Here is a 144179-nt window from a genome sequence, read left to right on the forward strand (position 1 = left end):
CGCAGGAAATGGATCCGACGCCTGCTGGGAGCAACGCAGTGCTCTAGGATTGCGGCAACACTGGCGGAAGCCGGTGTCTACCCCCTGACCCTCCAGCTCCTCCAGAGAGGCCTCACTCACGTGGACCGCCTTCACCATGCCCCTGATGGAGCTTCCCTCCTGGCACGGCTGTGCAGCGCCCCCCATTCACGGATGGGGCAACTGACGGCTGTATACAAGGACTTCATCGGAGATGCCCCAGGGTATTCCATCCTCCCTCCTCCACCAACACGTCCTCCTTTACAGGTCATCCTTGACCTGGAGGGGGTCAGCAAGCGCCGCTCCCCAGTTGCTGCCCTGGGCCAGGCTGCCGCAGCCCTGATTGAAGAGTGCAAAGGGAGCACCCTCCTCTTCACCGACGGCTCGGTCCTGCCTTCCACGGGCCAGGCTGCAGCGGCTATGACGGCCCCACAGGTGGGGGTGTCCAGCTCTTGCAGGCTCTCCTTTCCAGGTAGCTCTACTGCAGCCGAGCTGGCGGGCCTCCATCTGGCAGTGGACTTCCTGGAGACTGGTCAGCCCCCAGGCTTCTACACCATCCTGTGCGACTCGAGGCCGGCACTGCAGCTCCTGCGCAAGCCGTCCTGCTTCCAGCTATCGGCTTGCCACCTACGAGCGCGACTCCAGGCCCTGGAGGATGCCGGCTTCGTCATCTTACTGCACTGGATCCCGGGCCATGCGGGCATCCAGGGCAACGATGAGGCCGACGCTCTTGCCAAAGCGGCCCACTCCGACCAGGTAAGTATGACTAATCATGTATCTGCCTTTGACTTTTCCAGGCTCCCCCTCAAGAAGGCCGTGAGGGCCCTGCACCCCGATCGGCGGATCGCCGAGGGGAGGACTTTCCACCGCCTGTCCGACAAGCTCGCCCGCAGGGAACGAGCTCTCCTCCTACGCCTCCGCACCGGAGGTTCCTGGACGCCCACGGAGATGTATGTCCGTGGCCGGGCCCCCACCCCAGCATGCCCCTCCTGCGGTGATGCAGGAACGCTGGAGCACCTCCTCTGTGTGTGCCCGGCACACGCCCACCACCGTCGCAAGATGGAGGCAGGCTACCGGGCCCTCGGACTTTCTGCTGCCACCGAGGAGCACCTGCTCTTCCCGGCCAGGAGCCCCCTGGCAGCCCACCGGCTCCTGCTGGCCTTCCTGGAGGAGTCCGGCCTGGCTGCAAGACTGTAGCCCACCACCGGGCCTGCTGACCTGCTGGCCACAGCGCTGGCGACGGAGCCGATGACAAGGACGACGAGAGCGACTCCACGACGACGATGATGACCTCCCCTCCCAACATCCCATCTCCCCTTCCCCCGGACACCAAGAGTGCCGCCGCGAATTAAGGCCGGCATAACCCGTGTCCGGTATCCCCCCCCCCCCCCCAAGAATAACCCAAAGACCCCAACTCAACTGTTAAGAGCGTCCCCTTTGAAACAGGGTGGGGACAGTCGTCACCATGCACAGTTGGTTGTATTGCAGCGCTACCGTTAATAAATTTGCTATCTGTCTAAAAATGAGCATCCTGAACAGCGCGCAAACGGGCTCGTTGGAATAGGTGAAAATTTTTCAAAGTAGCCAGAAAGTAGCCAAGTAGCCAACCGAAAATATTTGTCGCCAGGCGGCTCAGAAAGTAGCCAATTTGGCGTAAAGTAGCCAAATCTGGCAACCCTGAACAAGATGTCACATGTCACCAATGGATCCCAAAATGGCCTAATCGCACGTGTGTCGCACCCGCCACCTATAAGGAGTAAATAATGTTTCTTTCTCTTGATTTAGTAGTAACTCACACCATTTAGCCCCAAATCTAGCCCTTGTTAACAATCTTTTTCCTCATTTCTTTTTTTTTTCACAGACATCTTTTTACCATGTATACAAGCATGACCTCCGAGATCACCAAACGCGCGCGTTTGGTGATCTCGGAGGCCATAATACAAGCAACTTTTTTTATATATATTTATTTTTCAAATTTTATAGGCCTACACGTCACATTTTTGTCTCGCTTGACATTGACACACACAATCCTTCTGCATCTGCTTTTGTGTCTGCTCACGTTTTGTAACGCACCATAATTAGTACAGCTTCATATACAAAGGCGTAGCAATTTCATTACAAACACCATTCTTATTTCATTTTTTTTTTTTTTGTCAATTCGGTCGCCGTCGTCAGACAAGTTGTCCTGCATGTTGCTCCTTTTACCCGAAAGTTAACGAAGAACTCGTCCGCACCGTTATGAAGACGATTGTTCGAAAGGATAACAATTCGGCGTTCTCGCTGTCTCGGCATCATTTCACTAGAACTGCTAGCTGAGAGGCGCACACGACCACAAAACATCAGTCATGATGTATGTGCACCCCTCGAATGTATTCAGGAAAACAAAAGGGACGCAGGAGGTTTAGGAGGTATGATCTAGTCCTGAAAGTGGTAGTGTGTCCCTCTTAATCACTTGAGTAAGAGACAGAGAAGATCGGCATCGTAGCCACGGACGTTCCGCCACGCTATGCTCTGTGGCCATTCCAACGTGTTAGCAAACACATCGCAAGACATCGTCGCTGCCGTATTCAGCTGATTGTAGTACATATATGAAAGAGTATATGTGTGACCCGTACTAAGCTCGCCATATGTGTTTGATACGACGTCCCGTATATTTGCTTGTGTTATATACGTGATCGGGATTGGGACAGGGGGCCGATAGAACACTGCACGGGAACGGGCCGCGGGCCAGGGCTTTCTGTGTATACAGCTTCTTTTGGAAATGAAGGAATCCTGCCGCTAAATTTGGTCCAGTGATTTATTTGACGCCGAATAAGAGAAAGCGTATTGTAGACAGAGGAGTAAAATGTCTTCCCAAAACTTTCTTGACGAAACCTTTTTCTTCTACAGGTACTACACTACTGCCCTTAATTATCTGTTGAGAAGAATATTACTGTAAGTTTTTTTTTTTTTTTTGTCTCATCTTGGCATATTTTTATGTACTGGCGGTAAGCAGTGCATTTTTAAGGCGTCTGCGCATGCACACTTTGTCGGGCCCGGGGCGGGCCTAGTCGCGGAAACGCGGGCCAGGTACGCGCCTGGTTCATGTGTGAATGGGGCCGGGCTGGGCTCGGCCTTTAAACGGTGGGCATGGGCCGGGTCCGGACAGGAAAATGAGGTGCAGAGCTCTAGTCATGGCGTCGAGCGTGTGTTAATGCTGGAAGCACGTAGAGCATGAAAGCTTGCAGCGCGAACCCAAGACCCTTTTTGCAAGAAATTTCTATAAGCCAGCCAGATATATCAACTGAGTTTACCATGGGCAGTATCAAATAACTATAAAAAAACTATTGCAATTAGACCATAATCGTTCAGCGGTTCAATTGTGCAAGTGCGTTAATGCAGGAAAGCCAAATTCAATTTCGAGCGACCCGGGAATTAATCTTGTGCCCTGAACGTCCGTTTCAACTTGGATACCGCGGCTGCGCTCATGTACCCATGCATGTTCAACGGACAGTCCTTCACGCTCTTCAGCGCTTGAATTTTTATCCCGAGAATGAAAACGAGTGAATTAAAACGATTTAGGCCAAGGATCCTGTGGCTTAAAGGCCCACTGTCCACCCTCCGGTCGAAAATATTTTCTTCCCCGGTGACTGAGAGACTTCGCCCCTAGAACGCAAGGCCGCAAAAGTTTTTTGAAAAGAGTAACTAATAACGCAGTTACAGCCACCGCGATCACCCGATTCTGTCATGCTTCTCTCCTTCCGTTCCCTCGCAAAGGTTTTTCACTCTCCTGCCCGAGGTCGTCTAGCCTCCGCAAGACAATTTCCCCTTCGTCCTCCGCGTTTGGCGGGAGGTGGGGCGTGGCACTCCGCGAGCGCGAAAAAAAAAAAAAAAAGAAACAGCCGATGAGCACGCGCCGCTGGATTCAGTCTGGCCGTGGCGAGGGAAAAGCGCGCAGCGAGCGGTAGACACCCATCCTTCTCCCGTCAACCAGCGAGACGGACCAATGGACGTCGTTCGCGGTACGTACGTCATTACTGTGGCCCGTCGGGCCAGCGCAGGAAACGGTGATGGATGGATGGATGGAAAAACTTTATTTTCGTCAGAGAGCATGTATGGCTGACGGCGACCTGGGTGGCCCACTCCACGGCCCTGGTCTGGACGACCGGGTCTGAGCTGGCCAACACGGCCTCCCACTGCTCGAGGGAAGGATCACGCATAATATCCGCCGGTGGCGGTGCTATGCTACAGCTCCTAAACTACAGCTCCTACAGCTAAACATGCAAGGAGGTAGAAAAAGAGCGAAATGGCTAGAGATAGAACAGCAGTTGAAGGATGACAAAATAGGTGTGTACGCTCTTTGCGAGACTCATCTCAGGGATCTAGAAGATCCGCCGTTTATAGAAGGCTACGTCTGGGAAGGGTGCAACACAACGAGAACGGAAAGAAAGGGTGGAGGGGTAGGTATGCTGATACACCAGGGAACAAATTGGCAAAGAATTAAATCATCTTGTAAAGAACATATCTGGGTTTCGGGAACCATTGCCGGTATAAGGACATGGCTAGGGGTAGTTTATTTAGGAACAGGACATCAATGCAGGCAAGAAAACAGGGATCTTGTTGAATGTCTCAGTGACGATATAAGCCAGTTTGGAAACGGGGCCAATATTATTCTGCTGTGAACGGCCACATCGTCGATCTGGATGGATACACGGATTGTAACGGGAAGCTAATGCTAGATTTCTGCGAGCGACACGATCTAGTTATAGTAAATAGAGAAACAAAATGTGAAGGCCAAATCACGTGGGAATTCCGCAACAGGCAGACGACCATTGACTATTGTCTAATGAAGCAGGAAATTTATAGCAAGGTCACAAAAATGGAAATAGACGAAGAAGGGGAGTGTAGTCTGGGAAGTGATCATAAACGTATTAGTCTGCAGATGGGGCCCTTGATGAAAAGAGAAATGGAACTTAGACAAAGCGTAAACGCAAAATTAAACGACGATCAAATAGCGCAGATAGCAGCAGACATAGAGGAAGCAATAGAGAAAAGCCCCATGGAAGACTGGGATTATGAACAGGTAGAACTACTCATAAGAAGTAAAATTCAGGAGGTTAAAGTAGCAAACCGCTGGAATGGAAAAAGGAAGCCACGGAGCTGGTGGAATAAGGAAATCAGGGAAACTATTGAACAACGACGGGCTGCTTCAAGGGAACACCGAATGGCAAGGAAAGCACAGGCTTCTCAGGAGGAAATCGTCCAAAAATGGGAATCATATCGACAAAAGAAACTTCAAGTGCAGGCCCTCGTCCAAAGTAAAATAAGACAGTCCACCGATCGCTGGATGGCTGATATACACGATGCCTCTAGAGGCGGAGCAAGAAAATTCTGGAACCATATAAGCTGGCTAGGGAAGAAGAATCAAAGAAAGCAAGATCAGATTCAAGATAACGAGGGAAATTGTTTAAAAGGAGACAACGCAGTGAACTACATTAGATCAGTTATAGCCGAGTCATTTAAGAACGACGATAGGGCAATCTCCGCAAATCAGGATGCAACACAAGGTAGCAGAATACAAAGCACCTTAGAACTGACCAATCTAAACTGGAAAAAGGCAGAAAAAAATATTCCTAAAAACACATCTACAGGAATAGATGGAATTCCGATCAAGCTGATTAATGAACTCGGTCCAAAAAGTAAGGAAAGGTTGTTAAAAGCTTAGGAAACAGTCATATCGAATAAGCAAATTCCGGACAGCTGGCGGCAGAGTAAAATGAATTTGATTTATAAAGGGAAAGGAGAAAGGATGCACATAAAATCCTACAGGCCGATTACCATAACATCTGTAATGTACAGGTTAGCCATGCAGGCGGTGAAATTAAAGGTGCAAGCATGGGTTGAAAGTAACAAGATACTCGGAGAACTTCAGAACGGCTTTAAAAATGGTAGGCGCTTAGATGATTGCCTGTTCGTGCTTACCCAATGCATCGAAATATCTAGAGTGGAAAATAACCTTTGTATTTGGCCTTCCTGGACATAAACGGGGCGTACGACAACGTAAGCAGGGAACTCCTGTGGAACATATTAAAAGAAGAAGGTAGCGGTTATGAGGAGTTCCTACAGGAAATATACCGGGATAACAAAGTAGAAATTACGTGGTTAGGGATAAGAAGTACGGAGGATGTCAAAGTATGCAAAGGATTAAGACAAGGCTGTCCTCTATCACCGGTGCTGTTCATGCTTTATATGATAAACCTGGAACGGAGGATACAAGACAGTAACCTAGGTTTTAACCTGTCATACAGTTTAGGTGGAGAGGCGGTAGAGCAGCGCTTCCCCGGTTTGATGTATGCAGACGATATTGTGCTGCTAGCTGAGAGTCTTTAATACTCACAATGCCTTACAGGCACTTTTAGGCATGATGTGCAAAACGCGGTCATCCAGTTTGCGCGGGTTAGGCTGAGAACTGCGATTCAAGTTCGCACAAAGCGGCTAAAACGAATCGCAACAAGTTAATACACACAAAGCCTTACAGGCACATTTAGCATGATGGGCCAAACGCGGTCATCAAGCTTGCGCTGGTTAGGCTCAGAACTTCGATTCATGTTTGCACATAGCAGAACGATGGGCAGCATCGTCTGCTCTGGACCAAGCGGAGCGTACGCCATGCTGCACTTTATCTGCACCTCTTCTGGAGCGAGTGCACAGTGAGCGAGAACTCGTGCAGACTAGCCCTGCACCTTGACAAAACGAGGAGAGAAGTGCAGACGGCGGCGCGGCACTGGCAAAACAAGGACGGCGGTGCTGCACTACTTCAACTAGTGCAGCTGGTGCAGCCAAATCGAAGGGACCTAAATATAAAAAAAGTTGCTTGTATTATGGCCTCCGAGATCACCAAACGCGCGCGTTTGGTGATCTCGGAGGCTATGCTTGTATACATGGTAAAAAGATGTTTGTGAAAAAAAAAATAAATGAGGAAAAAGATTGTTAACAAGGGCTAGATTTGGGGCTAAATGGTGTGTTACTACTAAAACAAGAGAAAGAAACATTATTTACTCCTTATAGGTGGCGGGTGCGACACACGCGCGATTAGGCCATTTTGGAATCCATTGGTGACATGTGACATCTTGTTCTGTACTTGTAAAAGTTCGCGCTGTTCCGATTTCCCGATGAATCTTTTGCTGTAGAGTATGTTAATGTAATTCAGGGGCACGACGCAGTCGTCAAACGTAACTCAAAAACCTTGCCGACGTTCAGCGGCCCTTCAACAGAAGGTCAATTGGGTAAACGTTGCCCGGCCCGAGAGGATAAAAAACGGCGGGCAACTGGCTCATCAAAGCTGCTCGTCGCGCAAGCTGTCAAGTTCAGCCGTAAGTATTCAGACTATTATTGTATTTTTTGCAGATGCAGAACTGGCGCCCTTGCATTGAGCCAGATAGCGCTGCTATTTCGCTGTGGCGGTATGCATGCATGTTTATCAAGAAGGAGGAATAGACTTCGCGTAACTCCGCCACCTCCGTCTGGCGCTTCGCCTCGGATGCTGGCTGGTGTGCGTTGTTCTTCGGCCAGGTTGATCGCGCCCAGCTGGGTCCCAGGGTCAGAGCTGTGCAGGGTCTCCCAAGTTCTTTGGTTATTTATATTTACGGCCCTCGTTGGGGAGAAGGGGCATGCACGTAGTGCTCAACATGTCGACAGTGCAGTAATTTTTTTCCCAACGTTGGTATTAAGGGAGAAAAAATACGATGTCAAGCCACAGAAATACTTTTGGCACATATCGCAGTGTCCGGATTTTGCAATAACGTAAACAAGTGGAGCCATGGTTAAAATACTTTGTGCTTGTTTCTGTACTCTGAAGGGACGGAAGAGGAAAAGTTTTTCAAGAACTGGTACTAGGTACCAAAAACCGGCGTTATTGGGTTTTTCAGATGCCGTAATTTTTTTACCGGCGAATGTTTATCAATGTTTTTGGGTTAGAACCGGAAAGTACATTGCCTGCTTGTGCCGTCTGATTTTTGTTTTTTTTTTAACGATATTTACTGCCTAAGGGCATCAGTAGGGTATGAGATGAAGAATGAAGAAATGATTAAATTAATGGAAAAAGGTTGGGTGATTTTATAAGTCAAGGAGTCCCTGCGTCCAGGTGATATACGTGGCAGGATTGTTTGCTGGTAGGCTAGCTTTCGCCAAGTGCCGGGATTCGTGTCAATTTCAGTGCTGGGCAGTCCCACAGCAAGTCGGCTTCAACATTTTTGTTCTTGCATATCGGACACCGTGGGTGGGGATATAAGTGTCCCCGCCCAGGGTGTTCGATATGTAAAAACAAAAATGAACATAGTCATTGCTTTTTCAGAGCAAGATCTCAATTTTGAACTGTGGCATTTGTATGTTAAGGCAAGTGATGTCATTCACAAGCCGTAATATAGAGTGAAGCAAAGACTGGTATGAGAGTGTCTACTAATAGGTTTTCTTCTTCCTAGCTGTGCGCAGCAATCTGGAAAAATTACTGAATGCAATGCTAAAGGAAGAGGAGGGATAGAGTGATGCCCATCAACTGAAGACCAGCAAGGTTTCTGTCTTCTGTACCTTCCATTCGTGTGTTATAGGCCATAATGAGAAAATGTTTTGTATTGCTTTTTAGATTTCTGTAAAAATGTATTGTTTTCCTTTTTTGACAACAGCATAAAATGCTTACATTTGCAATCTAATCCCTGAGACAGAGTCAGAAATTAAATACATCTGCAGGCCATTAACATATGTTTTAAGATCATCATGTAGTAACTTCCTTATTCGAGTTAGCAGTGTGCAGCAGAAGCCTGTTTGAGCCAGAAATCCTGCACAGGGTGGTCGTGAACCCCATGTGTATCTGCCAGCTCCACAGCATCTTGGAGCTGGTACATTGTCAAATTATTTAGCAGAAAGCTTTTTATGTTATTCAGTAAGTCTGGCACACCAATTTCAGCGAGTTTAATATGCAGTACATCGGCAAAAGAAATTATTTTTTGAGCTTTAATGGGCAGCTTGGTGGCATCACCTGTTGCCTTAGTGTTGATACTAAGCTTTCACTATTCTCTTAAGTACCACAGCTGGCTATTGAAAATAATGTTCAAATTACATTATTCATTATACCATTAGTCGCTTACATTCCTCCAGGCCTCTTATTGATGAATGACTGCTGCTTGTTAAAAGCTAGGAATCAGTTCTAAATTGTTTGTGTTTAATCAGTTAAACCTCATTTTTGAAAAAAAATTCTGGTGTTTCTTTTTTGTATAATAGAAGCCAGGAAAACAAAAATGGGGAGACAGCATCTTAGGCTGGAATTAGATCAAAAGGTAAGCAACTACATGTTTTTGGCTACGTTGAAGTAGTTAGTAGGCTTATCTATGCATAACTCATATTGAATAAAAAATTGTCATTGGCAATTTAAATACACTTTTGCGATATTCTGATCCTCCACATAAATAAGAGTTAAAATCAGTCAAAAATTTTTCATATTGTGTCTACTGGAGAAAGGAATGGCTTGTTTGCAATTTTAATGGCCTGGGAATGCAGATATTATGCATGTAGTGATCACACAGCCTAAAGGAGAAAAGGAGAATTGCATAAATAGGAGAATAAAGGAGAATTTGGTGGCGCATAGCGGTTCCGGCTACTCCTTTTCTCCAGATTTGTAAGAATCACCTAGTCTGTTTTTATGAAATCTCCTAAAATAAAATAATTGGTTTTCACAGGAAAGGGAAGGCATAGTATGTGTCACAAATGTTCTGTGGACACCTGACCCGTGCTTTTAGGGAAGGGAGGAGTGTGGAAGTGAAAGCGGAAAGAGAGAAAAAGGTGCCGCAGTGGAGGGCTAAGGAGTAATTTCGACCACCCGGGTATCTGACATCACACGGACGCCTCTTCTTTTCGCCTCCATCGAAACGCAGCCGTCGGCGGTCGGGATCGAACCAGGGTGCTCCGGCACAGCAGTCGGGCATCTTATCAACTGCACCACGCGGCGGTGCAAAATCGGGCCTGGAAATGAAATTTTGCCTATTTTGCAGGCCTTTGTCTCGAAAAACGTTTGTGATAGAGCGGCAATCTTCCACACACTGTTCTCAGCATACTTATGTATCAAACTGCGAAAGCTTATATTTACATAATGGTTGTATGCTGATGATTATGTGTTAGATAATATCGGCACAAATTAAGGGATTAGTGCTTATACCTTTCAGGACCGCTTTAAGCCAATCGTTCATATATGAATGATGGTTCTCACACACAGGCAGAGGTAAATTTTCGTGCTTGGAACATGTAGCCCCATTTAGGCAGATAGTATGACAAAAGTAATTATAGTAACTAGTTCACAGGAATGGAAAGGCACAGAATCTGTCACTTGTTTCTGTGGGCACCTGAACTATACCGTAAGGGAAGGGAGGAGGGAGTCAAAGTGGAAAGACAGAAATGGGTGCCGTAGTGGAGGTCTGTAGAGTAATTTTGACCACCTAGGGATCTTTAACGCGCGCTGACATCACACAGCACACGGGTGCCACTTCGTTTGCATTGAAAGCAGCCGCCAGCGATCGGGTTCGGACATAGGTACTCCGGCACAGTAATCTAGCATCTTAACCATTTTACTACCGCAGTGGGGTTATTGTGACAACCATAGTTTCTGTTTGTGTGCAGCTTGTTTTTTTTTTTTTTTGTTCTTTCTGGCACAGTGCGACATTTAAAAAATTATTCGAAATAAAGAGGTCTTTGGCGCCATTCACACGATTCTGCTGCTTCTACTATAGTTTTCTTTTTATGAGAGCAGTAGCGAAGTCTCTTGAAGACAATTTTACTAGCTCTCAGTTCAGCTCAGATGATGAATCAGTCAAATGTCAGCCTCGAACTTCAGCTAGTGGCCAAGAAAAGCTTAGTTTCACTCTCTGATCACTCTTGGTCAGTTACACGTGCTCATTTTGTGTTCCCACTGTTCTGTTTCCATTCGCTGGGTTTCAGCAGCAATGAAAGCTTGGTACTACTTGATGTGGCTTCTCCAGAACTTCAAGTGTGGAACTTTTCAAGCAAATCCAGTGGAGCTTGAACACCGAGCTCCTATTGCAGATTTTCAAATTTGATGGCAAACTCTCCCACCTTCTGGAAAACATGTCACCAAATAATCCAGTCATAAATCCTGAAAGGTTTGGAAATGCCAATGCTATAAACTGTAAAATCAGTAGAGGAAGGCCGAGCTTAAAAATGGGTGTTTTCAGCAACTTAGCTATATTTCTGAGAGAACAGCACACCTTCAAAATGAACTTCAGAACGTAAATTATTACTTCCTTGGCAGTTGGGCTTCGCTGCATTTTGTTAGTGTGATTTGGAGAATAGGTACATGAGACTCTCAACAACTGCTGCAGGAAGTCAGGAATGACCACTCCTTCCGAACAGCACTACGAAAAAAAAGAAATCTGCCGATAGGTGCACCATATCTTTACTAGTAATAAAAGAGGCAGTGTAGCATATTTTTAGTATTCTGAATTATTTTTCTTGCTGTCTTATTTTGATATTCATGCCCCCTTTTCTTTCACTTTTTGGATTTTTTCTGCAACTTTCGCAGAAAAAGGTTTTTATGTTATGTATAAAGCCAAAACAAAAACATGGGCATTTATGTATTTGAGCATCTAAATACCTGCATTTTAGTATTATCTAATAACAAGATTGTGTAAATATTTCATTTAATAAACAAATTATATGGTGCTGAAGGAGTTGAGGCAAAAAAAAAAACTTCATTTGCAAGCTGTAGATTAAGAAATGAGCATTTTTCTGCCTTTTGTATATCCTCAAGATTTTATTACAATTTCTTGTTTTTATATTCATGTTTGACAATACTTTGTGAGTATTTTACCCAGTGCTGAGAATTTATCTTATGTATTATGCTTATATTCATAATATTCACGTGTTTAGAGGGCATTTAAATAGCTGTATTTTTATTGGCTCATGTGCGTCATGTACAGAAAGTGTGATCAGAAATTGTCACCAAGAAACGTCCTTCATACTGGAACTTGCGTGTGAAGAGCTCTGGCAGGTGCGTGCTCTGTTGCCGCGTTGCAGAGAGGAGGAAAGGCGGCATCCTGGCTGTGCAAACCGCCGCGGAGAGGTGACAAAGAGGGTAATGGCAACCCCTGCATACTCGGGCCACTTATGCGCTTATTCACAGGACCTCGGAGGATGGGCGTGTGGTATTCGATCTGTCATTTGACGCGCGTAACTATAAGGCTGCATTCCCTGCACCGTACCTATTAGTCACATATTCTAATTCTGGTGCCGGGTTGTGTTCGCCTTAGCGATCTTAGAGCTCTTAAGCACTTCCTACATTTTTTTTGTAGGTTGCAGCAAAGTTCTTTAAACACTTCATTTATAAAATAGCAAGGTGCATGCATGCGATCAAGGATCCACAAGGGAAGCTGCAGACGGGAGCTGTTGACACTGCCGTGCTATACTCTTAAAGACAGATCTCAAGTGTCTCCTAAATTTTTATAGCAAAACGAACATCCGCACAGTGTTTGCTGGAGATGCTTACAACCCTGCTGTCCTGTCCGAAGACAGGGGTACATGCATTACTGCCCGCCATATGCAAGGCCAGCCACAATTAAACATTCGTTACAGCATAGTCATAGTAGTGTGCACCTTTCCAATAAGTGGTCACGGGGTGTCACCATATTACCTGCTGGACTGCTTTGTGCATTTGGCGCTAGCACAGTGGAAGCAGAGCCGGTTTGCAGCAGTCCAGAGAGGAGAAGCGAACAATATGGTGGCACCGAGTAGCACTTATTGAAAAGGTGTATATAGACTGCTTGTTCCTGCAAGAAGCGAGTTAAACCGCTCTCATTCGAACAGTTTCGATCCTCATTGAACTGGATCTACATTCAACTCATTGTAGATCGAGGTTGTCACACGGCAACTGTCAAGTGCAGTCGAGCTCGAGCCTGCTTGACTCAAGGTTGCTTCCTCAATCGCTCTCGAGATTTCAAGCACACTCAAAAGCGGTCATTGACACCCTCGTCATCAACGAGCTCTAAAACTTGAAAACGAATAAATGCAATAGAACTGCACATAATAACACATAAATGCATTAAAAGGCATGATAGAACATTGGTAGAACGGCTAATTTTATAATATTAACACCGTAGTCTACTGCCAGTGGAAGCTAAGGTGGCGTTCTCTTCGACTGCGTCAGCGTGGAAACTGTGGAGCGGAAGAGAAACTGCATTGTAGCACTTGACCGCTGGGAAGATAGGTTAGGTGACCTGAGGCGCCAAAAGCGGAATGCTGCTGTGTACACTGAAATCGTGCAATCATTACCCCATGCTTAAATTTCCTTTTGAGACTCATTGCGACTGACAGTAGACGACGGACCACGTAGGAAATTTCTCAATGCTAGCTGAAAACGCCCGTGTAGCACCGGACGCTTCAACCCTTCTTGGAAGCCTGAATGCAGATTGAGTTCAATGAGGATCGGAAGTGTTTGTGTGACAGAGGGATTAGTGTAGCGCAGCTAAAGCTTTGTGTTATCTGGTGTGCACACGTTGGGTGGCCAAGCTGTGTTAAATGGTCTTACAATGCATATTTAGAAAACAAAACAGGGCACCCCAATGGTTTATTCAACTTCTCAGATTATTTGGCATTACACACATTGTCTTGAAAGCAGTCCACAATATGGCCAGCACAACTTATGTCCTTGCTTATTTCAGATTGTTTATTTAAGAGAGCTAACATATTCAAGGGCTGCTGACCAGGCTGACATTTTAACCAAGCCCGATAAGGCGTTGGACATGATCTCTGCGAAATGCTGCAGCGATGCACACACTGGAAAGCAACAAAATGCAAACCAAAGCTCTCATGGTCCTTTTCAGACAGCCAAACCTCCTCATCCTCTGCGCTGGCCATCGAACTTTGTCGATGAGGTACCAACAGATACTGCATCCATTGGTGTCTCTCTGACTGATGGGCGAGGGGTGTCACTTGGTCTGCTGATGTCACGCACTTTTTTGTCTTGCATTTCATTTTCACTCTTGCATACACTCACACAAGAAAGAAGGCTTTTAGTTTCTTGCCCTTGTCTATGCATGCTTCAGAGTTTTGTGCACTGTGCTACACTCTTAGAAAAGAGGTTAGTAAGAAGCTAGTAAATGCAGCAGTTACTAACTTCGAATGGGCTTTACTACGTTTTTACTAACCTTGAACTAACTCGCAACTTTTTGAGGTAGTAACGGCTCCCATTACTAACAAGGGAGTTTCTGTTAGTAGTTTTGACGAGTTAAATGCTAGAATCCTGGGCAACTTTACCATGGTATCTTGCTAGCGTAACTTTACCAATGTTTTCAGAAATTCATGCTTTGGCTGTTTTTCCAGTCATACATTAAAACTTATTCTGAAATTAACGAGATACATTACTTTCGATCATTTAATGGCGTTCGTTTTAGTTTTTTCTTTTTTGAAATCTATGTTTTTGTGCACACTTCAAGCTAAAGAAAAAACATTACAGAATTTGAGTTTTCTTGCCCCATGCGAGCTCCTGACAGCGTAATGCGGTGACGAAAAAAGTCAGAGCGACACTTAGCTCTTCCAGGAAAAGCCTGCAGTATAGTGAACTGGGACGCTTTGAGGGAACGACCTGCAGTCAGTCACAGACAAACGCTCAAGTGCGGATGGCGTCATTTTAGAAACAAGACATTTTTTTTTTTTTTAAATTGAAAATAAGTTGTATTCACGTTGCATAGCACAAGGTTTTTGCGTCTACTGCTGTTGTTTTGTTCATCTTAACATTGTGCTTTCCACCAGTGCAACAGAAATGCACAACGACACGAAATCAATACCTTTCCACCTCGCACGTAGTTGCCTGCAATCAACATTTATTCCATTTTCTTTACGTATGGTCCAAGCATCAACACCCTGTAAGCAAAAAAAAAAAAAAAGAAAACACACTCGCACACACACACACACACACAGAACGGTGCCGGGAGGAATGCGCGTGGGCTAGACGGCTGGCACGGGCTGTACCGTCGACATTTGATCCAGGCATCCAAACTGTCCAAACGTGCCAGCGCTGCAGGTGGCCGAAGTACGGCGGACGGTCGACGCCGAAATATGACACGGTTTCACGCGCGGCTATAAAAAGAACAATGGGGCGATGGCTAATACTCGGGCATATTCCCCTCTCACTTTGCGCATGCTTTCCGCTGTGCGAAACTGCGCGCTGTGGACGGGAGCGTCGTCGTTGTGCTGGTGGAATGGTGGTTGTCGAGTCTCACACTTTCGTAAATGTCTGCGTGTCCTGGTGCACATATTAAAGTTCATGAGTGCCATCGAAAAGCCCACACATCAAGCACAACGTAAATGTTGCTCTTGCAGACATCGACTCCAGGATCCCATCGTTTTTGACAGCAGCGCCGCCGCTCGTTTGCCGCGCATTGTGCCAGCATCGACTTGTCAGACTGGCTTATTTTCATTCGTTCTGCTTCGAGGTGCTCGCCGTCTGCCACCGATACCGATTTTGGCGGGAAGAGTGACGCCGAGGCGCTGTGTTTGTCGCCCATGTCTAGTGATTTGGAAAGACCGAAAGAGAGTTATTCAAGCTAGCGGGCAGCATCGGCAGGAAGATCTGATAAATGCTTTGCTGGATGGCGATTTAGGGATGGTGCAGAAAACGTGCGCTTCGAGGTAAGTTGCCCGTTTTTATCTTCATTGCTTGGAATGCAAAGACCTGCGTATTGCAAACGCAATTATTTATCGCCATTGTTAGTAAATTGTTGCCGAGTGTTTCCTGATCCTGACAAGAACTAAATGCCGTAGAAATAATGCCAACTTTGTTGAAGTGAAATTGAACAGAGTAAGCTGTAGAGCCATTTGCTACAAACATTATGCTCAACGAAAACGACATGCCCTGTTGTCGCCTTTCTTTTTCTTGTGAAAATGCTGTTTTTGTTGAGCATAAACACCGCTGAAAGTAAAACGAACCTAACACAGTAAAAATTATGCCTCGTGCGAAGGAAAAAATGCGCCCTTTTTTTTTTTTTTGAAATCAGGTTTGCACAAGTATAACTAAATCATGTTTTTTTTCGCACGTGATTACATCGCAGTTCTGTCGTGTTTTTGTAGTAATTTGTAGGTTTGTAGTAAACCCAAACCTTGTGGACATCTTTGTTATCTTTTGGCACCCGCAGTCCTAGAATTTTTTGTAGCAAACTGTAGGTTTGTAGTAAGTTCAAATTTTTGCTGACATCAATAGAGTCGAACGATGAGCTAGTTGGTCACACATCTCTTGGAAAAAGGCAGCAGAGCAGGTAACATCAACACAAAGCACAAGAGGCACACACACGCACACAGGGACTACGCTGCACTAACAACTATTTCAAGTGGAAACCGCACATCTTCTTTCACTTCTTCCTTCACTTTACACTTTACGTCTGGAGCCAACTTCTTTCTTGTCGTTAATATCCTGCCGGTTTGCGCAAAAATTCTACTTCCTTCTTCAACAAAACCACCGATGGCATGCTGACACATTGGTCTCCCAAGTCACAGATTGCATATGCTTCATAAATCTCTCTGGCTAACTTGACCTTCATCCTTTTCATAACCTTAACATTGTGAAGGTCAGCCGGACATTTTTGGTCTTACAATCAACGCAGTCTTTGCAGTGCACAGCCAGATTTGTGCCAGACTTGTCCGATATTGCCTTAACGTGCTCTCTAATCCTTTCATTGAGGCATCTTCCTGTTTGTCCAATATATTTCTTTCCACAATGCAAGGGAATCTCATAAACAACCCCCTGAATACACTTAGAGTACCTAGTCCGGTGAAAAGTTTTGCATCCAGAGTTGAAGTCCTGGTTATTAACCTGCATTCCGACGGCACCAAACAGGGCTAAAGGGATGTGTGTGGAGGAAAGAAATATATTGGACAAACAGGAAGATGCCTCAATGAAAGGATTAGAGAGCACGTTAAGGCAATATCGGACAAGTCTGACAAAAATTTGGCTGTGCACTGCAAAGGCTGCGTTGATTGTAGAGACCAAAAATGTCCGGCTGACCTTCACAATGTTAAGGTTATGAAAAGGATGAAGGACAAGTTAGCCAGAGAGATTTATGAAGGATATGCAATCTGTGACTTGGGAGACCAATGTGTCAGCATGCCATCGGTGGTTTTGTTGAAGAAGGAAGTAGAATTTTTGCGCAAACCGGCAGGATGTTAACGACAAGAAAGAAGTTGGCTGCAGACGTAAAGTGAAGGAACAAGTGAAAGAAGAAGATGTGCGGTTTCCAGTTGAAATAGTTGTCAGTGCAGCGTAGTCCTTGTGTGCGTGTGTGTGCCTCTTGTGCTTTGCGTTGGTGTTACCTGCTCTGCTGCCTTCATCCAAGAGTTTTGCTGACATTTTTGTTATTTGTCGGGAACATATAACTTGGTCACGAACTTACTTCAAGACCGTATGAGCTGAGTTTTTCTGCTTTGTTTTGTATACAATTATTGGATCCTAGTGCATCTGCTCGAGCTACGCCCGTCTTTAGAAATATGTTTATGTAATCTGTACGCAGTCCAAAAAATTCCTACAGCCTTGTCACAAACTGGAAATGATTTAGTCAAGTGAAACCAATTGCTGGGCTAGTTGGTGCATTTCACAGAAAAGGAAAGATTCACAGCGCTAGCAAGTACGCACACATAAATAGACACACATAGAATGATAAAATAGACGCTGACTCCAACATTTTTCTTTTTCGAAACGACAGCAAAATGAAACGTATGTTTTTTTTAAGAAGTTTGGAGTCAGCGCCTGTCCTGTGTGTGTCTGTTTGTGAGTGTCTATTTTTTAGCGCTGTGAACCTTCCCTTTTCTGGAAATTATTGTATAAAATATCCATCCCAAAATTTATATCTGTGTGTTTATATCTTTTTGGAAGAAGCATCGTTTTGGTGAAAGGCACTTACTAGGTTAGCATCTGGTGTTACTTGACTAAATCATTTCCAGTTTGCGACAAGGTTGTAGGGCGTTTTTGAACTGCATACAGATCTTTTTTTTTTTTTAAGAAGTTTCATTTTGGTGTCCTTTCGAAACAGAAGATGGAGTCAGCGCCATTCTTGTGTGTGTGTGTGTATTTGTGAGTGTCTATTTGTTAGTGCTGTGAATCTATCCTTTTCTGGAAATTCTATAAAATATCCATCTCAAAATGTATATCTGTGTATCTACATTTATTTTTTAAAATTTCAAAATGTGATATGAACCAACTAGCCTAGCAATTATTTTTACTTGATTAAGTCATTTCCAGTTCACGACAAGGTGTAGCAATTTTTTGAACTGCATATAGAATTCTTTTTTTTTTTCAAGAAGTTTCATTGTGGTGTTTCGAAAAAAAAAAGATATTCAGTGCCTGTCCTATGTGTGTGTGTACTTGTTAGCGCTGTAAATCTTTTCTTTTCTGGAAATGATTGTATAAAATACCCATCCCAAAATTTTTACCTGGGTGTGGTATCATAATTCTATGAATGTTGCTTTGTGTTTAGCAAAGACAAAACAGCCTGTAAATCTGAAAGCACCGGAATATATGAAATTAAGGTAATAATTTTCTGTGGAATATAGGCGTGTTCAATAAACTGCGGACTTCATTATTTGAAAAAAAAAAAAACAATTTCATAAGTTCTAAGTCTTTATTGCTCCCTTTTATTGTCATTGAAGAAGTGGTTTTAAAATATGTCAATTCTGTAATACTTGCAGATCACTTTGCTATTGAATGGTGGAACTTTTGCCTCTGCATGGTTGTGAAAGAATTGAAAGCCACATTTCTGGGTGAGGCCAGTAAGTATAAATTTGCTATAAATTCATTTGTGCCTTCTAATTTAATTACTTTCTATGTTGCATTTTAGGACATCTACCCAGCATTGGAGTGCGTCCGGATGAACCCTGATGACGCCGACGCAATATATGCTGGGTTTGAAGATATCAAGGTCGAATGCTAGACATCATCGTGGGACTCACGCATGCCATTGAGAGCTACTGGATATTTAATGTCAGGCATTCAACGCGCAACGAAAACGTTTGCGCAGTGCTAGAGTATTTATGTAGCCTAAGAAGCTCATCGCCACTATGCATTTCTGCCATTGAAAAGGGCATAGCCACACTGCCTTTAAATACGAATAAAGTGAGTATTCGTTGTCCGCAAGTTTTGTCGTCATTGCTTGAAGACTGGTGCGAACAAGGGAAAATTAGTTAGCATCTTGTTTGTAGATCAGCTCAATGTTGCACCGAACTTGAAGCCGATGACAATTGACCACATATTACGAATAATACAATTAATTTTAATTACCAAATCTTTATTAAGATATTCAATATTTTCAGAAATAATTTACCTATCCATGCATATATTGGCTCCATACAGGTAGCAATTGATACTAGGTTTCTGCCGCAGGAAGCACTAGGACCTATGTAGTGAGAACCTCTAGGCCATGTAGTATTTTATACTAAAGAAAAGGTTGCACATTATACTACCTTTTCAATGGTAACCCATAATAAGAACTAGGTATATGTTGTAATAAGTACTACGACCTATGTAGTACGAATCTCTAGGTGCGGTAGTACTGCATACTACCTAGAAGGTAGCATATTCCACTACCCTTCAAAGGCAAACTATAATGCACCAAGGTGTTGGTATTCACTAACCTACTACTAAGTGGCGCTAGTACTGTTCACTAACTTCCTGGGGTAGTAAATTTCACTAGCTGTATTTTTACTACCTCGAGTTACTAAGAAGGTAATGATCTATGGGACAAGTAAAAGGTTAGTATTTACTTAGTGAATTCACCAACCTTTTTTTTAAGAGTGTATTCATACACCAACGGCTGGACTCAATTGTGGCAGCGGCGCGCGCTTTCATACAGCCTGCGCATTCGCCGCAGATATAATGGCAGCTCTTCTAGGCAAGCAGTGCTCTCTTCCCTGTGGAGGATTTACCCAACCCTGGTCACTCGCTTCTGTGGCGGCGCCCGGTGTGAACCTGCGTTCGCGCCTTCAAGCGTTCAAGTGTTCAGTTTACGGAGTGAGCGAAATACTTAGAGAAATTATGTAGTCTCAATTTTGTGTGCGCAAAAGCGGTGCAGTGTAGGCTCAGGCAACAGTATTATTTAGCACATTTTGATCGTAGTAATACTTACTTTGTCATATTTCTTACAGTGCGCAACATGTGCTAATTACCATCTGAATACAACAGTGATTTGGGTTATCAGTCTGCAGTAAGGCAAGTAGCAGCATACTATTGTAAGGTCAGTCCCATTATGCTGCACAAAAGCTGATTTTTTTTCTTCCTGCTGTAACTTTGTTTCCTTCATGGTATGAGGGGAACAGTCAAAAATGCATTGACATGGCTACAGAAGCACAGAATTTGTCACATCCGCATTTTTGGCCTCTCGGGCCTGTTCTGCCAGGCCTGTTTACAATTAGTGGCCGAGCAAGGAGGAGTACCTGTTTTGCCTACATGCATTATTTCAAATGATATGCCAGTGCGACTGCATCTTTTCGCTTTTGGGCACATTTCTGTCTGCTTCTGCACATGCACCGAAATTTCGAGCGCCTTCACGTGTCTGCAAGTCAGGCCTGTTTTAAGTTAGTGCAAATTAAAAAAAAAAAAAGGTAACCTGCTCTTATTGCACTTGTTGTGCACTTTGAACAGCGCATTCACTGTAACTGCTTTTCCTGTTCTGAGGCGTGCGCAACATCACATGGAAATAACAGGAGACATTCATCACCATTCTCATATAAGGATAGTAGGAAAGCCTTCCGACCCTTGTCTTTGCCTGCCACCTATGTTGCTAAACTCTGCGGCTAGTTTGTAACGAAGCTAACTTTATGACAATAGTTGAGCTTCTCAGCCACAGTGTGCTTTTGGTATTTCCTTCGGTCCGGACCCATACGTATGTTTTCTGCCACACATTTGAACTTTATTTCCTCTGAACGACGTGCACGATTTTCGAAGGATGGAGAACTCTGTTCCAATAATTTAGCTATATTTTATGCGAGTTTTTCCCTGGTTTTGGCTCTTCAGCATGCTGATGCACAGCCAGAGCTTGTAAGGATGGCTCACGGACGGCACACCTATCATCTATGACTCTCAGTACAGCGGCAAAAATCACTGCAGGTCGCTCTGAACGCTCAAGTTTATGACATCTCGTTGGCAAGAATCACAACCGGGTGAAAGTGCAGGCTTGCAGCCGCAGGCTTGGCCAGCCTCCGCTTTTTTTTTTTTCCAGCTTGTTGCACACCAAATGACTGCGTCACTGAGTAGACGCGTCAATGCCACACAGTGCCACGATTTCGCAGCTGTAGCAGACAGGAAGCACCCTCCATGCGTAGGTCGTAAAGAGCGCACCGTCGCCACTGGCAGTGGAAACTAGCAAAAAACGACTGGGAGATTGGTGGCTTAAAAACAGAGAAGTGACATAATGTTAGTAATGTAGAAACAAAAATGTAATAAATAGAATGATGGTTTAGTTAACCAATCTAAAGCAATAATTAAGATATAGGGAGAAAAATGAGCATGATATAGCTACTGCTACCACCCATTTCAAAGGGGACGCTCCTATATTCTATCCATCCATCCATCCATGTCACGTTCGCCACTCCGCGCGTAGCGGCCGCCGGGATAACGGAGGTACAGAGGAGGGCGCGGTTCTCTTCGGAGCTATTTTCACGAAAAGCAAGGCGCCCGTGTGCTGTGCGATGTTAGTGCACGTTAAAGAACCCCAGGTGGTCGAAATTTCCGGAGTCCTCCACTACGGCGTCTCTCATAGCCTGAGTTGCTTTGAGACGTTAAACCCCACAAACCAACCAACCAGCCTTTCTCGTCTCACCTTACCATCTCCGCACAAATTCCTTTCCCAGCACCACACATTTTTCTAACTCCAGCTTGTCTCGACCTCCTCCACCTTTGGACGTCCTCGCCGGCCGACTTCCTCCCCCCGCGTCACCATTGAAGTTGAACATCCGGCTCGGTGCTGAACAAAGCAGCCTGCCACTGCTGCGCACTGGTAAGATGCCAATAGGCAGGGGGCAAGCGTGCAGGGTAGGAGTATAGGATATCAGAGTAATCGACGTGAGAGCTGTCGTATAAACGACAGGCCGGCGAGGACGTCCAAAGGTGGAGGAGGTCGAGACAAGCTGGAGTTAGAAAAATGTGTGGTGCTGGGAAAGGAATTTGTGCGGAGATGGTATGCAATTGGTGCGATATTTAACAAAGAGGCTACTTATTCCAGGTGCTTAAACCGATCCCTGCAATTCCTTTACTATAGTCCTTTACGTCCCTTTGGAGACGCCATGCACGCTTGGGTATTCATTTGGAGCAGCGTGCTATGCTGGAATCGCTATTTCAAACTCTTTCAAGGTTTCAAAGGGAAGCTGAAGCGGTTATCAAATTGCATGAAATGCTGTGGTTGGGAAGAAAAGACCTCGAAAATCATGTGTAATTTTTTTTCTCGGTTCTGTCCGTTAGAACAGCCGCAATCGCCTTTTAAAAACCCGCGCGGACACGCCCCCGTCGCCTTCTAGAATTGAAAAGTGTGCCGTCTTCGGCGCGCGGAAATGGGAGCGACGTGGTCGCCGGAGCGATGAAAAGCGTAGGTGGCGCTGTCAGCCGTAGGAGCGCATCACAAGCGCGCGCGCCGCAGAGGAAACGCTTGGGGCGTCTGCTTCTGCGGCTCGTTTCCTGCGTGAATTTTGTTGCATCGCGTTGCTTCTCTGGCTGTTGTACTATGGCGCGTTGTTGAGCGAAGAGCGATCATTGGTCAAGCAGGAAAACACATGTTTGCAGAGAGCACAGTAACAGTTCCGTCCGTCTCGTATGACTCCCCCCCCCCCCCTCTTTTACTGAATGCTCTTTTCCTTCCTTTCGTTCTTTCTTCTTGCTCATTGCGCGCTCTTTCTGCTGCCTTCCCTATTCGAACCCTTCCCCTCGAAATACACTCAAAGCATGGTTTCCTAAGCAACAGCACCGCGAAAGGCCTTCGGGTAACTTAAGTTACCCGAAGGCCTTCCGCGGTGCTGTTGCTTAGGAAACCATGCTTTGACTGTATTGCAGTCCACAGTCGACCTGGTTGACTACTTATCTGCAAAATGCGGTTTTACATATGTTATCACATCGAGACTAAGCCAAGACCAACTAGAAAACCTCTTCGGCATCGTGAGGCAATTTAATGGCTGCAACGATCATCCCACGCCGGCTCAATTTTTAGTGCAAGGGTGGAAGAACGGGCTAGTTGGTAATTCATCTTGGAAATCAAATTAGCGCACTTCAAAACAAAGACACAGGAAGAGAACGACAACACAGCGCTGACTTCAACTGGTTTTTATTAGAGAGTGACACAATATATATATTGTCGCGGACGCCGGACGCACAGGACCGGAGCCGAGGGTAGCGTTGACCGGCGAAGCGTCGAGGAACCGCGGAGACGTGGAGCTTTCATTAGAGCTGAGTACAAGTAGTTTATTTACATGTTTACACGCTGGAGATTTCAGAAGGAAGCCCTCTCGAGATGTCGGACCCCCGGTTTTCTTCTCTTGGGTCTCCCTAGGTCCCTAGGCAGGGAAAAAGTTCATCTTTGGCACGGGCGAATCGCAAAGCGCGAGGTGACAGTTTGCGCACTGCATCACTGAGCCCCGCCCCGCACATTCTTGCACGTGTGCCACTACACTTTAACAAACACATCGCCAGTTCACAAGCGACCCCCCATCGTTCTATTCTCACGGCTGGCCTCTGTTTTTCTCCGTTCGGTCCGGCGCCCTGTGGGTCTCCCCCTCAGCAGCAAACACTTCAGCCAGCAGGCCAGACCTCGCGCGAAGCCGACGATGGCTTATCCCTCCGCAATTGTCCGACGTCGAGTACCGTAACCCGACACCGCGCGGCTCCGACGACGGTTGCTTGCTCCGCCGCCGCCCCTCTGTAGGTCATTAACAGGCCAGGCTCTTCTTGGGAAGTCAGGCCGTTTCTTCACAAAGCGACCAAATCGGCGCTTCGAAATGGCCATGGGAGAGGACAGCGGCTGTTGAGGCGTGCGTGCAGACCGGGTGGGCATCTGCAGACGAAGCTTGCTGAGATGCCCATGGAGCGCACTCCACGCAGACACACCAACGCCTTCTGAGCAATAAATTAGCTCGGACACAACAATATGTACGAAAAGTGGGCGTGAAAGAATTGATAACTGCTGAGTTTGCACGTTTTCTTTTTTTTTTAGTTCAGGAAAGATTAACGCAAATAGCATGCGTGAATTTGCTCGTCAGTTCGTCGGCAATATGTATCTTACATTGCCTGTATTTGTATTGCCGTTCCTTGACGACGGCCGCTTATTTCACAGGGAACTAGTTGTTTTGTTCATGAACATAATATGAACATACATTTAGACAAGCGTGTGGGAGCTAAAGCGCCTTCGGAGTCCGATTGAACTAGCGGTGACGGTTCACCCAGCTGTCTGCTCCGCGTTCACTGCGCTCCTCTAGGGTGCCTGGATGCTCTCTCTCGCCCATCCAGGCACCCTACGCTCCTCCTGCACACAGCGCCCTCTCTCCTGTCATCGCTGAAACGACCAGCTCGCCGGCTGCAGACGGCACACTTCTCAATTCTAGAACGCTATACCGGAAGCGCCGGGTTGGGGGATGGCAAAATTGGAGAGCTGGCGGAAGTGACGCCATTCACGGGGACCCGCGAGCCGGCCGGCCGTTCTGCCTGTCCCACATTGCTTGCTCCGCTGCGTCTCGCGCTTTGGCGTGGCGAACGACGATTCAACGCAATCATTTGCTAGTGCCTTTTGTTTTTTTTAGTTCGAGCGTTCTGTGTGGAGTGGGTGTAGCGACAAGTGGCCATCATGTTGTCGTTCTGCGCAGCATTCGGCTGCGCGAACACCTGCGGCCGGGACGATGTGGTGTTTCACACGTTTCCAAAGGACAAGAAACTTTCAGCGCGGTGGGTATCTGACGTGAAGAGGAAAAATTTCGTACCTATGAAATCAACTGTGTTGTGCTCGAACCATTTCCGTGACAGTGACTATTATCGGAGCTTGGGAACGATGCGGGCACTCGGAATTCCAATTAAATAAGCGCGACTGAAGCCCGGAGTCGTTCCGTCAGTGTTCCCGCACAACAATAACGCCTCGCCACCTCCAAGAGCGGCCTTCGCCAAAAGAAAGCGGCGGGAGGTAAGTGTTTAAGGTACCCTTGTGCCTGTCCGTGGTTTGCTTGTGTGGTTCAACGTTCCGCGAACTGACTAGAGCTATGTGGAGGACATAGTGGGTCGGGAAATATTTCTCCTGCCCGAATCTCCATACATCGGATATTACACAGGCGCCTTGCATCTGCTGTGGCGGGGCCAAATCCCTCTGCCTCGAAATTAGCGTCCTAGCAATCGGCACCCGAGGGCCATAACTGTATAGTGGATCGTGTGAACATATCCTGTGCGCCGCAGCGACCAGTCGGCGGCACGAGGCCCACCAGTTAATAAGGTGTGACTCGGCAGCCCGTCTGTTTTCTTTCGACGACATTCGTCAAAACAACCACTGAGCCACCGCGGTGGGACAGTATCTTTTTTTTTTTAATTGCGTGCTATCAGCGTTGTAGTACGCGGGGGTATATCTGTACAGCATAAAACTGAGACCTTTGGTCGGAGTTTAACTTTCGTATTCTCTCATTCACCCTCTGAACATATATCTGTCAAAATGCACCATATTGGTGCAGTGGCAGTAGTTTTCTGTGCTCGTTAGTAAAGTTGCACTCACGCTTGTGCTGTTGATCAGTATAAATCTGACTTCTTTTGAACAGAATCTTGCAACTACATTTTTCACAATGCAAAAAAACAAAGTGCAGGGAAGAGCACGTCTCAGGACAGTAAATTCCTTGAGGCTCCTAATCATTGGATGTGGTCTAAGGCACTGTGGTTATTGATACTAAAGAAAGAAAATGCTTTTGTCAGTGTTTTCATGAATTTTTATGTATTTATTCATAGTAGGCTGGCATTTGTGTTGTGCATATTTCATATTCTTTCAGGTCCTCGCAGAAATGCTCAAGAACACGCCTCCTGAAGAAGAAGCTACCACTTCACCCCCTTCGCCATGCGAAGAGAATGTAAAAATCAGGCTTACTGAGGCACAGGTCGTCTCAAAGGAAACTGCTGACAAAAGCCTGCAAGTTGTGGTGCGACCGCCAACAGTTTGCTATGCATCCACCGTGCTCTAAATAAATGAAAAACAAATGCTTTACCTCGCATGACTCGTGTAAGCATGCCGGCGTTTTGAATTCGATATTACGGGTGTCTGGTGTTTTGGCTGTTATGCAGCAGCCAGTAAGCAACAGCTTTTCGACGTGATTTAGTTTATTACCACTTGCACATCTACCTCGCAAAGATATGTAAAAACAAGCACCTATGCAAAACATACGTACCAGAGGAGATTTCCAACCCGTGAAAATGTCGCGGCGTCACTTTCTCCATCGGCGCACTCCGCGGCGTCGTTGGTTCCGCCGTTTTCTGCAGCCGCTGATGGCTCGAGCATATATGTCGAGAGTCCAAACTGTTCACTACTGCCCGCACTATCCATAATTTTCAAGACTAGGCCTTCCAGCCAACTGAAGCAACGCGCTAGCAACGCAGTACGCAGCAACGCCGTCGGTGCAGGCCGGAGACCCGCGGGACACCCATAGATGACGTCACGACGGTCCCGACCACTCACAGGCGACAGTGGCGTTCGCTCGGCGCCCTGAGGCGCTGGCGCGCGTTTTCTTCTAAAAAAGAACAGCTGTTTGCGTTTATTTAAGCCCTTTTTTAATGCGATATTGTTGTTCAGTGGACCAAAAACAACTAAATGCTGCCGAAAACTCAATTTCTTCGAAAGGTGCTTCAGCTTCCCTGCTGTCATATTAACATGTAACCAAAATTTGGTATCCTTCAAGTGGTGGCTTGTTCGTCCCTTTGAGACCTTGATTGGCAGGTGGCAAAGTAGAGACAAGAGGGATGATGAAAAGAAGGTAGGGGGCAGAGGGTGGAGAACGGGTACAATATGTGTCGCACTGTGATTTGTAGATTAGGTGGCACTACCTGCTTGCATGGTCGTAACCCATCAGCGACATCGATAACAGCAATGCTAACTCCTAGCACATACTCCCCTGAAAGATCGTATTGATTGTCTATACTTTTTCTTGGACAAGTTCTTCTGAATGTCTCGTAGGATGTCACTGTTAAGATTTTTGTACGGCCCCTGAAGGCTAGGTGTTGCTCCAAAGCACCTTCTCCAGTGTTTCTGCAATGGGCACAAAACTGGACTCCATTCCACTCGTGAAATATGGAGGAGTCTCTATGACCGGTTATCATTGTACAGTAGAACCCTGCTATAGTAAAGTGAAACTGAGGTCCCATCATATAGTAAGGGTGCGTTTGGTAAAACTAGGTTATACTAAACAAAGTCTGGCCGCGGCGTCGACTTCCCACGAAATGACATTGCTGCACATGCATTACTTAGAATCGCAAGGAATTTTTTTTTCTTAAAAAGAAATTTGTGCTTATTTTTTTTATGGTTTTACCGCTAGGCTCATCAGAACTGAGAAGCAGCCAACTTTAAGGCCTTGGAGTCGTGAGGGAAAGCATACAGCGCGTAGGGGGAAAAAAGTAAAGCTGACTACAAACACAAAAAGAAGACGGCCGGTCACTTAAAGATAGAGTAAAAGTGCAGCAAGAAAAAGGGAAGCGAAGAAACGGCCGAACATTCACACAACACTGTTCAGCACGAAGGAGGAGTGGCAAGAATTGGAGGCGTGGCTTGTGCGGTTTTGCAGTGCTGGACTGTCGCACATTTTTCATCTATTGCCTCTTAAAAGAAGGAAACAGCGGAAGATGATGCCGCGCTCACGCAATGCTTTGGTTCTCAGCTGAAATCAAGCTCGGCTGCACTCGTATCTATGTTGCATTCATGCTAAACAGGTCCTTCTACAAGCTGTAAAAAAAATGAAACAGGAAATGGCACAGAGACGATAAGACAGAGATGGAAGGCATTTTAGAGTGTTCTATTCATAAAGCAGACTTAAATTACGAGATAGTATCTTCAGGACCATGTCATCACTAACAACTGATATCACTGATCACTAACTAACTGAGTAAGATTTTGGCCGGTCCCGGTGACTTTACTATAATGGGGTTCTACTGTACTTATCAGTTCGCAAAGAGCACTTCCTGGCAGAAGGGCAGCTCAATACTGTTAATGTGGAAAACCACTCACCACTCTGCTCGTGCTCAAACTGAAACCCACATCTGAATTTGAATATGCTTCCTGCAGGAACGACCTTTAGTCTGCATCTCAAGTGAGCATGCGGGGTTATTGATGCTCATTTTTATTTTTTGTAACCACAATCTCGAGCAGACAAATTCGCCAAAGCTGGCAGCGCTGGTTGTGTATACGTTTGCCGCTGGCTCAAGCCTGCACTGCAGTGAAGTGCAGGCACAGAGCTACGCTGGAGAAGAGCATAGGCGTTCAAATTGCGAATTGCCCGAGTCAAAAATAATTCCATTTACGCTTCCGGGAAAAAAAAAACAAAAATGCTAGAGTGGCCCTGCGCAATATAATACCATTTACCAGCTACTCTCTAGAGTGACTTTCTGTTAGCTAGTGCCAAGTTGCTGTATATCTGGCAGAACCACATGAATGGTTTGTGGGGTTTAACGTCCCAAAGCGACTCAGGCTATGAGAGACGCTGTAGTGGAGGACTCCGGAAATTTGGACCACCTGGGGTCCTTTAACGTGCACTGACATTCCACAGCACACTGTCGCCTTGCTTTTCGCCTCCATCGAAAAGCGGTCGCCGAGGCCAGGATTCGATCCCGCATTCTCAGGAAGCGCCCTAACCACTGCGCCAACCCGGCGGGGTAAAAAATAATCTGATTTATTTATAGGAAGGGAAAGGCACGGTAACTGTCTCACTTGTGTTCTGTGGACACCGCAACCGCGCCGTAAGGGAAGGGAGGAAGATGGGAGTGAAAGTGGAAAGATAGAAGGAGGAGCCGTAGTGGAGGGCTACGGAGTAATTTCGACCACCTGGGGATCTTTACCGTGCGCTGACATCGCACAGCACACGGACGCCACTTCGTTTCGCCTCCATCGAAACGCAGCCGCCGAGGTCGGGTTCGAACCCGGGTACGCCCGGCGGGGTAACACATGAATGTGTCATGACAAACACAAAATAACATAAAAGGAACAGCCAAGGTCGCAATGAGCGACTGCAGGTGACAAATGCATCGGTCCCTGGTACTCGTGCCTTTTTAACATCACACTATGCAGCACTGAACTGAATGCTCATACGAGCGAAAAGTAAAAACTCTAGGGGCACTTTGGACCACTAAAGAGCAATGAGGTGAAAGCCTTTATTGCACGGTGGTCTGATGCCCTCCACTATGGCACCACCTCCCTCGTTTTCCTCATGGCTGGATTCAGGTGTTCGTGGAGAAGTGTGAGATACTACGCCTTTTCTTTCCTGTAAACCAATTTGAAGTGCTGCTGATGCTTGCTGTACTGCGTCTGCCTTTGTATGCTGTGTCATGTGGCGTTTGAGCAAACGCCAAATGAAAGGCGCTGCACTGACGACTGGATCGGGTTAACCTTCACATGTGCTCGAGTCGCCTGGTAACGTCATGACTGAATGTGATGTCATGATGGTGTAAGTTTCGGCCATGACATCATAGTAATCTCTGTCATTATCATCAATGTCACTAACTATCATGATCAATCAGTATCTATCACTAACTTCTTCACTGACAGATTTAAAGGTAAACAGCACAACCATGCAACTGCTCGCAAGACTCCAATGACAGCTCTCGCATGTTGGAATGGGGACGGAGGAAAGCAGTGGCAATGTGAGGGGCAAGTATGTATTTCCTGGGGCGGCTGTGCTGCGCAGACAGAGCGGGGACATACGTGAAGACACAGGTGCCTTCACGGCCAGTCAGGCTCAAGCAATTCCCAGGCGAGGTGTCTCTGGCCACCCTCCTAACACCTCTCATAACCATGTTGCGCGAACTGCAGCGGGGATGGTGGAGGCTGCTGCCACAGTTGCTCTAACAGTGCAATTGCAAAATGTTTTTTCCCAAGTTTATGGTTACGAGAAATGGGGGTTTACTGTAAACATTCCCACGGTGATTTCACTTATATGTACTCCTTATTTTGGTTTCCACTCTTCTTCACGCAAAAATTTCACAGAACCAAGAAATAAAACTGCAGACCTGTCGTAGTTAGGTTATAACTGGGTTTAAATGTATTCAGTGTGGTAATCACCGATAGATTAAGAGGAAACCTAGACTTTAATGAACAAAAAGGCCAGGCTGGATTTCAGGCACACCACTTGACCACAGCCGATGTTCACGGCACCAATCAGATGAAAGAGGAACCACAGAATATACAGTATTTAGAGTAAACAATTCCGTAATGAATATATGATGTGAGGGAAGAGTTTGTGTCGAGAATAAAAACAAAAAAATTCTGTCACGATTCCAACACAAGCTCACGATTATAACATGAAATCGTAACATTAAAGGCAACCATAGCTGGGGATGTGACAATAAAGGAGACTGCATTTAAAAATCCAAAAGAAAAGTATCCGAGTGGTTTATTCACTGTCACTACTCGTTTCCCCCCTCTTGATTAGACACGATTTGCTAAGCACTACATGCTTTCTTCTCTCGCTTAGAATCCCGCATCTCTCCCTGCATGTTTTGCCCATTGGCCATGATGTAATGATATTAAACAGGAGAGCTCGAACCCTCAATAACTACAGCTTTTTATTATTTTTTTCACTTCCACCTTTTGGTCTTTCTCTATGGTTACTTTTTTTTTTACCGTTGCCTCATTTTACAGCCTCGAAGTTGCCGGAAATTTGCCTTCTCTTCGCAACTGGCTTGCTTGGTGGTAAAGCTATCTTGATGACCAGCAAAAAAAGTAAAAGTGTTAAATTCAGATATTGCTTCTGAACACAGCATGAAGTGCTGTTTCAGTGATGCAATTTCTAAAGAAAGTAACTCGTGCTATAATCGTATAAATACGGTAAGCAACCCCTACATACAACCTGCTTATATTACAAGCATTTGATTTAGTCTAAGCATCAATCATGTATGCATTACATAACCATGGCATAGGAAAGGCATATGTAGAAACGCTATAATGGTATATGGAAACCGCACAGCAGCCACAAGTCTTCTGCACAAAAAGCTAACCCTGATCAGGAATGGCGGTAGTTCCCCCCCCCCCCCACCCCCCCCCCATAGTTCATCCTGTGGTTACAGAATAGGTATTCAGCTCTAACCGAGGATGGCGACATTATCCTAGAAGCAAGGATCAATAATTTCAGAGATATCATTACTGAGTGCGCGGTAGAAGTAGGCGGTAGGATAGTTAGAGAGGATACCGGTAAGCTGTCTAAGGAGACGAAAGATTTGATTAAGAAACGCCAGAGTATGACAGCTTCCAATCCAACAGACCAGATCGAATTGGCTGAGATATCAAAGCTAATCAATAAGCGCAAGGTGGCCAATATAAGGAAGTATAACATGGAGAAAATTTAGCATGCTGTAAAGAACGGGGAAAGCTTTAAAGCGGTAAAGAAGAAATTGGCCATAGGCAAAAACCAGATGTATGCGATAAGGGACAAGGCGGGAAACGTCATCACGAATATGGACAAGATAGTCAAAGTAGCCGAGGAGTTCTATACACATCTCTACAGTAGCCAAAGTAGTCAGGACCGTAATGAGATATCCGGTAGGGAAAAACAGTCAGACGTTCCATCAGTGACGAAAGACGAGGTCAAGAAAGCACTAGAAACTATGAAAAGGAGGAAATCAGCTGGAGAGGATCAGCTAACTACAGATTTGCTGAAGGACGAGGGGGATATCGTGCTAGAAAAACTGGCCACCCTGCATACGCAGTGCCTGGTGTCATCGACGGTATCGGAACCATGGAAGAATGCAAACATTATCCTCATTCATAAGAAAGGGGATGCTAAGGACCTTAAAAATTACAGACCAATCAGCTTACTGTCTGTTACGTATAAGGTGTTTACTAAGGTAATCGCTAATAGAATCAGGGCAACCTTAGACTCCAATCAAGCAAAGTATCAAGCAGGGTTTCGGAAACGGTACTCTACTATCGATCATATCCATACCATCAATCAGGTGATAGAGAAATGCTCGGAATATAACCAGCCCTTATACATAGCATTCATTGATTACGAAAAAGCACTTCACTCAGTTGAAACCTCGGCGGCGATGCAGGCATTGCGAAATCAGGGGGTAGACGAGCCGAACGTGAAAGTGCCGGAAGTCACTGCACAGCAACCATAGTTCTGCATAAAGAAAGTAACAAAATTCTGATAAAGAAAGGTGTTAGGCAAGGAGACACAATCTCCCCAGTACTATTCACAGCTTGCTTAGAGGAAGTATTCAGAGACTTGGAATGGGAGCAGTTATGGATAAGGGTAGATGGAGAATACCTCAGTAATCTGCGATTTGCTGATCACATTGCCTTGGTAAGCAACTCGGGGATGAACTGCAAATAATGATTGATGACCTAGACAGGAAAAGTAGAAAGGTAAGCTTGAAAATCAATATGCAGAAGACTCCTAAGTGCAGCTGCCGACTATAGCTGTTAACAATGTTGCGTCATAGGCTTAAAAGCAGAGCTTATGTGTATCCCTGACATATATCGCACCAAGTAGTGAAACACAAGCGATCTTTGTCTGAAGAATGATGGCAGCCACCGACTTCCGCGAGAGGACGCGACGTTGAACAGGGATGTACAGGTTAGCCATGCAGGCGCTGAAATTAAAGGTGCAAGCATGGGTAGAAAGTAACAAGATGCTCGGAGAGGCGCTTAGATGATAGCCTGTGCGTGCTTACCCGATGCATCGAAATATCTAGAGTGGAAAATAGATCCTTTGTATTTGGCCTTCCTGGACACAAACGGGGCGTACGACAACGTAAGCAGGGAACTCCTGTGGAACATATTAAAAGAAAAAGGTATCGGTTATGAGATAATAGAGTTCTTACAGGAACTATACCGGGATAACAAAGTAGATATTACCTGGAGAGGGATAAGAAGTACGCAAGATGTCAAAGTATGCAAAGGATTAAGACAAGGCTGTCCTCTATCAAGGTTGCTGTTCATGCATTATATGATAAACCTGGAACAAGAGGATACAAGACAGCAACCTAGGTTTTAACCTATCATATAGATTAGGTGGAAAGGCGGTCTATACCGCCTCCCCGGTTTGATGTATGCAGACGATATTGTGCTATTAGCTGAGAGTCTGGAAGAATTGCAAGAATTGTTAACTATTGCGGAGACGAAGGGGACGCTCTCGCTTCAGTTTCAGCGCAGTTAAGTCGGGTCTGATGATTTTCAACGGCTCAACTGATCAGGGTGTTAAAATACAAGGCCATGAAATACCTAGAGTAGCAGAATATAAATATCTGGGGGTATGGGTAAACGAAGGATTGGCATACATTGGAAAGCATGAGCAATCACTTAAGGCAAAAGGGCGAAGGAATGCCGGGATAATGAAGCATAAGGCATTGTGGGGATACAATAGGTATGAGGTTTTGAGGGGTATTTGGAAAGGAATTACGGTGCTCGGACTTACTTTCGGAAATGCGGTTTTTAGCCTAAAATCAGAGGTACAGTCGACATTAGAAATAAATCAGAGATCCGTTGGACGATTTGCACTAGGTGCCCACGGCAAAACTACAAATGAGGCGGTACAGGGAGATATGGGCTGGGCATCATTCGAAGTACAGGAAGCTCAGAGTAAAATATTATATGAGGAACGCCTGAGGAAATTAGACAGTAACAGATGGGCAGCTAGAGTATTTAAATACCTGTACTTATAAAGCGTTGACTCACAATGGAGGAAAAGAACTAGGAAACTAACTAGTAAGTACGCTAGTCACAAGGACGGAGAAATACAGAGCATTAAGCAACAGGTGAAAAACACAGAAGGTAAAAACTGGAGAAACTCGATGGAAAAGAAACAGAGTGTGGAATTATATCGAAAGTGGAAAATGCAGATCAGGAAGGAAGATTTCTTTGATAACTCAAGAGGCAGTGCCCTACTTTTTGAAGCTAGATCAGTGTGCCTTAGAACACGCAGCTACAAAAAGAAATTTAACAATGTGCTGTATATGGTACCTCCAGTGAAACAATGACCATATTATACTCGAATGTAATGGTATCCATCCGGTAGATTATGCAGGCGCAATCCCTGTTCCTGAAGCTCTGGGGCACGGTGGAAGAAAGAGAGGTGCTACTACTACGACGGCGCGGCCGCGCTGCAGCGAGCGCGCGGCCGCTTAGTGTGATCAGAAGAGAGGGCAGCCGCGAGGGTCAGCACGTGTTCTGGGGGCCATCCTCTCCGCCGCTTCTGCTGGCGTGCCTATGAAGCACCGGCGCGGGCGCTTATAATTTCGCACTTAAATCAGCAATAAAAGGTCTTAACTCTTAGATATTTATTTTGCGATATTTACACCCCAACTTCTGAGCAGATAGAAACCTTCGTAACGCTGACTAAACAAATAACTCCATTTCCGAGCAAACAGAGACGCGTCGTCTGCTTGAGCGGACGACACGCTGCGCTCACCGCTCCGGACCACCCATCAGGCGCGCTTCTAGCGGATTGTGGCCACGTCTGGCCAATTAAAGAGAAGCTTCATGACATCATGCCGCCGGTGCAACACCTCTTGGGTAGCTGTTCAACGCATGTGAAATGAAGGTTCGCTATTCTATCCGCCCCTTGTTCGCATCGCAACCAGACGCCGATTGCATGGCGGTGAAGGAAGAAAGATTAAAGCGCTGTCGGGGAGGTTTGAGCGCCCGCTTTATCCCCGTGGGCGCGACACCGTTGCCACACGAGAAACAGCGCTGCGCCTATTTGAACGTGGCGCTCCAATGGCAAAGTGAAGTATCGAACACAAAAAAGCAAAGCTATCTGTAGCCGGATGCGCGTGTCTATCTCAGACGACGGCTACCGCACTGTCAGACTGGGGCTTTTGCCGAGCGTTCGATCTGCCGTTCACACTTCTTGCAGGCATGCAAGCCTGGGCTGCATGAAAGAAACAAAGAAACTGTGCACAGGAATGAAGGCAATGTGCGTCGTCGAATGATTAAAGTAAACGACTGCAGCTAAGAAACATTCTATTTTAATGAGGGAATTCTCCATGACCTTCACAATTTCTTCGTTTCACTAGTAATATTTGGAATACGTTGCTTGCTCATTGAACTTTATCGTATTTTTGCGCAATCTGTGTTTTGGTGAAGGTAAGACTCAAAAAACATCTCTGTGCTGCCCGATGCCACAAGCGCATCAGGAACACCACGCGTACGAATTTCCGAATCATTCACTACGCTGTCTGCCAGATAATTTGCAACGCCAAGACATAAATGACAAAATACAATATTATGCCACATTGAAAAACGGTGTGCGATTCACAAATGTCGTAGAATCTTGAATCCTGCTTCGTGCACTGAGACTTGTGCAAGGGCGTTATTGGAGTGGCCGTAATTACTAGCGCAACTAAATTATGCAATATCTTATATTGAAACATTATGTAAATATAAGCTTTCGCAGTTTGATACATAAGTATGCTGAGAACAGTGTGTGGAAGATTGCCGCTCTATCACAAACGTTTTTCGAGACAAAGGCCTGCAAAATAGGCAAAATTTCATTTCCAGGCCCAATTTTGCCCCGCCGCGTGGTGCAGTTGATAAGATGCCCGACTGCTGTGCCGGAGCACCCTGGTTCGATCCCGACAGCCGACGGCTGCGTTTCGATGGAGGCGAAAAGAAGAGGCGTCCGTGTGATGTCAGATACCCAGGTGATCGAAATTACTCCTTAGCCCTCCACTGCGGCACCTTTTTCTCTCTTTCCGCTTTCACTCCCACACTCCTCCCTTCCCTTCAGGTGTCCACAGAACATTTGTGACAGATACTATGCCTTCCCTTTCCTGTGAAAACTAATTATTTTATTTTAGGAGATTTCATAAAAACAGACTAGGTGATTCTTACAAATCTGGTGAAAAGGAGTAGCCGGAACCGCTGTGCGCCACCAAATTCTCCTTTATTGTTCACATCAATAAAAAAATCTGCACCCCCCCTCCCCCCCCCCCCCCAAAAAAAAAGCAATTATCTGAATACAAACAAAAGCATGCATATTTTTAGTCAGACCATTTCCAGCTACCTTGCTTTATTATAATTTCTGTAATCAGTCTAATCAATAACCAAAGTTGGCAAAAACAACAGAAAACATAAGCGCGGCACTCCACTTCGTTATTATTAATTTCCTATGCCCCGAAAAAGAAAAAAAAAATTGGCAGCACATCCAATTGCAGATATCTTCTTTCCAGTCATTGGGCAACAGTATATCAAAATTTTAAAATCAATTTATAAGGTCGGCCGACCATCCTTTGTTTGATCGTACATGGAATCGCCTTATAGCATCCTACCTTCAAATTGGGCTGTAATGCAAGACAGGCACGTGTAATGGCAATAAAAAGAAATGCGAGCAAAGGCACGCCTACGGGTTCCGCTGTTTAAATTTCTTGCGTCATGTTTACATTTGGGTTGCATAAAAAGCCTTCTACAATTGTCCGCAATGCAATTAATCGGGACATTTGCGTGTCTTTGCTATCAACCGGAAAAAAAATGAACGGCGAGAAAAAATTCAAATCGTGGAGTGCGCGAACGCAACTCTGTTCGTTTTTTTTTTTTTTTTTTTTTTTTTTTTTTCAGCGCGACAGTATCTGGAACTTTGCACATGTTGGCAGCTGTGAAGGCTCCCATAGTCCTCTTGCACCCCTTTGGATGCTCTTTACGCATCGCTCACTCGCGTTTGTCGTAAACAGCAGAGCTGCATAGCAATTACGGAATTATTCATGCAATCCCGAGTCGAATTATAACCTAGAAAATGGGCAGAAATATAGAGGTACATAATTCCAACAAAAAAAAAAAAATTGTTTCAAGCAGGCGAACGCCCCTATGTGTCAAAAACAAGCGCCCGTCCTAGACGCGCCCATTGAAACGCCAGCGAAACGAGCGAAGAGACAAGCTGGATAACCTGGTTAACCAATCTAAAGCAATAATTAAGATATAGGGAGAAAAATGAGCATGATATAGCTACTGCTACCACCCGTTTCAAAGGGGACGCTCCTATATTCTATCCATCCATCCATCCATGCCACGTTCGCCACTCCGCGCGTAGCGGCCGCCGGGATAACTGAGGTACAGAGGAGGGCGCGGTTCTCTTCGGAGCTATTTTCACATGCTATGCAATTGGTGCGATATTTAACAAAGAGGCTACTTATTCCAGGTGCTTAAACCGATCCCTGCAATTCCTTTACTATAGTCCTTTACGTCCCTCTGGAGACGCCATGCACGCTTGGGTATTCATTTAGAGCAGCGCGCTATGCTGGAATCGCTATTTGAAACTCTTTCAAGGTTTCAAAGGGAAGCTGAAGCGGTTATCAAATTGCATGAAATGCTGTGGTTGGTAAGAAAAGACCTCGAAAATCATATGTGTAAATTTTTTCTCGATTCTGTCCGTTAGAACAGCCGCAATCGCCTTTTAAAAACCCGCGCGGACACGCCCCCGTCGCCTCCGGAAGCGCCGGATTGGAGGATGGCAAAATTGGAGAGCTGGCGGAAGTGACGCCGTTCACGGGGACCCGCGAGCCGGCCGGCCGTCCTGCCTGTCCCGCATTGCTTGCTCCGCTGCGTCTCGCGCTTTGGCGTGGCGAACAACGATTCAACGTAATCATTTGCTAGTGCCTTTTGTTTTTTCTAGTTCGAGCGTTCTGTGTGGAGTGGGTGTAGCGACAAGTGGCCATCATGTTGTCGTTCTGCGCAGCATTCGGCTGCGCGAACACCTGCGGCCGGGACAACGTTTCCAAAGGACAAGAAACTTTCAGCGCGGTGGGTCTCTGACGTGAAGAGGAAAAATTTCGTACCTACGAAATCAACTGTGTTGTGCTCGAACCATTTCCGTGACAGTGACTATTATCGGAGCTTGGGAACGATGCGGCCACTCGGAATTCCAATTAAATCAGCGCGACTGAAGCCCGGAGTCGTTCCGTCAGTGTTCCCGCACAACAATAACGCCTCGCCACCTCCAAGAGCGGCCTTCGCCAAAAGAAAGCGGCGGGAGGTAAGTGTTTAAGGTACCCTTGTGCCTGTCCGTGGTTTGCTTGTGTGGTCCAACGTTCCGCGAACTGACTAGAGCTATGTGAAGGACATAGTGGCTCGGGAAATATTTCTCATGCCCGAATCTCCATACATCGGATATTACACATGGCGCCTTGCATCTGCTGTGGCGGGGCCAAATCCCTCTGCCTCGAAATTAGCGTCCTAGCAATCGGCACCCGAGGGCCATAACTGTATACTGGATCGTGTGAACATATCCTGTGCGCCGCAGCGACCAGTCGGCGGCACGAGGCCCACCAGTTAATAAGGTGTGACTCGGCAGCCCGTCTGTTTTCTTTCGACGACATTCGTCAAAACAACCACCGAGCCACCGCGGTGGGACAGTATTTTTTTTTTTTAATTGCGTGCTATCAACGTTGTAGTACGCGGGGGTATATCTGTACAGCATAAAACTGAGACCTTTGGTCGGAGTTTAACTTTCGTATTCTCTCTTACTCACCCTCTGAACATATATCTGTCAAAATGCACCATATTGGTGCAGTGGCAGTAGTTTTCTGTGCTCGTTAGTAAAGTTGCACTCACTCTTGTGCTGTTAATCAGTATAAATCTGACTTCTTTTGAACAGAATCTTGCAACTACATTTTTCACAATGCAAAAGAACAGAGTGCAGGGAAGAGCACGTCTCAGGATAGTAAATTCCTTGAGGCTCCTAATCTTTGGATGTAGTCTAAGGCACTGTGGTTATTGATACTAAAGAAAGAAAATGCTTTTGTCAGTGTTTTCATGAATTTTTATGTATTTCTTCATAGTAGGCTGGCATTTGTGTTGTGCATATTTCATATTCTTTCAGGTCCTCACAGAAATGCTCGAGAACACGCCTCCTGAAGAAGAAGCTACCACTTCACCCCCTTCGCCATGCGAAGAGAATGTAAAAATCAGGGTTACAGAGGCACAGGTCGTCTCAAAGGAAACTGCTGACAAAAGCCTGCAAGTTAGCAAAAAACAGCCACACTAAAAATGTACTTCAAACGCATTGTATTTATTTTGTATTAATTTCGCATTTTTTTGTCCCAATGCGATACAAATATGTTATAAATATACTAGGAGTACAACACTGCATATCTTTATATAAAAATGTTTAAAATATGCTTTTTGCCTGTTGAGTATATTCCTAACATACTTAAAATGTACTTTCTTCAGCTTGGCAGGGTTCACAAAATCTTCCACCTATAGACTGACAATGTACTTTGAAAGTATTACTAATGTACTTGACCTATTTTTCATGCTGGCAGAAAGTACCCTTAGAATAGATTAAAAATATATGAAAAATAGGATACGCTCATATTTTTTGGAGCATTACAAATATGTTGCAGCTATATTTTCCAAACCAAGAAAAGTATACTAATAATATACTAAAAGCATAATTTATACCATTCTCGGAATGCACTAAAAATATATGAAAAATTTGATGCGCTTATATTTTTGATGCATTACAAAAATGTAGCAAAAATGCACCAAAAATATAGCTGCCAAATGCTGAAAATACGTCCGACATGTTGAAAACTAGCTACCGAGAAACATAAATGAAGGGCAATACCGACAAACACCTCAATGCGACATTTGTGTCCATTGTCATGACCCTTTTTCATGCTCTTTGGTTGACAGTTTTCAAAAGTCAATGTTACTTAAGCTAACTTACCATTATTTCCGTTCCTGTATTTTACCCACCCAGTCTGAATATATGTGACACAACTTCCTTTATATCTTTATTTAAAGCATTTGAGTGCAATGTCCCACCGTGGTGGTGCTGTGGTTATGGTGCAAGACTATATCCCGGTATATTTCCTACAGGAAATATACCGGGATAACAAAGTAGAAATTACGTGGGAAGGGATAAGAAGTACGGAGGATGTCAGAGTATGCAAAGGATTAAGACAAGGCTGTCCTCTATCACCGGTGCTGTTCATGCTTTATATGATAAACCTGGAACGGAGGATACAAGACAGTAACCTAGGTTTTAACCTGTCATACAGATTAGGTGGAAAGGCGGTAGAGCAGCGCCTCCCCGGTTTGATGTATGCAGACGATATTGTGCTCCTAGCCGAGAGTCTTTGCAAACTCTAGTTAAGTATTGCGGAGACGAAGGGGACGCTCTAGGCTTCAGTTTCAGTGCAGTTATGTCGGGTCTGATGATTTTCAACGGCTCAACTGATCAGGGTCTTAAATTTCAAGGCCTTGAAATATCTAGAGTAGCAGAATATAAATATTTGGGGGTATGGGTAAACGAAGGATTGGCATACATTGGAAAGCATGAGCAATCACTTAAGGCCAAAGGGCGAAGGAATGCCGGGATAATGAAGCATAAGGCATTGTGGGGATACAATAGGTAGAGAGCAATGGTTAGCCTTGATCGCCTAGTAAAGAGCAGAGACATTAGTCTGCCAACCAAGATCCGTATAACTCGTGCTATGGTCTTTCCAGTTGTGATGTATGGATGTGAGAGTTGGACTGTGAAAAAGGCTGACCACCGAAGAATTGACGCGTTTGAATTGTGGTGCTGGCGAAGACTCTTGAGAGTTCCTTGGACTGCCAGAAAATCAAGTCAGTCGATATTGTCGACCATAAACCCTGACTGCTCATTGGAGGGTCAAATTTTAAAGTTAAAGCTCAGCTACTTTGGTCATCTGATGAGAAGAGAGGAGTCGCTGGAGAAAGATTTGATGTTGGGAAAGGTTGAGGGTCGCCGGAGAAGGGGTAGGCAGCGAACGCGTTGGTTAGATGCCATCCTCGTGGCACTGCAGATAATGTTATGTGATGTTAGGAAGATAGTGAGAGACCGGAAAGCGTGGCGTGACATGGTCCATAGGGTCACGAAGAGTCGGACACGGCTGAACGACTAAACTGAACTGAACTGAATAGGTATGAGGTATTGAGGGGTATTTGGAAAGGAATTATGGTGCCCGGACTTACTTTCGGAAATGCGGTTTTGTGCCTAAAATCAGAGGTACAGTCGACATTAGAAACAAATCAGAGATCCGTTGGACGATTAGCACTAGGCCCCCACGGCAAAACTACAAATGAGGCGGTACAGGGAGATATGGGCTGGGCATCTTTCGAAGTACGGGAAGCTCAGAGTAAAATATTATATGAGGAACGCCTGAGGAAATTGGACAGTAACAGATGGGCAGCTAAGGTATTTAAATACCTGTACCTAAAAAGTGTTGACTCACAATGGAGGAAAAGAACTAGGAAACTAACTAGTATGCTAGTAACAACGACGGAGAAATAAAGAGCATGAAGCAACAGGTGAAAAACACAGAAGGTAAAAATTGGATAAATTCGATGGAAAAGAAACAGAGTGTGGAATTATACCGAAAGTGGAAAATGCAGATCAGGAAGGAAGATTTCTTTGATAACTCAAGAGGCAGTGCCCTGCTTTTTGCAGCTAGATCAGGGTGCCTTAGAACACGCAGCTACAAAAAGAAGTTTAACAATGGAGATGACACATGTGCTGTATGTGGAAACTCCAGTGAAACAATTGACCATATTATACTCGAATGCAATGGTATCCATCCGGAAGTTGATGCAGGCGCAATCACTGTTCCTGAAGCTCTGGGGTTTAGAGATAACAGTGGCCGGGTGAATAAGCCGGCGGTGGAAACTAGCAAAAAACGGCTGGAAGATTGGTGCCTTAAAAGCAGAGAAGTGAAATAATGTTAGTAATGTAGGAGGAAAATTTAATAAATAGAATGATGGTTTAGTTAACTATTCTAAATCAATATTTAAGATATATGGAGAAAAATGAGCATGATAGCTACTGCTACCACCCCGTTTCAAAGGGGATGCTCCTATATTCTATCCTTCCATCCATCCAAGACTTCTGTGCCCAAGGATGTGGGATCGAATCCCGGCCGCAGCAGCAACTTTATGATGGAGGTGGAAAGCAAGGCGCCTGAGTGCTGTGCAATGTCAGTGCACATTAAAGAACCCCAGGTGGTCGAAATTTCCAAAGCCCTCCACTATGGGGTCTTTCATAGTACTCGCAGCAAACAATTTCTGCCATACCATATCACGCATCATTAAATCACAATACAGTCCATGGAAAGGAAATACGCCTATGCCACTCAATATCTATTTACAGAGTTTAATTTTCAAGAAACAGTGCTACAATACACCAATATATAGAGTAACAAAACACCGATCTCGTGCTAAACGAAAGCAAGTAGAAAGTCCGGACCGCAGATCTGGATAGGTTCCAAACTTTGGACGCAACGTGTACTGAAAAGGAAGAAAACAAGGAAAACAAGAATTAAGGTAGGCTTTTTAACATTCAATCATATACTGCTACAAGAACTAGCTTTAGAAACCAGATGGTTTGTTCCTTCTTAACATGGTTATGAATGATGACAAAACAAAAGTAAAAAAAGCTGAGCTGGAGTTGGAAACCGCAATGTCTGAAACGCCGTATTTGAAATGTAGATTATGGCAAAGCCACCAACCTGTAATGGAAACCACAACGGGGCATTCTGTTTTTTTATCTGATCCTGACATGAATATAATAGTTCCATTTTTCAGAGTAAAGGAGTGCGGGTTAGAATCTTGGAAGCATTTTTTTTTTTTTTTTATCAGAGGATGAGAAGTGAAACATACTTCCTGTTTATGCATGAGGTTCAATAGCGCGCATCAAGAAAAGGACCGAACATGAGCGCTTGTGTTCTGTCCCTTCTTTAATGTGCGCTATGGAACCTCATGTAGATTACCCACTAGCCCGAACCCTGACCCTTCCTGTTTGATTCTTTGCTTGCTTTCTTCAATGCACTCGCTGCATTGTTGAATTTGTGACGCAAGAAACTCTGGACCATAGAGTAAGGTAGGTGGGGAAATTTTGACATCGCATGAACTGAAGAGGAAGGAAACAAGACACAAATTAAAGCCCTCTTTTTAACATTTAAAACAATCAAATACTGTAACAAAATAATAAATACTGTAAGCTGTAACAAATATGGCAGCCCCTGTTAATGCAAAATAAGTGAATAAAATTCTCAAATGCAGCCCAAATCTGGTCAGGTTAGATATACCAGTACTGCCCTTCTAAAAGCCGGTGTCATGATCACAGCTGACCGCATGCTTTCGATGATTTATAAATGCAAAAATGGACAACTCTCGCAAAAAAAAAAAAAAGATAAATGTGCCGCTTCTTAACATTCGCATCCACCATAGCTTATGCTACTTTGCACGTTCAGACGACAAGGACGGTCGACTCTGGCAAAAAAACAAGAAAGAAAAAAAAAAAAACATCTGCCGCTTCTTAAAGTCCGCCCTAATCCATCCTAATTTACAACGAAATTTTGTTTTTACACAGCAGCATTTATATAAAAAAAAAACACTGTTATATTACGAACTTCACTGCATGAACAGTTTATCTTTTAGCGGTGTAGAAAATACAAAACCCAAGTTCTCGAACCCTTCCCTTTCCGCTTAATCTTGAATGCATGCATTTGTGACTATAATACAAGCGAATTTGGAAGAAACAGCAAACGAAACAAGTAAAGCTTTGGTAACATACAATTGCATACCTCAAAACATCAGTACAGTTGAAATTTTCTGTGGAGCCAAGCTGCTCCCAACAGGTGCTCTATCATTAATTTTACCCACAGAAAACCTTTTGACCAAACTTGGGACATCTCAATTAAAATCCTGACTGACGGCTGGAGGTACAAACATTGCCATCAAAAATTATCATGAGCTTCATGTGTTGATACAACTGCTATGAAATGGGTACTTCCACAGAATGCGAAACCAAGTGGCGCTGTGAATGTTGTAACGGTGCCTGAAAGCCTGCAACTGCATTGCAGGTATAATAGGAATGGGATGTGCAAACAAAGTCTCAGCAGTATAGACCACCAAGTTCAGTTTGATTCTTGTACTGTAAGTTCTCAATGGTTTTCTCACATGAATGCCAACTAGCGCCCATATTGTAAACGTGCCTCGACTCGATGCTCTACCACCAGTGCTTGGAGTGGAGAAAACAGCCACTCCTCCACTTCAGGGCCAATTTGGATTCATGAATCCAACTCGGCATTTCCTCTGACAAGTTCTCTCTCCACTCGAAGCAGCGCAAATGGCGTATGGGGATGAAATTAAGGCGTACTTTTGGCCCGAAAACTGTGTGCTAAAGTAGCACGCTTAGTTTTTCATGTTGAGTCTTCTAAACAACCTTCGCAAGCAAGTTGGATGTTAAGAGCATAGTGGAACTTGCTTTGCGGGCTAGATGAAAAGGGTGGCTGTGAAAAACGACCAAAAATGCTTTTGCGCCTGGCAACAGTCGCTGCTGGTGACGTAGAGTTTACGCAGTACATGACATAGGCTTTGAGAAATGGTGTGAATACTTCGGTTGGTGTGAGATGTTCTCGCCCTTTGCCGCTCTGCCTTTTTTTTTTATTGCCATGCTTTGACAGACATCAAAATACATTGGAAAAAAAAAAGTAAAAGCCGGCACTTTCTATGAACATGGCTTTGGCCTTCAGAGGGCTCGGGGGCAAACGGTGAAAACCTGCATGCTGCTTCACAGTGCGTTTCAGCGCATACACCTGAATTCGGAGCCCTAACTGAAAATGTGCTTGAAGAGAATGCCTTCGCTGGCAGCGAATATCCATCCGTAGGACAAGCACACCAATGCACTCCCTCGACAGTGCCACGCGTCCGAAGACGCACTACGTACCCTCAGGTGACAGGCAAGCCATTGATGCGTGGGGTGCAGCACAGATGTCCGCACAGCCCCACCGCGCCTTCGGTGCACCCCAGCTTACTGCTTGCGACATGCTGTTCCCCCACAACAAGTTTGCCGCCGTTCATCAGAAAGGGCGAGCTATGGAAGGAGTGCGCCTCCCCCACAGCTCGAGTCCACCTTCAAGCTCACCATTAACCGTGAAATGCGCGCCTCAACTCTGCACTCAGTAGGCTCCGAAAAGTCGTTCACTTCATCGGCAACGACTTCAAATGTACCCACACCACAGGAGCATAATGCGATAATCAATTACAGTACTGGTACCGGCGGCTGATCACAGTTATAAAAGCTCGGCACGGGCAGCAAGAGGCCACGGCCACACCTGTAAAACGATAACGTGCCAGATGTCCTGGGTCGCTGTCACTTTCAGCCAATGCTTTAGAGAAAGGTTTGGTGCATCCTCGTCATATCCACTTTCGTGAAGTTTGGTATACCGGTAGAACAAAGTCCACACAGCGAGCAAACGATGTGATGTCCTCAGTGTTTACAAGTGGAGTGGTCGAGGAGCGGCGCCAAGGCAGCGGCATTGCGAACTAGAGATTCTTGAGAAAACTCGAGTTCTCTCTGGCACTGTGGGCGTTATTCGAGTGGAGGTTGTTTTCTGAAAAGAAAAACGGGCCTCAGGGGCTGCTTGGAGTAGAAGTTCGAGTGAAGGCGCAGTCGTGAATATGACGGTAAGACTAACTGCCACATTCGCGAACATGCCTTCACTGCAACTTCTACTCCAGGCCGTTTGGAGCGGCAGATCTGTTTTGTTTTTTGCCAGAGTCGACCATCCTTATAGTCTGAACGTGCGGCGTAGCATAAGCTTTGATAACTCTGATCAGCTGCCGGTACCAGTACTGTAATTGATCATCGCATTACACTTTTGTGGCATGGGCACATTTCAAGTCGTCACTGGTAAGCGAAAGTTTCGTGGCTCGCCCTGCGCGATGGCTTCCCCAGACGACGGTGAACTTCCAGGGGAGCAGTGTGTTACATGCAGTAAATTGGGGGAACTGGAGGTGCGGAGAAGCTGTGCGGACATCTGTGCTGCACCCCACACTTCAGTGCCTTGCCCATGGCAGTCGAGGAAGCGCATTCATTTGCTCATCCTACAGAGCGATATTTGCAGTCAGCAAAGGGCATGGCTTTTCAAGCAGGGTTTCAATTATGGCTCCGAACTTGTCCGAAAGAGACAGGGCAATCAATGAACAGAAGGGTAAATGAACATCGGGCAGACACAGGCAAAGCCCTCCCAAAGGCAGTTTCCCAGCATTTCAATCAGATGGGCCGTAAGGTTGTTGAAATTTATTTATTTATTCTCCATGTTGGGCTTTAAATCTTCAAGGGACACAAAATATAGGGTGGCATATCTAATCCATAAATTTAGAACATTGGAACCAACAGGAGCAAATATTGTTACGTGAAAACTATGTATTTACAGTATATTTACAACAGCCTCAACTAGCAGAGCCGCGAGCAGCAACATGGAACCAGGCCCACTTTGTTATCTCCTTGTCCCTTCCACGAGGCAAGTGAAGGAAACACTTCGTTGTCGTTATCTTGCAACAATATCTTGAAAGAAGCATTAGTATTCCTTAAATATATTTCCTCTCTGCCACAACTAGTCATGAAAACAATCCCATAAAGTGTAAATAGTACAGTTTATTCATAGCACATGTGCATACTCTGGATCCCCGCCCCCCCTCCTGTAAAAGCATAAGCTCCAATTGTTTTTTCAAACATGTTTGTTTCTCACTACTTCTTACTTTGGTTCCCCCTTGAATTGTTTCAGATAATGCCATGCTTGGCAGGTATAGTATACTCTGATTTGTTGTTATTTTGATTTCTTTTTGTCATTCTCTCCCCTTTCCAAAACCTCTTGATAGCTGTTCCTATGCAGCTGCATTGCTCATCAGGTCCCTTTGGAATGCTTGTTCCTTTCAATGTATGAAGGAGCACTGAACAAGGGTAAAAGGGGTACAAGAATGCTGAATTGGGTGAGTTGGTGAGTTTGCAGTTGTCCTTGTCTTCTTTGCGCTACATTTCCTAAAATGTAAAAGGGGTACATCTCAGTTTGCAGGTCGAGCCAACGTTTCGACAAGTGGACTTGTCTTCGTCTGGGCAAAGCGATCATCAGTGGCAGGGGTTTAAATACGCTTTTGCTTCCAAAGAAGAAAAGCTGTGGAGGTGAAAATGGGTGGGAATAAAGCAGGTGAAGGAGTGGGGAGGGGAGGATGGGTGAGAAGATGAGAAGAAAGTAGGTCATGGAGTGAAGAAAAAAAAAACATCTTCAGTATGTATTTCTCAGCCTGGAACCAGGGATCCTGTGGCCAGTAAAAGAAGTAAAAGCAGCATACCAGGAAAAACTACAATACCGGGTAGATGATTAGTCACCACTTAAGAAAATCCCTTAAGTATATTCCCTATGCAACATAACTATTCGGGGAAACAATCCCACATAGCGTTAATTGTACAGTTTATTCTCAATGCATGTACACTCTATTCCCTTCTGCAATAGCATAAGCTGTACATGTTTCTCCAAACACATTTCCCCCTTATCACTTGTTGCTTGAGTTTGTCCTCAAACCTTTTTTTTTTTTTTTTTTGCATTCATTTGTGGTTCACTGTGTGGTTATTATCCTGTGACTTTGTACACACCTCCCCCCCCCCCCCCCCCCCCCGCCACCACCACCACCAGCTTTGCAGAGTTTTAAGAATTGGCCCCCTTAGATATATTCCTTATCAGGGCCCTTTGCAAAGCCTGTCTCTTTGTAAGGTGTATCTGCACCAAACCCTCTTAAGTGGTGACAAATCATCTTCCCGGTATTGTAGTTTTTCCTGGTATGCTGCTTTTACTTCTTTTGCAGGCCACAAGATCCCTGGTTCCAAGCTGAGAAATACATACGTATTTACTCGAATCTAACGCGCCCTCGATTGTAACGCGCACCCGTTTTTCGTGACCCCCACCCCCGAAAAAAAAAAAAGCTCCGATTGTAACGCGCACCCGTTCTCCGCGAAAAAGAGTACCGCGCACCTAACGCTTTCATACAGCAATACAACTTTGTCTCGTTTGGAAAAGCAAAGATTTAATCTCGGTGCACTAAAAAACACACACACAAAAGGAAACGGCTTATCTTGCCAAGATTGTCACTATGCCGGCACAAGGTTCACTCGTCGTCGCTGTCAGACAACTCCTTGTCACTGCTGACGGATCAAAGCATCTCATCCTCGGTGCCGTCCATGACATTCGATATGCCACATTTTTTAAAGGCCTTGATGACCATGGCAGACGGTATCGTGCACCACGCATCTTTCGCCCATCCAGTGAACTCTTGCAGCGAGGCACGCTTCATTCTGTTGCTGGGAGTGAATTCATGGCAGCCACTCACAAGCCATTCGGTGTACAGCGCCCGAATCCTATCTTTCACTGGCTTGTTCAAGCAAACATCGAGCGGCTGGAGCTGCGATGTCATGCCACCTGGTATCACGACAAGGTCGGTGTTGCACGCAGCGAGCTTGTCCTTGATGCGTTGGTCGAGATGGCACTTGAAAGCGTCGAGCACAAGCATCGCACGCAGGCCCAAACTGCCGCCGGGTCTCTTGCGCCAGACGTTATCGATCCAGTCGGCGACCAAGTCCGTTGTCATCCAACTTTTTTCATTGGCGCGCACAATCACGCCACTCGGAAACACGATTCCTTTCGGGAGCGTCTTGCGCCTGAATATGATACGGGGGCAGCTTGTGTCCATCCGCGGTGCAACAAAGCATTGCGGTGACGCGTGTTTTTTCGTGGCCGGAAGACAACACGCGCACTTGCTTCGCCCCCTTCTTTTCAACGGTTGTGGTGGCAGGCATGTCAAAGTACAGCGGTGTCTGATCGGCATTTCCAATCTGGCCGAGGTGGTAGCCGTACTTGCGGCGCAAACTCAGAACGAACCGCTGAAAACTGTGCAGCTTTTCTTCGTACTCTTCAGGCAACTTCTGGCATATCCCTGTCCGCCTTCGAAGAGAAAAGCCTTTTCTCTTCATAAAATTAGACAGCCAGCACCTGCTCGCTTTAAAGTCGCTCCGCGTTAGCCCTGTTTGTAGGGCTAGCTGCATGGCCCGGACTTTGAGCAGGTCCGTCGTCACTGGCCGCTGCGCCGCTCGCTGCTCTAGAACATATTCTGCGAGCCGCTCTTCTATTTCGGTGAACCGGCCCTGCTTCGGTCCACTGAAACCTTTTCGTGTAGCCTTGCTGCCGAAAATCTTTTCCTTCTGCTTGCGCCAGTCCCGCACGCATGTTTCCGGAACTCCGAATGCGCGTGATGCGGCCCGATTTCCGTCCGTCTCTGCACACACGATGACTTTCCGTTTAAATGCGGCATCATGATGAACTCGACGAATCTTCGGCACGTCCATACTGGTCGGTCAATCGCAGAAAACGGGTAGGCTAACCAAAGCACATGTACCAGAGCACACGAAGGACGCTACTGCAGCTAGGCATAGACAGCTAGACCAGCTAGTAGGCTCGAAGTCATGGAGGAAGGAAGAACATAGGAGAGGCCCTTGCTATTCCCAATGCATTGGAGAAAGTGTGGCGGAAGTGACGTCAAAATTTAGGGTTAGCCAAGTCGGGCCATTAGCAACGGCGACGCGTTGCTATGAAAACTCGGGCCACTAGCAACAGCGTTGCTAAGGGCCCGAGCGAAGGGCGGCATCGGCTGCTTCTCAGTCGGTAGCGGTGGCCGCGACTGAATCTGAAATGGTGGGTTTTGGCTTCGTGTGTGGAAGCCGTACACGTCTCATGATATTACGCACTCATTTGTTATGTAATACATTTCATTTCATCGCCGAGTCGCAGTTTTTTCTCGTCAAAGAAAATTTTATGGCGCGCCGCGATGGCTAGTGTCAATCGCTTGCACGTCGGCGTGCTTCACCGAGTCTTGCTTCGATCAGTTCCTTACTGCAGCTACCCAGGTCTGTGCAAAAAAACACGGACAGGAAGCGGTTTTCAGCATCGCCGCCGCTTCGTGTCGAAAGTATGACCGTAGAGCATCGTACACCGATGGCGCGTGCGCGCGTGCGATATCGTATTTCTAGGCGCCGATGCATACCATATTTCTATTCATGGGGAATGGTCGCCACTGAACAGCAAGCTTTAAAGCTATGTTGCTCACTTTCTCGGAAGATTCAATGATTAGCGCCCGCAGAACTGTGGCCGCTGGTGGCTCGCCGCTATATGAATTCCGATTTGTACCCGAAGACCCGAATTGTTTATGCTCCGAGTGTACTGCATGCATGTTTACATATACAGATTATCAACACTAAGCGAACAGCATATTCAAGTGAGCGGTCAACCACAAGGGAACATATTCCAGCTATAGCGCTAGTGTGCACACGCATTATACTGGTGAAAGAGAATTTGTAACGAAAAAACAAGAAAACTAGTAGGTTTATTGTTTTGGTTTCATAGACAAACACTACCAATGCATGCACGTAAAGGTTAAAACTGCCTGCCCGAGAAACCAATGAAAAGAATAATGTGCGCCTATGCAAATTAGAATTTGCTCACTAAGCTGCTATAGAGGTAAAAGTTTTCATCCATAAGAGTTTTTTTTTAGAGCAAAGTTTGAGAATAGTTTCACTCGGTAATTTAAACTTGGGCTCATTGCCTATGAGTCTATTGTTTGGGGCCAACATGAAACCAATTCTGTGCACATGCACTTTTAGCAGTATGCTTTACTTTTCTCAGCCATGCTATACATAGTGTTTGTAATATTGTTTTATATACTGCAGTTAAGTGGCTCTTGCACCAGTCATACATGCAAGGTGACCTACCTTTTATCTCCTTATGCAAACATATATTTTCTCCTAAAGGGCAGAAAGGTCTTCATAAACAAAATTATGTGTATGACCTGGTTTTGCATTCTCTATAGAGAAGCCTTGTATAAATTTTGCCCTGTTATAGGGACACTATAACAATGAAAATTACAGTGGAATACCATGCTTCATAACCAAAACATTTATTCGGGGTCGCTCGACCACTGCATTCAACGAGTGAACAGACATATGGAGTATTATGCACACTTAAACAATTGCTGCATGTGTTGAATGACATATAGTACAGAACACAGTATTCATTAGTATTTTTTATACAGTAGCAAATACTTACATGGCATATTTACAGAGGACATTTAGACAACTGTAATGAAAAAGAGTATAAGTAGGTCTGCATAATTTATGTATACACAGAAAAGCTTTATAACGTCTAGAATTAATGTACGTCCGACTAGTTTGCTGTAACATGAAAACCATTGTTAAGCATATGGCATAGCTAGTTCACAGATGAGCACTGTTACAAAATATGCAAATGTGCAAGACATGCTGTTGAAACAATGACATACGTGTGTTCTGTTATAATGAACATATTCATAGTCTCCACAAAACTGTTTACATATGCACAGTCTGTGGTTGCAGGGTAGCTTGCAGGCACTGTAACAACGTTTTAGTTGCATTGAACTGTAAAGCAGTTCACAATTTCAATGCTCGCAAAAGACTTTTGAAGGTTGATGTTCTCTGAACCACTTTCCAGAGGCTTTGCATAGTCATCTGGTACCTCGAGGACAGGTTGAATAAAGCTTGACGTTCATGCACTGGAGCTTGATGCTCATTCACTGGCTAAATATAGCACAGAGGCTATGCTGTGCATGTCCTCCATTACACTGAGAGCAATTCTGTTGCTATAAAATGCAAAAACAACAATGTGTCGTATGATGCCAGTGCACGTTAAAAACATAGATCAGGACGTTCTCAAACCGGGAGATGGGAGATTCTTCATGTGCCTGCTCTATTTCATGATAATCATGTTGCAGTTGTCTTTGGCGGACTCTTTTCCATACACAGCCAGTCAGTACAAACTGAATTTGGCCATTTGTTAGAATATATCCACTCGCGCGCTCTTCTCTACATCGATGTGAGGCAATAGGGGATGGAAGTGAAAGCACCTGGAATCGGGACCTTTTAAGAATTGTAGTGGTTTTTCAAAGCTACAAAAAATTTAAAATCCATCACCATGGATGAAATATATGTGGAAGCCTTACATTCTGGCTTCTCGTAGAGCTGCAGTGTAGTTTAAGGGTAGTAAACTTCACACTGGCATAAGTTTACTTATGTGTTGCTTGTAGCTACATATTTCCTTTCATTTTTATGTCACGTAATACTAATTGCACCCCACTAACTGAAAAAAAGGGTAGTGTTTAAACAACTTTTAATACAATTTTCTGCTCTTCTAACAGAGAACCTATTTGTGGTTAGTGTTACCTTGGAGATTTGTAATAGTACAAGTTCAGACTGCTGTCATGACACCAGGAGGAGGAGGAAGATGAGGAGGAAAGGCAGGGAGGTTAACCCGTAAAATAAACCGGTTTGCTACCCTGCACTGGGGGAAAGGGGTGAGTGGATATAAAAGTTGTGAGAGAGGGATGGGTGAAGTTAGTGCAGTCACATCACAGACATGTCACATCATATCACGTCATAGGTTTCTGAAATCAAGGTACCTCTTTTCTTAAAACTCGAAAAATGATCTTGTGGCCAGCACAAGCTATGATTACTGTACACAATACATAGCACAAGTTCCAGAAAGGGAAAATAATGAACTTCTAGGGCTGCAACTTACTAAGGATTCAGAAAAGAAAAATGCAAGTGTCACTGAGCATCAAACTAAGCGAGCTTCATCTAAATCTGTTTATGGATTTCAGAAAACAAACAGTGCCTATTTACATACTACTGTCCCTTAAACTGAGTAAGCTTCCTGTACACTTGTCGCACATGAGTATCCTGGAAGCCTTCTGTGACCATTTTGCCTGCATGAAAGAGCCTCATATTCAAGAAGCACTCTGTGATGCTTTGTACAAGTAAAATGTAGTGATTTTCAAGTGGAGCAGTGTCAAACATGTGCTCATGAAGCTCTGGAAAAAGCTCTCTTTGCTGAAAGGAGTCTAAAACCTCATGCACAAGATCCCTCAGCAAGTTTTTCGATGTTATGCACTTAGTATGTAGTGCCCACCGCACAAGTGACTCACTTTTTTTGCAAATTTCAATTACGCTTTGCGATGGGTAGCGTAGTCCTCCCCTGCTTTTCCTCCGGATGAATGAGTAGCTATGTGCATCAGGCTGAGTTGTGAAAAGTGCTGCCGTGCAACGTTCACACAGCAGCTTTGCATTTAACTTGTGCGCAACATAGCCAGCCATGTAGGTAACTACTCTTGTTCCCCATTCAGTGATGTGTCCTGGATGAGAGATGTAGTCGTGGTCACTGGCTACTTGTTGGTGTTGCGCAGCTGTGTCATTGTCCAAAATCAGTCTTCTTTCTGTCGATGCATTCAACCTTTCACTTGCTGAAGCACTGGGCACACTGCTGCACGATAAGATTGCGACTGCCTCCAGCGGTAAACAGTTCCCAGTGGCAGCATCACCCAATTCATTTTGAATAATTACTCTTTTGAATGCGGCGCGAAACTGCTGTGTAGTTGGGTTGTCGTTGTGACCCCCATGTGACCTAATGAGGCCAAAAAAAAGTTCCAGATGGTCTTGACAAATTTTGTGGGCTGGAAGGTATTTCAAAACTTTCTTTTCCCCAACAGTGAAATTGTAAACAGCAGTTAGGCTTTTCATGCACGTAATGAAACCAATAAATCCTGTTTTCCGAGCTGTCTCTACCAGTCTTCGACCATTTATGGATTCTTTCAGAGATGAAAGGTACATGGTTGAAGTTTTAAACATGGCCTCAATGCTGTTCAGATTTCTCTCATTTAATGGTTTTTTGAACCCCTTTTGGTGCATGCTCCTTGAATTTAGTGCGTCAAATGTGTTGTTTATACACATTAAAAATTTCCCGGTAGGTTCAGAGTTGGCAAACCCTTCTAGTTTAAGCTCTCGGCATTCAGCCAGTGCTGTTGCAACAGAAATGCTCATTACTTGTGCTGCCAGTCTAACTTTCATTGGCTGTCTGTGCCATTCAATATGGGCTCTGCACAATTTGTTTGCCAAGTGAATCCCTTCTTTTTGCTGCAAATTGTGCAACCGTTCAACATGCTGCCATGCTACTGTTCTCCCATTATTATCAATGAAAGTTTTTTTATGTGCTAAAGCATTGCGCACAAGTTTTAGCATGTGGCAAGGATCGAGGAATGCAGCCACAGGTTCCTGGGTGGCAGGATGAGGGAATGTTGTTCTTAAGTAATCCACATTCCTGAAGCTGCACCCAAGCTCTTGCAGCATGGCCAAATTAGCTGGAGCACCATCACATGTAAGTGATACAATCATTGCCCCGGCATCATGAGCAAGCAACAGGCTTTGTGTGACTAAATTTGCGCGCTGTTCTCCAACGAGACCATCGACAAAAAAGTATCCTAAGGGCAGCTTCCATCGTCCATTGATGGCCACTGCCATGAGAACAAAAGCTGATTTTGCCTGAGGCAGGCAATCACTATCTACTCCTGTGCCGATGTCAGCAAACCCTTCAAAATGACCCCTATTCCACTGGACCTGCTGCCTGATTGCCATCTCATCGACCATCAAACTGCACACAGTTTGGTGGCCTTGGCTCTTCATGTCATCGCATTTCATTTTTAGCGCTTTAAATGCCTCGGTGGAAAACCCAGCATTACCGTCTACTGTTTGATACCACTTCCTTAGTGTTCTAGGGTGAGGCAAGCAGGTGTCGAAGACTTGACGTACATAATTATATGCTCGTGGCGAATAGAAATTTAGAGTAAGGGCAAATGCCCTGAGCTCAGGTGAGAACTGCCTAGGTACGTCTTTTCCAGATCGCTTTGATAACTGCCTTTTAAGGAGATGCTGATTGGCAGCACCAAGAGTGTCGAGCATGGCCACTTGCTCCTTTAGTAGGATGTTCTGCCGCATTAGTGTTTGCAGAACTGCCTTCAGCTCGGCATTCTGCTTCTGCAGTCTTCTTCTGCACTGCTGCAGCCTCTTGATTTTTTTTTGAGTCCTTGCATGGTCTTCAGCAAACTTCTTGGCGCGTGCTCTCAAGAAGGCTTTTTCTGGAGTGTCAGCCTATAAAGTGGAACTGAAATTTAGCCTCCTTTGACAACTGCAGGCTGCTAGAGTGCAGCCACATGTACTTTCATCAGTAACGATATGCAAATTTGGACTGTGGTTTACGTAAAATCAAAATTTTCTGGACTCACCGGCTCTTCTGTTTCTTGCACCATAGTTCCAAACCAGGAGATCTTACAGCAGCTACCTCAGCTTGATGTGGAGGACACTCACAAACTCAAAAATTCATTGATTTATTGATCAAAAAGCAGCATACATATATGTTAGATGTGTTAGCCAGAATCATGGGTGCAAAATCAAGCTAGAAACAGTCACTCACAATCCCTTATTACGCAGTGTCATTGGATTATAAGTAATAAGCGCATGCCAGAAATAGACCATTCACACACACACACACACACACACACACATGCAGTCTTTGCTGTTGAATAGTGTTTCTAGATTAACTTTTTCTTCTTAGGTAACTCTCTCTTTCTAAGTGTTTTCTGTCTGGCTAACTTACCGCTACTAGCTTTCTCTTTCTTGGTGTCGTAACAGAGCTTGGGGTTCGAAAGAGTTGTGGAGGCACCTTTACCTGCACAAATTGTTGTTTGCAGAATATTTTACGATATTGTGAGGAGAATAATGCTTAAATAAATGAAATTTGCAATGACAGCCTCATCAGCATGGTATTTTACTCACATGACATCCATTATCTGGGAACTCACTTTCCTCCGAAGATGAGACGCTAAAGCTGACCTAGAAAACAGATATTGTCACTGCATGTAAACCATACTCGGCAGGCGATGAATTTGCAATTCATACTATGTACTGAGCTTGCATACGATTTGAAGATTGGAAGTTTCAGCTTTCCTAGCACGATATATTCCCCATCCTTCAACAAATCTGTAGTTACCTGATCCTCCCCAGCTGCTTTCCTTCTTTTCATACTTTCTAAAGCTTTCTTAACCTCATTCTTCATCACTGGTGGAACATCCGACTGATTTTCCTTACTGCTAATCTCATTATTGTCCTGAATACTTTGATTACTGTACAGATCAGTATAGAACTCCTCGGCTACTTTGACTATATCTTGTCCACATTTGTGATGACATTGCCTGCCTTGTCCCTTAGCGCATATATCGATTTTTGCCAATGTCCAGCTTTCACTTTGCCGCTTTAAAGCTGCCCCCTATTCTTTAGAGCATGCTCACATTCCCCATGTTATACTTCCCTATGTCGGCCACTTTTCGCCTACTGATTAGCTTTGGTATCTCTGCCAGCTCTACCGTGTCTGTTGGGTTGGAATCTTTCTTAATTTGACGTTTCTTAATCAAATCTTTCGTCTCCTTACGATAGTTTACCAGTATCCTCCCCAACTATCCTCCTGCCTACTTCTACCGCGCACTCAGTAATGACATCTCTGAAATTATTGTTCATTGCTTCTAGGTTAAGGTCGTCATCCTCAGTTAACGCTGAATATCTATTCTGTAGCGAGATCCTGAATTCTTATGCCTTCCCCCTCCCCGCTGATCCGTTGACGGGCTTTTTTCTTACTAATCTGTTTCGCTCTCTCTTCAGATCTAGACTAATTCGAGACCTTAATCCTGTGGCCACCGCATCGCACCTTTCTGACTGCCTTTACATCATCCATGATGCTAGGGTTCGAACACAGTATGAAATCAATTCATTCTTAGTCTCCCCGTTAGGACATTTCCATATCCACTTCCGGTTCTTCTGTTTACTGAAGAAGGTATTCATGATTCTTAAGTTATTGCGCTCTGCAAACACGACTAGTAACTCCCCCTGCTATTTCTAGAACTAATACTATATTCACCCACTGCCTGGTCTCCAGCCTGCTTTTTTCCTACCTTGGTAGTAAAGTCACCCATTATTATAGTATACTGCATCTTTACTTTCCCCATTACCAGTTCTACGTCTTCGTAGAATTCTACATGGAAGTTAGCACTCTCCAAACGAGGCATGAAGGCGACAACTGGGCATGATTTTAGAGAAAAAAAAAGTCAATAAATTGTGAGAAAAACTTTCAATGCAGAGTAATGTCAGATACTTTGAACAGATTTATCAAATAACACCCAAGAGAAAAATGTATTCCACTAAAGAGTTTCTGCTTGTATAGCCAGTTACCTCTGCAAGTGCTGAAGGACCAGAAGCACTACGAAAAAGTCCAGACGTCGATGGCAAGGCCTCCGGGCTGGTGTCATCTCGATGGCTGACTGCCTGTTAAAACAAGATTCTTGTATAATTAGCAAATTAATAGCTTCATTCATGAAGACAACTGTTTTAAGCAAACATCACACTGAAAGGCTGCTGATGAGAATCCAGCTACCTGAGTGGGTGTAGAGCTCCTTGGATAATTCACGCTGCACATGGCATGTTGTGCTGAGATGATCCCTAGGTCAGACTCGTCCCCAAGAACCATAGACTCCTAAAGAAGTGATGGATCTGCTTAAAACTTAATTGGCTTTTTTTCTTTTTTCCTTATAAAGACAGCAACTGTTGAATATCTACCACAGGCTACACACGAGCTGTAAGCAAATAGGTACCTGTGCAAGCTCAGGATCTTGAGAAACTGTCAATTCAGGAGGAACCAAGTAGGCTGCCTCCTGTGGAACGTATTCCTCCGTATGAAGAGGTTCCTAAAAACGGCATGAAAATAAAAGAAAAAGCAATGGAATTTCAACATTTAGAAATCAAATCAGTGCCAGAGCTCACCTCTGTATCGCAGCTCATGTCCACGTTCCTTGTGCAGCCACTAGCCTCAGTTGACTTCTGTGACATTTCGGGGACCTAAAGTGGTACACATCAAATGGTCATAGTACCGGGAAATTGTTGCAGAAAATATATAAATTAATTGGATCATTTATATATGGTAACTGAATAGGTTCAATGCTTTTCCTCGCTTGTCTCATATTCTATGCGGCATTCGTTAGCGATATATACATATATATGTTCACACCATGCAAGGAATCGAAAGCTCTCGAAATACTCGACTTCGATCTCCTTCTGCATGCTAAAGCAAGCTAGAACCTTGCAATTGTGCTCATAACGTCAGACCTAGCCGCATGCATATTCATGCATGCACGTCAACGCAAATTCTATCTCACCTCGTTTTTCACCAAAAGCGTAGGAACAGCATCAACTGTTAGCCGAACGAGACGCGGCGATGTGCGACTGAAGTGCTCCGGCAGAAAATGCTTTGAGCACACGCACGCTCGCTTTGGAGGTACCCAGTTCATCCGATTACACTTTACGACATCAATCCACTCCTTCCGACGACATTCTGTTTTGGGAAACCTTTAAAAGAGAAAGAGCGCTACTTAATTTTGCTTCAAATTGAAAGCAGACGAAATACTCACTCGTGGAAAGTGATGCCCGATTCCTTGAGTCGCGTACGCGACTTGCAGCCTGGGACGCAGCAGCTCGGCATGATGCCCAGCCCTAAAAAGCTAGCAGCAGCCTTCGACGGGCGAACAAAGACCCTACGTTCGCGATGCTATCGCGAGAAGTTTCGCTTGTTTCGCCTTTACCCGACGGCGCGTAAATTGAGCCGGCTGATCGCGAGCGTGGCGTGGAGGGTACAAGAGCGTCGCGGGGAGAGAAAATGCGGAGGGAAAAAGAGGAGGAGAGACGTTGCAGCTTCCGGTCGCGGCGCGGCCGCGCCGGCTTCAAAAAAATGACGTCAGGGCCTCTCCTAAGTTCTTTCCTTCCTCCATGCTCGAAGTGCATACCAGGCGGCCATTTTGAAATGCCGATGGCGATATGATATCGGAGATTTAGGGTCGTACTCGATTCTAGCGCGCACCCAATTTTTGGACACGATATATCGGAAAAAAGGTGCGCGTTAGATTCGAGTAAATATGGTACTGAAGATTTATTTATTTTTTCACTGCATGACCTACTTCCTTCTCACCCATCCTCCCCTCCACACTCCTTCACCTACTTTCTTCTCACCCACTTTTCCCTCCTAAACTTTTCTTCTTCGGAAGCAAAAGCGTATTTAAACCCCTGCCAGTGATAATCACTTTGCCCAGACGAAAACAAGTCCACTTGTCGAAACGTTGGCTCGACCTGTGAACTGAGGCGTACCCCTTTTACACTTGTTCAGTGCTCCTTCATAACGGGTAAACCATCTTCTACCTGTCCCCTTTCAAGAAACACGTGTCAGCATCGAACCTGCTTTCGGTGCTGACAATCGTCTACTTCGCATATTAGATTTTCTTGCTGCTGCTGCTTTTCTTTTTTTTTTTTTTTCATGTGATGGAGGCACTGGTTCCATGCTCATAGAAATTCATACCCAAGGAAACATTCTTTCACTTCTCGCCCTGCTTCTCCCCCCCCCCCCCCCCCCCCCCTGGCTTTTCTTCTTCGGAAGCAAAAGCGTATTTAAAACCTCCACCAGTAATTGTGCTGCCCAGACGAAGACAAGTCCCCTTGTCGAAATGTTGGCTCGGCTTGCTAACTGAGGCTCCCCCTCTACACTTGTCCAGTGCTCTTTCATCCTACAAGCGAATTCCCTACTTTGATCTAATAGATGTGCCACCTTCATGGTCCCAACAGCGCAACAAACTTTGTTTAGACTTGATGTTAAATTCCTCTGTTCATAGTAAAACTCAAGGTGTATCTGGGACAATTAGATTTCTAACTGCTTAGACTGTGCAGCTCTGACAGGTCAACTTTCAGTGCCCCAATGAGGCATTTACACTGCCCAACTTGACACACAGTACTTTCAGAGAGAATCATGCTTAGCAACAGGTATAAAAAATAATGCAGAATAGGTGCCTCTTATAAAGAGCTACAGGTTAACTTAATTTTCATTGCAACAGTTGATCAACACTTACAGGACGGCCAAAACACTCAGCACCTCCAGTATTTCCTGCTGCTGCACCAGCCATCCCAGAAGTATTGAAGACGTCAACAAGTTCTGGCAACTCTATAAAACAACAGAACATTACAGAAAGAAAACATGAGCAACACTGCGCATCAGAGCTTCAGATGGGTGAAGTTTAAATTTCCCAAACTTATTTAGCTACCGACAGCACAGAGCAACACAAAGATGCTACTCAGCTAGAAATCATCTGCACTATGTCGTGCAGCAACCAACAATGCTACTGAGTAAAACTTATTTGCCTTTGTCTGGGCCTTAGAAAATAACCTTTTATTTATTTATTTTTTCGTTTGCTCCTGCACAAGGTCTGCAGACATAATTAAAAAGGTATCACTTGCAGAGTTTAGAAATCGTTCTTGAGGTGGCACCACAAAAGGCAGCTATGTATTGTACAACCAACAGACATATGAGCTACCACTGCACAGCACCAACTATAAGATTGGAATGCAAGGAGGCAGTGTCCATATTCCAGTGTACATAAAGCAATACCTACAGGAAGAAGGTGTGCCTACGTACACACCCACCAGCTGCTCGGTTAAATGGACTCACTTGCTCAAAATAATGCGCAATGGTCTCAACTGCCTCAGATGAAACAGACAAAGCGAGCACTCAGATTAAAATATTCAAGGTGCATTCTGAATGAGTGAGCCCAAGAAAATTTGCACTTTTCTTTCTAGATGCAAGATTTCTGGTTCCCAATTCAACGAAAATGTTTGTACTCTAAAAAAGTAGTCGCATACAGTGCCAAGTCTGAACGACAAGCACTGTATCGCAACAGTGCTCAGATAACAACATTTTAGCGCACATTATTTGGATTACATAACTGGTATCAAAGCCTCCCTTAACCTTCACCCACTGGAAATTCCGACAGAAAATTGCACAACTTTGTCCTCATTGACCAAACTTGCTCTTAGAGTCGCCACTACGCACTTCTCGTTGCCATTATAATTCAATGAGCGTTCAGCATCTTCATGGTCACACTGATGCTTTCAACAGGTCCTTTTTTCCTAGACCAATTGCAGCATAGAATAAATTACCCGAATCAATAGCCTCCAAGCATGACATTTAAATTTACGACTATACTTGCTGCCCATCTAAATGAACAACTACAATGGTTTCCTTTCTGTGCAGTTTTTATTCTTTCGAGTTAGTTATGTTGCATTTGTTTTTGCTCTTATACTGCCCATAGTCTGTTTTAGGAGTTTTTGAATTGCGCTCAGGTACAATTTATGGTATTCTTGAATTGCTGTTGTATTACTGCATTGTAGTGCCTGTTCTCGTTTTTCATTTACTGACCGTTGATACATATGTTATCGATTCCCCCCCCCCCCCCAATGTAATACCCCACTTGGGGCCTTTAAGGGATAGAAAATGATGATGAGACACAGTAAAGGTTATGTGAACGCATAACTTTTTCTATCACGCAAATAAGACAGGCAGTCTTGTGCTCGTGCCAATAACTTTGGCATGTAAGTATGCGGCGACATAGCACAGCTAGAAGCAATATAAGGACACAGGAGCACGTGGCCTCCACACTTTGCAAAGTGCTGCCACCGACATGTGATCAGAATCAGCAGTAAAGGCGCACGCAAAGTAAGCTTGGACGGCTCCTTTTTCCGAGGATGCCCTTTACATTATTTCTTTAAACAAAGAAATAAGTGGTCAGTGGTACCATGGATTGACCCATAATTTGATGAAGATTGGACACAGACATGGCATCCGGATTGTTCCCTGCGACATAAAACAGAGCCAAAGGCATGTTTGGTCGAGTGAATAACCAGGAGTTTAAGACTAGATGCCAAACTGCGCACCGGACAAGGTACTCCGATTGTATCCAGGGGATTGTTTACCAGATTCCCTTACATTGTGGGAAGCAATACATTGATTAAAACTTCCTGCTGGGCGAGTTGGTAGTTCATCTTGATGTAGGTTTTTTTTTTTTTTTTTTTTAGCGCAAACGTCTCGCCTTTCTTGTCTGTCTTTGTTTGCGCTAAAAAAAAAAAAAAAACCTACATCATGGAATACATTGGACAAACAGGAAGATTCATTAATAACAAAATTAGAAAGCACACTGCAGCAATATCGGAGAAGTCAGACATCAACCTCCCAGTGCACTGCAAAGGCTGCTTTATTTGTATTTGCAAAGACCAAAAATGACCAGCTGACCTTCACAATGGGAAGGTTTTGAGAAGGAATAAAGACAGGTTAACAAGGGAAATTTTCAAAGCACATGCAATCAGGAACTCGGAAGACCAATGTGTTACCACGCCTTCAATGGTACTGTTGAAAAAGGAATTAGATTACGCTTGTTGGCAGGATGTTAAAGATAAGGAAGAAGTTAGCTGCAGAGGTAAAGTGAAGGGAGAAAAGATGCGTGGGTTCAGATCAATATAGTTGTCAGTGCAGCGTTGTCCTTGTGTCTGTGTGCGCTTCTTCGGTTTTGTTCCCCTGCTCCGCTGCCTTCTTCCAAGATGTTACACCAACTAGCTCAACGTTCTACTCTATTATTGTTCAACTGAGTGATTTCATGTGAAAACCAAAGCCTTGAATGTACACGGCATTGCGTTCCACTGTTTAGGGCATTTAAAAGGCAATAGATGAGAAATGTATGCGACAGTCAAGCACAGCAAAACTGAACATGCCCGCGCCTACATTTCTTGCCATCACTACCTTGTGTTTCGCCTTGCAGCTCGGAAATTTATTTCTTTCCCTACTTCTTGCTACGCTTTTCCCCTCTTTTACTTCTGAGTGAACTGCACCACCTTCTTTCCATATTCATAGCCAACTTTACTTTTTTATCCTATGCACTGTATTCTTTCCTTCTAAGGCTTATGTAAAGTTGGCTCCTTAGTGTTGGTGAGCCTGATGGTAAAGCCATTAAAAAAAAGCAATTTTGCGTTTTTGTTTGTTTGTTTTTTTTATATCTGCCCTTCGATTCTAAGTAGTGCGTGTGCAGTGATGTAATTTCAAGGGAAGTACATCCCCGTGGCCAGGTGCACTTTACGACAACTGATTGTTACCAAAAATGTTTTTACCATTTAGGCAAAAGATGTCGCTTATGGAAGAGGAACTGGGACTTCAGTTTCATTTTACTATATCCGAGTTTACTATAGTGGGGTTCCACTGTATTAGCACTGCGCTGCGTGTTCATTGTCAGTTTCGCTGAGTTAAGACAGTGCACTCTTAGACAGGCCCTCCAATGGTTAACCGGCTTCAAGACAGCAATAAATGAACCAGCTGTGAATGGACCCCTTTCTAAGTCAAGCCAGAGCTTTGAAATCAATACTGAATTGCAGGCAGTCACAAATTTGCAGTGATGGCAGATGAGACTGGGACAGGCATTGAAAAACATTCCTCATCATATGTCTATTCTGCACATGCACCATGCCAATCATTTAACGTGCCAGAGAGTGCCATGTAATGATTAATCACAGGCCTTTAATTGTGACACTCAATTGTACAGTGAAAATTCTTTCCTATTTACAAAAGTGATCACTAGCTGTAACATGAACTGTAGAAATTAACACAGAGAGCTGAGGCTGTGTGATCACTACATGCATAATATCTGCATTCCCAGGCCATTAAAATTGCAAACAAGCCATTCCTTTCTCCAGTAGACACAATATGAAAAATTTTTGACTGATTTTAACTCTTATTTATGTGGAGGATCAGAATATCGCAAAAGTGTATTTAAATTGCCAATGACAATTTTTTATTCAATATGAGTTATGCATAGATAAGCCTACTAACTATCAGTGCACGTTAAAGAACCCCAGGTGGTCGAAATTTCCGAAGTCCTCCACTGCGGCGTCTCTCATAGCCTGAGTTGCTTTGGGACGTTAAACCCCACAAACCAACCAACCTAACTACTTCAACATAGCCAAAAACATGTAGTTGCTTACCTTTTGATCTAATTCCAGCCTAAGATGCTGTCTCCCCATTTTTGTTTTCCTGGCTTCTATTATACAAAAAAGAAACACCAGAATTTTTTTTCAAAAATGAGGTTTAACTGCTTAAACACAAACAATTTAGAACTGATTCCTAGCTTTTAACAAGCAGCAGTCATTCATCAATAAGAGGCCTGGAGGAATGTAAGAGACTAATGGTATAATGAATAATGCAATTTGAACATTATTTTCAATAGCAAGCTGTGGTCCTTAAGAGAATAGTGAAAGCTTAGCATCAACACTAAGGCAACAGGTGATGCCACCAAGCTGCCCATTAAAGCTCACAAAAATAATTTCTTTTGCCGATGTACTGCATATTAAACTCGCTGAAATTGGTGTGCCAGACTTACTGAATAACATAAAAAGCTTTCTGCTAAATAATTTGACAATCTACCAGCTCCAAGATGCTGTGGAGCTGGCAGATACACATGGGGTTCACGACCACCCTGTGCAGGATTTCTGGCTCAAACAGGCTTCTGCTGCACACTGCTAACTCGAATAAGGAAGTTACTACATGATGATCTTAAAACATATGTTAATGGCCTGCAGATCTATTTAATTTCCGACTCTGTCTCAGGGATTAGATTGCAAACGTAAGCATTTTATGCTGTTGTCAAAAAAGGAAAACAATACATTTTTACAGAAATCTAAAAAGCAATACAAAACATTTTCTCATTATGGCCTATAACACACGAATGGAAGGTACAGAAGACAGAAACCTTGCTGGTCTTCAGTTGATGGGCATCACCCTATCCCTCCTCTTCCTCTAGCATTGCATTCAGTAATTTTTCCAGATTGCTGCGCACAGCTAGGAAGAAGAAAACCTATTAGTAGACACTCTCATACCAGTCTTTGCTTCACTCTATATTATGGCTTGTGAATGACATCACTTGCCTTAACATACAAATGCCACAGTTCAAAATTGAGCTCTTGCTCTGAAAAAGCAATGACTGTTCATTTTTGTTTTTACATATCGAACACACTGGGCGGGGACACTTATATCCCCACCCACGGTGTCCGATATGCAAGAACAAAAATGTTGAAGCCGGCTTGCTGTGGGACTGCCCAGCACTGAAATTGACACGAATCCCGGCACTTGGCGAAAGCTAGCCTACCAGCAAACAATCCTGCCACGTATATCACCTGGACGCAGGGACTCCTTGACTTCATAAAATCACCCAACCTTTTTCCATTAATCATTTCTTCATTCTTCATCTCATACCCTAGTGATGCCCTTAGGCAGTAAATATCGTTAAAAAAAAACAAAAATCAGACGGCACAAGCAGGCAATGTACTTTCCGGTTCTAACCCAAAAACATTAATGGGATGAAATTCAGGAGCAGCTGCAAACTGGAAATTTTGTAGTATATGGTGTAGCAGAAACCCACCTTAGAGACAGTGAAGAACCTCCACACATTGAAGGATACTCATGGCTGGGGTGCAATAGAAAAGGGAAGGACCGAAAAGGAGGTGGCCTGGGGGCGCTAATCAAAGGCCAAGATTGGAAAAGGATAACAGAAAGCTGCAGAGAACATATATGGCTCCAGGGTAGAGTGGGAAAACTAGATACAATACTAGGGTTTGTTTACCTAAAAACAGGAAATGACTCAAATGAGGAAAATTCAGAACATTTCAGATGTTTAGCTAAAGACAGAGGAATTTGGCCAGAATAAGGAAGTGATAATCTTAGGGGATATGAATGCCCACATGGAATTTTTTGATGGAGCTACCGATACGACAGGCAAAATGTTAGGAACATTTTGTGAAGCCCAGGATCTCACAATAGTTAATTCAGAAATAAAGTGTGAGGGAAAAATAACATGGGAAAGAAATAACTCTCATTCCACAATCGACTATTGTCTGATGTCCCACAAGCTGTATGACAGGTTAGTAGGCATGGAAATTGATGAAGAAGGGGCGAAGAGCTTAGGAAGCGATCACAAAAGAATTAAACTCCAATTTGGCGGGACAGCGGCCGCAACAAAAATGCAGGTATGTGAAAGCAACCAGAAACTCAATGATATGCAGTTGGAAAAAGGGTCAAAGCGCATTGAAGACATAGTAAACCAACAACCAAATAGAGAATGGACATACGATGACCTCGTAGAAGTATTTAAAAGAGAGCTAAAAAAGGGCAAGATTAGAAGAGGAAAGAGAAAATATAAACCAAAAAGCTGGTGGGATGCTGAAGTTAAAGCAGCCATAACGAGGCGTCAAGAGGCATCCAGAGAGCACAGATTAGCAAAGAAGAGGGGAGCCACACCAAGGGAAGTAGAATCCAAATGGGAGGAGTACCTTGAGAGAAAAAGGGAGGCGTCAACCTTAATCCAAATCAAAATAGGAAAAGCTGGGGTCCAGTGGATGATGGACATAAGTAAAAAAGATAAAAATGCTGCAAAGAGGTTTTGGAACCACATAAGGCTACAAGCAAAAAAGACGGAAGGGGTCCAACACTCACTGACCACAGAGGAAGGAAAAAGAGTGGAGGGAGAGGAAGCACAGGAATATGTTAGGCGCACAATAGAAACAGCCTTTGCCAGTCTGGAAGTGAATACCGCAGAAGAAATGGAGAATAATGAGGACCACAGGGACGAGGAGCAAGAATACAAGGAGATGACAGCAAGACAATGGGCAAAAATAGAACGGAAGGTCCCCTTGGGAACAGCGACAGGACCAGATAGCATACCCATGGGATTGATTACCAGATTAAGACAAAAAAGCAAAGTAAAATTGCGACAGTTGATTGAACAAACAATAAAGGGCGGTCAAGTACCAAAAGATTGGAAATTAAGCAGGATGAGACTAATATACAAAGGCAAGGGAAGCAGAGATAACAAAGTCCTATCGGCCAATCACAGTTACATCAGTTATATACAGGGTAGCAATGCAGTTAGTAAAAGTAATGATGGAGGAATGGGCAGAAGGAGGGAATATCCTCGGAGAACTACAAAATGGTTTCCGCAAGGACAGAAGACTAGAGGATAATTTATTTGTGGTTACCCAGTGTATAGAAACAGCAGCTGCAAGTCAGAGACCATTATGGATAGCGTTTTTAGATATTAAAGGGGCATACGACAGTGTAGATCAGAAAAAACTGTGGGACCAGTTGAAGGAATATGGCCTGAATAAAAACCTGGTTCAGTTCATACAAGAAGTGTATGCAGATAATGAGGCAGTGATAGTATGGGAGACGGAAACAACAAAACCAGCAAAAATAAAAAGGGGGCTTAGGCAAGGGTGCCCACTGTCACCGCTGCTTTTCATGATATACATGAGCCAAATGGAAAGGCGCCTGGAGGAAAGTAATAAGGGATTCGATGCAAGCTATATGCGGGGAGGACAGAAAGTAACACAAGTTCTACTAGGATTGATGTACGCGGATGACATTGTACTGCTGGCAGATAAGAGGGATGGGTTGCAGGAGCTGCTTAAGATCTGTGGAGAAGAGGGCGAAAAGCTGGGACTGCAATTTAGCAGTGAAAAATCAGGAATAATGGTATTTAATGATGAAAGGGGGGACGTGCTGGAAATACAAGGCACCAAGGTTGAACATGTGGAGAGCTATAAATACCTGGGCATATGGATCAACGAAGGAAAAAATTACCTAGAAAAGCATGAAGGAATTACGATAGACAAAGGGAAAAGGAGTTCGGATATTATGAAACACAGGGCCCTCTGGAATTATAACAGGTATGAGGTTGTTAGAGGAGTATGGAAGGGTGTTATGGTACCAGGACTCACTTTTGGAAATGCAGTCCTGTGCATGAAATCAGAAGTACAGTCAGGCCTTGAAATCAGACAGAGAAAGGTAGGTAGATTGGCATTGGGAGCACATGGCAACACACCTAATGAAGGAGTCCAGGGAGATATGGGCTGGGCATCATTTGAGGTTAGAGAGGCAATTAGCAAACTAAAATATGATCAGAGACTAACCGAAATGGAGGAATCAAGGTGGGCACGAAAAATGTACAAGCACCTCTTCATGAAAACCCTGAATACGAAATGGACTAACAGAACCCGAAAGCTCAGATTTAAGTACCTAGAGTTTGGAGATACACCGCAGCAAAACAGCAGCATTGAAAAGCAAGTAAAGGAGGCAGAAAGGAAAATGTGGGAGGAAAGAATGCAAGGAAAATCAACATTGGGTATGTATAGAACTCGAAAACAGGATATAAAGAAAGAAAGTTTATTCGACAACTCACGAGGGAGCTCATTGCTGTTTGAGGCTAGGACAGGGGCCCACAGAACAAAAACGTACAGGAAAAAATTTCAGGAAGTAGATATATTATGCGCGGCGTGCGGAACTGAGGAGGAAACAACGGAACATGTTGTTCTAAGGTGCCAAAAACTTCGTCCTGCCCTTCCCGCGGAAAAAGCGGCAGATCTGGAGAGAGCGCTGGGATTTGCTGGGGAAGATGGACGAATGGATGAGGAACGCGTTCTGATAACAAAAGAGAGGTTAGAGGATTGGTGGAAAAAGTCAAGAGAATAAAGAGAGGAAAAAAAGGGAGGGGGGCAGATACGGGCGAATAAGAAGCTAAAAATGGGGAAGAGATAAATATATTTCTTTTAATTTTTTGGCTAGGCGGCGCAAGCTGCCGCCCGATTCAAAGGGCAGAGCCACTATCATCCATCCATCCAAAAAAATTGCGGCATCTGAAAAACCCAATAACGCCGGTTTTTGGTACCTAGTACCAGTTCTTGAAAAACTTTTCCTCTTTCCGTCCCTTCAGAGTACAGAAACAAGCACACAGTATTTTAACCATGGCTCCACTTGTTTACGTTATTGCAAAATCCGGACACTGCGATATGTGCCAAAAGTCTTTCTGTGGCGTGACATCGTATTTTTTCTCCCTTAATACCAACGTTGGGAAAAAAATTACTGCACTGTCGACATGTTGAGCACTACGTGCATGCCCCTTCTCCCCAATGAGGGCCGTAAATATAAATAACCAAAGAACTTGGGAGACCCTGCACAGCTCTGACCCTGAGACCCAGCTGGGCGCGATCAACCTGGCCGAAGAACAACGCACACCAGCCAGCATCCGAGGCGAAGCGCCAGACGCAGGTGGCGGAGATACGCGAAGTCTATTCCTCCTTCTTGATAAACATGCATGAAATCCTGCACGACCACCCTGTGCAGGATTTCTGGCTCAAACAGGCTTCTGCTCCACACTGCTAACTCGAATAAGGAAGTTACTACATGATGATCTTAAAACATATGTTAATGGCCTGCAGATCTATTTAATTTCCGACTCTGTCTCAGGGATTAGATAGCAAACGTAAGCATTTTATGCTGTTGTCAAAAAAGGAAAACAATACATTTTTACAGAAATCTAAAAAGCAATACAAAACATTTTCTCATTATGGCCTATAACACACGAATGGAAGGTACAGAAGACAGAAACCTTGCTGGTCTTCAGTTGATGGGCATCACCCTATCCCTCCTCTTCCTCTAGCATTGCATTCAGTAATTTTTCCAGATTGCTGCGCACAGCTAGGAAGAAGAAAACCTATTAGTAGACACTCTCATACCAGTCTTTGCTTCACTCTATATTACGGCTTGTGAATGACATCACTTGCCTTAACATACAAATGCCACAGTTCAAAATTGAGATCTTGCTCTGAAAAAGCAATGACTATGTTCATTTTTGTTTTTACATATCGAACACCCTGGGCGGGGACACTTATATCCCCACCCACGGTGTCCGATATGCAAGAACAAAAATGTTGAAGCCGACTTGCTGTGGGACTGCCCAGCACTGAAATTGACACGAATCCCGGCACTTGGCGAAAGCTAGCCTACCAGCAAACAATCCTGCCACGTATATCACCTGGACGCAGGGACTCCTTGACTTATAAAATCACCCAACCTTTTTCCATTAATTTAATCATTTCTTCATTCTTCATCTCATACCCTACTGATGCCCTTAGGCAGTAAATATCGTTAAAAAAAAACAAAAATCAGACGGCACAAGCAGGCAATGTACTTTCCGGTTCTAACCCAAAAACATTGATAAACATTCGCCGGTAAAAAAATTACGGCATCTGAAAAACCCAATAACGCCGGTTTTTGGTACCTAGTACCAGTTCTTGAAAAACTTTTCCTCTTCCGTCCCTTCAGAGTACAGAAACAAGCACAAAGTATTTTAACCATGGCTCCACTTGTTTACGTTATTGCAAAATCCGGACACTGCGATATGTGCCAAAAGTATTTCTGTGGCTTGACATCGTATTTTTTCTCCCTTAATACCAACGTTGGGAAAAAAATTACTGCACTGTCGACATGTTGAGCACTACGTGCATGCCCCTTCTCCCCAATGAGGGCCGTAAATATAAATAACCAAAGAACTTGGGAGACCCTGCACAGCTCTGACCCTGAGACCCAGCTGGGCGCGATCAACCTGGCCGAAGAACAACACACCAGCCAGCATCCGAGGCGAAGCGCCAGACGCAGGTGGCGGAGATACGCGAAGTCTATTCCTCCTTCTTGATAAACATGCATGCATACCGCCACAGCGAAATAGCAGCGCTATCTGGCTCAATGCAAGGGCGCCAGTTCTACATCTGCAAAAAATACAATAATAGTCTGTATACTTACGGCTGAACTTGACAGCTTGCGCGACGAGCAGCTTTGATGAGCCAGTTGCCCGCCGTTTTTTATCCTCTCGGGCCAGGCAACGTTTACCCAATTGACCTGTTGAGGGGCCGCTGAACGTCGGCAAGGTTTTTGAGTTACGTCTGACGACTGCGTCGTGCCCCTGAATTACATTAACATACTCTACAGCAAAAGATTCATCGGGAAATCGGAACAGCGCGAACTTGTACAAGTACAGAACAAGATGTCACATGTCACCAATGGATCCCAAAATGGCCTAATCAGTGTTGCCAAATGTCGGTGAGCAAAAGTAGCTAGATGGCAGCGTGAAAGTAGCTAAAAGTAGCTAAAAAATTTAGCAAGGAGCTAAAAGTAGCTAGATTTTTTCCCAAGAAGTTTTATTTTATATTTTGGATATATAATGCATTTATTGGCAACTCTATTATTGTAAAAATTAAACGCAGCTATCAAGATATGGTTTCCTGCAGGCGACTACGCATGACAAGTGTTAACTAACGAACATGGAGGAAGGAAAGAACTTGTTCGCTTCCTTCTTTCCTTCCTTCCTTCCTTCCTTCCTTCCTTCCTTCCTTCCTTCCTCCATGCTAACGATAAACAAATGATAAATGTGCTCAGGTTTAGATTCCGATAATTTAGGCAGACGTAGTTTTCGCAAAGCGTTAAAGCTTGCGCGCTAAGAAAAGATTAGCTGCGAATGCATCACTGCTCTGTAAACATGTAAAGAATGGACTTTTATCTACTTTTATTGCGTACACAGAGGCCTATGAACGGAGAGTTATGAAAGGTTTAATGACTGTCGAGGCGATATCTTCAGTCCGCGACTCGGCGTAACTCGGACCGGCGGGCCTCTTTTATCCGCTCGGCGCTGACCGCGCATGATCCGCAAAGAGTCGAATCAGACAGTCGATTCCAGGCGCCTTATGGTCGCCTCGCAGGGAACGTTAAGAGTTTAAGTAATAGGAATGCGTACACACATGCACAATAGTGTACCGCGAGCACGACTTCGATGCTCATCGGAGCCCCCGCGCTGCGCGATAGGCGACACCCGTCAGAAGCTGCGCCGCCACATCAGCCGTATGGCCTCGCATCTCTTTACATTGAGAGCTATTTTTTTTTTCTTTTTCCCGCTGAGGCAAACATGGAGGAAGCTCCGTGGAGGTAGAGGCGGCGGAGGCATACCAACACCCCCTAAGTGGCGCCTTGTATTGAATCCTCCTCCTCTCTCTTTTCAAGTGTTTCCTTCTTTCTCGCAATATATCCAATATATATCTTTGTCTGGTTTGCGTCTTATTTAAAAACTACCAGATGGCGGTATGTGCCTGACGTCAGTTTCATCATGTGTAGCGTCTGTGGGAAAATGTTTCACGCCATAATAGTAATTTTCCAAAATGTAGCTAGCTTTAAGCTAAATTTCACCAAATAGCTAGATTTGTAGCTAGATTTTGAAGAAAGGAGCTAAAACAGCTACTCGTAGCTAAACTAACTTTCTTTGTAGCTAGTTGAGTCTAAAAGTCGCTAAATCTAGCTACAAAGTAGCTAAATTGGCAACACTGGGCCTAATCGGATGGATGGATGGATGGATAAGGCTGAACCCTTTGAATCGGGCGGCGGCGCCACAGGCCGCCTAGCCTATTCTTGCCTTCCTTTCAGCCACCAATCAGCTAACCTTCGTTTGGTTATTTCTACCCTTTTAAAGTCTATTTTCCCTTCATTATCCTTAAACCCCAATGCTTTGGCTAAATCTGGCCCATTGCCTTGAACTATAGGGCGGAGCCCTTTACAGGAAATTATTAAGTGTTCAGGCGTTTCCTCATCCTCCCCACACACCCTGCACAGCGTGTCTATCTCTTGGTACTTGACTCGGTACGTCTTAGTCCGCAATACTCCTGTCCTAGCCTCGAACAACAATGGGCTGCCCCTAGAATTATCGTAAATGTTTTCTTTGGCTATTTCCTGCTTGAACGTTCGGTACATTTCTAATGCTGATTTAGTCTCCATCCCTGTTTTCCACAGACCCCTCTTTGTTTCCTTAACCTATAAGGAGTAAATAATGTTTCTTTCTCTTGTTTTAGTAGTAACTCACACCATTTAGCCCCAAATCTAGCCCTTGTTAACAATCTTTTTCCTCATTTATTTTTTTTTCACAGACATCTTTTTACCATGTATACAAGCATGGCCTCCGAGATCACCAAACGCGCGCGTTTGGTGATCTCGGAGGCCATAATACAAGCAACTTTTTTTTATATATTTATTTTTCAAATTTTATAGGCCTACACGTCACATTTTTGTCTCGCTTGACATTGACACACACAATCCTTCTGCATCTGCTCTTGTGTCTGCTCACGTTTTGTAACGCACCATAATGAGTACAGCTTCATATACAAAGGCGTAGCAATTTCATTATAAACTCCATTCTTATTTCATTTTTATTTTTATTTTTTTTTGTCAATTAGCGGTCGCCGTCGTCAGACAAGTTGTCCTGCATGTTGCTCCTTTTACCCGAAAGTTAACGAAGAACTCGTCCGCACCGTTATGAAGACGATTGTTCGAAAGGATAACAATTCGGCGTTCTCGCTGTCTCGGCATCATTTCACTAGAACTGCTAGCTGAGAGGCGCACACGACCACAAAACATCAGTCATGATGTATGTGCACCCCTCGAATGTATTCAGGAAAACAAAAGGGACGCAGGAGGTTTAGGAGGTATGATCTAGTCCTGAAAGTGGTAGTGTGTCCCTCTTAATCACTTGAGTAAGAGACAGAGAAGATCGGCATCGTGGCCACGGACGTTCCGCCACGCTATGCTCTGTGGCCATTCCAACGTGTTAGCAAACACATCGCAAGACATCGTCGCTGCCGTATTCAGCTGATTGTACTACATATATGAAAGAGTATATGTGTGATCCGTACTAAGCTCGCCATACGTGTTTGATACGACGTCCCGTATATTTGCTTGTGTTATATACGTGATCGGGATTGGGACAGGGGGCCGGTAGAACACTGCACGGGAACGGGCCGCGGGCCAGGGCTTTCTGTGTATACAGCTTCTTTTGGAAATGAAGGAATCCTGCCGCTAAATTTGGTCCAGTGATTTATTTGACGCCGAATAAGAGAAAGCGTATTGTAGACAGAGGAGTAAAATGTCTTCCCAAAACTTTCTTGACGAAACCTTTTTCTTCTACAGGTACTACACTACTGCCCTTAATTATCTGTTGAGAAGAATATTACTGTAAGTTTTTTTTTTTTTGTCTCATCTTGGCATATTTTTATGTACTGGCGGTAAGCAGTGCATTTTTAAGGCGTCTGCGCATGCAGACTTTGTCGGGCCCGGGGCGGGCCTAGTCGCGGAAACGCGGGCCAGGTACGCGCCTGGTTCATGTGTGAATGGGGCCGGGCTGGGCTCGGCCTTTAAACGGTGGGCATGGGCCGGGTCCGGACAGGAAAATCAGGTGCAGAGCTCTAGTCATGGCGTCGAGCGTGTGTTAATGCTGGAAGCACGTAGAGCATGAAAGCTTGCAGCGCGAACCCAAGACCCTTTTTGCAAGAAATTTCTATAAGCCAGCCAGATATATCAACTGAGTTTACCATGGGCAGTATCAAATAACTATAAAAAAACTATTGCAATTAGACCATAATCGTTCAGCGGTTCAATTGTGCAAGTGCGTTACTGCAGGAAAGCCAAATTCAATTTCGAGCGACCCGGGAATTAATCTTGTGCCCTGAACGTCCGTTTCAACTTGGATACCGCGGCTGCGCTCATGTGCCCATGCATGTTCAACGGACAGTCCTTCACGCTCTTCAGCGCTTGAATTTTTATCCCGAGAATGAAAACGAGCGAATTAAAACGATGTAGGCCAAGGATCCTGTGGCTTAAAGGCCCACTGTCCACCCTCCGGTCGAAAATATTTTCTTCCCCGGTGACTGTGAGACTTCGCCCCTAGAACGCAAGGCCGCAAAAGTTTTTTGAAAAGAGTAACTAATAACGCAGTTACAGTCACCGCGATCACCCGATTCTGTCATGCTTCTCTCCTTCCGTTCCCTCGCAAAGGTTTTTCACTCTCCTGCCCGAGGTCGTCTAGCCTCCACAAGACAATTTCCCTTTCGTCCTCCGCGTTTGGCGGGAGGTGGGGCGTGGCACTCCGCGAGCGCGGAAAAAAAAAAAAAGAAAAAAAAAAAAAAAAAAACAGCCGATGAGCGCGCGCCGCTGGATTCAGTCTGGCCGTGGCGAGGGAAAAGCGCGCAGCGAGCGGTAGACACCCATCCTTCTCCCGTCAGCCAGCGAGACGGAACAATGGACGTCGTTCGCGGTACGTACGTCATTACTGTGGCCCGTCGGGTCAGCGCAGGAAACGGTGATGGATGGATGGATGGAAAAACTTTATTTTCGTCAGAGAGCATGTATGGCTGACGGCGACCTGGGTGGCCCACTCCACGGCCCTGGTCTGGACGACCGGTTCTGAGCTGGCCAACACGGCCTCCCACTGCTCGAGGGAAGGATCACGCATAATATCCGCCGGTGGCGGTGCTATGCTACAGCTCCTAAACTACAGCTCCTACAGCTAAACGTGCAAGGAGGTAGAAAAAGAGCGAAATGGCTAGAGATAGAACAGCAGTTGAAGGATGACAAAATAGGTGTGTACGCTCTTTGCGAGACTCATCTCAGGGATCTAGAAGATCCGCCGTTTATAGAAGGCTACGTCTGGGAAGGGTGCAACACAACGAGAACGGAAAGAAAGGGTGGAGGGGTAGGTATGCTGATACACTAGGGAACAAACTGGCAAAGAATTAAATCATCTTGTAAAGAACATATCTGGGTTTCGGGAACCATTGCCGGTATAAGGACATGGCTAGGGGTAGTTTATTTAGGAACAGGACATCAATGCAGGCAAGAAAACAGGGATCTTGTTGAATGTCTCAGTGACGATATAAGCCAGTTTGGAAACGGGGCCAATATTATTCTGCTGTGAACGGCCACATCGTCGATCTGGATGGATACACGGATTGTAACGGGAAGCTAATGCTAGATTTCTGCGAGCGACACGATCTAGTTATAGTAAATAGAGAAACAAAATGTGAAGGCCAAATCACGTGGGAATTCCGCAACAGGCAGACGACCATTGACTATTGTCTAATGTCGCGGGAAATTTATAGCAAGGTAACAAAAATGGAAATAGACGAAGAAGGGGAGTGTAGTCTGGGAAGTGATCATAAACGTATTAGTCTGCAGATGGGGCCCTTGATGAAAAGAGAAATGGAATTTAGACAAAGCGTAAACGCAAAATTAAACGACGATCAAATAGCGCAGATAGCAGCAGACATAGAGGAAGCAATAGAGAAAAGCCCCATGGAAGACTGGGATTATGAACAGGTAGAACTACTCATAAAGAGTAAAATTCAGGAGGTTGAAGTAGCAAACCGCTGGAATGGAAAGAGGAAGCCACGGAGCTGGTGGAATAAGGAAATCAGGGAAGCTATTGAACAACGACGGGCTGCTTCAAGGGAACACCGAATGGCAAAGAAAGCACAGGCTTCTCAGGAGGAAATCGTCCAAAAATGGGAATCATATCGACAAAAGAAACTTCAAGTGCAGGCCCTCGTCCAAAGTAAAATAAGACAGTCCACCGATCGCTGGATGGCTGATGTACACGATGCCTCTAGAGGCGGAGCAAGAAAATTCTGGAACCATATAAGCTGGCTAGGGAAGAAGAATCAAAGAAAGCAAGATCGGATTCAAGATAACGAGGGAAATTGTTTAAAAGGAGACAACGCAGTGAACTACATTAGATAAGTTATAGCCGAGTCATTTAAGAACGACGATAGGGCAATCTCCGCAAATCAGGAAGCAACACAAGGTAGCAGAATACAAAGCACCTTAGAACTGACCAATCTAAACTGGAAAAAGGCAGAAAAAAATATTCCTAAAAACACATCTACAGGAATAGATGGAATTCCGATCAAGCTGATTAATGAACTCGGTCCAAAAAGTAAGGAAACGTTGTTAAAAGCTTTGGAAACAGTCATATCGAATAAGCAAATTCCGGACAGCTGGCGGCAGAGTAAAATGAATTTGATTTATAAAGGGAAAGGAGAAAGGATGCACATAAAATCCTACAGGCCGATTACCATAACATCTGTAATGTACAGGTTAGCCATGCAGGCGGTGAAATTAAAGGTGCAAGCATGGGTTGAAAGTAACAAGATACTCAGAGAACTTCAGAACGGCTTTAGAAATGGTAGGCGCTTAGATGATTGCCTGTTCGTGCTTACCCAATGCATCGAAATATCTAGAGTGGAAAATAAACCTTTGTATTTGGCCTTCCTGGACATAAACGGGGCGTACGACAACGTAAGCAGGGAACTCCTGTGGAACATATTAAAAGAAGAAGGTAGCGGTTATGAGATAATAGAGTTCCTACAGGAAATATACCGGGATAACAAAGTAGAAATTACGTGGGAAGGGATAAGAAGTACGGAGGATGTCAAAGTATGCAAAGGATTAAGACAAGGCTGTCCTCAATCACCGGTGCTGTTCATGCTTTATATGATAAACCTGGAACGGAGGATACAAGACAGTAACCTAGGTTTTAACCTGTCATACAGTTTAGGTGGAAAGGCGGTAGAGCAGCGCCTCCCCGGTTTGATGTATGCAGACGATATTGTGCTGCTAGCTGAGAGTCTTTAATACACACAATGCCTTACAGGCACTTTTAGGCATGATGTGCAAAACGCGGTCATCCAGCTTGCGCGGGTTAGCCTGAGAACTGCGATTCAAGTTCGCACAAAGCGGCTAAAACGAATCGGAACAAGTTAATACACACAAAGCCTTACAGGCACATTTAGCATGATGGGCAAAACGCGGTCATCAAGCTTGCGCGGGTTAGGCTCAGAACTTCGATTCAAGTTTGCACATAGCAGAACGATGCCCAGCATCGTCTGCTCTGGGCCAAGCGGAGCGTACGCCATGCTGCACTTTATCTGCACCTCTTCTGGAGCGAGTGCACAGTGAGCGAGAACTCGTGCAGACTAGCCCTGCACCCTGGACGAAATAGCCGAAGCACAGAGAACGGCGCAACTCGAGCGTCTCTCTGGAACGAGAACCGGAAGACAGATACTGCGGGACCTTGGCCTCGAACCGAGGGAAGGCAAGCAGCAGAAAGACGTACCTATACCAGATAGCATCAACAGAAAGCTCAGGGTCTTCCCGATCCCGAAGAACGTGAACCCCGAGCACAACAGGGAGCGGAGGTTGGCGAGGGCCAGGGCTCTCGTAGACCTCCACGCCAGAGAAGAAGGCGCCGCCTACGTGGACGCGGCGGAGTATCGAGGGAACACCAACGCGTACGCCGAAGACGTCGGACGCAAAAGTCCTGTGGTGATCAAGTGGTTTCCGGCCCACATGGGCAGTGACGTGTCGGAACGCGGAAACGTGAACCACAACGAGACGGCCAACTCGGCCGCGCGAGGACTAACCAACCGCGCGGCTGCAAACACGGCCGACTCGGAGTCTTGGTCGCGGCGCAGTGCCAAGGACAAGATGACCACCTTCAACGAAATAGTGAAATGGTACAGACTGAACAGACAGACTATGCCGCCACCTCACCCGGGGCTTACCCGGAAGGAGGCAGTGTTATACAGACAGTTACAGACGGGGTCCCTGCTCACCCCGGTGCTAGCTAAGCACATGTGTCCGAGTGTGCACGCGAGCGACATGTGTAGACTGTGCGCGAAGGAGAGAGCCACCGCGGCTCACATCCTTTGGGACTGTAGAGTAAATCCGCGCGAAGCCAGCGAGAAGACGACGATTCCGCCGCAGCTAGAGGCTGCAACGAGGAGCTGTGATCAAGAGACACAACTCAAGGCCGTCCAGCAGGTCTCGGCAGCTCTAGAGAGGCAGCGACCGAGCGAAACCGAGGAGAGGGGGGGCAGCACCCCCAAGAAGGGGGCGGCGGCCCTCTCGAACCCGCGGAAGTAGAGAGGGACGTAACAAGACCTCAAGGAGCACAACGCACGAGACTGACGTAGTGGCCGCGTCACGGTAAAAGCTTGTCCTCCCTGCTTGGAGGGAGCCTAACCGATTCTGCAGGCATTTTAAATAAAAGTTGTTCTCTCTCTCTCTCTCTCTTGACAAAACGAGGAGAGAAGTGCAGACGGCGCGCGCGGCACTGGCAAAACAAGGACGGCGGTGCTGCACTACTTCAACTAGTGCAGCTGGTGCAGCCAAATCGAAGGGACCTAAATATAAAAAAAGTTGCTTGTATTATGGCCTCCGAGATCACCAAACGCGCGCGTTTGGTGATGGCCATGCTTGTATACATGGTAAAAAGATGTTTGTGAAAAAAAAAATAAATGAGGAAAAAGATTGTTAACAAGGGCTAGATTTGGGGCTAAATGGTGTGTTACTACTAAAACAAGAGAAAGAAACATTATTTACTCCTTATAGGGGGTATTCACATGACGTCACAGCTGACGTCAGTATGCAGCCGACGCCATCTTTGCGTGCTGTTTTGACTAGTACTAGTACGGGGCGGCGGTTAGGTTAGCTGTTCGTGCGCGTCCTTTTGCTCTGTCACTCTGCCTCATGCCAGCACCGTTGTTATGAAAACTCAATCAGTATCATGAGTGACAGTTCGATTTATCTGCAAAGTGGGCGCGATGCGGACAGAGACCTGTACGAAACAAAACTTTGGTACCAACCCGTGTGCAGTCGATATGCGTAACAGCACGGTAAGCGTCGGCCTGTGCCCACGGATAAATATGTGCGACATTCTTGAATTCCTTGTCCTACAGACGAGCTTCATCACAGATAACCAACCGCAAGCCTACTGACCACTCGAAGAACGCAACTACGTTACAAGCGGCTGGGTTAAGAGCCGCGGTTGAAGCAGACGAACTAGCTCTTTGTGCAATTACGTGCGTGCCGTCCAACGTTTATACCAACTAAACCGCTGAGTTTTTGTAGCTGATATTCTGCATATAAATGGCGTTTAGTAGCCAGTATCTTTTATACAAAACTTGTTTGGTGTACTTGCCTCAATCGATCAGAAGAAGTCGGATGTTTGCATCGTCTGTGGCGGTAAGGAAGAAAAAGAAACCGCTGCCACACGCCACAGCGATGACACCGGTAGCGCCACCTCGTTGCCTTGCGGGCTCGAAATAACTTTTTGCAACAAAACTCTTGAAATAAAGCGCAGTTCTGGCCAAGCTAAACTTGATTTCTTATTAGAGATAAATTTGTTTATAAAGTTCTTCAAACCTTCTGCAAAACAACTCTGCCCGCCTACGTTCCTTCGCCGAATCTGCATGCGGTCTGCTTTGATTAGCAGCCGACACAGACGATGCGAACATCCGACTTCTTCTGATCGAATGAGGCAAGTACGGCAACACAATGTTTAGCGAGTCCTCTTTGAAGGATTTTATTGCAACAAAACACGACGAGGAGGTGTTGGCGGCGCGCTGAATGCATGCGCATGACTGCAAGCGATACATTGCCGCGCTGCTCTTTTATCGGGAATGTGTCTTCCGAGTGCGTGAAGAACAGTCGTGCACAGATAGTAACAAGAGCTGGCTGCTAGGGCACATCCGGAAGATTCCAGTCCAGCCCATTTTGACATACATTTCTCACATTCCATGATAATTGTGCGGTTGTGCCGTGCCAGCCATACGTGGCATCGCATCTCGGGGAAGTGTCTCGTTCGGGTGGAGTTGTTCGTGTGTACTTCCGGAACCTTAAAATGCCGAGGTCTTCCGCGCAGCTCTTCAGCTTCCGTTGTTTACACTGTGCACACGTCTATTACAGTATACGATAGCTCAGTAAATAACATATAGCTGCGGATGCCACTGCTTGTAGAACCGCACGACAGCACTTGATACGTACGTTCGCCCTGTTCGTTCCGTGGACACAAAAATGGCCGACTGCGCTTCAATTACCCACAATGCATAGCGCACAGTGCGTCAGTGAATACCCCCTATAGGTGGCGGGTGCGACACACGTGCGATTAGGCCATTTTGGGATCCATTGGTGACATGTGACATCTTGTTCTGTACTTGTACAAGTTCGCGCTGTTCCGATTTCCCGATGAACCTTTTGCTGTACAGTATGTTAATGTAATTCAGGGGCACGACGCAGTCGTCAAACGTAACTCAAAAACCTTGCCGACGTTCAGCGGCCCTTCAACAGAAGGTCAATTGGGTAAACGTTGCCCGGCCCGAGAGGATAAAAAACGGCGGGCAACTGGCTCATCAAAGCTGCTCGTCGCGCAAGCTGTCAAGTTCAGCCGTAAGTATACAGACTATTATTGTATTTTTTGCAGATGTAGAACTGGCGCCCTTGCATTGAGCCAGATAGCGCTGCTATTTCGCTGTGGCGGTATGCATGCATGTTTATCAAGAAGGAGGAATAGACTTCGCGTATCTCCGCCACCTGCGTCTGGCGCTTCGCCTCGGATGCTGGCTGGTGTGCGTTGTTCTTCGGCCAGGTTGATCGCGCCCAGCTGGGTCTCAGGGTCAGAGCTGTGCAGGGTCTCCCAAGTTCTTTGGTTATTTATATTTACGGCCCTCATTGGGGAGAAGGGGCATGCACGTAGTGCTCACCATGTCGACAGTGCAGTAATTTTTTTCCCAACGTTGGTATTAAGGAGAAAAAATACGATGTCAAGCCACAGAAATACTTTTGGCACATATCGCAGTGTCCGGATTTTGCAATAACGTAAACAAGTGGAGCCATGGTTAAAATACTTTGTGCTTGTTTCTGTACTCTGAAGGGACGGAAGAGGAAAAGTTTTTCAAGAACTGGTACTAGGTACCAAAAACCGGCGTTATTGGGTTTTTCAGATGCCGTAATTTTTTTACCGGCGAATGTTTATCAATGTTTTTGGGTTAGAACCGGAAAGTACATTGCCTGCTTGTGCCGTCTGATTTTTGTTTTTTTTTAACGATATTTACTGCCTAAGGGCATCAGTAGGGTATGAGATGAAGAATGAAGAAATGATTAAATTAATGGAAAAAGGTTGGGTGATTTTATAAGTCAAGGAGTCCCTGCGTCCAGGTGATATACGTGGCAGGATTGTTTGCTGGTAGGCTAGCTTTCGCCAAGTGCCGGGATTCGTGTCAATTTCAGTGCTGGGCAGTCCCACAGCAAGTCGGCTTCAACATTTTTGTTCTTGCATATCGGACACCGTGGGTGGGGATATAAGTGTCCCCGCCCAGGGTGTTCGATATGTAAAAACAAAAATGAACATAGTCATTGCTTTTTCAGAGCAAGAGCTCAATTTTGAACTGTGGCATTTGTATGTTAAAGCAAGTGATGTCATTCACAAGCCATAATATAGAGTGAAGCAAAGACTGGTATGAGAGTGTCTACTAATAGCTTTTCTTCTTCCTAGCTGTGCGCAGCAATCTGGAAAAATTACTGAATGCAATGCTAGAGGAAGAGGAGGGATAGGGTGATGCCCATCAACTGAAGACCAGCAAGGTTTCTGTCTTCTGTACCTTCCATTCGTGTGTTATAGGCCATAATGAGAAAATGTTTTGTATTGCTTTTTAGATTTCTGTAAAAATGTATTGTTTTCCTTTTTTGACAACAGCATAAAATGCTTACGTTTGCAATCTAATCCCTGAGACAGAGTCAGAAATTAAATAGATCTGCAGGCCATTAACATATGTTTTAAGATCATCATGTAGTAACTTTCTTATTCGAGTTAGCAGTGTGCAGCAGAAGCCTGTTTGAGCCAGAAATCCTGCACAGGGTGGTCGTGAACCCCATGTGTATCTGCCAGCTCCACAGCGTCTTGGAGCTGGTAGATTGTCAAATTATTTAGCAGAAAGCTTTTTATGTTATTCAGTAAGTCTGGCACACCAATTTCAGCGAGTTTAATATGCAGTACATCGGCAAAACAAATTATTTTTGTGAGCTTTAATGGGCAGCTTGGTGGCATCACCTGTTGCCTTAGTTTTGATGCTAAGCTTTCACTATTCTCTTAAGTACCACAGCTTGCTATTGAAAATAATGTTCAAATTGCATTATTCATTATACCATTAGTCTCTTACATTCCTCCAGGCCTCTTATTGATGAATGACTGCTGCTTGTTAAAAGCTAGGAATCAGTTCTAAATTGTTTGTGTTTAAGCAGTTAAACCTCATTTTTGAAAAAAAATTCTGGTGTTTCTTTTTTGTATAATAGAAGCCAGGAAAACAAAAATGGGGAGACAGCATCTTAGGCTGGAATTAGATCAAAAGGTAAGCAACTACATGTTTTTGGCTACGTTGAAGTAGTTAGTAGGCTTATCTATGCATAACTCATATTGAATAAAAAATTGTCATTGGCAATTTAAATACACTTTTGCGATATTCTGATCCTCCACATAAATAAGAGTTAAAATCAGTCAAAAATTTTTCATATTGTGTCTACTGGAGAAAGGAATGGCTTGTTTGCAATTTTAATGGCCTGGGAATGCAGATATTATGCATGTAGTGATCACACAGCCTCAGCTCTCTGTGTTAATTTCTACAGTTCATGTTACAGCTAGTGATCATTTTTGTAAATAGGAAAGGATTTTCACTGTACAATTGAGTGTCACAATTAAAGGCCTGTGATTAATCATTACATGGCACTCTCTGGCACGTTAAATGATTGGCATGGTGCATGTGCAGAATTAGACATATGATGAGGAATGTTTTTCAATGCCTGTCCCAGTCTCATCTGCCATCACTGCAAATTTGTGACTGCCTGCAACTCAGTATTGATTTCAAAGCTCTGGCTTGACTTAGAAAGGGGTCCATTCACAGCTGGTTCATTTATTGCTGTCTTGAAGCCGGTTAACCATTGGAGGGCCTGTCTAAGAGTGCACTGTCTTAGCTCAGCGAAACTGACAATGAACACGCAGCGCAGTGCTAATACAGTGGAACCCCACTATAGTAAACTTGGATATAGTAAAATGAAACTGAAGTCCCAGTTCCTCTTCCATAAGCGACATCTTTTGCCTAAATGGTAAAAACATTTTTGGTAACAATCAGTTGTCGTAAAGTGCACCTGGCCACGGGGATGTACTTCCCTTGAAATTACATCACTGCACACGCACTACTTAGAATCGAAGGGCAGATATAAAAAAAAAAACAAAAAAAATGCAAAATTGCTTTTTTTAATGGCTTTACCATCAGGCTCACCAACACTAAGGAGCCAACTTTACATAAGCCTTAGAACCGTGAAGGAAAGAATACAGTGCATAGGATAAAAAAGTAAAGTTGGCTATGAATATGGAAGGAAGGTGGTGCAGTTCACTCAGAAGTAAAAGAGAGGAAAAGCGTAGCAAGAAGTAGGGAAATAAATAAATTTCCGAGCTGCAAGGCGAAACACAAGGTAGTGATGGCAAAAAATGTAGGCGCGGGCATGTTCAGTTTTGCTGTGCTTGACTGTCGCATACATTTCTCATCTGTTGCCTTTTAAGTGCCCTAAACAGTGGAACGCAATGCCGTGTACATTCAAGGCTTTGGTTTTCACATGAAATCACTCAGTTGAACAATAATAGAGTAGAATGTTGAGCTAGTTGGTGTAACATCTTGGAAGAAGGCAGCAGAGCAGAGGAACAAAACCGAAGAAGCGCACACAGACACAAGGACAACACTGCACTGACAACTATATTGATCTGAACCCGCGCATCTTTTCTCCCTTCACTTTACCTCTGCAGCTAACTTATTCCTTATCTTTAACATCCTGCCAACAAGCGTAATCTAATTCCTTTTTCAACAGTACCATTGAAGGCGTGGTAACACATTGGTCTTCCGAGTTCCTGATTGCATGTGCTTTGAAAATTTCCCTTGTTAACCTGTCTTTATTCCTTCTCAAAACCTTCCCATTGTGAAGGTCAGCTGGACATTTTTGGTCTTTGCAAATACAAATAAAGCAGCCTTTGCAGTGCACTGGGAGGTTGATGTCTGACTTCTCCGATATTGCTGCAGTGTGCTCTCTAATTTTGTTATTAATGAATCTTCCTGTTTGTCCAATGTATTACATGATGTAGTTTTTTTTTTTTTTTAGCGCAAACAATGACAGACAAGAAAGGCGAGACGTTTGCGCTAAAAAAAAAACCTACATCAAGATGAACTACCAACTCGCCCAGCAGGAAGTTTTAATCAATGTATTGCTTCCCACAATGTAAGGGAATCTGGTAAACAATCCCCTGGATACAATCGGAGTACCTTGTCCGGTGCGCAGTTTGGCATCTAGACTTAAACTCCTGGTTATTCACTCGACCAAACATGCCTTTGGCTCTGTTTTATGTCGCAGGGAACAATCCGGATGCCATGTCTGTGTCCAATCTTCATCAAATTATGGGTCAATCCATGGTACCACTGACCACTTATTTCTTTGTTTAAAGAAATAATGTAAAGGGCATCCTCGGAAAAAGGAGCCGTCCAAGCTTACTTTGCGTGCGCCTTTACTGCTGATTCTGATCACATGTCGGTGGCAGCACTTTGCAAAGTGTCGAGGCCACGTGCTCCTGTGTTCTTATATTGCTTCTAGCTGTGCTATGTCGCCGCATACTTACATGCCAAAGTTATTGGCACGAGCGCAAGACTCCCTGTCTTATTTGCGTGATAGAAAAAGTTATGCGTTCACATAACCTTTACTGTGTCTCATCATCATTTTCTATCCCTTAAAGGCCCCAAGTGGGGTATGACATTGGGGGGGGGGGGGGGGGGGAATCGATAACATATGTATCAACGGTCAGTAAATGAAAAACGAGAACAGGCACTACAATGCAGTAATACAACAGCAATTCAAGAATACCATAAATTGTACCTGAGCGCAATTCAAAAACTCCTAAAACAGACTATGGGCAGTATAAGAGCAAAAACAAATGCAACATAACTAACTCGAAAGAATAAATATTGCACAGAAAGGAAACCATTGTAGTTGTTCGTTTAGATGGGCAGCAAGTATAGTCGTAAATTTAAATGTCATGCTTGGAGGCTATTGATTCGGGTAATTTATTCTATGCTGCAATTGGTCTAGGAAAAACGGACCTATTGAAAGCATCAGTGTGACCATGAAGATGCTGAACGCTCATTGAATTATAATGGCAACGAGAAGTGCGTAGTGGCGACTCTAAGAGCAAGTTTGGTCAATGAGGACAAAGTTGTGCAATTTTCTGTCGGAATTTCCAGTGGGTGAAGGTTAAGGGAGGCTTTGATACCAGTTATGTAATCCAAATAATGTGCGCTAAAATGTTGTTATCTGAGCACTGTTGCGATACAGTGCTTGTCGTTCAGACTTGGCACTGTATGCGACTACTTTTTTAGAGTACAAACATTTTCGTTGAATTGGGAACCAGAAATCTTGCATCTAGAAAGAAAAGTGCAAATTTTCTTGGGCTCACTCATTCAGAATGCACCTTGAATATTTTAATCTGAGTGCTCGCTTTGTCTGTTTCATCTGAGGCAGTTGAGACCATTGCGCATTATTTTCAGCAAGTGAGTCCATTTAAACGAGCAGCTGGTGGGTGTGTATGTAGGCACACCTTCTTCCTTTAGGTATTGCTTTATGTACACTGGAATATGGACACTGCCTCCTTGCATTCCAATCTTATAGTTGGTGCTGTGCAGTGGTAGCTCATATGTCTGTTGGTTGTACAATACATAGCTGCCTTTTGTGGTGCCACCTCAAGAACGATTTCTAAACTCTGCAAGTGATACCTTTTTAATTATGTCTGCAGACCTTGTGCAGGAGCAAATGAAAAAATAAATAAATAAAAGGTTATTTTCTAAGGCCCAGACAAAGGCAAATAAGTTTTACTCAGTAGCATTGTTGGTTGCTGCACGACATAGTGCAGATGATTTCTAGCTGAGTAGCATCTTTGTGTTGCTCTGTGCTGTCGGTAGCTAAATAAGTTTGGGAAATTTAAACTTCACCCATCTGAAGCTCTGATGCGCAGTGTTGCTCATGTTTTCTTTCTGTAATGTTCTGTTGTTTTATAGAGTTGCCAGAACTTGTTGACGTCTTCAATACTTCTGGGATGGCTGGTGCAGCAGCAGGAAATACTGGAGGTGCTGAGTGTTTTGGCCGTCCTGTAAGTGTTGATCAACTGTTGCAATGAAAATTAAGTTAACCTGTAGCCCTTTATAAGAGGCACCTATTCTGGATTATTTTTTTATACCTGTTGCTAAGCATGATTCTCTCTGAAAGTACTGTGTGTCAAGTTGGGCAGTGTAAATGCCTCATTGGGGCACTGAAAGTTGACCTGTCAGAGCTGCACAGTCTAAGCAGTTAGAAATCTAATTGTCCCAGATACACCTTGAGTTTTACTATGAACAGAGGAGTTTAACATCAAGTCTAAACAAAGTTTGTTGCGCTGTTGGGACCATGAAGGTGGCACATCTATTAGATCAAAGTAGGGAATTCGCTTGTAGGATGAAAGAGCACTGAACAAGTGTAGAGGGGGAGCCTCAGTTAGCAAGCCGAGCCAACATTTCGACAAGGGGACTTGTCTTCGTCTGGGCAGCACAATTACTGGTGGAGGTTTTAAATACGCTTTTGCTTCCGAAGAAGAAAAGCCAGGGGGGGGGGGGAAGAAGCAGGGCGAGAAGTGAAAGAATGTTTCCTTGGGTATGAATTTCTATGAGCATGGAACCAGTGCCTCCATCACATGAAAAAAAAAAAAAAAAAAGAAAAGCAGCAGCAGCAAGAAAATCTAATATGCGAAGTAGACGATTGTCAGCACCGAAAGCAGGTTCGATGCTGACACGTGTTTCTTGAAAGGGGACAGGTAGAAGATGGTTTACCCGTTATGAAGGAGCACTGAACAAGTGTAAAAGGGGTACGCCTCAGTTCACAGGTCGAGCCAACGTTTCGACAAGTGGACTTGTTTTCGTCTGGGCAAAGTGATTATCACTGGCAGGGGTTTAAATACGCTTTTGCTTCCGAAGAAGAAAAGTTTAGGAGGGAAAAGTGGGTGAGAAGAAAGTAGGTGAAGGAGTGTGGAGGGGAGGATGGGTGAGAAGGAAGTAGGTCATGCAGTGAAAAAATAAATCTTCAGTATGTATTTCTCAACTTGGAACCAGGGATCTTGTGGCCTGCAAAAGAAGTAAAAGCAGCATACCAGGAAAAACTACAATACCGGGAAGATGATTTGTCACCACTTAAGAGGGTTTGGTGCAGATACACCTTACAAAGAGACAGGCTTTGCAAAGGGCCCTGATAAGGAATATATCTAAGGGGGCCAATTCTTAAAACTTTCTGCAAAGCTGGTGGTGGTGGTGGCGGGGGGCGGGGGGGGGGGGGGGGGAGGGGGAGGTGTGTACAAAGTCACAGGATAATAACCGCACAGTGAACCACAAATGACATGCAAAAAAAAAAAAAAAAGGTTTGAGGACAAACTCAAGCAACAAGTGATAAGGGGGAAATGTGTTTGGAGAAACATGTACAGCTTATGCTATTGCAGAAGGGAATAGAGTGTACATGCGTTGTGAATAAACTGTACAATTAACGCTATGTAGGATTGTTTCCCCGAATAGTTATGTTGCATAGGGAATATACTTAAGGGATTTTCTTAAGTGGTGACTAATCATCTACCCGGTATTGTAGTTTTTCCTGGTATGCTGCTTTTACTTCTTTTACTGGCCACAGGATCCCTGGTTCCAGGCTGAGAAATACATACTGAAGATGTTTTTTTTTTCTTCACTCCATGACCTACTTTCTTCTCATCTTCTCACCCATCCTCCCCTCCCCACTCCTTCACCTGCTTTATTCCCACCCATTTTCACCTCCACAGCTTTTCTTCTTTGGAAGCAAAAGCGTATTTAAACCCCTGCCACTGATGATCGCTTTGCCCAGACGAAGACAAGTCCACTTGTCGAAACGTTGGCTCGACCTGCAAACTGAGATGTACCCCTTTTACATTTTAGGAAACGTAGCGCAAAGAAGACAAGGACAACTGCAAACTCACCAACTCACCCAATTCAGCATTCTTGTACCCCTTTTACCCTTATTCAGTGCTCCTTCATACATTGAAAGGGACAAGCATTCCAAAGGGACCTGATGAGCAATGCAGCTGCATGGGAACAGCTATCAAGAGGTTTTGGAAAGGGGAGAGAAGGACAAAAAAAAATCAAAATAACAACAAATTAGAGTATACTATACCTGCCAAGCATGGCATTATCTGAAACAATTCAAGAGGGAACCAAAGTAAGAAGTAATGAGAAACAAACATGTTTGAAAAAACAATTGGAGCTTATGCTTTTACAGGAGGGGGGGCGGGGATCCAGAGTATGCACATGTGCTATGAATAAACTGTACTATTTACACTTTATGGGATTGTTTGCATGACTAGTTGTGGCAGAGAGGAAATATATTTAAGGAATACTAATGCTTCTTTCAAGATATTGTTGCAAGATAACGACAACGAAGTGTTTCCTTCACTTGCCTCGTGGAAGGGACAAGGAGATACAGTTGAATCCCGCCACAACGAATACCGCCACAACGAAATTTCCGCGACAACGAATAATTTTTTATTCCCCGCGAGTATCCTATAAGAATTAATGGCCTAAATTTCTCTGCACAACGAACCATTTTTGCAGAGCGTTTCCGCTTCAACGAAATTTTCGCGTTCAAAATCGAAACCGAAACTAGTTTTATTGGCGAGAAGTCCAAGTCAAATCCAAAGCCACATTAAGCATGAAATCACGTGATTGCAGTTCCGCCATTTTGGCTTTGTGGTGTGGTCGCGTTGTTCACTCGCTGCCTTTCTCTTCGACAACGACGAGTTTTCATCCGCAGGACACGATGGCAACGCAAGTGAAAAAACGCAAAACTTGATTGTGATCAAGGAACCCGTAGGGGTTCCGAAACGTCTTCTTTTTTCATATTGACTTGGTCAGTGACTGAAACTCTTTTTACTCAAAACTCTTTCCCTTGAGCAAAAAGCTCAAATAATCGCCCAAGCAGAAAGCGGAAGGAAGAAAGCGGCAATTGCTGAAGACTTCGGAATTCCTGCAAGTTCGCTGTCAACGATTCTAGGCAATAAGGACAGCGTGAGAATGGCACTTGCTTCAGGCACATCCTCGAAGCACAAAAAGGTGACGCGGCCCCTCCATGAAGAGTTGGACAAAGCAGTGTATGCGTGGTTTGTGGGAATTTCGTTGCTGTCCGAGACGACGATGTTGCAATGGGTTTGCTGACCGAGTGCGAAAATCGCGTGACGGCGTTGCTCGCCGTGAAGCGTAAGCAAACCAAGCTTACAGATTTTTGGCATTAAACGCCTTTGCTGCTGCTTGGGCAATTCTTTCTGCGTTTCACGTCAAATTTTTGCGATAACGAAGTTCCGCGAGAACGAATTTTTTTTCGTGCACCGTGAATTTCGTTATAGCGGGATTCAACTGTAACAAAGTGGGCCTGGTTCCATGTTGCTGCTCGCGGCTATGCTAGTTGAGGCTGTTGTAAATATACTGTAAATACATAGAGATTTCACGTAACAATATTTGCTCCTGTTGGTTCCAATGTTCTAAATTTATGGATCAGATATGCCACCCTATATTTTGTGTCCCTTGAAGATTTAAAGCCCAACATGGAGAATAAATAAATAAATTTCAACAACCTTACGGCCCATCTGATTGAAATGCTGGGAAACTGCCTTTGGGAGGGCTTTGCCTGTGTCTGCCCGATGTTCATTTACCCTTCTGTTCATTGATTGCCCTGTCTCTTTCGGACAAGTTCAGAGCCATAATTGAAAACCTGCTTGAAAAGCCATGCCCTTTGCTGACTGCAAATATCGCTCTGTAGGATGAGCAAATGAATGCGCTTCCTCGACTGCCATGGGCAAGGCACTGAAGCGTGGGGTGCAGCACAGATGTCCGCACAGCTTGTCCGCACCTCCAGTTCCCCCAATTTACTGCATGTAACACACTGCTCCCCTGCAAGTTCACCGTCGTCTGGGGAAGCCATCGCGCAGGGCGAGCCACGAAACTTTCGCTTACCAGTGACGATTTGAAATGTGCCCATGCCACAAAAGTGTAATGCGATGATCAATTACAGTACTGGTACCGGCAGCTGATCAGAGTTATCAAAGCTTATGCTACGCCGCACGTTCAGACTATAAGGATGGTCGACTCTGGCAAAAAACAAAACAGATCTGCCGCTCCAAACGGCCTGGAGTAGAAGTTGCAGTGAAGGCATGTTCGTGAATGTGGCAGTTAGTCTTATTGTCATATTCACGACTGCGCCTTCACTCGAACTTCTACTCCAAGCAGCCCCTGAGGCCCGTTTTTCGTTTCAGAAAACAACCTCCACTCGAATAACTCCCACAGCGCCAGAGAGAACTCGAGTTTTCTCAAGAATCTCTAGTCCGCAATGCCGCTGCCTTGGCGCCACTCCTCGACCACTCCACTTGTAAACACTGAGGACATCACATCGTTTGCTCGCTGTGTGGATTTTGTTGTTTTACAGGTGTGGCCGTGGCCTCTTGCTGCCCGTGCCGAGCTTTTATAACTGTGATCAGCCGCCGGTACCGGTACCAAACTTCACGAAAGTGGATATGACGAGGATGCACCAAACCTTTCTCTAAAGCATTGGCTGAAAGTGACAGCGACCCAGGACATCTGGCACGTTATCGTTTTACAGGTGTGGCCGTGGCTTCTTGCTGCCCGTGCTGAGCTTTTATAACTGTGATCAGCCGCCGGTACCAGTACTGTAATTGATTATCGCATTATGCTCCTGTGGTGTGGGTACATTTGAAGTCGTTGCCGATGAAGTGAACAACTTTTCGGAGCCTACTGAGTGCAGAGTTGAGGCGCGCATTTCAAGGTTAATGGTGAGTTTGAAGGTGGACTCGAGCTGTGGGGGAGGCGCACTCCTTCCATAGCTCGCCCTTTCTGATGAACGGCGGCAAACTTGTTGTGGGGGAACAGCATGTCGCAAGCAGTAAGCTGGGGTGCACCGAAGGCGCGGTGGGGCTGTGCGGACATCTGTGCTGCACCCCACGCATCAATGGCTTGCCTGTCACCTGAGGGTACGTAGTGCGTCTTCGGACGCGTGGCACTGTCGAGGGAGTGCATTGGTGTGCTTGTCCTATGGATGGATATTCGCTGCCAGCGAAGGCATTCTGTTCAAGCACATTTTCAGTTAGGGCTCCGAATTCAGGTGTATGCGCTGAAACGCACTGTGAAGCAGCATGCAGGTTTTCACCGTTTTCCCCCGAGCCCTCTGAAGGCCAAAGCCATGTTCATAGAAAGTGCCGGCTTTTACTTTTTTTTTTTCCAATGTATTTTGATGTCTGTCAAAGCATGGCAATAAAAAAAAAAAGGCAGAGCGGGAAAGGGCGAGAACATCTCACACCAACCGAAGTATTCACACCATTTCTCAAAGCCTATGTCATGTACTGCGTAAACTCTACGTCACCAGCAGCGACTGTTGCCAGGCGCAAAAGCATTTTTGGTCGTTTTTCACAGCCACCCTTTTCATCTAGCCCGCAAAGCAAGTTCCACTATGCTCTTAACATCCAACTTGCTTGCGAAGGTTGTTTAGAAGACTCAACATGAAAAACTAAGCGTGCTACTTTAGCACACAGTTTTCGGGCCAAAATTACGCCTTAATTTCATCCCCATACGCCATTTGCGCTGCTTCGAGTGGAGAGAGAACTTGTCAGAGGAAATGCCGAGTTGGATTCATGAATCCAAATTGGCCCTGAAGTGGAGGAGTGGCTGTTTTCTCCACTCCAAGCACTGGTGGTAGAGCATCGAGTCGAGGGACGTTTACAATATGGGCGCTAGTTGGCATTCATGTGAGAAAACCATTGAGAACTTACAGTACAAGAATCAAACTGAACTTGGTGGTCTATATTGCTGAGACTTTCAGTTTGCACATCCCATTCCTATTATACCTGCAATGCAGTTGCAGGCTTTCAGGCACCGTTAAAACATTCACAGCGCCACTTGGTTTCGCATTCAGTGGGAGTACCCATTTCATGGCAGTTGTATCAACACATGAAGCTCATGATAATTTTTGATGGCAATGTTTGTACCTCCAGCCGTCAGTCAGGATTTTAATTGAGATGTCCCAAGTTTGGTCAAAAGGTTTTCTGTGGGTAAAATTAATGATAGAGCACCTGTTGGGAGCAGCTTGGCTCCACAGAAAATTTCAACTGTACTGATATTTTGAGGTATGCAATTGTATGTTACCAAAGCTTTACTTGTTTCGTTTGCTGTTTCTTCCAAATTTGCTTGTATTATAGTCACAAATGCATGCATTCAAGATTAAGCGGAAAGGGAAGGGTTCGAGAACTTGGGTTTGGATTTTCTACACCGCTAAAAGATAAACTGTTCATGCAGTGAAGTTCGTAATATAACAGTGTTTTTTTTTATATATAAATGCTGCTGTGTAAAAACAAAATTTCGTTGTAAATTAGGATGGATTAGGGCGGACTTTAAGAAGCGGCAGATGTTTTTTTTTTTCTTGTTTTTTTGCCAGAGTCGACCGTCCTTGTCGTCTGAACGTGCAAAGTAGCATAAGCTATGGTGGATGCGAATGTTAAGAAGCGGCACATTTATCTTTTTTTTTGCGAGAGTTGTCCATTTTTGCATTTATAAATCAACGAAAGCATGCGGTCAGCTGTGATCATGACACCGGCTTTTAGAAGGGCAGTACTGGTATATCTAACCTGACCAGATTTGGGCTGCATTTGAGAATTTTATTCACTTATTTTGCATTAATAGGGGCTGCCATATTTGTTACAGCTTACAGTATTTATTATTTTGTTACAGTATTTGATTGTTTTAAATGTTAAAAAGAGGGCTTTAATTTGTGTCTTGTGTTCTTCCTCTTCAGTTCATGCGATGTCAAAATTTCCCCACCTACCTTACTCTATGGTCCAGAGTTTCTTGCGTCACAAATTCTACAATGCAGCGAGTGCATTGAAGAAAGCAAGCAAAGAATCAAACAGGAAGGGTCAGGGTTCGGGCTAGTGGGTAATCTACATGAGGTTCCATAGCGCACATTAAAGAAGGGACAGAACACAAGCGCTCATGTTCGGTCCTTTTCTTGATGCGCGCTATGGAACCTCATGCATAAACAGGAAGTATGTTTCACTTCTCATCCTCTGATAAAAAAAAAAAAAATATGCTTCCAAGATTCTAACCCGCACTCCTTTACTCTGAAAAATGGAACTATTATATTCATGTCAGGATCAGATAAAAAAACAGAATGCCCCGTCGTGGTTTCCATTACAGGTTGGTGGCTTTGCCATAATCTACATTTCAAATACGGCGTTTCAGACATTGCGGTTTCCAACTCCAGCTCAGCTTTTTTTACTTTTGTTTTGTCATCATTCATAACCATGTTAAGAAGGAACAAACCATCTGGTTTCTAAAGCTAGTTCTTGTAGCAGTATATGATTGAATGTTAAAAAGCCTACCTTAATTTGTGTCTTGTTTTCTTCCTTTTCAGTACACGTTGCGTCCAAAGTTTGGAACCTATCCAGATCTGCGGTCCGGACTTTCTACTTGCTTTCGTTTAGCACGAGATCAGTGTTTTGCTACTCTATATAATCGTGTATTGTAGCACTGTTTCTTGAAAATTAAACTCTGTAAATAGATATTGAGTGGCATAGGCGTATTTCCTTTCCATGGACTGTATTGTGATTTAATGATGCGTGATATGGTATGGCAGAAATTGTTTGCTGCGAGTACTATGAAAGACCCCGTAGTGGAGGGCTTTGGAAATTTCGACCACCTGGGGTTCTTTAATGTGCACTGACATTGCACAGCACTCAGGCGCCTTGCTTTCCACCTCCATCAAAAAAGTTGCTGCTGCGGCCGGGATTCGATCCCACATCCTTGGGCACAGAAGTCTTGGATGGATGGAAGGATAGAATATAGGAGCATCCCCTTTGAAACGGGGTGGTAGCAGTAGCTATCATGCTCATTTTTCTCCATATATCTTAATTATTGATTTAGAATAGTTAACTAAACCATCATTCTATTTATTAAATTTTCCTCCTACATTACTAACATTATGTCACTTCTCTGCTTTTAAGCCACCAATCTTCCAGCCGTTTTTTGCTAGTTTCCACCGCCGGTTTATTCACCCGGCCACTGTTATCTCTAAACCCCAGAGCTTCAGGAACAGTGATTGCGCCTGCATCAACTTCCGGATGGATACCATTGCATTCGAGTATAATATGGTCAATTGTTTCACTGGAGTTTCCACATACAGCACATGTGTCATCTCCATTGTTAAACTTCTTTTTGTAGCTGCGTGTTCTAAGGCACCCTGATCTAGCTTCAAAAAGTAGGGCACTGCCTCTTGAGTTATCAAAGAAATCTTCCTTCCTGATCTGCATTTTCCACTTTCGGTATAATTCCACACTCTGTTTCTTTTCCATCGAATTTATCCAATTTTTACCTTCTGTGTTTTTCACCTGTTGCTTCATGCTCTTTATTTCTCCGTCGTTGTTACTAGCATACTAGTTAGTTTCCTAGTTCTTTTCCTCCATTGTGAGTCAACGCTTTTTAGGTACAGGTATTTAAATACCTTAGCTGCCCATCTGTTACTGTCCAATTTCCTCAGGCGTTCCTCATATAATATTTTACTCTGAGCTTCCCGTACTTCGAAAGATGCCCAGCCCATATCTCCCTGTACCGCCTCATTTGTAGTTTTGCCGTGGGCACCTAGTGCTAATCGTCCAACGGATCTCTGATTTGTTTCTAATGTCGACTGTACCTCTGATTTTAGGCACAAAACCGCATTTCCGAAAGTAAGTCCGGACACCATAATTCCTTTCCAAATACCCCTCAATACCTCATACCTATTCAGTTCAGTTTAGTCGTTCAGTCGTGTCCGACTCTTCGTGACCCTATGGACCATGTCACGCCACGCTTTCCGGTCTCTCACTATCTTCCTAACATCACATAACTTTATCTGCAGTGCCTCGAGGATGCCATCTACCCCTTCTCCGGCGACCCTAAACCTTTCCCAACATCAAATCTTTCTCCAGCGACACCTCTCTTCTCATCAGATGACCAAAGTAGCTGAGCTTTAACTTTAAAATTTGACCCTCCAATGAGCAGTCAGGGTTTATCGTCGACAATATCGACTGATTTGATCTTCTGGCAGTCCAAGGAACTCTCAAGAGTCTTCGCCAGCACCACAATTCAAACGCGTCAATTCTTCGGTGGTCAGCCTTTTTCACAGTCCAACTCTCACATCCATACATCACAACTGGAAAGACCATAGCACGAGTTATACGGATCTTGTTTGGCAGACTAATGTCTCTGCTCTTTACTAGGCGGTCAAGGCTAACCATTGCTCTCTACCTATTGTATCCCCACAATGCCTTATGCTTCATTATCCCGGCATTCCTTCGCCCTTTGGCCTTAAGTGATTGCTCATGCTTTCCAATGTATGCCAATCCTTCGTTTACCCATACCCCCAAATATTTATATTCTGCTACTCTAGGTATTTCAAGGCCTTGAAATTTAAGACCCTGATCAGTTGAGCCGTTGAAAATCATCAGACCCGACTTAACTGCTCTGAAACTGAAGCCTAGAGCGTCCCCTTCGTCTCCGCAATACTTAACTAGAGTTTGCAAAGACTCTCGGCTAGCAGCACGATATCGTCTGCATACATCAAACCGGGGAGGCGCTGCTCTACCGCCTTTCCACCTAATCTGTATGACAGGTTAAAACCTAGGTTACTGTGTTGTATCCTCCGTTCCAGGTTTATCATATAAAGCATGAACAGCACCGGTGATAGAGGACAGCCTTGTCTTAATCCTTTGCATACTTTGACATCCTCCGTACTCCTTATCCCTTTCCACGTAATTTCTACTTTGTTATCCCGGTATATTTCCTGTTGGAAATATACCGGGATATAGTCTTGCACCCTAACCACAGCACCACCACGGTGGGACATTGCACTCAAATGCTTTAAATAAAGATATAAAGGAAGTTGTGTCACATATATTCAGACTGGGTGGGTAAAATACAGGGACGGAAGTAACGGTAAGTTAGCTTAAGTAACATTGACTTTTGAAAACTGTCAACCAAGGAGCATAAAAAAGGGTCATGACAATGGACACAAATGTCGCATTGAGGTGTTTGTCGGTATTGCCCTTCATTTATGTTTCTCGGTAGCTAGTTTTCAAAATGTCGGACGTATTTTCAGCATTTGGCAGCTATATTTTTGGTGCATTTTTGCTACATTTTTGTAATGCATCAAAAATATAAGCGCATCAAATTTTTCATATATTTTTAGTGAATTCCGAGAATGGTATAAATTATGCTTTTAGTATATTATTAGTATACTTTTCTTGGTTTGGATAATATAGCTGCAACATATTTGTAATGCTCCAAAAAATATGAGCGTATCCTATTTTTCATATATTTTTAATCTATTCTAAGGGTACTTTCTGCCAGCATGAAAAATAGGTCAAGTACATTAGTAATACTTTCAAAGTACATTGTCAGTCTATAGGTGGAAGATTTTGTGAACCCTGCCAAGCTGAAGAAAGTACATTTTAAGTATGTTAGGAATATACTCAACAGGCAAAAAGCATATTTTAAACATTTTTATATAAAGATATGCAGTGTTGTACTCCTAGTATATTTATAACATATTTGTATGGCATTGGGACAAAAAAATACGAAATTAATACGAAATAAATACAATGCGTTTGAAGTACATTTTTAGTGTGGCTGTTTTTTGCTAACTTGCAGGCTTTTGTCAGCAGTTTCCTTTGAGACGACCTGTGCCTCTGTAACCCTGATTTTTACATTCTCTTCGCATGGCGAAGGGGGTGAAGTGGTAGCTTCTTCTTCAGGAGGTGTGTTCTCGAGCATTTCTGTGAGGACCTGAAAGAATATGAAATATGCACAACACAAATGCCAGCCTACTATGAAGAAATACATAAAAATTCATGAAAACACCGACAAAAGCATTTTCTTTCTTTAGTATCAATAACCACAGTGCCTTAGACTACATCCAAAGATTAGGAGCCTCAAGGAATTTACTATCCTGAGACGTGCTCTTCCCTGCACTCTGTTCTTTTGCATTGTGAAAAATGTAGTTGCAAGATTCTGTCCAAGAAAGTCAGATTTATACTGATTAACAGCACAAGAGTGAGTGCAACTTTACTAACGAGCACAGAAAACTACTGCCACTGCACCAATAATGGTGCATTTTGACAGATATATGTTCAGAGGGTGAATAAGAGAGAATACGAAAGTTAAACTCCGACCAAAGGTCTCAGTTTTATGCTGTACAGATATACCCCCGCGTACTACAACGCTGATAGCACGCAATTAAAAAACAAAAAATACTGTCCCACCGCGGTGGCTCAGTGGTTGTTTTGACGAATGTCGTCGAAAGAAAACAGACGGGCTGCCGAGTCGCACCTTATTAACTGGTGGGCCTCGTGCCGCCGACTGGTGGCTGCGGCGCACAGGATATGTTCACACGATCCAGTATGCAGTTATGGCCCTCGGGTGCCGATTGCTAGGACGCTAATTTCGAGGCAGAGGGATTTGGCCCCGCCACAGCAGATGCAAGGCGCCATGTGTAATATCCGATGTATGGAGATTCGGGTATGAGAAATATTTCCCGAGCCACTATGTCCTTCACATAGCTCTAGTCAGTTCGCGGAACGTCGAACCACACAAGCAAACCACGGACAGGCACAAGGGTACCTTAAACACTTACCTCCCGCCGCTTTCTTTTGGCGAAGGCCGCTCTTGGAGGTGGCGAGGCGTTATTGTTGTGCGGGAACACTGACGGAACGACTCCGGGCTTCAGTCGCGCTGATTTAATTTGAATTCCGAGTGGCCGCATCGTTCCCAAGCTCCGATAATAGTCACTGTCACGGGAATGGTTCGCGCACAACACAGTTGATTTCATAGGTACGAAATTTTTCCTCTTCACGTCAGAGACCCACCGCGCTGAAAGTTTCTTGTCCTTTGGAAACGTGTGAAACACCACATCGTCCCTGCCGCAGGTGTTCGCGCAGCCGAATGCTGCGCAGAACGACAACATGATGGCCACTTGTCGCTACACCCCCTCCACACAGAACGCTCGAACTAGAAAAAACAAAAGGCACTAGAAAATGATTACGTTGAATCGTCGTTCGCCACGCCAAAGCGCGAGACGCAGCGGAGCAAGCAATGCGGGACAGGCAGGACGGCCGGCCGGCTCGCGAGTCCCCGTGAACGGCGTCACTTCCGCCAGCTCTCCAATTTTGCCATCCTCCAATCCGGCGCTTCCGGAGGCGACGGGGGCGTGTCCGCGCGGGTTTTTAAAAGGCGATTGCTGCTGTTCTAACGGACAGAATCGAGAAAAAATTTACACATATGATTTTCGAGGTCTTTTCTTCCCAACCACAGCATTTCATGCAATTTGATAACCGCTTCAGCTTCCCTTTGAAACCTTGAAAGAGTTTCAAATAGCGATTCCAGCATAGCGCGCTGCTCTAAATGAATACCCAAGCGTGCATGGCGTCTCCAGAGGGACGTAAAGGATTATAGTAAAGGAATTGCAGGGATCGGTTTAAGCACCTGGAATAAGTAGCCTCTTTGTTAAATATCGCACCAATTGCATAGCATGTGAAAATAGCTCCGAAGAGAACCGCGCCCTCCTCTGTACCTCAGTTATCCCGGCGGCCGCTACGCGCGGAGTGGCGAACGTGGCATGGATGGATGGATGGATAGAATATAGGAGCGTCCCCTTTGAAACGGGTGGTAGCAGTAGCTATATCATGCTCATTTTTCTCCCTATATCTTAATTATTGCTTTAGATTGGTTAACCAGGTTATCCAGCTTGTCTCTTCGCTCGTTTCGCTGGCGTTTCAATGGGCGCGTCTAGGACGGGCGCTTGTTTTTGACACATAGGGGCGTTCGCCTGCTTGAAACAATTTTTTTTTTGTTGTAATTATGTACCTCTATATTTCTGCCCATTTTCTAGGTTATAATTCGACTCGGGATTGCATGAATAATTCCTTAATTGATATGCAGCTCTGCTGTTTACGACAAACGCGAGTGAGCGATGCGTAAAGAGCATCCAAAGGAGTGCAAGAGGACTATGGGAGCCTTCACAGCTGCCAACATGTGCAAAGTTCCAGATACTGTCGCGCTGAAAAAAAAAAAAAAAAAACACGAACAGAGTTACGTTCGCGCACTCCACGATTTGAATTTTTTCTCGCCGTTCATTTTTTTTCCGGTTGATAGCAAAGACACGCAAATGTCCAGATTAATTGCATTGCGGACAATTGTAGAAGGCTTTTTATGCAACCCAAATGTAAACATGACGCAAGAAATTTAAACAGCGGAACCCGTAGGCGTGCCTTTGCTCGCATTTCTTTTTATTGCCATTACACGTGCCTGTCTTGCATTACAGCCCAATTTGAAGGTAGGATGCTATAAGGCGATTCCATGTACGATCAAACAAAGGATGGTCGGCCGACCTTATAAATTGATTTTAAAATTTTGATATACTGTTGCCCGATGACTGGAAAGAAGATATCTGCAATTGGATGTGCTGCCAATTTTTTTTTCTTTTTCGGGGCATAGGAAATTAATAATAACGAAGTGGAGTGCCGCGCTTATGTTTTCTGTTGTTTTTGCCAACTTTGGTTATTGATTAGACTGATTACAGAAATTATAATAAAGCAAGGTAGCTGGAAATGGTCTGACTAAAAATATGCATGCTTTTGTTTGTATTCAGATAATTGCTTTTTTTTTGGGGGGGGGGAGGGGGGGTGCAGATTTTTTTATTTATGTGAACGAACAATAAAGGAGAATTTGGTGGCGCACAGCGGTTCCGGCTACTCCTTTTCACCAGATTTGTAAGAATCACCTAGTCTGTTTTTATGAAATCTCCTAAAATAAAATAATTAGTTTTCACAGGAAAGGGAAGGCATAGTATCTGTCACAAATGTTCTGTGGACACCTGAAGGGAAGGGAGGAGTGTGGGAGTGAAAGCGGAAAGAGAGAAAAAGGTGCCGCAGTGGAGGGCTAAGGAGTAATTTCGATCACCTGGGTATCTGACATCACACGGACGCCTCTTCTTTTCGCCTCCATCGAAACGCAGCCGTCGGCTGTCGGGATCGAACCAGGGTGCTCCGGCACAGCAGTCGGGCATCTTATCAACTGCACCACGCGGCGGGGCAAAATCGGGCCTGGAAATGAAATTTTGCCTATTTTGCAGCCTTTGTCTCGAAAAACGTTTGTGATAGAGCGGCAATCTTCCACACACTGTTCTCAGCATACTTATGTATCAAACTGCGAAAGCTTATATTTACACAATGTTTCATTTTCAAGAAAACAGCGAGCAATGAAAATTTCTTAAGGCAAATAATTTTTCTTATATTTCTTAAACTTTGTCCCCTATTCTCCTTTGCTTCAGCTTTCAAATTCATTGAAAAGATATTGCATAATTTAGTTGCGCTAGTAATTACGGCCACTCCAATAACGCCCTTGCACAAGTCTCAGTGCACGAAGCAGGATTCAAGATTCTACGACATTTGTGGATCGCACACCGTTTTTCAATGTGGCATAATATTGTATTTTGTCATTTATGTCTTGGCGTTGCAAATTATCTGGCAGACAGCGTAGTGAATGATTCGGAAATTCGTACGCGTGGTGTTCCTGATGCGCTTGTGGCATCGGGCAGCACAGAGATGTTTTTTGAGTCTTACCTTCACCAAAACACAGATTGCGCAAAAATACGATAAAGTTCAATGAGCAAGCAACCTATTCCAAATATTACTAGTGAAATGAAGAAATTGTGAAGGTCATGGAGAATTCCCTCATTAAAATAGAATGTTTCTTAGCTGCAGTCGTTTACTTTAATCATTCGACGACGCACATTGCCTTCATTCCTGTGCACAGTTTCTTTGTTTCTTTCATGCAGTCCAGGCTATGCATGCCTGCAAGAAGTGTGAACGGCAGATCGAACGCTCGGCAAAAGCCCCAGTCTGACAGTGCGGTAGCCGTCGTCTGAGATAGACACGCGCATCCGGCTACAGATAGCTTTGCTTTTTTGCGTTCGATACTTCACTTTGCCACTGGAGCGCCACGTTCAAACAGGCGCAGCGCTGTTTCTCGTGTGGCAACGGTTGTCGCGCCCGCGGGGATAAAGCGGGCGCTCAAACCTCCCCGACAGCGCTTTAATCTTGCTTCCTTCACCGCCATGCAATCGGCGTCTGGTTGCGATGCGAACAAGGGGCGGATAGAATAGCGAACCTTCATTTCACATGCGTTGAACAGCTACCCAAGAGGTGTTGCACCGGCGGCATGATGTCATGAAGCTTCTCTTTAATTGGCCAGACGTGGCCACAATCCGCTAGAAGCGCGCCTGATGCGTGGTCCGGAGCGGTTAGCGCAGCGTGTCGTCCGCTCAAGCAGACGACGCGTCTCTGTTTGCTCGGAAATGGAGTTATTTGTTTAGTCAGCGTTACGAAAGTTTCTATCTGCTCAGAACTTGGGGTTTAAATATCGCAAAATAAATATCTAAGAGTTAAGACCTTTTATCGCTGATTTAAGTGCGAAATTATAAGCGCGCGCGCCGGTGCTTCATAGGCACGCCAGCAGAAACGGCGAAGAGGATGGCCCCCAGAACACGTGCTGACCCTCGCGGCTGCCCTCTCTTCTGGTCACACTAAGCGGCCGCGCGCTCGCTGCAGCGCGGCCTAGTGGTTAGAGCGCCCGTCTCGGCTGCGGGAGGTGGTCAGTTCGAAACCCACCGCCGGACACCCACCGGTAAAAATGGGTACAAGCGTCCCCCGGCCTGGTGCTCGGCTTTTACAGGGGTGTGCGTTTGGGAGAAGCTCCGTAAACCCCGCTGCGCGCCCCTCCTCCGCAGTGGGCCCAAACCCAGTTTCGAACCTCGCAGCCTGCAAAGGTGGTTCTGTTTGTCTTGCAAAGGTACTTCCTTTGACCCTCACCTGAAGTGCTCCCTTAGAGCCTCAGCTGCAGCAGTCCTAAAAAAAAAAAAACAAAACGGAACAGGGATTGCGCCTGCATAAACTACCGGATGGATACCATTACATTCGAGTATAATATGGTCATTGTTTCACTGGAGGTACCACATACAGCACATTGTTAAATTTCTTTTTGTAGCTGCGTGTTCTAAGGCACACTGATCTAGCTACAAAAAGTAGGGCACTGCCTCTTGAGTTATCAAAGAAATCTTCCTTCCTGATCTGCATTTTCCACTTTCGATATAATTCCACACTCTGTTTCTTTTCCATCGAGTTTCTCCAGTTTTTACCTTCTGTGTTTTCCACCTGTTGCTCTGTATTTCTCCGTCCTTGTGACTAGCATACTTACTAGTTAGTTTCCTAGTTCTTTTCCTCCATTGTGAGTCAACGCTTTATAAGTACAGGTATTTAAATATAGCTGCCCATCTGTTACTGTCCAATTTCCTCAGGCGTTCCTCATATAATATTTTACTCTGAGCTTCCTGTACTTCGAAAGATGCCCAGCCCATATCTCCCTGTACCGCCTCATTTGTAGTTTTGCCGTGGGCACCTAGTGCAAATCGTCCAACGGATCTCTGATTTATTTCTAATGTCGACTGTACCTCTGATTTTAGGCACAAAACCGCATTTCCGAAAGTAAGTCCGAGCACCATAATTCCTTTCCAAGTACCCCTCAAAACCTCATACCTATTGTATCCCCACAATGCCTTATGCTTCATTATCCCGGCATTCCTTCGCCCTTTTGCCTTAAGTGATTGCTCATGCTTTCCAATGTATGCCAATCCTTCGTTTACCCATACCAAGGTATTTCAAGGCCTTGTATTTTAAGACCCTGATCAGTTGAGCCGTTGAAAATCATCAGACCCGACTTAACTGCGCTGAAACTGAAGCGAGAGCGTCCCCTTCGTCTCCGCAATAGTTAACAATTCTTGCAATTCTTCCAGACTCTCAGCTAATAGCACAATATCGTCTGCATACATCAAACCGGGGAGGCGGTATAGACCGCCTTTCCACCTAATCTATATGATAGGTTAAAACCTAGGTTGCTGTCTTGTATCCTCTTGTTCCAGGTTTATCATATAATGCATGAACAGCAACCTTGATAGAGGACAGCCTTGTCTTAATCCTTTGCATACTTTGACATCTTGCGTACTTCTTATCCCTTTCCAGGTAATATCTACTTTGTTATCCCGGTATAGTTCCTGTAGGAACTCTATTATCTCATAACCGATACCTTTTTCTTTTAATATGTTCCACAGGAGTTCCCTGCTTACGTTGTCGTACGCCCCGTTTGTGTCCAGGAAGGCCAAATACAAAGGATCTATTTTCCACTCTAGATATTTCGATGCATCGGGTAAGCACGAACAGGCTATCATCTAAGCGCCTCTCCGAGCATCTTGTTACTTTCTACCCATGCTTGCACCTTTAATTTCAGCGCCTGCATGGCTAACCTGTACATCCCTGTTGCACGTCGCGTCCTTTCGCGGAAGTCGGTGGCTGCCATCATTCTTCAGATAAAGATCGCTTGTGTGTCACAACTTGGTGCGATATATGTCAGGGATACACATAAGCTCTGCTTTTAAGCGTATGACGCAACATTGTTAACAGCTATAGTCGGCAGCTGCACTTAGGAGTCTTCTGCATATTGATTTTCAAGCTTACCTTTCTACTTTTCCTGTCTAGGTCATCAATCATTATTTGCAGTTCATCCCCGAGTTGCTTACCAAGGCAATGTGATCAGCAAATCGCAGATTACTGAGGTATTCTCCATCTACCCTTATCCATAACTGCTCCCATTCCAAGTCTCTGAATACTTCCTCTAAGCAAGCTGTGAATAGTACTGGGGAGATTGTGTCTCCTTGCCTAACACCTTTCTTTATCAGAATTTTGTTACTTTCTTTATGCAGAACTATGGTTGCTGTGCAGTGACTTCCGGCACTTTCCGGCACTTTCACGTTCGGCTCGTCTACCCCCTGATTTCGCAATGCCTGCATCGCCGCCGAGGTTTCAACTGAGTGAAGTGCTTTTTTGTAATCAATGAATGCTATGTATAAGGGCTGGTTATATTCCGAGCATTTCTCTATCACCTGATTGATGGTATGGATATGATCGATAGTAGAGTACCGTTTCCGAAACCCTGCTTGATACTTTGCTTGATTGGAGTCTAAGGTTGCCCTGATTCTATTAGCGATTACCTTAGTAAACACCTTATACGTAACAGACAGTAAGCTGATTGGTCTGTAATTTTTAAGGTCCTTAGCATCCCCTTTCTTATGAATGAGGATAATGTTTGCATTCTTCCATGGTTCCGATACCGTCGATGACACCAGGCACTGCGTATACAGGGTGGCCAGTTTTTCTAGCACGATATCCCCCTCGTCCTTCAGCAAATCTGTAGTTAGCTGATCCTCTCCAGCTGATTTCCCCCTTTTCATAGTTTCTAGTGCTTTCTTGACCTCGTCTTTCGTCACTGATGGAACGTCTGACTGTTTTTCCCTACCGGATATCTCATTACGGTCCTGACTACTTTGGCTACTGTGGAGATGTGTATAGAACTCCTCGGCTACTTTGACTATCTTGTCCATATTCGTGATGACGTTTCCCGCCTTGTCCCTTATCGCATACATCTGGTTTTTGCCTATGGCCAATTTCTTCTTTACCGCTTTAAAGCTTTCCCCGTTCTTTACAGCATGCTAAATTTTCTCCATGTTATACTTCCTTATATCGGCCACCTTGCGCTTATTGATTAGCTTTGATATCTCAGCCAATTCGATCTGGTCTGTTGGATTGGAAGCTTTCATACTCTGGCGTTTCTTAATCAAATCTTTCGTCTCCTTAGACAGCTTACCGGTATCCTCTCTAACTATCCTACCGCCTACTTCTACCGCGCACTCAGTAATGATATCTCTGAAATTATTGTTCCTTGCTTCTAGGATAATGTCGCCATCCTCGGTTAGAGCTGAATACCTATTCTGTAACGAAATCCTGAACTCTTCTGCCCTCCTCCTCACCGCTAAATTCATGGGATTAGGGGTGCACAAAACACAGGATGAACTATGGGGGGGGGGGGGGGGGGACTACCGCCATTCCTGATCAGGGTTAGCTTTTTGTGCAGAAGACTTGTGGCTGCTGTGCGGTTTCCATATACCATTACAGCGTTTCTACATATGCCTTTCCTATGCCATGGTTATGTAATGCATACATGATTGATGCTTAGACTAAATCAAATGCTTGTAATATAAGCAGGTTGTATGTAGGGGTTGCTTACCGTATTTATACGATTATAGCACGAGTTACTTTCTTTAGAAATTGCATCACTGAAACAGCACTTCATGCTGTGTTCAGAAGCAATATCTGAATTTAACACTTTTACTTTTTTTGCTGGTCATCAAGATAGCTTTACCACCAGGCAAGCCAGTTGCGAAGAGAAGGCAAATTTCCGGCAACTTCGAGGCTGTAAAATGAGGCAACGGTAAAAAAAAAAAGTAACCATAGAGAAAGACCAAAAGGTGGAAGTGAAAAAAATAATAAAAAGCTGTAGTTATTGAGGGTTCGAGCTCTCCTGTTTAATATCATTACATCATGGCCAATGGGCAAAACATGCAGGGAGAGATGCGGGATTCTAAGCGAGAGAAGAAAGCATGTAGTGCTTAGCAAATCGTGTCTAATCAAGAGGGGGGAAACGAGTAGTGACAGTGAATAAACCACTCGGATACTTTTCTTTTGGATTTTTAAATGCAGTCTCCTTTATTGTCACATCCACAGCTATGGTTGCCTTTAATGTTACGATTTCATGTTATAATCGTGAGCTTGTGTTGGAATCGTGACAGAATTTTTTTGTTTTTATTCTCGACACAAACTCTTCCCTCACATCATATATTCATTACGGAATTGTTTACTCTAAATACTGTATATTCTGTGGTTCCTCTTTCATCTGATTGGTGCCGTGAACATCGGCTGTAGTCAAGTGGTGTGCCTGAAATCCAGCCTGGCCTTTTTGTTCATTAAAGTCTAGGTTTCCTCTTAATCTATCGGTGATTACCACACTGAATACATTTAAACCCAGTTATAACCTAACTACGACAGGTCTGCAGTTTTATTTCTTGGTTCTGTGAAATTTTTGCGTGAAGAAGAGTGGAAACCAAAATAAGGAGTACATATAAGTGAAATCACCGTGGGAATGTTTACAGTAAACCCCCATTTCTCGTAACCATAAACTTGGGAAAAAACATTTTGCAATTGCACTGTTAGAGCAACTGTGGCAGCAGCCTCCACCATCCCCGCTGCAGTTCGCGCAACATGGTTATGAGAGGTGTTAGGAGGGTGGCCAGAGACACCTCGCCTGGGAATTGCTTGAGCCTGACTGGCCGTGAAGGCACCTGTGTCTTCACCTATGTCCCCGCTCTGTCTGCGCAGCACAGCCGCCCCAGGAAATACATACTTGCCACTCACATTGCCACTGCTTTCCTCCGTCCCCATTCCAACATGTGAGAGCTGTCATTGGAATCTTGCGAGCAGTTGCATGGTTGTGCTGTTTACCTTTAAATCTGTCAGTGAAGAAGTTAGTGATAGATACTGATTGATCATGATAGTTAGTGACATTGATGATAATGACAGAGATTACTATGATGTCATGGCCGAAACTTACACCATCATGACATCACATTCAGTCATGACGTTACCAGGCGACTCGAGCACATGTGAAGGTTAACCCGATCCAGTCGTCAGTGCAGCGCCTTTCATTTGGCGTTTGCTCAAACGCCACATGACACAGCATACAAAGGCAGACGCAGTACAGCAAGCATCAGCAGCACTTCAAATTGGTTTACAGGAAAGAAAAGGCGTAGTATCTCACACTTCTCCACGAACACCTGAATCGAGCCATGAGGAAAACGAGGAAGGAGGTGCCATAGTGGAGGGCATCACACCACCGTGCAATAAAGGCTTTCACCTCATTGCTCTTTAGTGGTCCAAAGTGCCCCTAGAGTTTTTACTTTTCGTTCGTATGAGCATTCAGTTCAGTGCTGCATAGTGTGATGTTAAAAAGGCACGAGTACCAGGGACCGATGCATTTGTCACCTGCAGTCGCTCATTGCGACCTTGGCTGTTCCTTTTATGTTATTTTGTGTTTGTCATGACACATTCATGTGTTACCCCGCCGGGCGTACCCGGGTTCGAACCCGACCTCGGCGGCTGCGTTTCGATGGAGGCGAAACGAAGTGGCGTCCGTGTGCTGTGCGATGTCAGCGCACGTTAAAGATCCCCAGGTGGTCGAAATTACTCCGTAGCCCTCCACTACGGCTCCTCTTTCTCTCTTTCCACTTTCACTCCCACCTTCCTGCCTTCCCTTACGGCGCGGTTGAGGTGTCCACAGAAAACAAGTGAGACAGTTACCGCGCCTTTCCCTTCCTATAATATAAATCAGTTTTTTACCCCGCCGGGCGTCCGTGTGCTGTGCGATGTCAGCGCACGTTAAAGATCCCCAGGTGGTCGAAATTACTCCGTAGCCCTCCACTACGGCTCCTCCATCTTTCCACTTTCACTCCCATCTTCCTCCCTTCCCTTACGGCGCGGTTGCGGTGTCCACAGAACACAAGTGAGACAGTTACCGTGCCTTTTCTTTCCTATAAATAAATCAGATTTTTTTTTTACCCCGCCGGGGTGGCGCAGTGGTTAGGGCGCTTCCTGAGAATGCGGGATCGAATCCTGGCCTCGGCGACCGCTTTTCGATGGAGGGGAAAAGCAAGGCGACAGTGTGCTGTGGAATGTCAGTGCACGTTAAAGAACCCCAGGTGGTCCAAATTTCCGGAGTCCTCCACTGCAGCGTCTCTCATAGCCTGAGTCGCTTTGGGACGTTAAACCCCACAAACCATTCATGTGGTTCTGCCAGATATACAGCAACTTGGCACTAGCTAACAGAAAGTCACTCTAGAGAGTAGCTGGTAAATGGTAAATGGTATTATATTGCGCAGGGCCACTCTAGCATTTTTGTTTTTTTTTTCCCGGAAGCGTAAATGGAATTATTTTTGACTCGGGCAATTCGCAATTTGAACGCCTATGCCCTTCTCCAGCATAGCTCTGTGCCTGCACTTCACTGCAGTGCAGGCTTGAGCCAGCGGCAAACGTATACACAACCAGCGCTGCCAGCTTTGGCGAATTTGTCTGCTCGAGATTGTGGTTACAAAAAATAAAAATAAGCATCAATAACCCCGCATGCTCACTTGAGATGCAGACTAAAGGTCGTTCCTGCAGGAAGCATATTCAAATTCAGATGTGGGTTTCAGTTTGAGTGGTTTTCCACATTAACAGTATTGAGCTGCCCTTCTGCCAGGAAGTGCTCTTTGCGAACTGATAAGTACAGTAGAACCCCATTATAGTAAAGTCACCGGGACCGGCCAAAATCTTACTCAGTTAGTTAGTGATCAGTGATATCAGTTGTTAGTGATGACATGGTCCTGAAGATACTATCTCGTAATTTAAGTCTGCTTTATGAATAGAACACTCTAAAATGCCTTCCATCTCTGTCTTATCGTCTCTGTGCCATTTCCTGTTTCATTTTTTTTACAGCTTGTAGAAGGACCTGTTTAGCATGAATGCAACATAGATACGAGTGCAGCCGAGCTTGATTTCAGCTGAGAACCAAAGCATTGCGTGAGCGCGGCATCATCTTCCGCTGTTTCCTTCTTTTAAGAGGCAATAGATGAAAAATGTGCGACAGTCCAGCACTGCAAAACCGCACAAGCCACGCCTCCAATTCTTGCCACTCCTCCTTCGTGCTGAACAGTGTTGTGTGAATGTTCGGCCGTTTCTTCGCTTCCCTTTTTCTTGCTGCACTTTTACTCTATCTTTAAGTGACCGGCCGTCTTCTTTTTGTGTTTGTAGTCAGCTTTACTTTTTTCCCCCTACGCGCTGTATGCTTTCCCTCACGACTCCAAGGCCTTAAAGTTGGCTGCTTCTCAGCCTTAAAGTTGGCTGCTTCTCAGTTCTGATGAGCCTAGCGGTAAAACCATAAAAAAAATAAGCACAAATTTCTTTATAAGAAAAAAAATTTCCTTGCGATTCTAAGTAATGCGTGTGCAGCAATGTCATTTCGTGGGAAGTCGACGCCGCGGCCAGACTTTGTTTAGTATAACCTAGTTTTACCAAACGCACCCTTACTATATGATGGGACCTCAGTTTCACTTTACTATAGCAGGGTTCTACTGTACAATGATAACCGGTCATAGAGACTCCTCCATATTTCACGAGTGGAATGGAGTCCAGTTTTGTGCCCATTGCAGAAACACTGGAGAAGGTGCTTTGGAGCAACACCTAGCTTTCAGGGGCCGTACAAAAATCTTAACAGTGACATCCTACGAGACATTCAGAAGAACTTGTCCAAGAAAAAGTATAGACAATCAATACGATCTTTCAGGGGAGTATGTGCTAGGAGTTAGCATTGCTGTTATCGATGCCGCTGATGGGTTACGACCATGCAAGCAGGTAGTGCCACCTAATCTACAAATCACAGTGCGACACATATTGTACCCGTTCTCCACCCTCTGCCTCCTACCTTCTCTTCATCATCCCTCTTGTCTCTACTTTGCCACCTGCCAATCAAGGTCTCAAAGGGACGAACAAGCCACCACTTGAGGGATACCAAATTTTGGTTACATGTTAATATGACAGCAGGGAAGCTGAAGCACCTTTCGAAGAAATTGAGTTTTCGGCAGCATTTAGTTGTTTTTGGTCCACTGAACAACAATATCGCATTAAAAAAGGACCTAAATAAATGCAAACAGCTGTTCTTACAGGCACTTTTAGGCATGATGTGCAAATAGGCGTCACTCAAGCTTGCGCGGGTTAGACTCAGAACTGCGATTCAAGTTTGCACATAGCGGCTAAAACGAATCGCAACAAGTTAATACACACAACGCCTTACAGGCACTTTAAGGCATGATGTTCAAAACGGGGTCTTCCAGCTTGCGCGGGTTAGGCGCAGAACTGCGATTCATGTTCGCATATAGCTGCTAAAACGAATCGGAATACACAACGCCTTACAGGCACATTTAGGCATGATATGCAAATAGGCGTCACTCAAGCTTGTTCTGGTTAGGCTCAGAACTGCGATTCAAGTTTGCACATAGCGGCTAAAACGAATCGCAACAAGTTAATACACACAACGCCTTACAGGCACTTTAAGGCATGATGTGCAAAACGGGGTCTTCCAGCTTGCGCGGGTTAGGCGCAGAACTGCGATTCAAGTTCGCATATAGCTGCTAAAAGGAATCGGAACACACAACGCCTTACAGGCACTTTTAAGCATGATGTGCAAATAGGCGTCACTCAAGCTTGCGCGGGTTAGGCTCAGAACTGCGATTCAAGTTTGCACATAGCGGCTAAAACGAATCGCAACAAGTTCATACACACAAAGCCTTACAGGCACTTTTCGGCATGATGTGCAAAACGCGGTCATCCAGCTTGCGCGGGTTAGGCTCAGAAATGCGATTCAAGTTTGCACGTAGCGGCTCAAACGAATCGCAACAACTTAATATACACAGCGCCTTACAGGCACTTTTAGGCATGATGTGCAAAACGCGGTCATCCAGCTTGCTCGGGTTAGGCTCAGAACTGCGATTCAAGTTTGCGCGTAGCGACTTAAACGAATCGCAACAAGTTAATACACACAACGCCTTACGGGCACTTTTAGGCATGATGTGGAAAACGCTGTCATGATGCTTGCGCGTGTTAGGCTCAGAACTGCGATTCAAGTTTGCACGTAGCGGCTAAAACGAATCGCAACATGCTAATACAAACAAAGCCTTACACGCACTTTTAGGCATGATGTGCAAAACGCAGTCATCCAGCTTGCGCGGGTTAGGCTCAGAACTGCGATTCAAGTTTGCACATAGCGGCTAAAACGAATCGCAACAAGTTAATACACACAAAGCCTTACAGGCACTTTAAGGCATGATGTGCAAAACGGGGTCTTCCAGCTTGCGCGGGTTAGGCGTAGAACTGCGGTTCAAGTTCGCATATAGCTGCTAAAACGAATCGGAACACACAAAGCCTTACAGGCACTTTTAAGCATGATGTGCAAATAGGCGTCATTCAAGCATGCGCGGGTTAGGCTCAGAACTGCGATTCAAGTTTGCACATAGCGACTAAAACGAATCGCAACAAGTTAATACACACAACGCCTTACAGGCACTTTTAGGCATGATGTGCAAAACGCGGTCATCCAGCTTGTGCGGGTTAGGCTCAGAAATGCGATTCAAGTTTGCACGTAGCGGCTCAAACGAATCGAAACAAGTTAATACACACAACGCGTTACAGCCACTTTTAGGCATGATGTGCAAAACGCTGTCATCCAGCTTGCTCGGGTTAGGCTCAGAACTGCGATTCAAGTTCGCATATAGCTGCTAAAACGAATCGGAACACACAAAGCCTTGCAGGCACTTTTAAGCATGATGTGCAAATAGGCGTCACTCAAGTTTGCGCGGGTTAGGCTCAGAATTGCGATTCAAGTTTGCACATAGCGGCTAAAACGAATCGCACCAAGTTAATACACACAAAGCCTTACAGGCACTTTTAGGCATGATGTGCAAAACGGTCATCCAGCTTGCGCGGATTAGGCTCAGAACTGCGATTCAAGTTCGCACAGAGCGACTAAAATGAATCGCAACACGTTAATACAAACAAGGCCTTACTGGCACTTTTGGGCATGATGTGCAAAACGCGGTCATCCAGCTTGCGCGGGTTAGGCTCAGAACTGCGATTCAGGTTTGCACGTAGCGGCTCAAACGAATCGCAGCAAGTTAATACACACAACTCCTTACAGGCACTTTTAGGCATGATGTGCCAAACGGAGTCACTCCAAGTAGCGCGCATTAGGCGCAGAACTGCAATTCAAGTTTGCACATAGCGGCTAAAACGAATCGGAACAATACACACAAGGCCTTGCAGGCACTTTTAGGCATGATGTGCAAAACGGGGTCTTCCAGCTTGCGCAGATTAGGCGCAGAACTGCGAATTCATGTTCGCACATAGCGGCTAAAACGAATCGCAACAAGTTAATACACACAACGCCTTACAGGCACTTTTAGGCACGATGGGCAAAACGGCTTCATCCAGCTTGCGCGGGTTAGGCGCAGAACTTCGATTTAAGTTTGCACGTAGCGGCTAAAACACATCGCAACAAGTTAATACGCACAGCGCCTTACAGGCACTTTTAGGCATGATGTGCAAAACGCGGTCATCCAGCTTGCGCGGGTTAGGCTTAGAAATGCGATTCAATAGTTTGCACGTAGCGGCTCAAACGAATCGCAACAAGTTAATGCACACAACGCCTAACAGGCACTTTTAAGCATGATGTGCAAAACGCTGTCATCCAGCTTGCTCGGGTTAGGCTCAGAACTGCGATTCACGTTTGCACGTAGCGGCTAAAACGAATCGCAACAAGTTAATACACACAACGCCTTACAGGCACTTTAAGGCATGATGTGCAAAACGGGGTCTTCCAGCTTGCGCGGGTTAGGCGCAGAACTGCGGTTCAAGTTCGCATATAGTTGCTAAAACGAATCGGAACACACAAAGCGTTACAGGCACTTTTAAGCATGATGTGCAAATACGCGTCATTCAAGCATGCGCGGGTTGGGCTCAGAACTGCGATTCAAGTTTGCATATAGCGACTAAAACGAATCGCACCAAGTTAATACACACAAAGCCTTACAGGCACTTTTAGGCATGATGTGCAAAACGCGGTCATCCAGCTTGCTCGGGTTAGGCTCAGAAGTGCGATTCAAGTTTGCACGTAGCGGCTAAAACGAATCGCAACAAGTTAATACACACAAAGCCTTACAGGCACTTTTAGGCATGACGTGCCAAACGGAGTCACTCCAAGTAGCGCGCATTGGGCGCAGAACTGCGATTCAAGTTTGCACATAGCGGCTAAAACGAATCGGAACAAGTTAATACACACAAGGCCTTACAGGCACTTTTAGGCATGATGTGCAAAACGCTGTCATCCACCTTGCTCGGGTTAGGCTCAGAACTGCGATTCAAGTTTGCACGTAGCGGCTAAAACGAATCGCAACAAGTTAATACACACAACGCCTTACAGGCACTTTGAGGCATGATGTGCAAATAGGCGTCACTCAAGCTTGCGCGGGTTTGGCTCAGAACTGCGATTCAAGTTTGCACATAGCAGGTAAAACGAATCGCAACAAGTTAATACACACAACGCCTTACAGGCACTTTAAGGCATGATGTGCAAATAGGCGTCACTCAAGCTTGCGCGGGTTAGGCTCAGAACTGCGATTCAAGTTTGCACATAGCTGCTAAAACGAATCGCACCAAGTTAATACACACAACGCCTTACAGGCACTTTTAGGCACACAAGGATTTACAGGCACTTTTAGGCATGATGTGCAAATAGGCGTCACTCAAGCTTGTTCTGGTTAGGCTCAGAACTGCGATTCAAGTTTGCACATAGCGGCTAAAACGAATCGCAACAAGTTAATACACACAACGCCTTACAGGCACTTTAAGGCATGATGTGCAAAACGGGGTCTTCCAGCTTGCGCGGGTTAGGCGCAGAACTGCGATTCAAGTTCGCATATAGCTGCTAAAAGGAATCGGAACACACAACGCCTTACAGGCACTTTTAAGCATGATGTGCAAATAGGCGTCACTCAAGCTTGCGCGGGTTAGGCTCAGAACTGCGATTCAAGTTTGCACATAGCGGCTAAAACGAATCGCAACAAGTTCATACACACAAAGCCTTACAGGCACTTTTCGGCATGATGTGCAAAACGCGGTCATCCAGCTTGCGCGGGTTAGGCTCAGAAATGCGATTCAAGTTTGCACGTAGCGGCTCAAACGAATCGCAACAACTTAATATACACAGCGCCTTACAGGCACTTTTAGGCATGATGTGCAAAACGCGGTCATCCAGCTTGCTCGGGTTAGGCTCAGAACTGCGATTCAAGTTTGCGCGTAGCGACTTAAACGAATCGCAACAAGTTAATACACACAACGCCTTACAGGCACTTTTAGGCATGATGTGGAAAACGCTGTCATCATGCTTGCGCGTGTTAGGCTCAGAACTGCGATTCAAGTTTGCACGTAGCGGCTAAAACGAATCGCAACAAGTTAATACACACACAGCCTTACAGGCACTTTTAGGCATGATGTGCAAATAGGCGTCACTCAAGCTGGCGCGGGTTAGGCTCAGAACTGCGATTCAAGTTTGCACATAGCGGCTAAAACGAATCGCAACATGCTAATACAAACAAAGCCTTACACGCACTTTTAGGCATGATGTGCAAAACGCAGTCATCCAGCTTGCGCGGGTTAGGCTCAGAACTGCGATTCAAGTTTGCACATAGCGGCTAAAACGAATCGCAATATGCTAATACAAACAGAGCCTTACACGCACTTTTAGGCATGATGTGCAAATAGGCGCCACTCAAGCTTTCGCGGGTTAGGCTCAGAACTACGATTCAAGTTTGCACATAGCGGCTAAAACGAATCGCAACAAGTTAATACACACAAAGCCTTACAGGCACTTTTAGGCATGATGTGCAAGACGCGCTCATCCAACTTGCGCGGATTAGGCTCAGAACTGCGATTCAAGTTCGCACAGAGCGGCTAAAATGAATCGCAACACGTTAATACAAACAAGGCCTTACAGGCACATTTAGGCATGATGTGCCAAACGGAGTCACTCAAAGTAGCGCGCATTAGGCGCAGAACTGCGATTCAAGTTTGCAGATAGCGGCTAAAACGAACCAGAACAAGTTAATACACACAAGGCCTTACAGGCACTTTTAGGCATGATGTGCAAATAGGCGTCACTCAAGCTTGCGCGGGTTAGGCTCAGAACTGCGATTCAAGTTTGCTCTTTAAGGCATGATGTGCAAAACGGGGTCTTCCAGCTTGCGCGGGTTAGGCGCAGAACTGTGGTTCAAGTTCGCATATAGCTGCTAAAACGAATCGGAACACACAAAGCATTACAGGCACTTTTAAGCATGATGTGCAAATAGGCGTCATTCAAGCATGCGCGGGTTAGGCTCAGAACTGCGATTCAAGTTTGCACATAGCGGCTAAAACGAATCGCAATATGCTAATACAAACAGAGCCTTACACGCACTTTTAGGCATGATGTGCAAATAGGCGCCACTCAAGCTTTCGCGGGTTAGGCTCAGAACTACGATTCAAGTTTGCACATAGCGGCTAAAAGGAATCGCAACAAGTTAATACACACAAAGCCTTACAGGCACTTTAGGCATGATGTGCAAAACGCGCTCATCCAACTTGCGCGGATTAAGCTCAGAACTGCGATTCAAGTTCGCACAGAGCGGCTAAAATGGATCGCAACACGTTAATACAAACAAGGCCTTACAGGCACATTTAGGCATGATGTGCCAAACGGAGTCACTCAAAGTAGCGCGCATTAGGCGCAGAACTGCGATTCAAGTTTGCACATAGCGGCTAAAACGAACCAGAACAAGTTAATACACACAAGGCCTTACAGGCACTTTTAGGCATGATGTGCAAATAGGCGTCACGCAGGCTTGCGCGGGTTTGGCTCAGAACTGCGATTCAAGTTTGCACATAGCGGGTAAAACGAATCGCAAGAAGTTAATACACACAATGCCTTACAGGCACTTTAAGGCATGATGTGCAAAACGGGGTCTTCCAGCTTGCGCGGGTTAGGCGTAGAACTGCGGTTCAAGTTCGCATATAGCTGCTAAAACGAATCGGAACACACAAAGCCTTACAGGCACTTTTAAGCATGATGTGCAAATAGGCGTCATTCAAGCATGCGCGGGTTAGGCTCAGAACTGCGATTCAAGTTTGCACATAGCGACTAAAACGAATCGCAACAAGTTAATACACACAACGCCTTACAGGCACTTTTAGGCATGATGTGCAAAACGCGGTCATCCAGCTTGTGCGGGTTAGGCTCAGAAATGCGATTCAAGTTTGCACGTAGCGGCTCCCACGAATCGCAACAAGTTAATACACACAACGCGTTACAGCCACTTTTAGGCATGATGTGCAAAACGCTGTCATCCAGCTTGCTCGGGTTAGGCTCAGAACAGCGATTCAAGTTCGCATATAGCTGCTAAAACGAATCGGAACACACAAAGCCTTGCAGGCACTTTTAAGCATGATGTGCAAATAGGCGTCACTCAAGTTTGCGCGGGTTAGGCTCAGAAATGCGATTCAAGTTTGCACGTAGCGGCTAAAATGAATCGGAACAAGTCAATACACACAAGGCCTTACAGGCACTTTTAGGCATGATGTGCAAAACGCGGTCATCCAGCTTGCGCGGGTTAGGCTCAGAACTGCGATTCAAGTTTGCACATAGCGGCTGAAACGAATCGCAACAAGTTAATACACCACAGCTTTACAGGCACTTTTAGGCATGATGTGCAAAACGCGGTCATCAAGCTTGCTCGGGTTAGGCTCAGAACTGCGATTCAAGTTTGCACGTAGCGGCTCAAACGAATCGCAACAAGTTAATACACACAATGCCTTACAGGCACTTTTAGGCATGATGTGCAAAACGGGGTCTTCCAGCTGCGCGGGTTAGGCTCAGAAATGCGATGCAAGTTTGCACGTAGCGGCTCAAACGAATCGCAACAAGTTAATACACACAAAGCCTTACAGGCTCTTTTAGGCATGATGTGCAAAACGCGGTCATCCAGCTTGCTCGGGTTAGGCTCAGAAATGCGATTCAAGTTTGCACGTAGCGGCTAAAACGAATCGGAACAAGTTAATACACACAAGGCCTACAGGCACTTTTAGGCATGATAGGCAAAACGCGGTCATCCAGCTTGCGCGGGTTAGGCGCAGAACTTCGATTTAAGTTTGCATATAGCGGCTCAGACGAATCGCAACAAGTTGATACACACAACGCCTTACAGGCACTTTTAGGCATGATGTGCAAAACGGGGTCATCCAGCTTGCGAGGGTTAGGCGCAGAACTGCGATTCAAGTTCGCATATAGCTGCTAAAACGAATCGGAACACACGCCTTACAGGCACTTTTAACCATGATGTGCAAATAGGCGTCACTCAAGCTTGCGCGGGTTAGGCTCAGAACTGCGATTCAAGTTTGCACATAGCGGCTAAAACGAATCGCAACAAGTTAATACACACAAAGCCTTACAGGCACTTTTAGGCTTGATGTGCAAAACGCGGTCATCCAGCTTGCGCGGGTGAGGCTCAGAACTGCGATTCAAGTTTGCACGTAGCGGCTAAAACGAATCGCAGCAAGTTAATACACACAACTCCTTACAGGCACTTTTAGGCATGATGTGCCAAACGGAGTCACTCCAAGTAGCGCGCATTAGGCGCAGAACTGCAATTCAAGTTTGCACATAGCGGCTAAAACGAATCGGAACAATACACACAAGGCCTTGCAGGCACTTTTAGGCATGATGTGCAAAACGGGTCTTCCAGCTTGCGCAGATTAGGCGCAGAACTGCGATTCATGTTCGCACATAGCGGCTAAAACGAATCGCAACAAGTTAATACACACAACGCCTTACAGGCACTTTTAGGCACGATGGGCAAAACGGCTTCATCCAGCTTGCGCGGGTTAGGCGCAGAACTTCGATTTAAGTTTGCACGTAGCGGCTAAAACGAATCGCAACAAGTTAATACGCACAGCGCCTTACAGGCACTTTTAGGCATGATGTGCAAAACGCGGTCATCCAGCTTGCGCGGGTTAGGCTTAGAAATGCGATTCAATAGTTTGCACATAGCGGCTAAAACGAATCGCAACAAGTTCATACACACAAAGCCTTACAGGCACTTTTCGGCTTGATGTGCAAAACGCGGTCATCCAGCTTGCGCGGGTTAGGCTCAGAAATGCGATTCAAGTTTGCACGTAGCGGCTCAAACGAATCGCAACAACTTAATATACACAGCGCCTTACAGGCACTTTTAGGCATGATGTGCAAAACGCGGTCATCCAGCTTGCTCGGGTTAGGCTCAGAACTGCGATTCAAGTTTGCGCGTAGCGACTTAAACGAATCGCAACAAGTTAATACACACAACGCCTTACAGGCACTTTTAGGCATGATGTGGAAAACGCTGTCATCATGCTTGCGCGTGTTAGGCTCAGAACTGCGATTCAAGTTTGCACGTAGCAGCTAAAACGAATCGCAACAAGTTAATACACACACAGCCTTACAGGCACATTTAGGCATGATGTGCAAATAGGCGTCACTCAAGCTGGCGCGGGTTAGGCTCAGAACTGCGATTCAAGTTTGCACATAGCGGCTAAAACGAATCGCAACATGCTAATACAAACAAAGCCTTACATGCACTTTTAGGCATGATGTGCAAAACGCAGTCATCCAGCTTGCGCGGGTTAGGCTCAGAACTGCGATTCAAGTTTGCACATAGCGGCTAAAACTAATCGCAATATGCTAATACAAACAGAGCCTTACACGCACTTTTAGGCATGATGTGCAAATAGGCGCCACTCAAGCTTTCGCGGGTTAGGCTCAGAACTACGATTCAAGTTTGCACATAGCGGCTAAAACGAATCGCAACAAGTTAATACACACAAAGCCTTACAGGCACTTTTAGGCATGATGTGCAAGACGCGCTCATCCAACTTGCGCGGATTAGGCTCAGAACTGCGATTCAAGTTCGCACAGAGCGGCTAAAATGAATCGCATGATGTGCAAATAGGCGTCACTCAAGCTTGCGCGGGTTAGGCTCAGAACTGCGATTCAAGTTTGCACATAGCGGCTAAAACGAATCGCACCAAGTTAATACACACAAAGCCTTACAGGCACTTTTAGGCATGATGTGCAAAACGGGGTCTTCCAGCTTGCGCGGGTTAGCCTCAGAAATGCGATTCAAGTTTGCACGTAGCGGCTCAAACGAATCGCAACAAGTTAATACACACAACGCCTTACAGGCACTTTTAGGAATGATGTGCAAAACGCCGTCATCCAGCTTGCGCGGGTTAGGCTCAGAAATGCGATTAAAGTTTGCACGTAGCGGCTAAAACGAATCGGAACAAGTTAATACACACAAGGCCGTACAGGCACTTTTAGGCATGATGTGCAAATAGGCGTCACTCAAGCTTGCGTGGGTTAGGCTCAGAAATGCGGTTCAAGTTTGCACATAGCGGCTAAAAGGAATCGCAACAAGGTAATACACACACGGCTTTACAGGCACTTTTAGGCATGATGTGCAAAACGCGGTCATCCAGCTTGCGCGGGTTAGGCTCAGAAATTCGATTCAAGTTTGCACGTAGCGGCTCAAACGAATCGCAACAAGTTAATACACACAACGCTTTACAGGCACTTTTAGGCATGATGTGCAAAACGCCGTCATCCAGCTTGCGCGGGTTAGGCTCAGAAATGCGATTCAAGTTTGCACGTAGCGGCTAAAACGAATCGCACCAAGGTAATACACACAAAGCCTTACAGGCACTTTTAGGCATGATGTGCAAAACGCGGTCATCCAGCTTGCTCGGGTTAGGCTCAGAACTGCGATTCAAGTTTGCACATAGCGGCTAAAACGAATCGCAACAAGTTAATATACACACAGCTTTACAGGCACTTTTAGGCATAATGGGCAAAACGCGGTCATCCAGCTTGCTCGGGTTAGGCTCAGAAATGCGATTCAAGTTTGCACGTAGCGGCTAAAACGAATCGGAACAAGTTAATACACACAAGGCCGTACAGGCACTTTTAGGCATGATGTGCAAATAGGCGTCACTCAAGCTTGCGTGGGTTAGGCTCAGAACTGCGGTTCAAGTTTGCACATAGCGGCTAAAAGGAATCGCAACAAGGTAATACACACACAGCTTTACAGGCACTTTTAGGCATGATGAGCAAAACGGGGTCTTCCAGCTTGCGCGGGTTAGGCTCAGAAATGCGATTCAAGTTTGCACGTAGCGGCTAAAACAAATCGCAACACGTTAATAAACACAAAGCCTTACAGGCACTTTTAGGCACGATGTGCAAAACGCGGCCATCCAGCTTGCGCGGGTTAGGCTCAGAACTGCGAATCGCGTTTGAGTGCGATTCAAGTTTGCACGTAGCGGCTCAAAGGAATCGCAACAAGTTAATACACACAACGCCTTACAGGCACTTTTAGGCATGATGTGCAAAACGCTGTCATCCAGCTTGCACGGGTTAGGCTCAGAAATGCGACTCATGTTTGCACGTAGCGGCTCAAACGAATCGCAACAAGTTAATACACACAAAGCCTTACAGGCTCTTTTAGGCATGATGTGCAAAACGCGGTCATCCAGCTTGCTCGGGTTAGGCTCAGAAATGCGATTCAAGTTTGCACGTAGCGGCTAAAACAAATCGCAACACGTTAATAAACACAAAGCCTTACAAGCACTTCTAGGCATGATGTGCAAAACGCGGCCATCCAGCTTGCGCGGGTTAGGCTCAGAACTGCGATTCAAGTTTGCACATAGCGGCTAATACGAATCGCAACAAGTTAATACACACAACGCCTTACAGGCACTTTAAGGCATGATGTGCAAAACGGGGTCTTCCAGTTTGCGCGGGTTAGGCTCAGAAATGCGATTCAAGTTTGCACGTAGCGGCTCAAACAAATCGCAACAAGTTGATACACACAACGCCTTACAGGCACTTTTAGGCATGATGTGCAAAACGGGGTCTTCCAGTTTCCGCGGGTTAGGCTCAGAAATGCGATTCAAGTTTGCACGTAGCGGCTAAAACGAATCGCAACAAGTTAATACACACAACGCCTTACAGGCACTTTTAGGCATGATGTGCAAAACGCGGTCATCCAGCTTGCTCGGGTTAGGCTCAGAAATGCGATTCAAGTTTGCACGTAGCGGGTAAAACAAATCGCAACACGTTAATAAACTCAAAGCCTTACAGGCACTTTTAGGCATGATGTGCAAAACGCGGCCATCCAGCTTGCGCGGGTTAGGCTCAGAACTGCGATTCAAGTTTGCACATAGCGGCTAATACGAATCGCAACAAGTTAATACACACAACGCCTTACAGGCACTTTAAGGCATGATGTGCAAAACGGGGTCTTCCAGCTTGCGCGGGTTAGGCGCAGAACTGCGATTCATGTTCGCATATAGCTGCTAAAAGGAATCGGAATACACAATGCCTTACAGGCACATTTAGGCATGATATGCAAACAGGCGTCACTCAAGCTTGTTCTGGTTAGGCTCAGAACTGCGATTCAAGTTTGCACATAGCGGCTAAAACGAATCGCAACAAGTTAATACACACAACGCCTTACAGGCACTTTTAGGCATGATGGGCAAAACGGCTTCATCCAGCTTTCGCAGGTTAGGCGCAGAATTTCGATTTAAGTTTGCACATAGCGGCTCAGACGAATCGCAACAAGTTGATACACACAACGCCTTACAGGCAATTTTAGGCATGATGTGCAAAACGGGGTCATCCAGCTTGCTCGGGTTAGGCTCAGAAATTCGATTCAAGTTTGCACGTAGCGGCTCAAACGAATCGCAACAAGTTAATACACACAACGCTTTACAAGAACTTTTAGGCATGATGTGCAAAACGCCGTCATCCAGCTTGCGCGGGTTAGGCTCAGAAATGCGATTCAAGTTTGCACGTAGCGGCTAAAACGAATCGCACCAAGGTAATACACACAAAGCCTTACAGGCACTTTTAGGCATGATGTGCAAAACGCGGTCATCCAGCTTGCTCGAATTAGGCTCAGAACCGCGATTCAAGTTTGCACGTAGCGGCTCAAACGAATCGCAACAAGTTAATACACACAACGCTTTACAGGCACATTTAGGCATGATGTGCAAAACGCCGTCATCCAGCTTGCGCGGGTTAGGCTCAGAAATGCGATTCAAGTTTGCACGTAGCGGCTAAAACGAATCGCACCAAGGTAATACACACAAAGCCTTACAGGCACTTTTAGGCATGATGTGCAAAACGCGGTCATCCAGCTTGCTCGGGTTAGGCTCAGAACTGCGATTCAAGTTTGCACATAGCGGCTAAAACGAATCGCAACAAGTTAATATACACACAGCTTTACAGGCACTTTTAGGTATAATGGGCAAAACGCGGTCATCCAGCTTGCTCGGGTTAGGCTCAGAAATGCGATTCAAGTTTGCACGTAGCGGCTAAAACGAATCGGAACAAGTTAATACACACAAGGCCGTACAGGCACTTTTAGGCATGATGTGCAAATAGGCGTCACTCAAGCTTGCGTGGGTTAGGCTCAGAAATGCGGTTCAAGTTTGCACATAGCGGCTAAAAGGAATCGCAACAAGGTAATACACACACGGCTTTACAGGCACTTTTAGGCATGATGTGCAAAACGCGGTCATCCAGCTTGCGCGGGTTAGGCTCAGAAATTCGATTCAAGTTTGCACGTAGCGGCTCAAACGAATCGCAACAAGTTAATACACGCAACGCTTTACAGGCACTTTTAGGCATGATGTGCAAAACGCCGTCATCCAGCTTGCGCGGGTTAGGCTCAGAAATGCGATTCAAGTTTGCACGTAGCGGCTAAAACGAATCGCACCAAGGTAATACACACAAAGCCTTACAGGCACTTTTAGGCATGATGTGCAAAACGCCGTCATCCAGCTTGCTCGGGTTAGGCTCAGAACTGCGATTCAAGTTTGCACATAGCGGCTAAAACGAATCGCAACAAGTTAATATACACACAGCTTTACAGGCACTTTTAGGCATAATGGGCAAAACGCGGTCATCCAGCTTGCTCGGGTTAGGCTCAGAAATGCGATTCAAGTTTGCACGTAGCAGCTAAAACGAATCGGAACAAGTTAATACACACAAGGCCGTACAGGCACTTTTAGGCATGATGTGCAAATAGGCGTCACTCAAGCTTGCGTGGGTTAGGCTCAGAACTGCGGTTCAAGTTTGCACATAGCGGCTAAAAGGAATCGCAACAAGGTAATACACACACAGCTTTACAGGCACTTTTAGGCATGATGTGCAAAACGCGGTCATCCAGCTTGCTCGGGTTAGGCTCAGAACTGCGATTCAAGTTTGCACGTAGCGGCTCAAACGAATCGCAACAAGTTAGTACACACAACGCCTTACAGGCACTTTTAGGCATGATGTGCAAAACGGGGTCTTCCAGCTTGCGCGGGTTAGGCTCAGAAATGCGATTCAAGTTTGCACGTAGCGGCTAAAACAAATCGCAACACGTTAATAAACACAAAGCCTTACAGGCACTTTTAGGCATGATGTGCAAAACGCGGCCATCCAGCTTGCGCGGGTTAGGCTCAGAACTGCGATTCAAGTTTGCACATAGCTGCTAATACGAATCGCAACAAGTTAATACACACAACGCCTTACAGGCACTTTAAGGCATGATGTGCAAAACGGGGTCTTCCAGTTTGCGCGGGTTAGGCTCAGAAATGCGATTCAAGTTTGCACGTAGCGGCTCAAACGAATCGCAACAAGTTAATACACACAAAGCCTTACAGGCTCTTTTAGGCATGATGTGCAAAACGCGGTCATCCAGCTTGCTCGGGTTAGGCTCAGAAATGCGATTCAAGTTTGCACGTAGCGGCTAAAACAAATCGCAACACGTTAATAAACACAAAGCCTTACAGGCACTTCTAGGCATGATGTGCAAAACGCGGCCATCCAGCTTGCGCGGGTTAGGCTCAGAACTGCGATTCAAGTTTGCACATAGCGGCTAATACGAATCGCAACAAGTTAATACACACAACGCCTTACAGGCACTTTAAGGCATGATGTGCAAAACGGGGTCTTCCAGTTTGCGCGGGTTAGGCTCAGAAATGCGATTCAAGTTTGCACGTAGCGGCTCAAACGAATCGCAACAAGTTAATACACACAATGCCTTACAGGCACTTTTAGGCATGATGTGCAAAACGCGGTCATCCAGCTTGCGCGGGTTAGGCTCAGAACTGCGATACAAGTTTGCACATAGCGGCTAATACGAATCGCAACAAGTTAATACACACAACGCCTTACAGGCACTTTAAGGCATGATGTGCAAAACGGGGTCTTCCAGCTTGCGCTGGTTAGGCTCAGAAGCGCGATTCAAGTTTGCACGTAGCGGCTCAAACGAATCGCAACAAGTTAATACACACAACGCCTTACAGGCACTTTTAGGCATGATGTGCAAAACGCGGTCATCCAGCTTGCTCGGATTAGGCTCAGAACTGCGATTCAAGTTTGCAGGTAGCGGCTAAAACTAATCGCAACATGCTAATACAAACAAAGCCTTACAAGCACTTTTAGGCATGATGTGCAAATAGGCGTCACTCAAGCTTGCGCGGGTTAGGCTCAGAACTGCGATTCAAAATTGCACATAGCGGCTAAAACGAATCGCAACAAGTTAATACACACACAGCTTTACAGGCGCTTTTAGGCATGATGTGCAAAACACGGTCATCCAGCTTGCTCGGGTTAGGCTCAGAACTGCGATTCAAGTTTGCACATATCGGCTAAAACGAATCGCAACAAGTTAATACACACACAGCTTTACAGGCACTTTTAGGCATGATGTGCAAAACGCGGTCATCCAGCTTGCTCGGGTTAGGCTCAGAAATGCGATTCAAGTTTGCACATAGCGGCTAAAACGAATCGCAACAAGTTAATACACACACAGCTTTACAGGCACTTTTAGGCATGATGTGCAAAACGCGGTCATCCAGCTTGCTCGGGTTAGGCTCAGAACAGCGATTCAAGTTTGCATGTAGCGGCTCAAACGAATCGCAACAATTTAGTACACACACAGCTTTACAGGCACTTTTAGGCATGATGTGCAAAACGCGGTCATCCAGCTTGCTCGGGTTAGGCTCAGATTTGCGATTCAAGTTTGCACATAGCGGCTGAAACGAATCGCAACAAGTTAATACACCACAGCTTTACAGGCACTTTTAGGCATGATGTGCAAAACGCGGTCATCCAGTTTGCTCGGGTTAGGCTCAGAACTGCGATTCAAGTTTGCACGTAACGGCTCAAACCAATCGCAACAAGTTAATACACACAACGCCTTACAGGCACTTTTAGGCATGATGTGCAAAACGGGGTCTTCCAGCTTGCGCGGGTTAGGCTCAGAAATGCGATTCAAGTTTGCACGTAGCGGCTCAAACAAATCGCAACAAGTTGATACACACAACGCCTTACAGGCACTTTTAGGCATGATGTGCAAAACGGGGTCTTCCAGTTTCCGCGGGTTAGGCTCAGAAATGCGATTCAAGTTTGCACGTAGCGGCTAAAACGAATCGCAACAAGTTAATACACACACAGCTTTACAGGCACTTTTAGGCATGATGTGCAAAACGCGGTCATCCAGCTTGCTCGGGTTAGGCTCAGAACTGCGATTCAAGTTTGCACGTAGCGGCTCAAACGAATCGCAACAAGTTAATACACACAACGCCTTACAGGCACTTTTAGGCATGATGTGCAAAACGGGGTCTTCAGCTTGCGCGGGTTAGGCTCAGAAATGCGATTCAAGTTCAAGCGATTCAGAAATGCGATTCACAACGCCTTACAGGCACTTTAATGCGATGCATTAAAGTGCCTGTAAGGCGTTGTGTGTATTAACTTGTTGCGATTCGTTTGAGCCGCTACGTGCAAACTTGAATCGCATTTATGAGCCTAACCCGCACAAGCTGGAAGACCCCGTTTTGCACATAATGCCTAAAAGTGCGTGTAAGGCTTTGTTTGTATTATCATGTTGCGATTCGTTTTAGCCGCTACGTGCAAACTTGAATCGCAGGTCTGAGCCTAATCCGAGCAAGCTGGATGACAGCGTTTTGCACATCATGCCTAAAAGTGCCTGTAAGGCGTTGTGTGTATTAACTTGTTGCAATTCTTTTGAGCCGTTACGTGCAAACTTGAATCGCACTTCTGAGCCTAACCCGCACAAGAAGACCCAGTTTTGCACATCATGCCTTAAAGTGCCTGTAAGGCGTTTTGTGTATTAACTTGTTGCGATTCGTTTGAGCCGCTACGTGCAAACATGAGTCGCATTTCTGAGCCTAACCCGTGCAAGCTGGATGACAGCGTTTTGCACATCATGCCTAAAAGTGCCTGTAATGCTTTTTGTGTATTACCTTGGTGCGATTCGTTTTAACCACTATGTGCAACCTTGCATCGCAGTTCTGAGCCTAACCCGCGCAAGCTGGATGACAGCGTTTTGCACATCATGCCTAAAAGTGCCTGTAAGGCGTTGTGTGTATTAACTTGTTGCGATTCGTTTGAGCCGCTACGTGCAAACTGAATCGCATTTCTGAGCCTAACCCGAGCAAGCTGGAAGACCCCGTTTTGCACATCATGCCTAAAAGTGCCTGTAAGGCTTTGTGTGTATTAACTTGGTGCGATTCGTTTTAGCCGCTATGTGCAAACTTGAATCGCAGTTCTGAGCCTAACCCGCGCAAGCTTGAATGACGCCTATTTGCACATCATGCTTAAAAGTGCCTGTAAGGCGTTGTGTGTATTAACTTGTTGCGATTCGTTTGAGCCGCTACGTGCAAACTTGAATCGCAGTTCTGAGCCTCTCCCGCGCAAGCTGGATGACCTCGTTTTGCACATCATGCCTAAAAGTGCCTGTAAGGCTTTGTGTGTATTACCTTGGTGGGATTCGTTTTAGCCGCTATGTGCAAACTTGCATCGCTGTTCTGAGCCTATCCCGCGCAAGCTGGATGACAGCGTTTTGCACATCATGCCTAAAAGTGCCTGTAAGGCGTTGTGTGTATTAACTTGTTGCAATTCTTTTGAGCCGTTACGTGCAAACTTGAATCGCACTTCTGAGCCTAACCCGCGCAAGCTGGAAGACCCAGTTTTGCACATCATGCCTTAAAGTGCCTGTAAGGCGTTTTGTGTATTAACTTGTTGCGATTCGTATTAGCCGCTACGTGCAAACTTGAATCGCATTTCTGAGCCTAACCCTCGCAAGCTGGAAGACCCCGTTTTGCACGTCAAGCCTAAAAGTGCCTGTAAGGCTTTGTGTGTATTAACTTGTTGCGATTCGTTTTAGCCGCTACGTGCAAACTTGAATCGCAGTTCTGAGCCTAACCCGAGCAAGCTGGATGACCGCGTTTTGCACATCATGCCTGTGCCTGTAAGGCGTTGTGTGTATTAACTTGTTGCGATTCGTTTGAGCCGCTACGTGCAAACATGAGTCGCATTTCTGAGCCTAACCCGTGCAAGCTGGATGACAGCGTTTTGCACATCATGCCTAAAAGTGCCTGTAAGGCGTTGTGTGTATTAACTTGTTGCGATTCGTTTGAGCCGCTACGTGCAAACATGAGTCGCATTTCTGAGCCTAACCCGTGCAAGCTGGATGACCGCGTTTTGCACATCATGCCTAAAAGTGCCTGTAAGGCGTTGTGTGTATTAACTTGTTGCGATTCGTTTGAGCCGCTACGTGCAAACATGAGTCGCATTTCTGAGCCTAACCCGTGCAAGCTGGATGACAGCGTTTTGCACATCATGCCTAAAAGTGCCTGTAAGGCGTTGTGTGTATTAACTTCTTGCGATTCCTTTGAGCCGCTACGTGCAAACTTGAATCGCACTTCTGAGCCTAACCCGCGCAAGCTGGAAGACCCAGTTTTGCACATCATGCCTTAAAGTGCCTGTAAGGCGTTTTGTGTATTAACTTGTTGCGATTCGTATTAGCCGCTACGTGCAAACTTGAATCGCAGCTCTGAGCCTAACCCGTGCAAGCTGGATGACAGCGTTTTGCACATCATGCCTAAAAGTGCCTGTAAGGCGTTGTGTGTATTAACTTGTTGCGATTCGTTTGAGCCGCTACGTGCAAACTTGAATCGCATTTCTGAGCCTAACCCTCGCAAGCTGGAAGACCCCGTTTTGAAAGTCAAGCCTAAAAGTGCCTGTAAGGCTTTGTGTGTATTAACTTGTTGCGATTCGTTTTAGCCGCTACGTGCAAACTTGAATCGCAGTTCTGAGCCTAACCCGAGCAAGCTGGATGACCGCGTTTTGCACAATATGCCTGTGCCTGTGCCTGCAAGGCGTTGTGTGTATTAACTTGTTGCGATTCGTTTGAGCCGCTACGTGCAAACTTGAATCGTTTTCTGAGCCTAACCCGCGCAAGCTGGAAGACCCCGTTTTGCACATCATGCCTTAAAGTGCCTGTAAGGCGTTGTGTGTATTAACTTGTTGCGATTCGTTTTAGCCGCTATGTGCAAACTTGAATCGCAGTTCTGAGCCTAACCCGCGCAAACTGGATGGCCGCGTTTTGCACATCATGCCTAAAAGTGCCTGTAAGGCGTTGTGTGTATTAACTTGTTGCGATTCGTTTGAGCCGCTACGTGCAAACATGAGTCGCAGTTCTGAGCCTAACCCGCGCAAGCTGGATGACCGCGTTTTGCACATCAAGCCTAAAAGTGCCTGTAAGGCTTTGTGTGTATAAACTTGTTGAGATTCGTTTTAGCCGCTACGTGCAAACTTGAATCGCATTTCTGAGCCTAACCCGCGCAAGCTGGATGACCGCGTTTTGCACATCATGCCTAAAAGTGCCTGTAAGGCGTTGTGTGTATTAACTTGTTGCGATTCGTTTGAGCCGCTACGTGCAAACATGAGTCGCATTTCTGAGCCTAACCCGTGCAAGCTGGATGACAGCGTTTTGCACATCATGCCTAAAAGTGCCTGTAAGGCGTTGTGTGTATTAACTTGTTGCGATTCGTTTGAGCCGCTACGTGCAAACATGAGTCGCATTTCTGAGCCTAACCCGTGCAAGCTGGATGACAGCGTTTTGCACATCATGCCTAAAAGTGCCTGTAATGCTTTTTGTGTATTACCTTGGTGCGATTCGTTTTAACCACTATGTGCAACCTTGCATCGCAGTTCTGAGCCTAACCCGCGCAAGCTGGATGACAACGTTTTGCACATCATGCCTAAAAGTGCCTGTAAGGCGTTGTGTGTATCGAATCGCAACAAGTTAATACTTGTTGCGATTCGTTTGAGCCGCTACGTGCAAACTGAATCGCATTTCTGAGCCTAACCCGAGCAAGCTGGAAGACCCCGTTTTTCACATCATGCCTAAAAGTGCCTGTAAGGCTTTGTGTGTATTAACTTGGTGCGATTCGTTTTAGCCGCTATGTGCAAACTTGAATCGCAGTTCTGAGCCTAACCCGCGCAAGCTTGAATGACGCCTATTTGCACATCATGCTTAAAAGTGCCTGTAAGGCGTTGTGTGTATTAACTTGTTGCGATTCTTTTGAGCCGCTACGTGCAAACTTGAATCGCAGTTCTGAGCCTCTCCCGCGCAAGCTGGATGACCGCGTTTTGCACATCATGCCTAAAAGTGCCTGTAAGGCTTTGTGTTTATTACCTTGGTGGGATTCGTTTTAGCCGCTATGTGCAAACTTGAATCGCAGTTCTGAGCCTAACCCGCGCAAACTGGATGGCCGCGTTTTGCACATCATGCCTAAAAGTGCCTGTAAGGCGTTGTGTGTATTAACTTGTTGCGATTCGTTTGAGCCGCTACGTGCAAACATGAGTCGCAGTTCTGAGCCTAACCCGCGCAAGCTGGATGACCGCGTTTTGCACATCAAGCCTAAAAGTGCCTGTAAGGCTTTGTGTGTATAAACTTGTTGAGATTCGTTTTAGCCGCTACGTGCAAACTTGAATCGCATTTCTGAGCCTAACCCGCGCAAGCTGGATGACCGCGTTTTGCACATCATGCCTAAAAGTGCCTGTAAGGCGTTGTGTGTATTAACTTGTTGCGATTCGTTTGAGCCGCTACGTGCAAACATGAGTCGCATTTCTGAGCCTAACCCGTGCAAGCTGGATGACAGCGTTTTGCACATCATGCCTAAAAGTGCCTGTAAGGCGTTGTGTGTATTAACTTGTTGCGATTCGTTTGAGCCGCTACGTGCAAACATGAGTCGCATTTCTGAGCCTAACCCGTGCAAGCTGGATGACAGCGTTTTGCACATCATGCCTAAAAGTGCCTGTAATGCTTTTTGTGTATTACCTTGGTGCGATTCGTTTTAACCACTATGTGCAACCTTGCATCGCAGTTCTGAGCCTAACCCGCGCAAGCTGGATGACAGCGTTTTGCACATCATGCCTAAAAGTGCCTGTAAGGCGTTGTGTGTATCGAATCGCAACAAGTTAATACTTGTTGCGATTCGTTTGAGCCGCTACGTGCAAACTGAATCGCATTTCTGAGCCTAACCCGAGCAAGCTGGAAGACCCCGTTTTTCACATCATGCCTAAAAGTGCCTGTAAGGCTTTGTGTGTATTAACTTGGTGCGATTCGTTTTAGCCGCTATGTGCAAACTTGAATCGCAGTTCTGAGCCTAACCCGCGCAAGCTTGAATGACGCCTATTTGCACATCATGCTTAAAAGTGCCTGTAAGGCGTTGTGTGTATTAACTTGTTGCGATTCTTTTGAGCCGCTACGTGCAAACTTGAATCGCAGTTCTGAGCCTCTCCCGCGCAAGCTGGATGACCGCGTTTTGCACATCATGCCTAAAAGTGCCTGTAAGGCTTTGTGTTTATTACCTTGGTGGGATTCGTTTTAGCCGCTATGTGCAAACTTGCATCGCTGTTCTGAGCCTAACCCGCGCAAGCTGGATGACAGCGTTTTGCACATCATGCCTAAAAGTGCCTGTAAGGCGTTGTGTTTATTAACTTGTTGCGATTCGTTTGAGCCGCTACGTGCAAATTTGAATCGCATTTCTGAGCCTAACCCGCGCAAGCTGGAAGACCCCGTTTTGCACACCATGCCTAAAGGTGCATGTAAGGCTTTGTTTGTATTAGCATGTTGCGATTCGTTTTAGCCGCTACGTGCAAACTTGAATCGCAGTTCTGAGCCTAATCCGAGCAAGCTGGATGACCGCGTTTTGCACATCATGCCTAAAAGTGCCTGTAAGGCGTTGTGTGTATTAACTTGTTGCGATTCGTTTGAGCCGCTACGTGCGAACTTGAATCGCATTTCTGAGCCTAACCCGCGCAAGCTGGATGACCGCGTTTTGCACATCATGCCTAAAAGTGCCTGTAACGCTTTTTGTGTATTACCTTGGTGCGATTCGTTTTAGCCACTATGTGCAACCTTGCATCGCAGTTCTGAGCCTAACCCGCGCAAGCTGGATGACAGCGTTTTGCACATCATGTCTAAAAGTGCCTGTAAGGCGTTGTGTGTATTAACTTGTTGCGATTCGTTTGAGCCGCTACGTGCAAACTTGAATCGCATTTCTGAGCCTAACCCGAGCAAGCTGGAAGACCCCGTTTTGCACATCATGCCTAAAAGTGCCTGTAAGGCTTTGTGTGTATTATCTTGGTGCGATTCGTTTTAGCCGCTATGTGCAAACTTGAATCGCGGTTCTGAGCCTAACCCGCCCAAGCTTGAGTGACGCTTATTTGCACATCATGCTTAAAAGTGCCTGTAAGGCGTTGTGTGTATTAACTTGTTGCGATTCGTTTGAGCCGCTACGTGCGAACTTGAATCGCATTTCTGAGCCTAACCCGCGCAAGCTGGATGACCGCGTTTTGCACATCATGCCTAAAAGTGCCTGTAACGCTTTTTGTGTATTACCTTGGTGCGATTCGTTTTAGGCGCTATGTGCAAACTTGCATCGCAGTTCTGAGCCTAACCCGCGCAAGCTGGATGACAGCGTTTTGCACATCATGCCTAAAAGTGCCTGTAAGGCGTTGTGTTTATTAACTTGTTGCGATTCGTTTGAGCCGCTACGTGCAAACTTGAATCGCACTTCTGAGCCTAACCCGCGAAAGCTGGAAGACCCCGTTTTGCACATCATGCATTAAAGTGCCTGTAAGGCGTTGTGTGTATTAACTTGTTGCGATTCGTTTGAGCCGCTACGTGCAAACTTGAATCGCATTTATGAGCCTAACCCGCACAAGCTGGAAGACCCCGTTTTGCACATAATGCCTAAAAGTGCGTGTAAGGCTTTGTTTGTATTAGCATGTTGCGATTCGTTTTAGCCGCTACGTGCAAACTTGAATCGCAGTTCTGAGCCTAATCCGAGCAAGCTGGATGACCGCGTTTTGCACATCATGCCTAAAAGTGCCTGTAAGGCGTTGTGTGTATTAACTTGTTGCGATTCGTTTGAGCCGCTACGTGCAAACTTGAATCGCACTTCTGAGCCTAACCCGCGCAAGCTGGAAGACCCCGTTTTGCACATCATGCATTAAAGTGCCTGTAAGGCGTTGTGTGTATTAACTTGTTGCGATTCGTTTGAGCCGCTACGTGCAAACTTGAATCGCATTTATGAGCCTAACCCGCACAAGCTGGAAGACCCCGTTTTGCACATAATGCCTAAAAGTGCGTGTAAGGCTTTGTTTGTATTATCATGTTGCGATTCGTTTTAGCCGCTACGTGCAAACTTGAATCGCAGGTCTGAGCCTAATCCGAGCAAGCTGGATGACAGCGTTTTGCACATCATGCCTAAAAGTGCCTGTAAGGCGTTGTGTGTATTAACTTGTTGCATTTCTTTTGAGCCGTTACGTGCAAACTTGAATCGCACTTCTGAGCCTAACCCGCACAAGAAGACCCAGTTTTGCACATCATGCCTTAAAGTGCCTGTAAGGCGTTTTGTGTATTAACTTGTTGCGATTCGTTTGAGCCGCTACGTGCAAACATGAGTCGCATTTCTGAGCCTAACCCGTGCAAGCTGGATGACAGCGTTTTGCACATCATGCCTAAAAGTGCCTGTAATGCTTTTTGTGTATTACCTTGGTGCGATTCGTTTTAACCACTATGTGCAACCTTGCATCGCAGTTCTGAGCCTAACCCGCGCAAGCTGGATGACAGCGTTTTGCACATCATGCCTAAAAGTGCCTGTAAGGCGTTGTGTGTATTAACTTGTTGCGATTCGTTTGAGCCGCTACGTGCAAACTGAATCCCATTTCTGAGCCTAACCCGAGCAAGCTGGAAGACCCCGTTTTGCACATCATGCCTAAAAGTGCCTGTAAGGCTTTGTGTGTATTAACTTGGTGCGATTCGTTTTAGCCGCTATGTGCAAACTTGAATCGCAGTTCTGAGCCTAACCCGCGCAAGCTTGAATGACGCCTATTTGCACATCATGCTTAAAAGTGCCTGTAAGGCGTTGTGTGTATTAACTTGTTGCGATTCGTTTGAGCCGCTACGTGCAAACTTGAATCGCAGTTCTGAGCCTCTCCCGCGCAAGCTGGATGACCGCGTTTTGCACATCATGCCTAAAAGTGCCTGTAAGGCTTTGTGTGTATTACCTTGGTGGGATTCGTTTTAGCCGCTATGTGCAAACTTGCATCGCTGTTCTGACCCTAACCCGCGCAAGCTGGATGACAGCGTTTTGCACATCATGCCTAAAAGTGCCTGTAAGGCGTTGTGTGTATTAACTTGTTGCAATTCTTTTGAGCCGTTACGTGCAAACTTGAATCGCACTTCTGAGCCTAACCCGCGCAAGCTGGAAGACCCAGTTTTGCACATCATGCCTTAAAGTGCCTGTAAGGCGTTTTGTGTATTAACATGTTGCGATTCGTTTTAGCCGCTACGTGCAAACTTGAATCGCAGGTCTGAGCCTAATCCGAGCAAGCTGGATGACAGCGTTTTGCACGTCAAGCCTAAAAGTGCCTGTAAGGCTTTGTGTGTATTAACTTGTTGCGATTCGTTTTAGCCGCTACGTGCGAACTTGAATCGCAGTTCTGAGCCTAACCCGAGCAAGCTGGATGACCGCGTTTTGCACATCATGCCTGTGCCTGTAAGGCGTTGTGTGTATTAACTTGTTGCGATTCGTTTGAGCCGCTACGTGCAAACATGAGTCGCATTTCTGAGCCTAACCCGTGCAAGCTGGATGACAGCGTTTTGCACATCATGCCTAAAAGTGCCTGTAACGCTTTTTGTGTATTACCTTGGTGCGATTCGTTTTAGCCACTATGTGAAACCTTGCATCGCAGTTCTGAGCCTAACCCGCGCAAGCTGGATGACAGCGTTTTGCACATCATGCCTAAAAGTGCCTGTAAGGCGTTGTAATAACTTGTTGCGATTCGTTTGAGCCGCTACGTGCAAACTTGAATCGCATTTCTGAGCCTAACCCGAGCAAGCTGGAAGACCCCGTTTTGCACACCATGCCTAAAAGTGCCTGTAAGGCTTTGTGTGTATTAACTTGGTGCGATTCGTTTTAGCCGCTATGTGCAAACTTGAATCGCAGTTCTGAGCCTAACCCGCGCAAGCTTGAATGACGCCTATTTGCACATCATGCTTAAAAGTGCCTGTAAGGCGTTGTGTGTTTTAACTTGTTGCGATTCGTTAGAGCCGCTACGTGCAAACTTGAATCGCAGTTCTGAGCCTCTCCCGCGCAAGCTGGATGACCGCGTTTTGCACATCATGCCTAAAAGTGCCTGTGAGGCTTTTTGTGTATTACCTTGGTGGGATTCGTTTTAGCCGCTATGTGCAAACTTGCATCGCAGTTCTGAGCCTAACCCGCGCAAGCTGGATGACAGCGTTTTGCACATCATGCCTAAAAGTGCCTTAAGGCGTTGTGTGTATTAACTTGTTGCGATTCGTTTGAGCCGCCACGTGAAAACTTGAATCGCACTTCTGAGCCTAACCCGCGCAAGCTGGAAGACCCCGCTTTGCACATCATGCATTAAAGTGCCTGTAAGGGGGTGTGTGTATTAACTTGTTGCGATTCGTTTGAGCCGCTACGTGCAAACTTGAATCGCATTTCTGAGCCTAACCCGCACAAGCTGGAAGACCCCGTTTTGCACATAATGCCTAAAAGTGCGTGTAAGGATTTGTTTGTATTATCATGTTGCGATTCGTTTTAGCCGCTACGTGCAAACTTGAATCGCAGTTCTGAGCCTAATCCGAGCAAGCTGGATGACTGCGTTTTGCACATCATGCATTAAAGTGCCTGTAAGGCGGTGTGTGTATTAACTTGTTGCGATTCGTTTGAGCCGCTACGTGCAAACTTGAATCGCATTTCTGAGCCTAACCCGCACAAGCTGGAAGACCCCGTTTTGCACATAATGCCTAAAAGTGCGTGTAAGGATTTGTTTGTATTATCATGTTGCGATTCGTTTTAGCCGCTACGTGCAAACTTGAATCGCAGTTCTGAGCCTAATCCGAGCAAGCTGGATGACTGCGTTTTGCACATCATGCCTAAAAGTGCCTGTAAGGCGTTGTGTGTATTAACTTGTTGCGATTCTTTTGAGCCGCTACGTGCAAACTTGAATCGCACTTCTGAGCCTAACCCGCGCAAGCTGGAAGACCCCGTTTTGCACATCATGCCTAAAAGTGCCTGTAAGGCTTTGTGTGTATTAACTTGGTGCGATTCGTTTTAGCCGCTATGTGCAAACTTGAATCGCAGTTCTGAGCCTAACCCGCGCAAGCTTGAATGACGCCTATTTGCACATCATGCTTAAAAGTGCCTGTAAGGCGTTGTGTGTATTAACTTGTTGCGATTCGTTAGAGCCGCTACGTGCAAACTTGAATCGCAGTTCTGAGCCTCTCCCGCGCAAGCTGGATGACCGCGTTTTGCACATCATGCCTAAAAGTGCCTGTAAGGCGTTGTGTGTATTAACTTGTTGCGATTCGTTTGAGCCGCTACGTGCAAACATGAGTCGCATTTCTGAGCCTAACCCGTGCAAGCTGGATGACAGCGTTTTGCACATCATGCCTTAAAGTGCCTGTAAGGCGTTTTGTGTATTAACTTGTTGCGATTCGTATTAGCCGCTACGTGCAAACTTGAATCGCAGCTCTGAGCCTAACCCGTGCAAGCTGGATGACAGCGTTTTGCACATCATGCCTAAAAGTGCCTGTAAGGCGTTGTGTGTATTAACTTGTTGCGATTCGTTTGAGCCGCTACGTGCAAACTTGAATCGCATTTCTGAGCCTAACCCTCGCAAGCTGGAAGACCCCGTTTTGCACGTCAAGCCTAAAAGTGCCTGTAAGGCTTTGTGTGTATTAACTTGTTGCGATTCGTTTTAGCCGCTACGTGCAAACTTGAATCGCAGTTCTGAGCCTAACCCGAGCAAGCTGGATGACCGCGTTTTGCACATCATGCCTGTGCCTGTGCCTGTAAGGCGTTGTGTGTATTAACTGTTGCGATTCGTTTGAGCCGCTATGTGCAAACTTGAATCGCATTTCTGAGCCTAACCCTCGCAAGCTGGAAGACCCCGTTTTGCACGTCAAGCCTAAAAGTGCCTGTAAGGCGTTGTGTGTATTAACTTGTTGCGATTCCTTTTAGCCGCTATGTGCAAACTTGAGTCGCAGTTCTGAGCCTAACCCGCGCAAACTGGATGGCCGCGTTTTGCACATCATGCCTAAAAGTGCCTGTAAGGCGTTGTGTGTATTGTTGCGATTCTTTTGAGCCGCTACGTGCAAACTTGAATCGCACTTCTGAGCCTAACCCGCGCAAGCTGGAAGACCCAGTTTTGCCCATCATGCCTTAAAGTGCCTGTAAGGCGTTTTGTGTATTAACTTGTTGCGATTCGTATTAGCCGCTATGTGCATACTTGAATCGCAGTTCTGAGCCTAACCCGCGCAAACTGGATGACCGCGTTTTGCACATCAAGCCTAAAAGTGCCTGTAAGGCTTTGTGTGTATAAACTTGTTGAGATTCGTTTTAGCCGCTACGTGCAAACTTGAATCGCATTTCTGAGCCTAACCCTCGCAAGCTGGAAGACCCCGTTTTGCACGTCAAGCCTAAAAGTGCCTGTAAGGCGTTGTGTGTATTAACTTGTTGCGATTCCTTTTAGCCGCTATGTGCAAACTTGAGTCGCAGTTCTGAGCCTAACCCGCGCAAACTGGATGGCCGCGTTTTGCACATCATGCCTAAAAGTGCCTGTAAGGCGTTGTGTGTATTGTTGCGATTCTTTTGAGCCGCTACGTGCAAACTTGAATCGCACTTCTGAGCCTAACCCGCGCAAGCTGGAAGACGCAGTTTTGCCCATCATGCCTTAAAGTGCCTGTAAGGCGTTTTGTGTATTAACTTGTTGCGATTCGTATTAGCCGCTATGTGCATACTTGAATCGCAGTTCTGAGCCTAACCCGCGCAAACTGGATGACCGCGTTTTGCACATCAAGCCTAAAAGTGCCTGTAAGGCTTTGTGTGTATAAACTTGTTGAGATTCGTTTTAGCCGCTACGTGCAAACTTGAATCGCATTTCTGAGCCTAACCCGCGCAAGCTGGAAGACCCCGTTTTGCACATCATGCCTAAAAGTGCCTGTAAGGCTGTGCGTATTAACTTGGTGCGATTCGTTTTAGCCGCTATGTGCAAACTTGAATCGCAGTTCTGAGCCTAACCCGCGCAAGCTTGAGTGACGCCTATTTGCACATCATGCTTAAAAGTGCCTGTAAGGCGTTGTGTGTATTAGCTTGTTGCGATTCGTTTGAGCCGCTACGTGCAAACTTGAATCGCAGTTCTGAGCCTCACCCGCGCAAGCTGGATGACCGCGTTTTGCACATCAAGCCTAAAAGTGCCTGTAAGGCTTTGTGTGTATAAACTTGTTGAGATTCGTTTTAGCCGCTACGTGCAAACTTGAATCGCATTTCTGAGCCTAACCCGCGCAAGCTGGATGACCGCATTTTGCACATCATGCCTAAAAGTGCCTGTAACGCTTTTTGTGTATTACCTTGGTGCGATTCGTTTTAGCCACTATGTGCAACCTTGCATCGCAGTTCTGAGCCTAACCCGCGCAAGCTGGATGACAGCGTTTTGCACATCATGCCTAAAAGTGCCTGTAAGGCATTGTGTGTATTAACTTGTTGCGATTCGTTTGAGCCGCTACGTGCAAACTTGAATCGCATTTCTGAGCCTAACCCGAGCAAGCTGGAAGACCCCGTTTTGCACATCATGCCTAAAAGTGCCTGTAAGGCTTTGTGTGTATTAACTTGGTGCGATTCGTTTTAGCCGCTATGTGCAAACTTGAATCGCAGTTCTGAGCCTAACCCGCGCAAGCTTGAGTGACGCCTATTTGCACATAATGCTTAAAAGTGCCTGTAAGGCGTTGTGTGTATTAACTTGTTGCGATTCGTTTGAGCCGCTACGTGCAAACTTGAATCGCAGTTCTGAGCCTCTCCCGCGCAAGCTGGATGACCGCGTTTTGCACATCATGCCTAAAAGTGCCTGTAAGGCTTTGTGTGTATTACCTGTGGGATTCGTTTTAGCCGCTATGTGCAAACTTGCATCGCAGTTCTGAGCCTAACCCGCGCAAGCTGGATGACAGCGTTTTGCACATCATGCCTAAAAGTGCCTGTAAGGCGTTGTGTGTATTAACTTGTTGCGATTCTTTTGAGCCGCTACGTGCAAACTTGAATCGCACTTCTGAGCCTAACCCGCGCAAGCTGGAAGACCCAGTTTTGCCCATCATGCCTTAAAGTGCCTGTAAGGCGTTTTGTGTATTAACTTGTTGCGATTCGTATTAGCCGCTATGTGCATACTTGAATCGCAGTTCTGAGCCTAACCCGCGCAAACTGGATGACAGCGCTTTGCACATCAAGCCTAAAAGTGCCTGTAAGGCTTTGTGTGCATAAACTTGTTGAGATTCGTTTTAGCCGCTACGTGCAAACTTGAATCGCATTTCTGAGCCTAACCCGCGCAAGCTGGATGACCGCGTTTTGCACATCATGCCTAAAAGTGCCTGTAAGGCGTTGTGTGTATTAACTTGTTGCGATTCGTTTGAGCCGCTACGTGCAAACATGAGTCGCATTTCTGAGCCTAACCCGTGCAAGCTGGATGACAGCGTTTTGCACATCATGCCTAAAAGTGCCTGTAAGGCGTTGTGTGTATTAACTTGTTGCGATTCGTTTGAGCCGCTACGTGCAAACTTGAATCGCATTTCTGAGCCTAACCCGCACAAGCTGGAAGACCCCGTTTTGCACATAATGCCTAAAAGTGCGTGTAAGGATTTGTTTGTATTATCATGTTGCGATTCGTTTTAGCCGCTACGTGCAAACTTGAATCGCAGTTCTGAGCCTAATCCGAGCAAGCTGGATGACTGCGTTTTGCACATCATGCCTAAAAGTGCCTGTAAGGCGTTGTGTGTATTAACTTGTTGCGATTCTTTTGAGCCGCTACGTGCAAACTTGAATCGCACTTCTGAGCCTAACCCGCGCAAGCTGGAAGACCCCGTTTTGCACATCATGCCTAAAAGTGCCTGTAAGGCTTTGTGTGTATTAACTTGGTGCGATTCGTTTTAGCCGCTATGTGCAAACTTGAATCGCAGTTCTGAGCCTAACCCGCGCAAGCTTGAATGACGCCTATTTGCACATCATGCTTAAAAGTGCCTGTAAGGCGTTGTGTATATTAACTTGTTGCGATTCGTTAGAGCCGCTACGTGCAAACTTGAATCGCAGTTCTGAGCCTCTCCCGCGCAAGCTGGATGACCGCGTTTTGCACATCATGCCTAAAAGTGCCTGTAAGGCGTTGTGTGTATTAACTTGTTGCGATTCGTTTGAGCCGCTACGTGCAAACATGAGTCGCATTTCTGAGCCTAACCCGTGCAAGCTGGATGACAGCGTTTTGCACATCATGCCTTAAAGTGCCTGTAAGGCGTTTTGTGTATTAACTTGTTGCGATTCGTATTAGCCGCTACGTGCAAACTTGAATCGCAGCTCTGAGCCTAACCCGTGCAAGCTGGATGACAGCGTTTTGCACATCATGCCTAAAAGTGCCTGTAAGGCGTTGTGTGTATTAACTTGTTGCGATTCGTTTGAGCCGCTACGTGCAAACTTGAATCGCATTTCTGAGCCTAACCCTCGCAAGCTGGAAGACCCCGTTTTGCACGTCAAGCCTAAAAGTGCCTGTAAGGCTTTGTGTGTATTAACTTGTTGCGATTCGTTTTAGCCGCTACGTGCAAACTTGAATCGCAGTTCTGAGCCTAACCCGAGCAAGCTGGATGACCGCGTTTTGCACATCATGCCTGTGCCTGTGCCTGTAAGGCGTTGTGTGTATTAACTGTTGCGATTCGTTTGAGCCGCTACGTGCAAACTTGAATCGCATTTCTGAGCCTAACCCTCGCAAGCTGGAAGACCCCGTTTTGCACGTCAAGCCTAAAAGTGCCTGTAAGGCGTTGTGTGTATTAACTTGTTGCGATTCCTTTTAGCCGCTATGTGCAAACTTGAGTCGCAGTTCTGAGCCTAACCCGCGCAAACTGGATGGCCGCGTTTTGCACATCATGCCTAAAAGTGCCTGTAAGGCGTTGTGTGTATTGTTGCGATTCTTTTGAGCCGCTACGTGCAAACTTGAATCGCACTTCTGAGCCTAACCCGCGCAAGCTGGAAGACCCAGTTTTGCCCATCATGCCTTAAAGTGCCTGTAAGGCGTTTTGTGTATTAACTTGTTGCGATTCGTATTAGCCGCTATGTGCATACTTGAATCGCAGTTCTGAGCCTAACCCGCGCAAACTGGATGACCGCGTTTTGCACATCAAGCCTAAAAGTGCCTGTAAGGCTTTGTGTGTATAAACTTGTTGAGATTCGTTTTAGCCGCTACGTGCAAACTTGAATCGCATTTCTGAGCCTAACCCTCGCAAGCTGGAAGACCCCGTTTTGCACGTCAAGCCTAAAAGTGCCTGTAAGGCGTTGTGTGTATTAACTTGTTGCGATTCCTTTTAGCCGCTATGTGCAAACTTGAGTCGCAGTTCTGAGCCTAACCCGCGCAAACTGGATGGCCGCGTTTTGCACATCATGCCTAAAAGTGCCTGTAAGGCGTTTTGTGTATTGTTGCGATTCTTTTGAGCCGCTACGTGCAAACTTGAATCGCACTTCTGAGCCTAACCCGCGCAAGCTGGAAGACCCAGTTTTGCCCATCATGCCTTAAAGTGCCTGTAAGGCGTTTTGTGTATTAACTTGTTGCGATTCGTATTAGCCGCTATGTGCATACTTGAATCGCAGTTCTGAGCCTAACCCGCGCAAACTGGATGACCGCGTTTTGCACATCAAGCCTAAAAGTGCCTGTAAGGCTTTGTGTGTATAAACTTGTTGAGATTCGTTTTAGCCGCTACGTGCAAACTTGAATCGCATTTCTGAGCCTAACCCGCGCAAGCTGGAAGACCCCGTTTTGCACATCATGCCTAAAAGTGCCTGTAAGGCTGTGCGTATTAACTTGGTGCGATTCGTTTTAGCCGCTATGTGCAAACTTGAATCGCAGTTCTGAGCCTAACCCGCGCAAGCTTGAGTGACGCCTATTTGCACATCATGCTTAAAAGTGCCTGTAAGGCGTTGTGTGTATTAGCTTGTTGCGATTCGTTTGAGCCGCTACGTGCAAACTTGAATCGCAGTTCTGAGCCTCACCCGCGCAAGCTGGATGACCGCGTTTTGCACATCAAGCCTAAAAGTGCCTGTAAGGCTTTGTGTGTATTAACTTGGTGCGATTCGTTTTAGCCGCTATGTGCAAACTTGAATCGCAGTTCTGAGCCTAACCCGCGCAAGCTTGAGTGACGCCTATTTGCACATAATGCTTAAAAGTGCCTGTAAGGCGTTGTGTGTATTAACTTGTTGCGATTCGTTTGAGCCGCTACGTGCAAACTTGAATCGCAGTTCTGAGCCTCTCCCGCGCAAGCTGGATGACCGCGTTTTGCACATCATGCCTAAAAGTGCCTGTAAGGCTTTGTGTGTATTACCTGTGGGATTCGTTTTAGCCGCTATGTGCAAACTTGCATCGCAGTTCTGAGCCTAACCCGCGCAAGCTGGATGACAGCGTTTTGCACATCATGCCTAAAAGTGCCTGTAAGGCTTTGTGTGCATAAACTTGTTGAGATTCGTTTTAGCCGCTACGTGCAAACTTGAATCGCATTTCTGAGCCTAACCCGCGCAAGCTGGATGACTGCGTTTTGCACATCATGCCTAAAAGTGCCTGTAAGGCGTTGTGTGTATTAACTTGTTGCGATTCGTTTGAGCCGCTACGTGCAAACATGAGTCGCATTTCTGAGCCTAACCCGTGCAAGCTGGATGACAGCGTTTTGCACATCATGCCTAAAAGTGCCTGTAAGGCGTTGTGTGTATTAACTTGTTGCGATTCCTTTGAGCCGCTACGTGCAAACTTGAATCGCACTTCTGAGCCTAACCCGCGCAAGCTGGAAGACCCAGTTTTGCACATCATGCCTTAAAGTGCCTGTAAGGCGTTTTGTGTATTAACTTGTTGCGATTCGTATTAGCCGCTACGTGCAAACTTGAATCGCAGCTCTGAGCCTAACCCGTGCAAGCTGGATGACAGCGTTTTGCACATCATGCCTAAAAGTGCCTGTAAGGCGTTGTGTGTATTAATTTGTTGCGATTCGTTTGAGCCGCTACGTGCAAACTTGAATCGCATTTCTGAGCCTAACCCTCGCAAGCTGGAAGACCCCGTTTTGCACGTCAAGCCTAAAAGTGCCTGTAAGGCTTTGTGTGTATTAACTTGTTGCGATTCGTTTTAGCCGCTACGTGCAAACTTGAATCGCAGTTCTCAGCCTAACCCGAGCAAGCTGGATGACCGCGTTTTGCACATCATGCCTGTGCCTGTGCCTGTAAGGCGTTGTGTGTATTAACTGTTGCGATTCGTTTGAGCCGCTACGTGCAAACTTGAATCGTTTTCTGAGCCTAACCCGCGCAAGCTGGAAGACCCCGTTTTGCACATCATGCCTTAAAGTGCCTGTAAGGCGTTGTGTGTATTAACTTGTTGCGATTCGTTTTAGCCGCTATGTGCAAACTTGAATCGCAGTTCTGAGCCTAACCCGCGCAAACTGGATGGCAGCGTTTTGCACATCATGCCTAAAAGTGCCTGTAAGGCGTTGTGTGTATTGTTGCGATTCTTTTGAGCCGCTACGTGCAAACTTGAATCGCAATTCTGAGCCTAACCCGCGCAAGCTGGAAGACCCAGTTTTGCCCATCATGCCTTAAAGTGCCTGTAAGGCGTTTTGTGTATTAACTTGTTGCGATTCGTATTAGCCGCTATGTGCATACTTGAATCGCAGTTCTGAGCCTAACCCGCGCAAATTGGATGACCGCGTTTTGCACATCAAGCCTAAAAGTGCCTGTAAGGCTTTGTGTGTATAAACTTGTTGAGATTCGTTTTAGCCGCTACGTGCAAACTTGAATCGCATTTCTGAGCCTAACCCGCGCAAGATGGATGACCACGTTTTGCACATCATGCCTAAAAGTGCCTGCAAGGCGTTGTGTGTATTAACTTGTTGCGATTCGTTTGAGCCGCTACGTGCAAACTTGAATCGCATTTCTGAGCCTAACCCGCGCAAGCTGGAAGACCCCGTTTTGAACTTCATGCCTAAAAGTGCCTGTAAGGCTTTGTCGTATTAACTTGGTGCGATTCGTTTTAGCCGCTATGTGCAAACTTGAATCGCAGTTCTGAGCCTAACCCGCGCAAGCTTGAGTGACGCCTATTTGCACATCGTGCTTAAAAGTGCCTGTAAGGCGTTGTGTGTATTAACTTGTTGCGATTCGTTTGAGCCGCTACGTGCAAACTTGAATCGCAGTTCTGAGCCTCACCCGCGCAAGCTGGATGACCGCGTTTTGCACATCAAGCCTAAAAGTGCCTGTAAGGCTTTGTGTGTATAAACTTGTTGAGATTCGTTTTAGCCGCTACGTGCAAACTTGAATCGCATTTCTGAGCCTAACCCGCGCAAGCTGGATGACCGCGTTTTGCACATCATGCCTAAAAGTGCCTGTAACGCTTTTTGTGTATTACCTTGGTGCGATTCGTTTTAGCCACTATGTGCAACCTTGCATCGCAGTTCTGAGCCTAACCCGCGCAAGCTGGATGACAGCTTTTTGCACATCATGCCTAAAAGTGCCTGTAAGGCGTTGTGTGTATTAACTTGTTGCGATTCGTTT

General features: G+C 45.4%; 3 protein-coding genes and 1 long non-coding RNA gene across 4 annotated transcripts; 2 read left to right on the forward strand and 2 right to left on the reverse strand.

Annotated features, from left to right (window-relative positions):
• Positions 1-6267: 6267 nt before the first annotated feature.
• On the forward strand, positions 6268-39845 carry LOC146187755 (uncharacterized). The gene is made up of 6 exons (XM_084603523.1): positions 6268-7370; positions 8478-8566; positions 9274-9329; positions 35736-35878; positions 37906-38202; positions 39049-39845. Exons 4-6 carry the CDS (start codon positions 35834-35836, stop codon positions 39211-39213), a joined length of 507 nt encoding a protein of 168 aa, XP_084459649.1. The 5' UTR covers positions 6268-7370; positions 8478-8566; positions 9274-9329; positions 35736-35833; the 3' UTR covers positions 39214-39845.
• A 2241-nt stretch (positions 39846-42086) lies between these two features.
• On the reverse strand, positions 42087-64824 carry LOC146187756 (uncharacterized). Its single transcript, XR_014707432.1, has 4 exons — positions 64587-64824; positions 63823-63878; positions 59874-59965; positions 42087-42476 (listed from the first exon to the last, which is right to left on the reverse strand). It is a non-coding gene; the product is annotated as an uncharacterized LOC146187756 (long non-coding RNA).
• LOC146187757 (uncharacterized) lies at positions 56658-57813 on the reverse strand. Its single transcript, XM_084603395.1, has 5 exons — positions 57748-57813; positions 57579-57671; positions 57362-57460; positions 57160-57252; positions 56658-56669 (listed from the first exon to the last, which is right to left on the reverse strand). Exons 1-5 carry the CDS (start codon positions 57811-57813, stop codon positions 56658-56660), a joined length of 363 nt encoding a protein of 120 aa, XP_084459521.1.
• Positions 64825-80417: 15593 nt separating the features above from the next.
• On the forward strand, positions 80418-94072 carry LOC146187758 (uncharacterized). The gene is made up of 5 exons (XM_084603441.1): positions 80418-80435; positions 80539-80761; positions 82664-82719; positions 86458-86549; positions 93914-94072. The coding sequence occupies exons 1-5, from the start codon at positions 80418-80420 to the stop codon at positions 93981-93983; spliced, it is 459 nt and encodes a 152-aa protein (XP_084459567.1). The 3' UTR covers positions 93984-94072.
• The last annotated feature ends 50107 nt before the right edge of the window (positions 94073-144179 follow it).

The sequence above is a fragment of the Amblyomma maculatum genome, chromosome 5 (assembly GCF_055883805.1).
Source record: "Amblyomma maculatum isolate TAMU_Amacu chromosome 5, ASM5588380v1, whole genome shotgun sequence".
Classification (NCBI taxonomy): domain Eukaryota; kingdom Metazoa; phylum Arthropoda; class Arachnida; order Ixodida; family Ixodidae; genus Amblyomma; species Amblyomma maculatum.

Bases quoted from the DNA above. Each gene is read 5' to 3' on its own strand.
- LOC146187755 (XM_084603523.1), top strand. From the start codon at position 35,834: ATGGAGGCGAAAAGAAGAGGCGTCCGTGTGATGTCAGATACCCAG. The intron at 35,879-37,905 runs GTGATCGAAATT...CGTTCTGCGCAG, and splicing joins GTGTGATGTCAGATACCCAG to CATTCGGCTGCGCGAACACC. The intron at 38,203-39,048 runs GTAAGTGTTTAA...ATATTCTTTCAG, and splicing joins CCAAAAGAAAGCGGCGGGAG to GTCCTCACAGAAATGCTCGA.
- LOC146187757 (XM_084603395.1), bottom strand. From the start codon at position 57,813: ATGTCACAGAAGTCAACTGAGGCTAGTGGCTGCACAAGGAACGTGGAC. The intron at 57,672-57,747 runs GTGAGCTCTGGC...TGCCGTTTTTAG, and splicing joins ACATGAGCTGCGATACAGAG to GAACCTCTTCATACGGAGGA. The intron at 57,461-57,578 runs GTACCTATTTGC...TCACTTCTTTAG, and splicing joins AAGATCCTGAGCTTGCACAG to GAGTCTATGGTTCTTGGGGA.
- LOC146187758 (XM_084603441.1), top strand. The intron at 82,720-86,457 runs GTAAGCAACTAC...GTTGTTTTATAG, and splicing joins GGCTGGAATTAGATCAAAAG to AGTTGCCAGAACTTGTTGAC. The intron at 86,550-93,913 runs GTAAGTGTTGAT...CTTCCTTTTCAG, and splicing joins CTGAGTGTTTTGGCCGTCCT to TACACGTTGCGTCCAAAGTT.